The sequence below is a fragment of the Staurois parvus genome, unplaced genomic scaffold, assembly GCF_062004578.1.
Source record: "Staurois parvus isolate SC_StPar_1 unplaced genomic scaffold, SC_StPar_1.0 ptg001051l, whole genome shotgun sequence".
NCBI lineage: Eukaryota > Metazoa > Chordata > Amphibia > Anura > Ranidae > Staurois > Staurois parvus.
In genome coordinates this window covers 5,263,341-5,385,236 of record NW_028318847.1, presented here as the reverse complement: position 1 = coordinate 5,385,236, position 121,896 = coordinate 5,263,341, and the positions used below count along the sequence as shown (strand labels likewise).

General features: G+C 42.4%; 2 protein-coding genes and 1 non-coding gene across 4 annotated transcripts; 2 read left to right on the top strand and 1 right to left on the bottom strand.

The window, feature by feature from the left end:
* The first annotated feature begins 11,709 nt into the window (after positions 1–11,709).
* TRNAA-AGC (transfer RNA alanine (anticodon AGC)) lies at positions 11,710–11,782 on the top strand. The gene has a single exon. It is a non-coding gene; the product is annotated as a tRNA-Ala (tRNA).
* A 4,982-nt stretch (positions 11,783–16,764) lies between these two features.
* Positions 16,765–58,959, top strand: PGGHG (protein-glucosylgalactosylhydroxylysine glucosidase). 2 transcript variants are annotated; one of them, XM_089658102.1, is made up of 14 exons: positions 16,765–16,891; positions 19,794–20,064; positions 20,625–20,832; positions 22,582–23,011; positions 26,686–26,805; positions 28,581–28,712; positions 28,802–28,913; positions 32,187–32,259; positions 39,538–39,674; positions 43,160–43,293; positions 47,194–47,289; positions 47,546–47,643; positions 54,118–54,329; positions 55,032–58,959. In XM_089658102.1, exons 1-14 carry the CDS (start codon positions 16,874–16,876, stop codon positions 55,091–55,093), a joined length of 2,103 nt encoding a protein of 700 aa, XP_089514228.1. In that variant the 5' UTR covers positions 16,765–16,873; the 3' UTR covers positions 55,094–58,959. The 2 variants fall into 2 exon arrangements, with proteins under 2 accessions (XP_089514228.1, XP_089514229.1); XM_089658103.1 differs by lacking the exons at positions 54,118–54,329; positions 55,032–58,959 and adding an exon at positions 51,293–51,581.
* A 13,281-nt stretch (positions 58,960–72,240) lies between these two features.
* Positions 72,241–104,395, bottom strand: LOC149440868 (cathepsin W-like). The gene is made up of 11 exons (XM_089658099.1): positions 104,322–104,395; positions 104,109–104,163; positions 99,511–99,624; positions 99,272–99,414; positions 97,305–97,398; positions 95,110–95,190; positions 92,865–92,984; positions 89,429–89,493; positions 84,577–84,664; positions 77,004–77,065; positions 72,241–74,004 (listed from the first exon to the last, which is right to left on the bottom strand). The coding sequence occupies exons 1-11, from the start codon at positions 104,391–104,393 to the stop codon at positions 73,897–73,899; spliced, it is 1,002 nt and encodes a 333-aa protein (XP_089514225.1). The 5' UTR covers positions 104,394–104,395; the 3' UTR covers positions 72,241–73,896.
* Between the last annotated feature and the right edge of the window lie 17,501 nt (positions 104,396–121,896).

Here is a 121,896-nt window from a genome sequence, read left to right as displayed (position 1 = left end):
ACTCAAAGCGAAACTTCACTCTTTCAGTCAACATTGACTATTTTGAACGCTTATGCTGCTATAGCATTAGTAAAAAGATAGGAAAATATATAATATTTTCCTGTTTTAAACCTTTTTTTTTCTACATCTTTTCACTTACTTCCTGGTTTCCATGCCTAGGCAAATGATGTCATACATCCCAGGCGTCATTAGGAGGAGAGGAGGGGTATTCTCAGTTAAGCACACCCTCCTGCTTGCATTCCTGAGCTAAAGGCAGAGGGATTCCAGGAAGTAAGTGTTACGTGAATCGTCTGTCCTTACTCAAGATGGCCACGGCTAGAAATCCTAGGTGGTGCTTTTCAAAGTGATTTCTCAGCAAAATAAAGTATGGAAACAAGGAGGAATGGGGGAGTTTGCTTTGAATATTAAAAATTAACTAAAGTCATACTAAAGCTTGTTTTTTAAAAAAAAATAAAATAACAAACATGTCTTTACCTGCTCTGTGCAGTAGTTTTGCACACAGCTGCCTCGATCCTCTTTTCAGGTCCTCCGCCGGCTCTCTGGCTCCTCCCCCTCGAACAGTGCCCCCAGGTAAAGCTGCTTGCACTGGGGGCACCACTACATGCTCGCTCCCGAGCTGCTGCTCTATGCATCCATAAAACACGTAGAGACATGGCATGGCCCCACTCCTCCTACTTTCTCCATTGGCTCACTGAGCCACTGCTCTATGCGTCCATAAAACACATAGAGACACGGATCGGCCATGCTCCTCCTGCTTTCTTCATTGGCTCACTGGCTGTGATTGACATCAGTGGGAGCCAATGGGCTCCTGCTGCTGTCTCAGCCAATGAAGAGGGAGAGTCCCCATACAGTTGAGGCTATTGTGAACATCGCTGGATCAGAGAGGGCTCAAGTAAGGATTGGGGGAGTGCACAGAACACATGAAGGTAGAAAAACATGAGCCTTTAGGATCATTTTAAACTTTTTTTTTCATTTTGGATAGAGCAAGGGAGGGTCATAACCCCAGTCAGATTTTGTTTTCACCATCTGTGTTGCATTGTTCCCTAGCCAAACAGGAAGTGAGAGGAAATCCTTGCAAATTAAGGGAATACCTTGGGAAACCTCAGATCACCAGAACTAGTGTCTCTATTGGAAGATTTCCCCTCTATTTCTTTTCTGGGGACAACCCAAAATGTGGGAATTTCTTTTACTGTAAAATATAACGGTAAACAGGGCAAATAGGTGGGGTGAATCTCCCTAACGAGTTCACAGACAGCAATAAAAACTGACAGGGGTTCCAATCCCTCTGCACTCTACACAAAACTAAAAAAAAATGTTACTACACATCTTGGTAACTACACTATAGCTGAATGACGGCTACAGCGTGGTTATCCAGTTCTAGGAGGGCATCATATGACGTCCTCCCAGAACGCAACCTAACGCGCCTCCCATCCGGCGATCTCCATGATTGCTGTGTCCTACAGATACGTGATGAGGTAAAAGGCCAATCACAGCGGCCTTTTACCACGTGATCAGCTGTGTCCAATGACACAGCAGATCACAGAGTAAATAGTTGCTAGTAAGAGCGTGAAGAAAGTACTGACGATAACCGGCAGCTGTCACAGAGCAGATCGGCATCGATCATCAGGGCACTGATGATCAGTGCCCTGCAGTGCCGCCCAGCAGTGTCACCCACCAGTGCCCAGCAGTTCCCATCAGTGGCCAGAAGTGCCTCCAAGCAGTGCCTCTCACCTGTGTCTAGAGGTGCCTCCCACCAGTGCCCAGCAGTGCCACTCATCAGTGCTGCCCAGCAGTTGCACCCATCAGTGCTGCCCAACAGTTGCGCCCATCAGTGCCGCCCATCGGTGTCTAGTAGGTCGGCCCATCAGTGCCACCAGTCAGTGCCACCAGTCAGAGCCATCAGTGAGTGCTGCCAGTCAGTGCCATCAGTCAGTGCTGCCTGTTAGTCTCGCCCATCAGTGCTGCCCATCAGTTCCACCTGTCAGTGCCCATCGGTGCTGCCTATCAGTGACCATCATTGCTGCATATCAGTGCCTCCTCATCAATGCCCACCAGTACTGCTTCATCCATGCCACCTCAACAGTGCAGCCTATCAGTGCCCATCAGTGCTGGCTGCCTATCTGTGCCACCTCATCAGTGCCCATCAGTGCTGCAAATCAGTGCCCATCAGTGCTGCCTCATCAAAACACTTCAGTGAAGGAAAAAAAATTACCTGATTGCAAAATTATAATATAATAGAAACAAAGAAAAACTTTTTTTTTCAATTTTTTTGCTCTTTTTTTGTTTATAGTGCAAAATATAAAACACGCATTGGTGATTAAATACCACCAAAAGAAAACTCTATGTGTGAAGAAAAATGATAAAAATTTCATATGGGTACAGTGTTGCATGACCGCACAATTGTCATTCAAAGTGCGACAGCGCTGAAAGCTGAAAATTGGCCTGGGCGGGAAGGGGGTATAAGTGCCCAATAGGCAATGTATCCAGGTGGATGATACCTTGTTATTTTGCAGGACAAACTGGGCTTTCATTTGGTGGTAAATGGTAACAGATATCTCCTGATTTTTAATATTATCAAAGTCAACCTGCCAAATATTAAAAAAAAATATTTTTTAAAACTTTAGTTGAATTTTTTTATAGCTAGCTCTATAACCTACCCCCAAGAACAACCCAGAATACATTTTCCTGCTCCTGGCAATTGCAGCAATACCACGTACAGTATGTGTCTGTTATTTATTGTATAATACAGCCCAGAAACAATAGTGCATATTATGCTTCTTTTATTCTACTTAAAACATACTGACTCTAATTTTCAAAAATGCTTTTAAAAAGAAAAAAATCCTACCCAAAATATACTGACCCTGACATTTGACCCTGGAGTTTGACCCTGGCTCTGACCTAGATCAAACTTTGATCTTAGCTATTTTTTCTTTTTTTTTTTTCTTTTTTTTTATATATTTTTTTGCACACTTTTGTTTACATCTACGTCTCCTACAAGGAGAGAAATATTCAATAAATGTTTCTCTCAATTCAGAGGAAAAAGGAAAAACAGGGATGAGCTACACAGTGACTGATCAATCAGAAGCTAACACCGAGATCAGGAGACTTCAGCCTGTCACCCTACTATGGAGTCACAGTCTGAGCTTATGGGGCCCCCCCACAGTGGTGGAACTCCAGGGCCCAGTCACATGTGCGACCTTTGCAACCCTAGTAGTTCTGCCACTTATGGGGGTCTATTATTCGTGCAGACTGACCAAATTTTCAGTAGTATAATAATTCCTAAGGTTGTCAGCTCCATCTAGTGGCCAAAATGCAGTTTAGTTTTCTAAAATACTTCAAAAAGGAAATATTCTACATTGTGACCATTAGGTGGCGCTAAAGATCACAATTAAACTACATTCAACCTGCATGATTGTGTGTGATATTCACCCAATTAATGATTTATAAATAGACTCCTATGTGTGTTTACAATTACATTCTTCCACTTCCTGCTTTCCCAAAGGCACTGGTGACATAGTCTCGGATACACAGCTGCCCCCTGGGAAGGCTACATTGCCAGTGCCTTCTAGGGTTTTCTCATGAATAATCTGCCAGATCTTGGCTGAAGAGTAGTGTTGGGCTGAATGTTCGAGTCAAACCTAAGTTCGACTCGAACATTGACCGTTTGTGTGTTCGCTGAACAAACGAACGATACAGGCGTTCGGCGGGATGTTCGCCCGCTGTGCCCCACGATGCACTGCACTCTGACAGTGCATTGTGATTGGTCAACGCAATGCACCTGACCACAGGTCAGGTGCAATGCTATGGACAATCACAGCAGATGATGATGTCACAAGGGGCGGGATGAACCGTACTCCCTTGTGATGTCATGACAGTACTTAAGAACTGTCATCACAGCGCAGCTGTCAGACAACTGGATCCAGCATGGCAAGGGGAGTGGTGTTTTTTTTTTTTTTTTCTGGTAGCGGCGGTGGTGGGCATTGTGACTGACGTTGGATCTACTTTTGGGGACATTTTTAAAAATTTAACTTTTAATAAAGGACTTGTCAAAGACTGTCTCCAGTCTGTTTTACACTACACATTTTTTTTGTAAATGGGTAGTGGTACCAGATTCCGATAAGCCCCCTACCCACAGACCCCATCAACCACCGGCCGACAATTCTTTTTATATTCAGCTGTCAGAGGGGAACCCCACTGACAGCTGAATCAATAATGAATGTTTCAATACTAAAATACCGCTCAATAATATAACTCATGTGGTATTTTAGTAACTGCGCGGTATACTCAGATGTGGTAAGATACCGCTCAGTAAATTGTTCCTGTTTGAAGTTTGCAGTCGAACATTCTGTAGGTTTGAATGTTCGACCGTGAACCGAATGGGGGGGTGTTCGGCCCATCTCTACTGAAGAGTCATTTTTTTTTATTTGTGCCGATGGAATGTAAAGTCATACAGTGCATGAGGAAGATCTGGCACAGAAATCATCATTGCACTAGCACAGAAATGAGGAAGAAGAAGCTGACCTGTGATGATGACTATTTTTAAACTGGAGGTGTGAATTTCCTTGTGGTGGGGAAACAGAATGATGAGATATGGTGACATGTAAATAAAAGAGTTAAGTACTGAGTACATTTATTTATTTTAATGTTTTTATTTCATTGATGGTGGTAGGTTAACCTTTTGATGCGTCATATGCATCCGCTCGGCATGTGGACCTGAACGCTGAGTGGTCACATATATGCGGCCCTGTTAAAATTACTTACAATGCTGAGAGCATGCTCCCTGCACGCTCCCAGCATGGTCGCTGGCGGTGATCGGTAAACTCCCAATTCATACTCTCCGATCATGTGACCACTATGACAGCCAATCACAGCGGTCACATGATTCGAAGATCTGCCCGGCTTTTGGAACCCTTAAAGGGCCAGGAGGCGGTCGGCACCAAGAGGTTAATATAAAAGAGGAAGTGAAAAGTTTTTCTTCAAAGCAGAGTTTCAGAAAACCAGAAAATGAATAAACATGAGAATGTCTAAATATTTGTAATTGCAACAATTTTCTGGGCGAAGTGATGCATTATTTGACAGAAATGCAGTGGGTGCCAATATTTTTGGTCATGACCAGGGGTGGACTGACCATTTGGAAACTCGGGCACTGCCCGAGGGCCCGGGGTCAGTAGGGGGCCCAATGAGATGCCCCTGGTACCTTTTTCATAGACTTTTTGAGTTTGGGCAAGGACATAGGGGCCCCATGATCCCCTATTGCCCAGGGGCCCCATGAGTTGTCAGTTTGCCCCTGGTCATGACTGTATTTGCAGAGGAGCATTTCAGGCTGAAAAAAAAATCACAAGTGCATTTTTGAGACGAGCTTTCAGGCAGAAAAAACGCTTGACCCACATAAACACAACTAAACGTACTGTTTAGGAGCATTCGGCATTTTGCACATTGATTATAATGAAAAATGAGCAGAGGGGAACGTTTTTGGAAAAAACGCTTATAAATGCTCAAAAACGTTTGTGCAATACGGGCTACTATGAGCTTTTTTTCTTTTATGCTTCTTTTTTTTGCCAGAGGTTCTGCCATTTTTTCAGTTGCCTAGTGTTCATAGACCCAAAAATGTATTTTATTGTTTATGCCATCCATAGACAAAAGTTGTAACATGATTTTTTTTCTAGATTGACTAGTGTTACTTTTAAAACAATAAGTGGTCCTGTTGATAAAAAGTTATTTTTTAACTTTCAAGGTTTAACTGGCATATAGTGCAGCTCAAAGTTCTCCTCTTTAAAGTGATACTAAACCCAGGACCCTGCAGTCACTATATCTGGTTTCCCAGGACCCTGCATTTACTATATCTGGTCTCCCAGGACCCTGCATGTACTATATCTGGTCTCCCAGGACCCTGCATTCACTATATCTGGTCTCCCAGGACCCTGCAGTCACTATATCTGGTCTCCCAGGACCCTGCATTCACTATATCTGGTCTCCCAGGACCTTGCAATCACCATATCTGGTCTCCCAGGACCCTGCAGTCACTATATCTGGTCTCCCAGGACCCTGCATTCACTATATCTGGTCTCCCACAGTACACAGAACATGGAAATGTAATTATTTTAATAAATATAAACTGCTAAATATCTATTCTCATGAGCAGTTAGAGCAGTCTTGTGACTTCTATCAGCGTCCAGCAGAGCACTAGTTAAAACATGTAGGATGAGTTTTCTTTCTGCTCTAGGAGGATGAAGAACCCCTGGCCTCTGTCTGGACAGTGCTGATTGGCCCTGTGCTAATCACTCTCCCAAGAAAAAAAAACTCTCTAGCAATACACACCAAACTGAGCATGTGCAGAATGTCTCCACATGATATGTCTTATCAGGAGATAAGAGGGGGGCACTGAAAGAAGGGGAGGATCAGAGAAGACATGATCAATCAGCATTTTTATACATGCAGAGGGTTAACCCCATAGGTCCCACAGTGAGTATAATAAGCATGCTTTACTGCATATACAAACTGATTTTACTGTTGGGGGTATAATAACACTTTAATCTTCTATGAACAAACCAGGAAAGTTACAATGAAGCAACAATACCATTGCTACGTTTTAACTCTTTTTGACATGCGGATGTTGTTCTGTGGATGGATAAAACAATCCTGGCTGTATTGCCTGTAAATGTGTCTAGAGAGCTGCGGGGGAGGGGCTGGGCGTACTACACATGCCCAATGTCTGTAATCGGGCAGTTATGTGTTAATATTGAGCTACATTTATTTGTGTCATTTATCCCTGCTTAGAATTCAGTTTAGGCTCATTTAGGGGTTAGCTGTTTTAGTATTAGGTGGATATAAATTTAAAGCTCAATTCCATCCTCCTACCTCTTGTCCCCCCCAGTGCTACCCTCTCCCCCCTGGACCACCCTTGCATGTATTTATAGATATTTTATTCTTACTTTTTTCAGATGGCTTCTGGTTGGTCAACAGGGTCCAATATGCTTCTTCTCTGGTGCTGGGTGGCTCTCAATGATGCAGATAGTGTCAATGATGTGATATCAACTCTGTTCTCATCAGTACACTGTTAGCACACGGCACCAAGCTGATGCCCACAGGCAGGGCCTGGGCTCCTTTATAGGGCCTAGGTCAGCAAGGGGGATAATGCAGGCAGCTGGGTGGGCTGGAAGTGTGATCTGCACGGGGAAAGGGGGGGTATTGGGTGACAATTACTGCAGCTGATCCCCTGTATGGGTCTCTCTGCAGCAGCTGAAAGCCAGCTTCCCTCCTCTCCATCCCACCTGCAGCTGCAAAGTACGCCCTTCCTTTCCTGAATGAACACAAGTGATCAGTACCGATCATTCACTCTGTTCATTCATAACTGAAGCATAGTAAACTGTGTTTTGTTTGGGGGGGTGGGTCATGTCAGGTTGGCTGTAAGAAGCCCCGTGGTTTCTAACAGCAGCCCTGCCCAAAGGGACTGGGCTTATAATGTCCTACATGCACTCACAGGAAGTTGATTGAATCACAGCATCATTCAGCCTGAAAGAGAACCACCACTGGGTCACCACTACAACACACATACCTAGTGCACAGCAACACACTTACATTGTAGCAGACCACAATGCACTGTTGTAAACCATCTTGTGTTTTTAAAAAAAAAATCTTATATTCATGAGGCTTTGACAGCCCATTTGAAATGAATGGACTGTCTAAACACAACATGCCTCAATGGGCAAAGACATACACTCGTTAATTAAATAACATAACAAATAGTCAGAATGGACCCTAAGGCTTTATTCACACCGGTTGCATTCTGGGAACAGAAACATATGGTTCCAGGTGTGTTCCCAGGATGCACTACACAGTCAGTAGCATACAATCAATATGGTACTGGTTGTATTTGCAGACATGTTTCTGGTGGTGTCAGTATGGTACTGATTGTATCTGTGTATGTACAGTATATCTGGTGGTGTCATTATGGTACTGATTGTATTTGCGGACATGTTTCTGGTGGTGTCACTATGGTATTGATTGTATCTGTGTACGTGTATCTGGTGGTGTCAGTATGGTATTGATTATATCTATGCATATATTTTTGGTGGTGTCAATATGGTACGTATTGTATCTATGGACATTAGGCCCAGACTGGCCATAGGGCACACCAGGCATTTGCCCAGTGGGCTGGGGGTGTCCTAAGAAGAGCTGCCTGTTGATGACCTTACCTACAGCAGGACCAGCACAGGAAAACTAGGAGGTGCAGAAGAAGAGCGCCACATACCTCCCACAGGCCTGCCGCTGTAAATACATTGCACTGAAGGGACAATGGCAGGCTCTCTCCTAACATTACCCTGCACACCATGACAGCTGCACAGGGGAGGAAGGTGAGCACATTGAACCCTGCACTGATCCAGTGTGTGTTACAACCAAACATCCTGCTCTGTATCCTGCTGTGCATGTGTGGCGGGGGTGGGGGAGATCGGACTGTCTCTTTGCTGGCTTGGGCTGTCTGGATTGGACCAACTCTTTATTCTCTTGGGCTGTCTCTTTGCTCGATTGGGCCATCTCTTTGCTATATGGAGTTGTCTCTTTGCTGGATTGGACTGTCTCTTTGCTGGATTGCGCCATCTCTTCACTATATGCAGCTGTCTCTTTGCTGGATTGGGATGTTTCTTTGCAAGATTGGGCCATCTCTCTGCTATACTGTATGGAGCTGTCTCTTGCTGGATTGGGCTTTCTCTTTGCTGAATTGGGCTGCCTCTTTGCTATATACAGCTGTCTCTTTGCTGGACTGGGATGTTATTATTATTATTATACAGGATTTATATAGTGCCAACAGTTTGCTCAGCGCTTTACAATATAACGGGAGACAATACAGCAACAATACAGTTCAATACAAGAGGGTTAGGAAGGCCCTGCTCCTTGGAGCTTACAATCTAAGAGGGAATGGCTAATGATACAAAAGGTAGTAATTATGGGGGATGGACTGGTAGGAGGAGTAGAAGATTCCATTATTAGCTGAGGGCAGGATAGTCTTCCCTGAAGAGATAGGTTTTCAGAGATCACCTAAAAGTGAGCAGAGTTTACAATAGTCTGATAAATTGGGGTAGAGAGTTCCAAAGGATGGCGGAAGCTCTGGAGACGAGCATGGGAGGAGGAGACAATGGAGCTAGAAAGCAGGAGTTCGTGTGAGGAGCTGAGAGTATGGTTTAGGTGATATTTGGAGACAAGATTGGTGATGTAATTTGGGACAGAGTTATAAATGGTTTTATACGTTATTGTTAATGTTTTGAATTTTATCCGTTGGGCAATGGGAAGCCAGTGGAGGGATTGGCAGAGAGGGGTGGCAGATATGGAACGGTTAGTAAGGTGGATGAGTCTGGCAGCAGCATTCATGATAGACTGAAGAGGGAATAGCCTGCGATGAGGCAGGCCAATGAGGAGGGAGTTACAATAGTCACGGCGAGATATAACCAGGGAGCGAATAAGTTGCTTAGTAGTTTCAGAGGTTAAGAACGGGCGTATCTTGGAGATGTTGCGGGGGAGAAGTCTACAAGATTTGGACAGCGATTGGATTTGGGGCTGAAAGGACAGATGAGAGTCTAGGATTACGCCTAGCACCCTGGCATGAGGGGAGGGACTGATGGTTGTGATGTTTATCTTGATGGAGAAGTCAGGGGAGGGGGCATGGGCTGGAGGGAATAGTATGAGCTCAGTTTTGGAAAGACTGAGTTTGAGGAAGTGGAGTGACATCCATGCCGATATGTCAATTAGTAGGTTAGTAATGCGAGAGGAGACTGAAGGGGTGAGGTGAGGTGATGAGTAGAAAGATTTATCTGTGTGTCATCAGCATAGAGATGGTACTTAAAGCCATGGGCGTTTATCAAGTGACCAAGGGAGGAGGTGTAGATGGAGAAGAGTAGGGGTCCAAGGACAGAACCTTGAGGGACCCCTAGAGAAAGAGGGAGTGGAGAGGAGGAACCAGAGTTGTAGGTGATGCTGAAGGAGCTCTGCGATAGGTAGGTGGAGAACCAGGAGAGAGCAGAGTCTTGGAGGCCAAGAGAGTGGAGTTTTTTGAGGAGGAGGGGATGGTCAACAGTATCAAAGGCCGCACAGAGGTCAAGTAGTAAGAGTACGGAGTAGTGGCCATTGGTTTTAGCTGTTAGTAAATCATTAGTGAGCTTTAGTAGGGCAGTTTCAGTGGAGTGTTGTGAGTGAAAGCCAGACTGTAAAGGGTCAAGAAGGTTGTTATCGGTGAGGTCGGAGCCCAGGCGCTTGTAGACTAAGAGTTCTAGGTAAATGGCAGCAGGGAGATGGGTCTTAAGTTGTTCAGGTCGGTGGGGTCCAGGGAGGGCTTTTTAAGTATGGGAGTGATGTGTGCATACTTTAGAGGGGAAGGCACTGTTAGAGAGGGAGAGATTGAAGATGTGAGTGAGGGAGCATAGGATGGAAGAAGAGAGTGACCATAGTAGTTCTGAGGGGACAGGATTTAGGGGGCAGGTAGTGAGGCAGGATGTCTCTTAGCTGAACGTTACTGTCTCTATGGTAGATTGAGCTGTCTCTTTGCTATATGGGATTGTTTCTTTGCTGGATTGAGCTGTCTCTTTTGTGAATTGGGATGTCTCTTTGCTGGATGGTGATTTCTCTTTGCTAGATTGGGATGTCCCTTTGCTATATGGAGATATCTCTTTGCTATATATGGATGTCTCTTTGCTGGATTCGGATGTCTGTTTGCTATGTGGGGATGTCTCTCTGCTGGATTGGGATGTCTCTTTGCTATATAGGGATGTCTCTGTGCCATATATGGAAGTCTTTTTGCTGGATTGGGCTGTCTCTTTGCTGGATTGGGATGTCTCTTTGATGAATATATGGGGATGTCTCTTTGCTGAAGGTAGGACTGTGCAGGGGAGGCAGAGAGTAAAAGGGGGCACTCAGATTGGAAAGAAAAGGGGGTATAACTGCAAGGGGCACTGTGATGGGTGGGCTGTGATTGCTATGTGCACTGTAATGTAAGGGGGACTGCACTGTAATCAACACCAACTTCAACACTGTAATCAATACCAACTCTGTGAATATCCCATCATCAACATCCCCCACAAACACCCACCATGGTGTCAGTATTATACTGATTGTATCTACAGATATGTTTATGGTGGTGTCAGTATAGTGCTGATTGTATCTGCTGACATGTTTCTGCTGGTGTCATTATGGTACTGATTGTATTTGTAGACATGGTTCTGATAGTGTCAGTATGGTACTGATTGCATCTACTGACATGTTTCTGCTGGTGTCATTATGGTACTGATTGTATTTGTAGACATGGTTCTGATAGTGTCAGTATGGTACTGATTGCATCTACTGACATTTCTGGTGGTGTCAGTATGGTACTGATTGTAGTTGTGGACAAGTATCTGGCTATTCTTTGTATTTGCAGACGATTTCTGGTGGTGTCATTGTGGCACTGGTTGTATCTCTGCAGACATGGCATAGCACAGCTCCTATAGTGTGTAGGATGGGGGGTCATTCTTCCCTCCCTGTAACCCTGACTTTAACCCTCCTCTAATGATTTATTAGAGTGAACACAGCTATCTCGCATTGATAGGCATGCTAGAAAAGGCCCAATTATCGGCTAAGGCTGACTCAAACCCTACCTGCTACAAAAGACTGACTTTTCATACAATTGACATTCACTGTAATAATAGGCACTTGTAGAATGTATCTTCAACCTACTACAAGGAGGGGGAATTAGCTCAAATGGTAGAGCGCTCGCTTAGCATGCGAGAGGTAGCGGGATCGATGCCCGCATTCTCCAAGTCTTTTCTCACGTTTTATTTTCTATTTTAGGGCTTACTATTTTAATTTCTGTTCGCCAACAACACCAACATAATTAGATGTCTCTATATAATAAATAGATTTAAGCATGTATCAGAATAATCTTCACCAATGCAAAAGCCATCCTTCCACAGAAATATTTACTTGAATATGAGTAATTCATATCTTTTGAATATGAGTGAATTTTATTTGTTTCTTCTATTAGTAAGTTGGAACGAGCTGATTACAATGTTTTCATACGAGTCCAGCTCTGCACATAAGTCATTTCTCCCTTGGTCAGCATTTGTCATATTTCTACTCAGTTAATCCTTTGGTGCCTTACAAGTTGACATTTTTCTTCACAAATCTTGTGACATAGTAACTGACTTCAGGTGTGAAAAATGTACTCTATCCAATGTATGCATTTAGTAAATCGTGTGCACATATTTATATACTGCATTGTATTTGATGTGAAATACGTTTAACGTTTTACGTCTGCAGAGACACCTAGTGGACAATCAGTGAAGTGTAACACAGAGACACCTAGTGGACAATCAGTGAAGTGTAGCACAGAGACACCTAGTAGACATTCAGTGAAGTGTAGCACAGAGACACCTAGTGGACACTCAATGAAGTGTAGCACAGAGACACCTAGTGGCCAATCAGTGAAGTGTACCACAGAGACATCTAGTGGACATTCAGTGAAGTGTAGCACAGAGACACCTAGTGGACATTCAGTGAAGTGTAGCACAGAGACACCTAATGGACAATCAGTGAAGTGTAGCACAAACACACCTAGTGAACAATCTGTCAATTGTAGCACAGAGACACCTAGTGGACAATCAGTGAAGTGTAGCACAGAGACACCTAGTGGACAATAATTGAAGTGTAGCACAGTGACATCTGGTGGACAATCAATGAAATGTAGCACAGTGACATCTGGTGGACAATTACAGTTCCCTTCAAATATTGGCAGCAAGAAAGACATGAGACAAGTATACTGCATAAGCTGCCATTACTGACCTCTCCTAAAACTGCCAGTAGCCTGGCTGTCATGTGAATGCTTTGGAATTAATGCTTTCTGAGCAGCAGAACCAGGACAAGTACAACGTTAATGGAGTCTGACTATTTTCTGACATATATGTATATTTTGGAGCCAGACAAAGCCAGGCAATTAGCATTATACCACTTCAGCTCTCCTACCTTCAGCTCTTCTACTTATTACAGACTCATTTTTATATTTATGCTATGGCCTGCATATTTGGTGATACCTTTTATAACTTGAGATGCCGTAGTAATATATGCAATTTTTTCTGTTTTGAGGGTTGTGAGGGGGATACACTTTTTTCTGGCAATATTGTCTTCGAAAAAATTTTTCTGTCTATACAATTTATACATTTATAGACAAAAAGATGTTAAAATCAAGGAGTATCAGTGTAAAGCTGCATACAGCCATTGATTTCTATGGGCATCTGCACACAGCACCTGTGGCTTCCAGGTAGGGAAATACATTGAATTTTACATAATAAGGTGTGCACAAGGCCTAAAATAAGCATTTTTACTGTGGCCATAAGTATACATTTTATTCTACAATTTGCCCTTTTACAATGACACTAAAACAATGCTTCTAGTACAAAGCATGACAAACTTATTTGTAGGGGGCTTTTTGTTTATTTTGCACATTTTTGATGCAACACTGAAAAAAGAATAACAAAACAAGTGAAAAAAGTTAAAATATTAACAGGGAAAAATCAACAGAAAAATAATAGCTAAAAGAAGAAGGTGAAGAAGGAGTTAATTAGGGCTGATTAGGATTAACTAAGGGTTAATAAGGGGAAATAGGAATACAAATTTGATTTTTTTTTTATGTGCAGATCAACAGTCACCCCTTTGATTTACATGGCAATGAAATAATAAATACAATGTATCAATACAGTGTTACATTGTGTTACCCAATGACACCTCCATTGCGATAACAGTCGTAATAACAAGTTAAAAACACTCCTCAAATGCCCTATGTGCAGTTTTGAAGTGTTTTATAAGCATTTGAAAAGCATTAAAATCACATCACAAACTAAATAAACTGTAATGTTATTAACGCTCCACAACCGTGCAGCAAATGCTTGCCATTGCGTTTGAGGAGCATCACTGTAGACTTGAACGGGAGGCGTTGAAAGGCTTCAAACTCCTCCTGACTGGACATGAGGCTTCAATTTTGAAGCAACACAATGCAAATGCTTCATGTTTTGATAATGTGAACAGCACTGTGTGCTGCCCATAGTATCATTTGCATAGGCGTTTAAGGAGCGTTAAAAACACCCCTCAAACGCCTGCTTTCAAAGCCAGTGTGAATTAGGCCTAAGGCTATGTTTAGACATTTGGCTGCTATTGCCACACCTCAGAAATGCGATCTGCAGTGGATAGCTTTTCAGAGGCATTTGACATGCAGTGAGGAGGCAATATGTCACCTTCTCATCACCTGTTTTAACCCTGTATATACTGCTCCATTAGCAGTTGCAGTGAAACCCCATTAACTTGAATGGGTTGCGTTGAGTGGTGGAGCTGGATCATTTTTGTGACATCACATGTGCACCCCTTATCCAGCTGCCTTTGAAGAGGCCTTGGCTAGAATGAAACCTCCTGTCAGATCTGAAAAATGACAGTATCCAACACAGAGTGGTGACTGTGAGGATATATACAAAGCTTCCAAGTGCCACAACATAATAAAGTTATTGAAATAAACAAACAGGGAGGGAAGGCCATAAAATTGACTTTATAGGCCCTGCAACAGTGCCTATAAAGTCCATTCTATGGCATTCCCTCCCTGTTTGTTTATCTCCTGTCACATCTGGTGGGCAGTATGGCCCTCTGAGTACAATCCATTCAACTGAACGGGACCACACTGCAACTGTTGCACAACCATGTGATGGTGCAGGCTTTTAGGGGTTAAAACAGACAGTGAGGAGGTGACCTAAAAACTTCTCACCACCTGTCAAACACCCTCTAAAATCCACCATGGGCACATCTATGGTGTCCCCCGTCCCGGGACCAATGACTTCTATTTTTCAAAATCCCTCGTTCTTGCCAGGCTTGTGCCCAAAGTTTCAACAACAGTGTGGGTTCCAAGGGAGACCCAGAGCGGGTGAATTTTTTGTCAAGGGAAGGTCTGCATCACAACAGCTTCTCTCTTCGTGGTCAGCTGAAGGAGACCTCCCGTCGTGGTCGTAATTTTCCAGATACATTAGTTTTTTAACTCATACCTCTCGATGGGAGGCAGTTCAGAGGTCTACTACCCCCTTGGAAGACCTATGCTTGCTTTCTTCTCCACGCCGCCACCTTATTTCATATTTCCATATACTCGCTGTTGCTCGAGCTTGACCATCTGCATGAGGACTCTTACTTCTGGAGTTTACCCCCCTGCAATTCTTGTTGAACCACTCTTCAGACTTGAAGGGGTCTTATAGGAAATCTCTATCTATGCATCTAATTAATGGATGACAATGCATTCCTGTCTACTGGAAACAGTCGATGGTCCCATCTATGAAAGACTGGTTCCTGAAAGTGACTCGTGTGTCCAAATTGGAAGAGCTTATTGCTATATCAAAAGAGAGCATGTTGAAATACTGTGCGACTTGGGCTTGCTGGATGGACTTTGAGGCCACAGCTGAGTACGCTAACGCTTTGGGGAGACATTGAGGAGCCGAGTATCTACCTATACTTTTGTTAGAGATGGTACAGGGTGGAGGGCCCCACAGTGTACCATGAGAATTGAGCTGATTGTCGTTTCCTGGAGGGGACTTTTTGGGTCCTCCTGTCAGCCCACGTGCACATTTCTTTTCTTCCCTGCTTCCCATTCTTTTTCCCTTCTCCCCCTCCTTGTGTCTTTCTCCTATTCACCTTTTCATTTTCCCTTTCTCCTACCCTTCCTCTTCCCCCCTCTCTCTCCCTCTCTCCCCCTCTCTGTCTTCCCTCTCTCCCCTCCCCCCTCTCTTCCCTCTCTCTCTCTCCCCTCCCCCTCTCTCTCTTCCCCCTCTCTCTTCCCTCTCTCTCCCCTCCCCCCTCTTCTCCCTCTCCCTCTCCTCTCTCCCATCTCTCTCCCCCCCTCTCTCTCCCTCTCTCTCTCCCTCCCCCCTCTCTCCCTCTTCCCCCCTTCTCTCTTCCCTCCCCCTCTCCCTCTCTCTTCCCCTCTCTCTCTCCCCCCTCTCTCTCCCCCTCCCCCCTCTCTCTCCCCCCTCTCTCTCCCCCCGCTCTCTCTCTCTCCCCCTCTCTCTCTCCCTCCTTTCCCTCTTTCTTTTCTCAGCTTTCCTGCTGTCTCCTTACTGCTTTTCCTCCTTTATTCAATGGTAACATCTTTTCTTTTCTTTTTTTAGCACTCAGCTGGTATGCCAGTTGTGATGTTCTTTGTCTTTTCTTTTTTTAATGTTATTCTTACTGATATTTTGAAATTATATTTTGAAATGTCTAAAAGGAATTTTGTGTACATCTCTATATACACCTCTTTAGACACTGGAGACTCGTATTGTACTGTTGGTTGTATGGGAGATGTTTTATACTGTATACTGAACAATTCTAGAGATTTTGGTCTTGGGAATGCCCATGTTATTGCCATTTGCTGTTATGTGCAGATTGTACGAAAAACGAGGGGCAAACCTCTGGTGTCGATGTTCATGTATACTACTGTTTGACTCAATAAAAACTTTATTAAACTAAAATCTACCATGGATTGCTACTCAGGGGGCTAATGCTAGTCCATAAAGTTTTTCCAGATCTCAGAATTTGCTTTTTTTGCACCAAAGTTAATCAATATTAAGTGAAATAGCGACTCCTCCTGGTCAGTCATTTTATTATCTAAAATTAATAATCCACTTAATCCAAAATAAACATTTGATTCTGATTTTTAATCTAATGTCATATTTCCCAAACAAGAGAAAATCTTCAGATTAATTTGAAACATTTCTGGCTGATTGTCTCTTCTGCTAGATATCAATGTGTATACAATGGATTGCTGCAAGTTCCTTTCCTCAAACTTCTGAGTAAAAGAAAAAAAAGATTTCCTTCCTGTTCCCTGAGGCTGCCACACAGGAGACGTTCCATGCTGCACAGAGGGCTGGTGAGTAATGTCTGCAGATCACAAGGCACAGCACACAATCAGATGATTAGAGGTGGGGGGACAAGAGCCATCCAGGGGAAATCTTCAGCTTTGCTTGTATTGGAGGGAGGAGGACAGAATTTATAAACAGGAGATATAAAAGTGGAAGAGAGCAGACAGTGAAAGAAGAACAAGCACAGCTATAGGACAGTCTCGTATACTACAACACAGACAGCATTTTACAGCTATCCTTGACATGGAAAATTGCTGGGACTAGGAAAACAGGAGTGCTGGTTCCTACAGGAGAAAAAAATCTACTCAAATCAATTAATCGATCGTCTTGGGCACAACCAGAGCCTGTCGGATTTTTCTATATGCGATCACTGCCAGCAGCTATTACCATTCGCAGTAATCATTGTGCTCTACCAGCTGGGAAGGCTTATCGCATCCCCCCACCAGCAGAACACAAAAGCACTGCCAGAGGCATTCCCCCATCAACACTGACTGGGCTGATGGGGGGATCAAGTGATTTTCCTTCCTTCCAGTGTGCTGGAAGGAGAAAAAAATCTACTCAAATCAATTAATCGATCGTCTTGGGCACAACCAGAGCCTGTTGGATTTTTCTATATGCGATCACTGCCACTTGCAGTAATCATTGTATTCTACCAGCTGGGAAGGCATTGCCAGAGGCATTCCCCCATCAACCCTGACTGGGCTGATGGGAGAGATCAAGTGATTTTCTTTCCTTCCACCATGTTGGAAGGAGAAAAAAATCTAATCATCTATAGTTTTACATGTAGGTACAGTGAATATCTCCAAAACGTGTGCCATTTAGGAAATGTTCACATTGACTGTGGTTGATGACGTCACTGCTTATACACAGTGACGTTCTGCATTCAGGGCAATGCTGAGTGTGCTGTGAATGAAGAGCGTTGAGCCATGATTATGTCTCCCCTGCAGTGACATAATTGCAGCTCAGCCATTCAAGAGCATGAACCCAGAAAGTAGACTGCAAAGAGTGACAATGCAGTGCTGGAGGGCTCCATTTTAGAGGTAAGTCTACTATAATGTGCCAGTAAGCACATGGCTCCTATGGGGGCACTTACCGCAGAGGAGGAGCCAGGAGTGGCAACAGGGGACCAAAGAAGAGGAGGATCGGGTTGCTCTTTTCAAAACCAATAGAGCAGAAAATATTTGTTTTGTTTTTTTTTTGTACCTGTAGAATCACTTTAACTCACTAAAAGGAAGCAAATATGATACATTTATTGTTGGGGTTACTGTACACTTTGGGCACGGAAGGCAATCTAATGTCAAATCAAGAAGTCATTCTAATATAGGTTACCTTCAGTGGTCTGATTTCTGGCTTGGTACAGTGCCGCATTCAACAGTTCTTAAAGTGCATATATGATGCTACAGATAGCACTTTCTCTGACCTCCCTCATTATAATAGGACCCAGCTCAGATCAAAGTGAGGTGCTCCCAGTCTTCCCCTATCTCAGAATACTCAGAGCCACAACAAGGGAACTGTCATGTACCCGCAGTAGGAGCCTGAGATGATGAAGGTGGCCTCTTGCATAACTCCTATCCAAGCACCCCTGGAGTTAGAGACAGGAACTGCTAGAGCAATGGAAGGGTGCAAGTGGCAGGAAGCTGGAACTGCAGACTTGAACTTAACCAAATCATGAGGAGGATCAAGGTCAGAGATGAGCAGAAGTTGACAACATGCAGGCAATGAGGTACTGAATTAATAGGCAGAATCTTGGTCAAGAGGCCAGGTTGAAGTCAGTAACAAAGGTAGGCAGCAGACATAACAGGAAGGAGTAGTCCAGAGGCAGGTCAGACCACCCTGCTTATAGCCAAATTTATGGCAAATATTTTCTGTCTGAACATCTTATAAGTGTAGTACTACCCCCATAGGAGTTGCTGAAGATTTGGGTCCCCTTATAGTCTTGCACAGCCAGGCAACACGCACATTCCACAGACTTGCATTCAGAGTCAGTAAACAGTACTTGAGCTTGGTTTCATGTTTTTTTAAGGGGTGTTAAACTTGGATAGGGTAAGGGGTGTATGGGATGCCCAATGGAACTGCAAACCCAGGAAAAACTCCTTAGCAACTATGTACAAGTCTTTACACAGCAAAAACTCTTTTTGGAGAGCACTCCATCCTCTCCTGGTGTACCACCACAGACCCCAGATAATCTTTTTCTTATCCAGGTGCCTGAGGGAATCCCTGGGCAAAGAAATCCAGTGCCTGCCACTTTATATTAAATGGTCCTGGGTAGGGAGCTAATCAAGTTTCCCACCAAAGTGCTCTTTTTCCCTTAACTGGCCTAGGGGGTGTAGGACTACTCACTCAGTCTCAGTCCTGCGAGCAGATTTACGTAAGTGGCTGACTTCAGGCCTTCTGCTGGGCTGGCTACTTTCCTGGCTCTACAGGCTACTTTCCTGGCTCTACAGGTGGTCTTCTTTCCAGCACCCTGTCTGTAGGTAGACCCCTTCCCACAGGCTCCTGCATCTCAGCTTCCTCAAATCTTCTGCTCGAACTCTCCTGGTGCTGAGCAGGCTCAGTCATACTTAAGGGCTGCTCTTGTCCCATGCCAAGCCTCCTGCCTGGGGATTGGCCAGAGTACCTTGAGTATACAGATCATCCCCTCCTCACCCCAGCCCACTGCTTTTAGAATCTGCTCCAAGAGCAGGGGGAGGTATCAAGGAACTTATCTGCAGAGCCTCACAGCCCTGACCCAAATTTGACCCAGCTGACTATTGCCCAGGTTGCTACTCAGCCCTTCTAACTAAAAAATAATCAGCTAACCCCCCCCCCTAGCTAACTAGGGGAGTGCTACATAAGCTACTGATATTTAAGAAATATGTTGTTTGACTGTAATAATAAATGGCTACCATTTTTCCTTTTATCTTTTTGGAGTCTCCTAACAAGATAACATCACTAAACATGGAAGAAGGTCCCTGGATATTCTCTACCAAATCATTACCTTCAGATTCTCGTCTTATGGCAACCCTGGCTAATGGATATCTGGGGACAAGAGTCTACGGAGATGTCCTGCATGTGAATGGAGTGTACAATGGGTCAGTAGGTGACTGTCACAGAGCAAACGTCCCAAGTCCTCTCAACGTCCAGCTTGACATTAGTAAAGAAGAAATTATGGAAGAGACCTTTTCTCTAAATATTAGAACTGGTAACAAATGTTTCAGTTTTTCCATGTAGACAAGATGTTTATTTCTTTGTATGTCCTGTTGGTGGTATTACCAGGTTAGCCTATTTATGCCAATATCATTGTATCTTATGTATGTAATTGCCTTATTCATGCTTCTAATGGAAAATACAGCATATACTGTACACTTCCATATCTGGACCACTTTTGTTCCGTTTTTTAATACTTTTATTTTTTGGCTGAAGCATGACTTAGACATACATACAGTATGTATTTTATTATTTGTGTACCCATTGGTAAATAGATTAAATCACTTTATATGTGGTCACATAAATTAGAAGTGAGCAGAATCTTCAAAGCTGAATTTGTATGGTGTCTTGTGTAGCAGAGATGGCATCTAAGCTGAAACAGAGTATCCTGTAATAGTGACCAGTTATCTTAGCAGCCTACCTATGCACTGTTTGACTGGCTAGCTACCCACCCTATGCAGATCTGGGCTTTCACAAGAGGGACACCATTTCTTTTGCTGTATCTCCATTACTGCTCTGCATTTCTTCACACAATATTTTCTTGGTAATTTTTAGGTACATTCAGCCATACCATCCAGTGCTCTTCATTTACAGCTACCCAACAGATCTTTGCTCATCGTTCCCACAGACATCTCTTGGTCAACATCATATCTTTAAAGATCACAAGGGGTTCCAGTCCTGTTAATGTCAATCTTCAAACACAGTTTAAGGCAGTAAGTGAAGATCTAGATCTTCAGAGAGGTCCTGATTACTTTAATGCTCAGTGAGTATACCAAAGTTCTTGATCTTGATAAATGTTTTTGCAGATATGGGACTGTCGAGTAATTGATTAATTTCATGTAATAATCTGAGATCAACAGAGTATTTTTGAACTATACACTTGGCATGAGTTTTAAATGTGCCTAAATGGGACTTTATACAATGTATCCTTTCCACATAATTTTTTCAGCAAGGCCAGCTAAAATCAGCTCTCTTTGATGTGGGAACCAATACAATACACAATTCATAAATGCTAATACAAATAAAATGTGCCTAAAGGGCATGGAATGTATCGTAAACGGCCTGGAATGGGACAAAAAATAGGCACGGGCATTTTAGACTGAACAGCCCTTTTCTTTTTTTTTAAACCAAATTGCAAATAATAACTACCAGTTTCTTAATGTTATTTATACATATACATACACAGTGCTCTGCATAACATCACATCCCTTTTGAAAAGCAAAATTTTAATCAATATCTCAATGAATACAAGAACAATTTCCCAAATTTTTAAAAAACTGAGTTTTATAGAACATTTGTTTAGCTCATTACATGAAAGTTAGTTAAATATAACTTAAATTACAAAATCTTCAGTTTTACTCAAAGTAGTTGATGCAAAAATGAATACACCCCACAACATCAACTACTACATCTAATATTTTGTATGACCTCCATGATTTGTAAGGACAGCACCAAGTCTTCTAGGCATGGAATGAACAAGTTGGTGACATATTGCAACATCTATATTTTTCTATTCTTCAAGAACGACCTCTTCTAGAGCCTGGATGTTGGATGGCGAGTAATGCTTCACTTGTCTCTTCAGAATTCCCCATAGATGTTCGATTGGGTTCAGATCAGGAGACATACTTGTGTACGGGCTTTAGGAGAGACTTCCTTCGTGAACAACACCCATGCATGCTGTTCCTCTGCACTGTACGCCATATTATGTCATGGGAAACAATCATCCAGTTTGGCTTCCTATTTATTTAGTTAACTGCAGTGAGCTTGCATGGCGATTTTCTTCCACCCTTCCAGGGGCGGACTGACCATTTGGAAACTGCCCGAGGGCCCGGGGTCAGTAGGGGGCCCCATGAGATGCCCCTGGTACCTTTTTCGTAGGCTTTTTTGAGTTTGGGCAAGGACACAGGGGCCCCATGATCCCCTATTGCCCCGGGGCCCCATGAGTTGTCAGTCTGCCCCTGCACTCTTCTCATCAGAAGACACTCCTGTCGAGGTGGTAACTTCCATAGACAGCCTGGACATCTCTGTGAGATGGTTGCAGTTCCACCTTTGTTAAATTTTTGTTTCACTTTTGCTGCAGTATTTTGACTGATAAGTAAAGCTTTGCTGATCTTCTTGTAGTCTTCACCTTTCTTGTGTAAAGAAATTATTTTCTTTCTCAGGCCTTGTGACATTTCTCTTCCATGTGGTGCCATTGCTGACAGCATGGAATGGGAAGGGGTTTTCTTTGTTAAGTAACGCCCTTTTATAATCAACTGTCTGCTGGACACCTGTTTAATGAATTAGTAGTTCACCTGTAGTTGAATTCTTGTTATTTAGGATATTGTTGTCTAAAATTTAGCTTTGCTCCTAAGACTTTCATTGGGGTGTATTCATTTTTACAACATGGTCTTGAATGAATTTCTTAGGAAAAATAAAATACTTTTTTGTGTGTGAAAATGCTTCAAAGTAGTTATGTGAAGAAAACCTAATTAATTGTAATTTAAAAGTTATATATGGTTGTTTTATTTAGGTACATCTATGGAAGCACAAAGGTACCAGAGGTTAAATCTTGTCCACTAAAGTCTGTCCATATGATCTGCACCCCAGTTCCGGAGTGTCTAGTCATGTCTTCTGAGCAGGAGAAGTCTTGGATGTTCCTGACAGCGGTAGCTGAGACAGAACAGGAGGTGAAGAAGAAATATTCGGAGGGTCTTACTCTGGTTGATGAGAATCGGCTGTACTCCTCACATGAAGATTCCTGGACACAATTATGGGAGGGATGCTGGATAGAAATGGAAGCATCTCTGGCTCTCAGACAGGCTGTCTATGGTTGTCTTTATTATCTCCTGAGCTCCTTACCACCGTTGGGCTGTAATGAAATGTTCAATGGAATTAGCCCTGGAGGTCTCTCTAATGGTCAAAGAAATGAAGATTACTGGGGACATGTTTTCTGGGATCAGGTACGTCTAGGTATGAAATAACCAGGCATTGTATGCTTTCTTCAAAAATGTGGAAAACTCTGTAATTCGGGAGTCATGGCAAGCTTTGGAAATCATTTTCCCCTGACTCTTGATCAGATGCTGAGCAGCCGTAGGACAGTTAAAAAAGTGTCCAGTAGACTCAGAACTGCTTGGCTTTTTGGTGCAGCACAAACAGAACCTCATTTGTTTTCTAAAGCTTGGATTGTTTGCTAGTGATCACATACAAGTGATCAGCAGTCTGCCCGTGATTGCTGCATGAAAAATGACATGCGAGTAGCCACAATTAGCATTGCTTTCAACGGAGCTGCCTCCCACAGCTAATCGCAGAAACCTCTGCTGGGGTTTTCACATCTGATCAGAGTACAGAAGCATTCGTGGCTGTGAATGCACTCTTAAGCCTTATTTAGCACTGCTTAGAGCTAAACTCCAACTTTTCCTTTCGGTCATGCACAGTTGTACAGATTCCTGTCCTGTGGAGAGGAGTCTGTACAACTGAGATTCTTACTGTGTGCTTTAGAAGCTGCAGCAAGTCAGATAGGGCCCATCTCATTTTCTGGCAGAACGTCCAGCATTATCTAGCCCTTTATTCCATAGCCTGAATGTCTCTTGCCCACCCCTTTCATTTATTGGGTTTCAGTTCTTTCAATCATAGAGGCTCAGTATCACATGTGGGCATTGCTTAAAGCAGTCTCCATGCAAATACAGTCTGTCTGGGAACACCCACTTCTGCAGACTCACATTCACCAATCAAGGAATTTTGATATTTACATATTTCCTCCCAAGAGCCAGCAAACTTCTTGTATCAGGGCTGAAGGATACTGTTATGTTTTCAGAAAGCTATATACAGCACCACTGTGGCCCCTCCCACCAGCCATGATCTGTCTACATTGCTCAGAGAAGTACAGGAACCCAGTTATAATGTAACAGGGTCTAAATAAGGTATCTCTGAAAATGGAAATGCTATTAGTAAATATTCCATGGGCATGGTGATAAGGAAGGAAAAAGGAACCATGCAAGGCAAAATATAAGCAGATTTAAAATGCAGAAGAGACATGCTTTGTCTATTCTACATTAAAGCTACTTACCTGTCTGTCCGCCTCTGTACAGTGAGCCATGCATGTACAGCTCACTGTACAAGTTCGGCAATGAACTTGACTGAACTCCTGCGCATGTGCAAGAATGATGCCATCCCCACCTGGCCAATGACAACAGCCCACGCTCAGGACCTGGAAGCAGCAAAAGTCAAACAAATTACCACTAATGATTATTCCAAGTATAGATCTCTGCTGTTTACTGTAAAAATTCTAGTTTCACTGATGCCGGAAACTACAGGCAGTGCTCTTTTTTTGGCACTGCAACTGAGAACTGTGGGTCTTGTACAATACAGGGATCCTGTCATTCACCTACCCTTTAATCTCCACCATCCATTCACAAAATGCCTTCTATTCTGCTCACAGAATACAAGGTACTATGTGAATGGACAAGGAAAGAAATTGAGCCAGCAAAAAAAAAAGGATCTCTCCTTGTCTATTTACAGAGCATCCTGTATTTTGTGAACAGACAAGGGAGAGGATCCATTTACTGTACAAAACATGTGGCTTTCTGTAGTTTTTGGTGTCAGCAAAGCTAGGATTTTCACAGAGCAAAGATCCACGCACAGCATAATTACCATTGAAGGTTACTTGTTTGACTTGTGATGTTTGCAAAAATAGAAAACTTTTTTTTGGAGTTATGCTTTAAACTTTGAGATGAATGAAGAAGCAAAGCCTACCTGCTCTGTATTTCAGTTTTTTATCTAACCATTTCTATAGAACACAGTTTGTCCTAGTTTATTTCATCTGTAGTCTGGTGATTTGAGAACCCCTGCTTGTGATGCAGGAAATGCATTCCCAAACACAATCATTGAAAGCCCCTAGCTGTTTCTCATGTATGGAAAGCAAAGTATCACAAATAATTAGAACAAAGAATTTTCTCACAGCCACCATCAGGGTGTAAAGTTGCCCAGATGTTTGATTGTGGTTGGAAGGGCAGCACAGTGGCTGAATGGTTACAACTTCTGCCTGGCAGCCATAGGGTTCAAATCCCAGCTATGGCACCACCTGCCTGGAGTATGCATGTTCTCCCTGTGCTTGCGTGGGTTTCCTCCCACACTCCAGACATGCTGGTAGGTAAATTTGTGTATGAGTATTTATGAATTTGAGTTGGGGACCTTAGATTGTTTGCTCCTTGATGGTGAGGGACTGATGTGGATGTACAATTTATATGTAAATTGATAGCACCACATAAGTAACTGTAATAAATAATAATGATGAAGAAAGCACAGGCTTTGGAAATAATCAGTAATTTAATCTCTTAAATTTGGTTTTAGTGGATTGCAAAGAACTCAGTTTCAGGTAAAATAGGTTCCTGTTCACAGCAGAATATGGTGTCGGAAACTTATGTTGTGTATGCATTTCCTGCACTGCATTCAAAACGCACTGCAGTTGTGTTCTGCAGCAGGTGTCAATTGTAGGGATATTGTAATTATATATATATATATATATATATATACACACACACACACTGTATGTGGTGTATTCTCAGGTTATTGAGCAGGCCAGGATAGGACTGAGCTAGATGTATTTTACACAACAAAAGCATAGCCAAGGACTCTTTGCTATGTTAATTTTATGCAATATCACCTTGGTTCTTGGGGCCAACTTGTTACATTTCAAAAGAGATGATTTGTAAACTTGCAAGGGTGATAAAATGCAGATAGCTCAGTCAGAATTGAAAGGACTTGGTCAACATCTACTATCTAATAACATGAAAAGGTGTATTAAGTATGGTAAATAGTATTCTTCAAAGGGTAACATCTAATTATTAGTACAAGAATGTAGTTTAGGAAATATCTAGACAACTTTGATTAGAGTTATGACTACAGCTGTCCAAGCCCAAAAGGCATTACCTGTCACCCAGAAGATCAAAGGGGCTCCTAAAAGTGGCCAATCAGAGTGCTTGTGAGAAAGTGAGTCCTCTGAGGGTTTCTGATGGTTGCATGAATATTCTTAATACCCTGTCATCTGCCTTATCTGTACCTCTTTTTTATGAACTGCCGCTGAACAGATTAAATGCATCTCTATGGAAAAGAACTGTTGGACTAGTTGCTGCAGAAAAGTACATTTATAAATATACACTGGTCATCAACTCTGTTTTATGGATTGTCGTTGAGCCCATTAAATCTCTCTGGGAAAAGAAATGCTATATTTGCTGCTATATTTGGCATGAGATAAGACAACATCAATGTAAGTTAATGACACCCCAAATGTAGTGCATTTGCCTACACCATATTGCATGGTACAGAAGTACCATGTGATCCGCTTGCAGTCCAGTGAGATTTAGCCTATTCAAAATGCATGGGCTCATTCCTGTGTGACTCCTAGTGTGAACCAGTCCTAGAACTGTCAGATTTTTTCACAGGTATAGTTTGGTGCCCTGACATTTTTATGCGCTCATCATGGAAATTGCATACACTGTACAATTTAGTATCAGAAGTCACCTTTCACATTGTAAAGTGTTTTTAGATTAACAATTGTCTTTAGCATTGTGTATAAATTAATTTATAGTTTTCCAAGTTTTTTGCTAAAATATCAATTTTGTCTGCACTGCAAAAGGACACTTGGCTGTATCCGAACATTCTGCTGTTTTATCCAGAGATGGCCCGTCATATACTTAAATACAGGATTCAGACACTGGCAGGAGCAATGCAGAATGCTGAACAGCAAGGATACAAAGTGAGTACCATATATATTATGTGGATTTTTTACATTGTTTATATGAAAATAAAATGAGCTTGAGCTTACACAACTTTTTCTCACAGTCCTGTATGGCAGAGCAGGGATCTGAATTTTATCTACTACAGTTAAAGTGTATCTAAGCCCAAGAACAAATATGTAATTGATTATATCTTGCCAGTCCTTAGCTGTGATAGCTGCATTCATTTTAATTTTTCAGGTTTAGAACATTTTTGACAAGTACAGAAATATCTGTTGCTCTTGCCAGAAATCGAGTGTTTGTCCCTTCTTGTGAAATGCATTGGAAGCAAATTTGTGTTCTCTTTCTTGTGTAAACTACTAATACCATCACCCTCACGTAAAGCTGCCCATTACACTAGTAGAATATTGTGTGAAAATTTTTATTTTAAGAAATTTCGTTCAATTTTCTATTTAACTAGTGGAGTCATTTTCCAAAATTAGAGGGCGCAAGATTACATTTTTTTCTCAAATATGTGGTTTTTGTTCAGAAAATTCTATTTATTCCAAAATCAAATGTTAAAGGGACACAACATTTAAAAAAATAGTTAGTCATGTGTTGCACTCCAGTGTGCTCCCAGTGTAATATCTGCATTGTTCATGCTTCAGAAATATTGGAGTTGCACCTTAGACAGAGTTTTGCACCTCTTGTTGGTGACACAATGGGGTAGATTTACTAAAACCGGTGCACTCACAATGTGGTGCAGCTGTGCATGGTAGCCCATCAGCTTCTAACGTCAGCTTGTTCAATTAATCTTTAATAATAAAACCTGGAAGTTGATTGGTTTCTGTGCAAAATTGCAGTAGATTTTGCATTCTACAGTTTTAGTAAATAACCCCCAAAGGGTCCACTAAACCTTGTAATGAGGCAGAGGTGTGTAAATCACACACATTTTGTCAGTTAAAGCAGCTCAAAAGCCAAACTATGATTCATCTGAATAAAATTATGAGAAAGCAGGTGAATTGATTTTTACAGTTAGTATAATTGTAGCACTACCGTTGTAGGAGTTGCTAAAGTTTTGGGTCCCCCTATAGTCCTGCACAGTCAGGCAACACGCATTATCCACAGACTTGCATTCTGGAGGCAATAAACAGTCCTTAAGCTTGGTTTTTAAGTTTTATTAGGGGTATTGAACTTGGATGGGGTAAGGGGTGTATGGGATGCCCAAGGAACAGTAAACTGAGGACAATTTCCTGGCAACTGTATACAAGTCTACAATAGGAAATTCTCTTCTTGCAGAGCCTTCCCACCTCTCTTGGTGTACCACCCCATATATATCCTCTTCTTTACCCAGCTGTCTGGAGGAATCCCTGAACAAAGGGAACCAAAGCCACCACTTTAAACATAATAGTCCTGGGTGTAGAGCTAGTCAGGTTTCCCACCAGGATGCCCTCTCCCCTTGTTTGGCTCAGGGGATACATGGTTACTCACTCAGTTCTTGTCTGTGAGCTGGTTGAGTTTGTGGCTGCCTTCAGGCCTTCTACTGGGTTGACTCCTTTCCTGGCTCCACAGATCCGGGGACCAATGAGGCAGAATGATCCTCCTTTCCAGGTCCCAGCCTGTAGGTAGGCCCCTCCCAAGTTCCTGCATCTCAGCCTTCCTCACATCTTCCACCCAAACTCTCCTGCTGCTGAGCAAAGATGGCACAGTGTTGACATACATTCATATACACGAGTCATATAAATTAAACCAAAGTTTTAATTTAGTTAATGTTTGCATGCTAAAAGAAAAATAATTTTTTAACTTCAAATTGTAGGGTGCCAAGTTCCCCTGGGAAAGTGCTGTAACAGGATGTGAAGTTTGTCCTGAGAAAATCTATGGTGATCAAGAAATTCACATCAATGGAGATGTTATGATGGCATTTAAGCAATACTATGAAATTACAAAGGTATGTGAAGAGAAATGTCAATTTACATATTAAGGATCTTCACTTTTTGAGTTCAGTTCCACTGTAACAGCTCTTTTTGTCTATTTCAGGATTTAGATTTTTTTGTTTCGAGTGGAGGCTGGGATGTCGTGAGTTCAATTGCAGACTATTGGTGCAGTAGAGTGGTATGGAGTAAAGAGGAACAAAACTATCATATAAAAGGTAGAATCTAAAATGAGGCATGGTGGCATGTCTACCTAAGTCACTGTGTACTACTTGGCTGAGCTTACAAATTAATAAATAGCTCTGATGTGCTCCAACAGTCAACCGTCTTCTAAAGTTTAAAGGGCTGTTTTAGTCATTACTAGTGTCATTTCTGACCCAGATCTGTACAAGGGTAGCTAATACCAACCAGGACCATTATATTCCTTTAACGTAAGCTTAAAATCAACTTTGCTGAATCCCCAGTCATCGTAATAAACATATGTTCTAATTTTATAGGAGATTGTGACATGTTCACTGTTGTGAGGTAGGCTTGCATATGGAAGAAGAACATGTCATGATGTGCCAAGTATAATTTGAGGAAAATAAATATCACAATGGTAATGAAAGAGAGGTGGAACAGGTTTAATGAAAAACTGTAAAGCAAATCTGTTTAACCACTTGCTGTCTGCCCTGTAGCAGATTTACTGCTACAAGGCAGACGTTCTGTGCAAAATCACATATATAAATGTGATTTTGCACTTCCACCATTCACCTGCTGCCAGAGCACCGCAGAAGCTGATCAACAGGTGCTGGCTAATGGATGAGCACCTGTTAATTGCCGAAGAGACTGACAGAACACAGCTCTGCATATGTAAACAAGGCAGAGCTGTGTTATGCCAATGGCGATCTGCTAGATTTTATTCAGGGAATAAAATCTAGCAGATTGTCTAGTAAAAACAGTACACTCTACGTACAAAAACATGGCTAGGCAGACAATTAACTCTTTGATCGCTCTAGATGTTTACCCCATTCCCAGCCAGTGTCATTAATACAGGGACAGTATATTTGTATATTTTTAGCACTGATCACTGTATTAGTGTCACTGGTTCCCACAAACTGTCAATGTCAAGCTGTCCCCCGCAATATTGCAGTCCCGCTATAAGTCGCTGATCGCCGCCATTACTAGTATTAAAAAAAAATTCCAGTTTATATACCGTCATTTGTAGACGTTATAAAATAAAAAATAAAAACCTCTCTCTGGTTATAGAACCATGCGACAGTGACTGTGATAGTGGAATATCCCCCCAGAAAGAGTCTGTTACGTTCAGCCAGGGTTGGCAGATTTTTGTAAACTTTTTAGGGCAGGCACGACCTTTGTAGATCAGCTTGTATTTAGGCAGGTCAAGATTAACCATTCAGTAGAATCTTTGTATAGAGAGCAGAGTGACACTTTTCCAGTTCAACAAGACAAGTTTTCTAGCATAAAACAGGAGCATACGTATTAATATTCTATGCTGAGTTTGAGGTACAAAATCATTCAAAATACCCAAAAGGCCAACTTCTGGTATACATGGAATTGGCAAATGGAGAATTTTGTAAAAAAAAAAAAATTCAAGTGGTCTTGCCAGTACGAAGCAAGAGCCGGACAGGCCCAAAACATGTGCAACAGATCAGCACCCCAAAAGCCACGAGGACAAGAGGTCGCGATACTAAACCAATACGGGCCATTCTTTTTTTTTACCAAGAATATGTAGTAGAATTAATTTTGGCCTAAATTTATGAAGAAATTAGATTTTTTAAATATTTTTTATTGGATATGTTTTATAGCAGAAAAAAAAAATTATATATATTTATATATATATATATATATATAAATGCCAGTGTGTTTTTTCATTTATAGCGCAAAGGGGGGTAAATCTTCCAGATGTCAAGTGGTTAAATAATGTGCTGTGTCACCCATTTTATTTGCATCATATTTGAATTCAGCTGATCTGAACGTCGAGCATGCTTGTTGTTTTGGAAAATATGCTGCATGAACATGGAGATGCATTAATAATTACACAGAAATGGTGCTGGTCCCAGCTAAGGAGAATTGAGCTTCGACTGAGAGATTTTGAAAATCTAGGTTAGCTGACAGCCATGCCAACCAGTGTAGATGAGATAGGCGGCTCTCTCAATATGCTGGGACGTCACACTTCAGGCTTTACAATGTATTTATTCATCAATGCAATTCACAGAGTACAAATGGAGCTAACGTGTTTCGGGAAAAAAGCTACCCCCTTCATCAGGGCTAGTATACAATGAAATATTTAAAACAAATAAATATTTCATACTCAAAATAAATGTAGTAATATTGACAAAGTTCAAAGGGTTTGTGGTAAAATTCTGTACATTGCTATAAAATTTCAGAGGCAATAATCTGGTGGAGCTGTAAAAGACTATTTACCTGTTTGGAAAGAATTATATGCCATGGAGATTTATATAGTGGTGTGATTTTGGTGTGGGTGTCGCTAATGTACCATCTCCTAGGTATAGCAGGCATAAAGATTTTGAACATGTGGCACAGCCACATATGGGAGCTTTGCAGAGGCTATTGTTCTATTGAGGAGGGAAACCAAATGGAGAATGCAACTAATCTGAGGTAGTGGATGAAATCATCTCTGGCTTGGAACTGGTTGCTGGAGCTCTAGTGAGGCTACGGGTGATATAACAAACAATGTCAAGCATGGGGATGGACTGAGTATGGAAGAGATGGGTATAAAAAAGAGGAAGGGAGAAAACAAATGGAGGGGTTCAGGAGTGGTGGTGGGGTGTGAGGGGTTTATGGTGGTTATAGTGGTGGTGGTAGGGGGTGGTTTGGGGGTAGTGGGGGAAACAATAAAGAGGATAAAGAGGATAATTGGGAACCTTGGGGTAGGGGAAAGGACAAGGGGACGGGGATGGCATGGGTAGGGGCTCATCCAGTGGCTTTCATACTTTCTGTACCATGGAAGAACAAAGAAAAAGAAAAGTGTAGATCAGGAATTTTTACTTCTGTCTGACTTATGATTAAAAATAAGAGACAGTCAACTAACTGACATTTTCAGAAATGTGTCTCCAGTGGCAGTATCCAATTTTCTCCCAACACAGGTCATCTTTAAATGAAAGAACAGATTTTCTGTCTTTCTCCTAGAATATGAAAAGCCCCTGTGCAAACCTTCCTGCTGCTGACAACAGGGGTTGTTCCTTCTCCCATTAATCATCCATTGCACACACACCTCTATACAAACCTAATGTGGCTCTCATTAATATCATATGGGTTCCTAAGGTCTTTGCATCACACTGGAAGTATGCAGTAGTTGAAGCCTCACCATTCCTCAGTTGAATTGTTCTTCTAATAGAGTGAATAAAAGTGTTGCAACTCCCACCAGTTAGCACCTGGGGGCACGGACATGGGTATTACCCTCTGTAGGTGTAAGTAAGTGACTAATCATCAGCTTTACAGTGACATTTATCTCCTTCTTGGCATAGGTGTGATGCCTCCAGATGAATATCATACGGGTGTTGATAACTCTGCCTATACAAACGCTATTGCTCAGATCAGGTACTTTCTTTCCTTTTCTTTCCTTTCCTTCAGTAAATTCATTTAATAAGGTACTGTAGAGAGAAATGGCCAGTCCAAGCACAATCGCCAACTATGTTTTCATTTACTTTATTATTAATATTAGTAAATAGTGAAGCAGGAATGGATACAATGATATACAGGTCTTTGCAGATGTACATTGCCTTATTGAATAAACCTGTTATTCTTCTAGAACTATTTAATTAAGAATAATCCATTCTGGACATTTTAAAGGCTAATAGGGGATTGTAAAGAAAAGCCATGGGAAGCTGTAGATTACCACGGGCGATATGTACTATTGCAAAAAAAAAATATATATATATATATATATACAAGGGGATTATACAGAGGGGATCTCCTGTAATGAGATTTTGAAAGTGACTTGGGAAAACCACCAATCCTTTTAACTACATACTAATGAGATGTCTTTAAGCTGTATGTTGTGTTATGGAACACTATGATTCTCACTTACAGTTTCAGTGACACCATATTTTGGCATCACATTCATTTTGCATTATTGCTTTGTTTAAATACAGCAGCTGCACTCCAATCTGATTCATTAGAACTTTAGAAATTAACGTTTTTAGATAGTTTTGGCCGCAAAACCTGATTTTTTTTTTTATTCAGTGTTGAAAGGCCTTAAAAATTAAATCATAGATATAGCAGCCACAAGAGATCTAAACACTCAGAAAGTGTTCTCTTCTAAATAAATATATAAGGCTAAAGCTCTCAACTCCCCGCAAATTGGCCAGTGTTTTTGTTTTTGCCACACTGTATTGTCTAGAAAGCTTAAAATGCAAAACAGTTCAGAAGGTTAACTACATGTCCACCCAATATCCCTAATTACTCTCAAACATTCTAAATTTAGACTTCAGGTATGTGTTTGGCAGAAACTGTCTAGTGTCAGGACAGTATGCAAGGACTTGGACAGGCAGCAAATTTAAAGAGAATATGCAGATTTTTCCCTGCATTAGAAGTTAGAGTATTATCTGAAAGACAATAGCCACAAATATTGTTAAATGGCTGGACAGCAAGTAAGCAGGTTGGTAAGGCTGCAGTCTAAAAGGGAAATATCAGGTACATTGTGTTTTGAAATAAACAGTGTATTATTTCCATAGCTATATACACTGTTCAAAACAATTAAAGGGATGCTTTTTAATCAGAGAATAGCATCAAGTTAATTAAGCTCCTGGGCTATTGATCTGGTCAGTTAAGTAACAGATGGGGTTGTTAATCAGTTTTAACTGCTTTGGTGTTAATTAAATAAACAGGTGCACTAGATGGGCAACAATGAGATGACCCCCAAAACAGGAATGTTTTTACAGGTGGAAGCCAGTGACATTTTTTCCTTACTCATCTTTTCTATTTTTCACTAGTTTTGGCTAAGTTTCAGTGTCACTACTAATAGCATAAGGCGAAACCTGGACCCTACAAAGGTTGCACAAGCAGTCCAACTCCTCCAGGATGGCACATCAATACATGCCATTGCCAGAAGGTTTGTTGTGTCTCCAGCACAGTCTCAAGAGCATAGAGGAGATTCCAGGAGACAGGCAGTTACTCTAGGAGAGGTGGACAGGACCGTAGAAGGTCCTTAACCCATCAGCAGGACCGGTGTCTGCTCCTTTGTGCAAGGAGGAACAGGATGAGCACTGCCAGAGCCCTACAAAATGACCTCCAGCAGGCTACTGGTGTGAATGTCTCTGACCAAACAATCAGAAACAGACTTCATGAGGGTGGCCTGAGGACCCGACATCCTCTAGTGGGCCCTGTGCTCACTGTCCAGCACCATAAAGCTCAATTGGCATTTGCCATTGAACACCAGAATTGGCAGGTACACCACTGGCGTCCTGTGCTTTTCACAGATGAGAGCAAGTTCATCCTGAGCACATGTGATAAGACATGCGAGGGTCTGGAGAAGTCGTGGAGAACATTATGTTGCCTGTAATATCGTTCAGCATGACTGTTTTGGTGATGGGTTGGTGATGGTCTGGGGAGGCATATCCATGGAGGGATGCACAGACCTCTACAGGCTAAACAATGGCACCCTCACTGGCATTAGGTATCTGGATGAAATCCGTAGACCCATTGTCAGACCCTACGCTGGTGCAGTGGGTCCTGGGTTCCTCCTTGTGCACGACAATACCACGGCCTCATGTGGCTAGAGTATGCAGGCAGTTCCTGGAGGATGAAGGAATTGATACCATTGAATGGCCCCCACGCTCGCCTGACCTAAATCCAATAGAACACCTCTGGGATGTCATGTTTCGGTCCATCCGGCACCGCCAGGTTGAACCTCAGACTGTCCAGGAGCCAGTGATTGTCCAGTGATGCCCTGGTCCAGATCTGGGAGAAAATACTCCAGGACACCATCTGTCATCTCATTAGGAGCATGTCCCGACATTGTCAGGCATGCACACAAGCATGTGGGGGCCATACAAACTACTGAGCACCATTTTGAGTTGGTGCAATGAAATTTCAGCAAAATGCACTAGCCTGCTGTATCATATTTTAACTTTGATTTTCCAGGTGTCTTTGAATTCAGTCCTCTGTCGGTTGATAATTTTAATTTCCATTAAATGATGGGGCATTCTTACGTTCCTAACACATTACCCAGTCCATATCAGTATAGATATTCAGCATGATATTTTCCACATTGAGATCTGATGTGTTTTCAAAGTGTTCCTTTAATGTTTTTGAGCAGTGTATATTGTTCAGTGTCTGGACAGTATGTAAGTGGGTTCTTTATGCCACAATATAACAGGGAGAGATGGGGCAGGTTGTACATTGAATTAAAAATTAATTATATTATTTAAGAAACAATAGCCACTCATATTGTACAGTGGCTGGACAGTATGTAGCCACCTTGGCCAGGTCACAATGTAAGAGTGGGAGGCAAGGCAGATATGCTGAAATAAAGATTAGAGTTTATTACTGTATTTCACAGAAAATAGCTATACATATTGTACAGAGGCTAGACAGTATATAACCAATATGGTTGAGCCGAAATGTAAGAGAGAGAGAGAGATGGCAGGTTGTATCCTCTGTAACATGGCGTCTGGAAAACCTGTGATGTTGTCCAAAATAGTGTTATAAGATGTATTTAGCTCCACATTTTCTAAAATATTCATTAAGTTCCTAGAGCGAAGAAATCTAGAGCTTTACCTCATGTTGTTTCAAAAACATGCACTGGATCTGGTTTCAATAGGAATCCCTACGAAATTTGGGTGAATTGCTAATCCCATGGACCATGTTTTGGCTTTAACTTGACAGGTTCAGGTTTATAGGTACAGCTGGTCCAAGCTGAGCTGAGGAGTGTGTTTGCATGTCAGCTCCAGGAGAGACACACTGGGCTGAAAAACTAAGGCAACTGCATATGTGATAGGAGCTTGTTTTATGGAAAGGAACATCATCTGGAACATGGAGCTTTGTTCAGGTCATAAACTAAGTAAAGTTTAGATGAGCAGAAGGTTGCTTCATATTAATGTCATACATCTACTTTGTTGGATACACAAAGTAAATTAGATGAACTAACTTGTCAAATTTACCCTCTTACCTGTCAATCAAGGCCTGAGAGGAGGACCGAAACATCTACTGTATTCCAACAATCACCATACTATAGGAGGTACAAGATGCACAAGCAAACTAAACTGGAGCCTTTCCCCTGCAGGGCCCCCTAGTAGCAGAAATGCAGATTTCTCTTGTCTGAGGACTGCTATGAGAAGTACGGTGTTACTTGATTTGAATTCCAGAATTTGCTTGTCTTCAGCTGAAAGGACTTTATATCTAAAAGTCTCAGAATCTTTCATTAAGGTGGTCATGTTCTATAGTTTGAAACCATGTCATATATATATTCTTTATCATTTTAAAAGAACATAATCCATTTCTTTTCCCCCCCCAATTTTTATGAAAAAAAAACAAAAATGGCGCTTTGGAAAAAAATGTTTCCATTATGTTTTTCCCAGGCCTTCCCATCTCAGACAACTGATCTTTGTTTCTGGTCAGAGACTCCCTGAAAGAAGCAAAGCTAAAGATAACAGCCTGCAGCATGCTCCTTCGAAGATATTTGCAGCATCCCTGTTTTAAACTGATAGGTTTCCTCCAAGTTATTCATAGACATGAGATAACAGTCTCTTCACATGGCTGGTGGCTAATGGATTCAAGGATGTGCACATAACAGGCAGCTTAGAAAAGCAGACATGATATAGTTTCTGTGATACATGTATGCCATCACCTTTGCTTCCCTGACCTAGGCCTCATGCACACTTGAGCTTAAAATTGCCTGTTGTACATATGTATTTATAGGAGTTTAGAGGCTGAAAAAAAGGAACAAAAAACATCTGATGCGCCTTAACATGAGTAAAAGCGTGTAAACGTGTCTCAACATTCTTCAGCGCTAGGCACGTGTAGCTCTTGAGCTTTTTTTTTTTTCATTTTAATGGGCAGAATAAATTAATATTCTGGCCAATTAAATTAATAAACACCCAAGCACATTATGCGCCCAAATGCGCCTAAACATGCTTGCAAAGATACGGCTTAGGCATGTTTTTGAAGAGCCCCAATGTGCACGAGGCCTTATTGCCTATTGTCAATAGAGTGGTCTAAGGAGTCACATGCCTGAGGGTGGTTAGATTATTCCTGGACATTATAAACAAATGTACAGATTAAAAGATCCTATATCCTCATCATTCAGGAATTCAAAAGAAACTAACTTAGACTCTATTAATTCCTAATAATATTTAACGTAAAAAAAACAAGCCAAAATTTAAACATCTTATGTAAAATACTTCCACTAGAGGGCACCAACATACTCTTAATAAATTATAAATGGATATAGAACAGCTTATATTTAAACAAGTCACATGTAAAAAATGTCTGCGGCATTTTTAGCCGCAGGGTTGTATAGCACCAGTTATGCATGATTCACAAAGCTGCATGAAATCAGCATATGTTTGCACATTTGTATTGTGTTTTGCAAAAAAAAAAAAAAAAACTCCTTCAAAGGCATGTTTTAGTTAGGTGTAAGTGGTAGTAGTAGTCATAGTTAGCAGAATTTCTAGGAAAGTTTGAGTAAAGTTGGGCATAAGGCTGAAAAAAAAAAAAAACAGATTCCTCCATCCACACAAATGAGGTGGATGGTGGAAATCCCCAGCCCCCCACCCTAGGGACATTGTATTCTGACAGCAGCTCCTGTTGCTGTCAGAATTGCCTGATCAGCAGCTGCAGCCACTGATCAACAAAGGTTTTTTCCATTGCATTAATTCCACTGTGTTAATTCAACTTTTGTTGAGTGGGGGGACACATACAGATCAAAATTCGGCCGATCCTAAGTAAACTGTCCGAATTTCAATCCGTCTATGACACCTTAATAGTTAAAACATAAATATTATTTGAATAGTGTCCCCATGGCAATTAAAAAAGAAAAAATCTGGTGTCATTTAAGCTCAATATTATAAGTACACCTTTAGTATTAGTATTGTATGCTCATGATTAAACATTATATATGTAAGTCACAGCCACATGTGCATAGGAAAGTTTGGGCTCCGCAGCTAACCCTTTCTTATCCAGATGAAACTGGCTCCAAGGTAGTTGTGTGCACCATATAGGATGCAGTGACAGTAATTTCCAGTCCCTTCAGTCCAGGGGGCATGGCTGGAGCGGTCATTGGATCTTGCAGGAGTCTGGGAGTCACACAGTTAGGAGGGAAGAGGGAGCAGCACAGCTTTTGAACAAACAGCAGATGCAGAAGTAAATGGGACAGAAAGAGGTGAGGCTGGAGTTTGGCTCGGATTCCAACAGTAGAATGCAAACTGTGCAAAAGGGAACAATTTTAAATATGCCAAGTGGGTACACTAGTATCTCATAATTTAAATGCGGCAATTATAGTAGAACTTTAGTCAGAATATAAAGTCCTGCTAGATGACTTCAGGCTGGCTCCTTTTGCAGGCATAGCTATTAAAAATAAGTGTCTATAATGTTAAAAACCCAGTAATACACTGTTTCACTCTGCTCTGCACATGCTAAGTTGCTCTCTAATTTTAGGCATTGCCAAGTCTGTAGAGGCCGATCTGTTGGCAGCTTTAAAGCAGAATTAAACCCTCCTATCCTTTACAGCCAAAGAAGCTGCTTCTGTTTGATCTGCAACTGCCATGGTGCTGCACATGTGAACAGTTATGACACCAGACATATGATGGTTTGATAGTTTGGTTGAGGACACAAGCAAATATGACAGTTAGCAATCCCAGCATTCCAGGAATGTAACTGTTTTTGAAACTGTTAAATCAATGGGTTTAGTTCCACTTTATGGTTTACTGCTGTTCAGGTGCTTCAGCAAAATGGCAGCCTCCAGCAAGAGGAAACTGGAGCAATGCTGGAGGTAATTTACAGCATACACTAATTTTAGTAGCGTAATTATTAATGTGTATAAGTAAAGGCAATGTTGGTCACTCTAAATATAACAAAATACCCAATGTCCAACTAAAAATTTAATTATAAATTTCTCCATATACCCTGATGGAGTCTTCTTTACGTCCACCAGTTCTTAGTGATCCTTGAATTTCCAATACTCCTCAAAGCATTTGCTTTGAGGAGTACTGGAAATGGAAGGATCACTAAGAACTGGTGGACGTAAAGAAGACTCCATCAGGGTATATAGAGAACTTTGGAAGGACTTTATAATTTCGTTTTTAGTTGGATATTGGGTATTTTGTTATATTTAGAGTGACCAACATTGCCTTTACTTATATCTGTGGCCTCCAGGGTGGAGGTATTGGTGCTTTGGGTCTGAAGAGTTTTTTTCACTGTAGGTTAGGTGTGGTTTTGTTATATATAATTATTAATGTGGAATGAATGTTTTTTGCTAAAAAACATTATTTTTTTTTTGCCAAGTTGTTATGGGTAAAGTTGCACTTTATGTCATGATTTATATTGATGTCTTTCTATTTCTCTCTTGTTAGTCAGTTGAGGTTTTTTCCATGATAACGCAGTGGATTCTGAACACATCCACTAAATCCTTTGTAGCTTTGTTAACAGATGCGTATTGCTCAGACCTTCCTGCAGTGACATGCAGGTACAAAATAGAAGCAACACAGGAACATTGGAGGTTTGAACTTTTCTGCATCTTAGACAGTTAGATCTCTGTTGGCAAGTGTTTATACAGATAGGGTTTTCCAGCAAAAATAGGTGTTAGAGGGTAAAAACAAATATAAAAAATATTTTAATGCTTACCATAACTGATTTAAATGTCTTTGTTTCCTTTGACAGTTTAAACTTTTCCATAGAACTTGCTAATGAATTACAATATCAGGTCCCAGAAACATGGAAGGATGTGGCAAATAAACTCAAACTGCCTTTTGATAAAGAAATCAACTACCACCCTGAATATGACAAATATTTTGTAGGTAATTGATGCTGTATAAAATACACCATGGCAAAGCATGAACAGCCATATGAATGTAGTTTGTGTACCTGTGCACAAAATTTACAGGGAAGAAAAAGAAATATGTTTTACAGATAAATGACTGTTGTTATTCAAGCAATGCTTGAGGGGTCCTGATGTTGAAGTTGAAAAACTGAAGAAATTAAAGGGACATTCATTTTTCACAGCCAGAGAGGTAGACGAGCTTGCAGTCGGCCCCTTAGGCTTCATGCACACTGCGGCTCAAAAAAGCTGCTTCTACAGCTCTTTGAGCTTTTTTTTCTCTGCCTGTAAACTCCCCTCCATGTTAGCCTATGTATCTATGCACACTATAAGCGTTTTCAGGAGTTTAGTGGCAGGAGAGTTTAGAGGTAGAAAAATAATCACTTGTGCATCCAGGAAAGGAGCTTTTGCGCATAAAGAAATGCGTGAGTTAACTAGGTGCATTCCCGCATTCCACCATTAATGCATTCTTTTAGACAGAAATCCTGGCCAATGTGTTAAACCCGGGCGCAGGAATGCGTAATAACGCACATGAATGTGCATTAAAAATGTGGCTGTTCACTGCAAATTTTCTGCTGCTAAACTCCTGAAGGAGAAAAAAACATGCAGCGTGCATGAAGCCTTAGGCGTCTTCCACTGAAGAAGATGGGTGCTTTTACACCCAGTACCATCCTTGATAACACTTAGGGTTCATCCAAAGAGGCTCTCAAACTACATGCAAGCCAAACACCTTGTAGAAATAGGAAGAGATAACCTGTCCGCTGCACACCTCGCCCTGCCCAAGTTGTTAGCAGGTAAAAGCAGCCTCAGCTCGATTCATCTAAGCCATGCTCCCAACATGTTTTGCCCCACCTCTTGGTCTTAATCATGGAAGACCACTCAGGCCGGGTGAGGTGTGTGGTGGCTATCTCTCCCTATTTCTACAGTGTGCTTTTGGGTTGGATGAACTTTACCGCAGCCTGCACCCTCAGTAGTCCGTGGCATCCAATTAATCAGACCTTATTAGCCTGAGCAGGGGCCACTAAGCATTTATTGCAAGTGAAACACTTCTTACAAAATAGCTCCACAGTCCAGCACTTTAGCCAAAGTTCCATATACAGAAACACTGATAGAAAATTAACACTGGCCATACACTAGTACAAGTTTGTTAGAAATGTTTCATTTTTAGATTGTTTGTTCCATTGTCTAACAATTAGTAGGGTAAAATCGTTGTTTGTTTTCGACCACAGTAATAAGAAAAACTTGAAGGAGCAGGATAGAAAGTGTTTTTGAACAAATTTCTAACAGTGAATGTGTTTTTTGTTCGGTAAAGCCCAATTGTTCCAAAATTGAATGGTAAAAGAAAATTAAATTTTAAAGTACATTTGAATGACATTTGTCAAGTCATCAAATGTACTGAGAATTTCCTTACAAATTTTCATGTTTATATTTGTACTGATGTTCATTAGAAAATCGACTAGTGTATGGCCAGCTTAATGCGAAGAAGAAGGTTTCCAGTAAGCAATCAAAGCTGAAATTCAATGCCAAAGCCATCTGTTCCACATGTTCCACAATGAAAGGGCCAATGACAGTGGTGGTTAGATCCTGTTTTAGGAATTTTGCCCAGTCAGACATAGTTTGAGAAAGCAAAATCACAGCCAGAATTGGGTGCAAGGCAGTACCTGCCAAAGATAAGAGAGTTCTAGGAAAGGTTTCCAACTACTTACTGGTTGGGTCTTTAAAAGCAGGTGTATCCTTCCTCTAGAAAAGGTCACATTGTTAAGGAAAGGAATGGCCAAATCCGCAGAAGGAACAGACCACTTCTCAACAGAATCTGCACCAAGTGGCTAACAAGCACTTAGGGGAAGTAAACAATTTACCAGGGTGCTTCCAGTCTTCCTGTAGAAAATGGAAAAGTGGGTGCGAAGTGAACAACTTTGCTGCCAAAAGAGGGACTATATGAGCCTAGGCTGGAAGCACCAATGGTGCAAGCAGCAGGCTGATCCCCCAGTTTTCAGGGTGTTACCCACTGCTTCAAAAGGGTCGAAAACTGTGTTTTTATAACTTGAGAGTAAAACAGCCCATAGATTATGTGATTTTCTTTCCTTCCACCTGTGGAACATCGCTTGATTCCCCCATCAATACAGTCAACTATTGTGTTCTGCCAGTGGTAGCCTTTCTGGCTGGCAGAACACAATGATTACTGCTAGTGACTATAGGTACAGGCAGTAATCTCATGTAAAAAATTTGACAGCCTAGTTGTACCAAAGTCAATCGATGGATCAAATTGGGTACAACTAGCCTGTCCATAGGTGGATTGAATCTCAGCTGTCCCCTGCTGAACCCTTCCGACATTCAATCCATCTATGGCCGACTTAGCAGCAGCTAATTTAGCCAGAACAAAAGCTAGCCATAGACAGGTAGTGTTTTTTTTGTTTAGCAAGTGGGCTGAATGGAAAAACAAATAGATTCCTCTATGCACACAAGCGAGGTGACTGCAAGGATCCCCTCCCCCCACCTAGACATTGTATTCTGACTGTGGGACTCACTGTTGTCAAAATGCATCAGTTGGCAGCTGCAGCCGCTCAACGACAAATGTTTTCCAACTTGTCTGCTCAACAAACGTTGATCAAACAATTGACTTCTGTTGAAAAGGGACTACCACACGCTGATTGAAATTTCGATCTGCCTATGGACAGCTTTAATCTGGAAAGAGCCCCATTACAAACCAAGTTTCTGAAAGTCACAGGCTAGCCCTGCAATTTAAATGGCAATTGGGCTGTTGATAAGAGGTACCAGATCAATTGTAGTATACAAAATATTATTTTAAAAAATATCCTTTTTTTAAATTGTTTTCATTAAAGTTTTTCAAGTTTACAAAAGTAAAGAAAAAGTTCAAGGCACTTAGTCAATACATAAAACAGTGGAGGTGTATGCATAACTTTATATACAGTATATAAAATACATAGGGGTAACAAAAAAAAATCTGCTTCTAAAGAAAAAAGAGAAAGCAAAAACACAATATACTTTTATTAACATCACATAAAAACATTTTAAACTCTGTTGCTGACAAATATTTCAATGTGTTGTCCCAGTTGTGCAGGTTTCCTCCTCCAGCACCAATAGCCATTTATGTATTTGAACATTTGATTCCTCATACATACAACACATTTTTTATAATTTTATTGCTAATGTGGCAAGGGAGTAGAGATGTTTCAATGCTTTTCACAGATAACACAATCCGCTTCTTCATAACTAGAAGTGCAGATGTCTCTAAATATAAACTTTATATCAATTATACATAAATAATTAGTTATGTTGTATTGTCTGAGTCAATAAATAAACATCTAGTTACCTGCTTATATGGTCATGAACTCAACTAGATGGGTGGCGGGCTTTAAAGGAATATTATGTAAAGGTGCAAATACACTTTAACATATTTTTTATAATGCAGTATTTTTATATCATGTGCATTTGCTTTTACAGGTGAGAAGGTGAAACAGGCAGATGTGGTTTTGCTTGGTTACCCTCTGATGTTTCAAATGACTCCTGAACAACGCAGAAATGACCTTTTAATTTATGAGTTAGTAACAGACCATGATGGCCCTGCTATGACATGGGTAAAAGAATTTGTTTTACACTGGTGACTTTATGAACTTCTACACTGATCTTTGCTTTAATGATTGTAGGTAACAATTTTGTTTCTCATAACTGTATGAGATTATTACAAAGTCTTTGTATTTAATACACAACTTTCTTTTTATTTACTTTACAAGCCTTATATTTTTTTTCTCTACATTTAAACCCTGCCAATAAAGGCCCATTCATACCTTTGCATGCGTTAACACACACTGCGTAAAGGCAGTGTAGGACATTGTTTGTCATCATTCCCTCAATATAATAAATAACATACCAGTGCTCTTTTTTCACTCATCTGCGTCTTGTGTTGCACTATAGCATATGCACATTTGTTGTTACTGTGTGCTTTGGGGTGGCATTTAAAATAAATGACAACACACCTCAACGCACATATATTGCACACGCATACATTTGAATCAAGGCTAACATATGACAGTAAGATGACTGTTGTAAATACGCTTAGTATTGTTAGGGTATTTACCAACCAGTGTCACTGTTATATTTACTGGTCAGCTTGGTCTGCACGCAGATGAATATGAAAACCTAAATGTGTGTGTGTGTACAAATATATATGGAATACTGAAATACTGTAATGATCACATTACACGTTTTGGTATATGTATAAAATATGCAGCACTAATAACCTACAGAAAGCAATCACATAAATCAAGGTTTATATAACATATAAGGTGCTGAATCCCACTGGGGTGGGATTTATAAAATGACTATTGTGATAAAGTCAATAAACTTGTTATGCAGAATATCCGTGACTCCAGTGGTAAAGTCAGTAAACTTATTATGCAGAATATCCGTGACTCCAGTGGTAAAGTCAGTAAACTTATTATGCAGAATATCCGTGACTCCAGTGGTAAAGTCAATAAACTTGTTATGTAGAATATCCGTGACTCCAGTGGTAAAGTCAATAAACTTATTATGCAGAATATCCGTGACTCCTGTGATAGTGGAAATGGATATAGATTGCACTAACCAGATAGCGAAAACGCTTGCACATGGAGTATATAAGACCTACTCCTGGTTCTCTGGATCTGGATCACTGCAGACGGTTAAGGTCATCAGCGCAGCAGCCACCAGGTGTCATATATCCGGATATGGTAACCAGCCTCCAGAGATGTCGATAACAGCCACCAGGGGGATCATGTGTACACAGTGATTAGGTGCCCCTAATCACTGTATACACACCGCATGGCCTTTATGGACGGCCGGCGGCCATCTTGGTTTTTTATGTAAGTGTGATCCATCTTTTATATTCTAATTTCAACTATTAAAGAATACTACACCATTGGAGGCTTTCTCTGGGGCTCTTTTTTGTTTGTGAGCCCCTTCTTTGAAGGTGATTCCTGATTCCTGCTGACCTGACACATGACATTGTACATGATCCCCCTGGTGGCTGTTATCGGCATCTCAGGAGGCTGGTTACCATATCCGGATATATGACATCTGGTGGCTGCTGCGCTGATGACCTCAACCGTCTGCAGTGATCCAGATCCAGAGAACCAGAAGTAGGTCTTATGTACTCCATGCGCAAGCGTTTTCGCTATCTGGTTAGTGCAATCTATATCCATTTCCACTATCACAGGAGTCACGGATATTCTGCATAACAAGTTTATTGACTTTATCACAATAGTCATTTTAGAAATCCCACCCCAGTGGGATTCAGCACCTTATATGTTATATATACCTTGATTTATGTGATTGCTTTCTGTAGGTTTATTAGCGCTGCATATTTTATACATATACCATTTTTGATTTGTAAGTCTTTGAGGTTCGCCTTTATATGCCAGCAGCTACTTTCACTTTACTATTCACCCAGCACTTGATTATTTTTGTTTTACATTACATGTTTTGTTCACATACAGCTAGAATACAAGATTTTTTTTTTGCAACTATGGTCCTTTAAATTACATCTATTATTTTGTGTGACTAGAGATCAATAGAGTGCCATGCAGGTGTACCTCGGTTCTACGAAAGCCTCGGTTAACGTAATTTTCGGTTTAAGAATGAAAATCCATTGAAAATAATGCCTCGGTTTACTAATTTGTTTTGCAATATGAAGCAAGTTTCCCCAGGATGCCTTGTGCCTGGGAGGTTTATAGCACTGGCCCTATGCCTTTAAAGTGCACTTTATAAAGTGTTTTGAACAGATAAGACTTTTTTTTACTTTTTTCTGACCTCCGAAATGAATTAATTTGTTTTCAATGCATTTTCCAATTTTTTTTTTAATCATGTCCCTGTACAGTATTTATGACTTTAACTACTTCCCGCCTGGCCTATAATAAAATGATGGCCGAGCAAGCCTCTGGTACGGCGTCATATGATGTCCTTCCCGGATCACGCTTTGCACTTGCCCGCAGGGCCACGTTGTAGCGAGATCTGTCCCCGGCTGTGTACCACGGACACGGCCGATGACAGATCTGTGTACCAATCACAGCAGGTCACATGACAGTTGTATACATTGGATGGCTTCTTTTCATGCCACCCATTGTATACAAGTGTGTCTAGCTGTGAATGGTCACAGTGGTCAAATGCACAGGCTGGGCCAATCACAGCCCATCTGTGCCATGTGATTAGCTGTGGCCAATCACAGCTAATTACAACAAAAAAACCTGAATGAATCAATTTCATTCAGTTAAATGCTTGCTTATAGCAAAGAAATTCTTTGCTTTAAGCAGTCAAATTGTGTAAAAATAAATAAAAATACTGATCACTTCCCTAAAGTAGTACAATGTTACTATGGTAACATTATACTACTTTGGTCATAGTGTAATATGGAAAAAATCTTAAAAAAAGAAAAAAAAATGTAATAAAAAGTTATAAAAAAACGAATAAAATAAAAAAAAATTATGAAATTTTTTTTTTTTTGTACTGTCACCGGTCAGTGTCCCTGATCACCGCCACACCAGTTATATAATAATACTGTACTGCACAGGTGACGGTATGTAAAAAAAAAAATTGTGAAAATTATTTTTTTAATTTCTTTATTTTCCGAAAAATTATAGCTTAAAAAAACTCGCCATGCCTCTTATGAAATACCTCGGACTGTCTACTTTGCAAAAAGGGGTAATTTGGGGGATATCTGACATTTTTGGGCCTCAAGAAATTAGATTGGCTGTCAGTACTTCAGGATTGATCAATTTTTGGATATATCCCATAGTTTGTGAACTCTATAACTTTCCTACAGACTAAATAATAAATACTGATTTGGGTTATTTTCACCAAAGAAATGTAGCAGAATACATCTTGGCCTAAATTTATAAAGAATAATTATTTATTTGCAAATTTATATAACAGAAACAAAGAAATGTGGTTTTTTTTTTTCAAATGTTTTGCTCTTTTTTTGTTAATTTAGCAAGAAATAAAAACCCCAGTGGTGATTAAATACTACCAAAAGAAAGCTCTAGTTGTTTGAACAAAATGATAACATTTTAGTTTGGGTACAGTGTTGCATGACCGCGCAATTGTCATTCAAAGTGTGAGAACGCTGAAACCTGAAAATTGGCCTGGGTAGGAAGGGGGTAAAAGTGCCCGGTATTGAAGTGGTTAAATAAAGAGTTTTGAACAGATAAGACTTTATTTTACTTTTTTCTGACCTCCGGAATGGATTAATTGGTTTTCAATGCATTTACTAATTCATTTTTAATCAGTCCCTGTACAGTATTTATGCCTTTAAAGTGCACTTTATAAAGAATTTTGAACAGATAAAAGACTTAAAACTTTTTTTCTGACCTCCGGAACGGATTAATTGTTTTTTAATGCATTCCTATGGGAAACCGCGTTTCGGTTTACAAATTTTTCATTATTTATTTTTGATAACCAATTTAAGCTGTACTACATTTCAAATAATAATGTACTTTCTTTTTCAGAGTATGTTTTCAGTTGGTTTTATGGAATTAAAGCAGATTGAGGCTGCGCAGAGACAATTAAAGAAATGCTTTGCAAACATAACAGAACCATTTAAGGTGAGACATTGTTGGGTGAATGTCATGCTGCAACATAATAGTAGCTTTGGTTCATTGAATCCCTATCATTACTATGATGACATTACTAACCCTGGTCTAGGATGCTGCCCCACTGACCTCAACTGAAATCAGAATGCTTAACCTAGAACACTACTTTACGTTGAATCCCCTTTATTGAGTTACCCAGATTTTGGTGTAGAATCACAGGACTATGTTTTGTCTTTTGTTGACTTTGTGTCACATTTATTGTTTTTAGATTTGGACAGAATGTGCTGATGGGTCTGGAGCTGTTAATTTCCTTACAGGAATGGGAGGATTTCTGCAAGCTATACTTTTTGGTTATACAGGTTTCAGGTTTGTAATAACAAATAATATAATCCTGCCCCCTTGGTCCTGTAGCCTCCTATATATTATGCATTTCTGTTCTGGTAATATGAGGATCTCTTTTGGTGTTTTATATATTACTGGTTCATGGATTAAATGAGATGAAAAATTACAGAACTCAAACATTTAAGTGCAGTGCAAAATCATTACAAGCCACTTCCTTTGCAACAGTAAGATAGTACATCACAAGAATCAGAAATAGCATCTCATATACAATAACATGCTCAAGCACAAACTTCACTGCAAAAGTCCCTAAAGTATAAAAGAAGCCAGCAAGTGATTCTCCTCCCTGTATCTATCAAAGCTCAAATATTGTACAATATTAAACTCTTTTTTTTTTTATGGGCCTCAGGTGGTTGATGGCATAATGTGTTTAGTATGCACTGCATATTAGCACATTATGACAGACTTACCTATAAAACAAAGCCCTCCAACGTGGAGCTGTCACCACTCCTGGCGCTTCCATCTTCACCCAGTCTTCCCTCTGGCCACTTAAATGGCTGAGCTGAGATGACATCACTGACACGCATGTGCACGGGAGTCACCATCACGGCAGGCTTCTCTCTGTTATCACAGGACAGGCAGTGTGCCGTGAATGCAGAGTTAACTGTATGTGCACAAGTGACGTCCTTGGCTAGAGCTGACATCTCAGACTACTCAACAGAAGAGCTTTATATGGTTTAGGATTTAGGAGGGGCCTACAGGTAAATCTTATTATAATCTTTAATATAGGGCAACGTTAAACAGTTGACTTTACTACGCTTTAATGCAGTTTGTATTTATTAAAATACTGTATATGTAAATGCATTTATGAATATATTCACCCTGAGTTCATCACAGAGGACAAGGGGGCACTCTTTACATCTGGAGGAAAAGAAATTTAATCTCCAAACATGGAAAGGTTTCTTCACAGTGAGAGCTGTGAAAATGTGGAATAGACTCCCTCAAGACTTGGTTCTGGCCAGCTCAGTGGATTGCTTCAAAAAAGGCCTGGATTCTTTGTTAGATACACAGAATATAACTGGATACTAACATTTATAGGTAAAGTTGATCCAGGGAATATCCCATTGCCTCTCGTGGGATCAGGAAGGATTTTTTTTCCCTGCAGGAGCAAATTGCATCATGCTTTGCTGGGTTTTTTTTTGCCTTCCTCTGGATCAACTGTGCGTATAGGATTATAACTTTTTTTTTTTTAATGCTTGAACTGGATGAACATTTGTCTTTTTTCAGCCAGATGAACTATGTAACTATGTAACATTCTTATATTGGTACAAAAGGGAAGAGGTGGAAAGCGTTAGAAGGCAATTCAGATATGTAACCCAACAGATGGTCATAAATAAATAAAAAGGATAAATGGGATAGGTTGTGGACTATTGAAGTAAAACATCTGTATGTACAAACAAGTCTTTATATGTAGAAGTCCAAAGGTGAATAACTTCTCCTGATGGATGTTGATCCCAGAGTGTATGGAGTAGATGGCAGCCAGCTGTCAGAGCAAAGAGCAACTCTAATGCACAGAAGGAAAGAGGAAACACAGCGGCATCACTCTAAGTGTAGATGTGCTTAAAACCAAAAGTTTTAATAAGGTAAACAACTCACAAGCATATAGAGTAAGATCACATGTCAATAATAACTCACTCCCAGCACAGCAGGTCTGGAAGCTGGATGCCATGCTGTCCTCCTCATCCCGGCCATGCTGGCGGTGTCCAGGGATGAGGAGTAGCAGAGAGACACAGGATGGCTGACAGCTGTGACATCACAGGAACAGGAGGAGTAAATGAAGCACGTGCTTGGAGCATATGCGCTCTTTGCTCAGGCCATAGATCGGTCATCTTGAGTGTGGTTTATATTGTATACCCAAGCTGTCATATAGGAGGGCAGGAAATGTTAAAAGCAAAATGGCCTCCAGCAACTTAAAATCTTCTGAAATGCTCCTTACCTAAGTTCCTGGCTATTAACCTCCATGGTGGTATTCCCGAGTGTAGCTCGGGGTAAAGTTTCAGTACCACAAGCGGTAACCCCGAGCTACACTCGGGATTACCATGCTCCGAGATCCATTCTTTGTTTACCTTGTCCTGCGCTCCCGCGATGTCCTCCCTGCAGTGTCCTCTGTAATGTCCTCCGGCGGATGCCGGCATCTGTCTTCCGGGTTCCGTTCCCTGCGACGTTGGGACGTACGGGGACAGAACGGCAGGAAATTTGAAAATGACAAAAAGGGACATTCACTAAATTCACTAAAATCTCATAGTAAATCATTACTGTATCAAACCATTTCACATACATTTTGTCCCTAGTGCTTTGTCCTGCCTGCATTTTTACTGTTCTTTCTGCCTGGAAACTGAGAAATGTCCATGGCGTCCAAAAAGCGTCCCTTTAGGTCAAAATCGGTTTTAGACCGGCTAGAGAACAGCGATAGTAAATCAGAACTACTTGCAGAATTGAGTGATAATGATTCGTGGGGAAATACGTCATCAGACACTGAAAACGATTTTGCGACTTTGCTCAGTGATGTGCGAACTTGGCGCTATATTTCAAATTTCAGTGTTTTCGGTTTGATTATATTATTGAATTAAAATTATTATTATTATATTATTATTTTTTATGATTATTTACTAAATTATAATTTATGATTTCATGTTTCAAATTTTAACATACCCTGGAGGATGTTTACTAGACTCTTGTTTGGACAGATTTCAGTGAGTTATTCCTAAAAATTAAAGGCCTACAAAAAAGAAAATACATATTTCCATGCAATAAATGTACTGCTTTGAGCACAGAAATATGGACATAATCAGACCGCTAGGGAGGTTAAAGGCATGTACCAGTGCTGAAAACCAAAATGCCTCACGTGGAAATATGTCCAGCATGGACAGAAACAATTCACTACCAAGGGTAAAACTTACACTCTAGATGAATTTTACAACTTTTCATCAGAGTTTGCAATTTACTGTCTACTTTGTCTGTGCGGACTTCTTTATGTTGGTCAAACAATCAGAACCCTACTACAAAAATGTGGGGAACACAGGCGTTCAGTTGATGATGGTAAGGACAAACTTAGTGTCCCCAAACACTTCTCTGAATTTCACTCTCAATCTTCCGCCTTCCTTAGATAGCAGGTAATTGAATCTAAGGATCTCCCTCAAGCAGAGCATTATAAGCGTCTCTGCATGAGGGAAACCTTTTTGGATTCACACTCTTGATACTGTGGCCCCAGGGGGCCTTGATGAAGTAAATACTTTTTTGTAACACCTCATTCCATTGTATATTCTTGGTTTGATCCTTCTATCATACCAGGTATATTTACTCCCTTTATAATCATGATAACCTTTGTTCATCTTAATCTTTATATTTATGCAAGCCTTTCAGCAGGCATTTACAGACCTTTTCAATAATATATTATGTTTTAATTTATATAATTTATACATTCTATAATATATCCCTAATAATTATCCAATAATACTTAGTGTACAGTTCCTTTATCCATCCAGTGATCTCTTTTAGTCTCATATACTGTACATTTATATCTGCTATAGTATATTTTTTGTACCTGTATATATAATTTCTATTTTTACCTGTATCCTTTTGACCCTCTGTTATTTTAAACCCCTTTAAATAACAGAGTGGTTATATAAACCACACTCAAGATGGCCGATCTATGGCCTGAGAAAGGAGCGTTTATGCTCTGAACGCACGCCGCAGTTACTCTTATGGTTCCGGTGACATCACAGCTGTCAGCCATCCTGTGTCTCTCTGCTACTTCTGGATCCCTGGACACCACCAGCATGGCCGAGATGAGGAGGACCACACGGTATCCAGCTTCCAGACCTGCACTGCCGGGAGTGACTTATTATTGACATGTAATCGTACACTATATCCTTAATAAACTTTTGGTCTTAAGCACATCTACACTTAGAGTGGCGACGCTGTGTTTCCTCTTTCCATCCTTATATTAGTACCTGCTAGTCTTCTGAATATCAGGATTCAGCCTGGCAGAGGATAATGCAATGTGGACCAGCCCAACTCGATTGTGTTGCAACTGCATTGACAGCATTCTGGCAGGGAAGAGAGTACAGAGATGATATCATCAGTGAGCGTCAGCTCTTTCACTATCTAATTACAGGCTGGTGTGATGCATGGTCAAGCTTTATTTCTTTAACCAGCTGGTTTCAGCAAATTGTAGAGCAGTTGTCCCAGGCAAGGTGCCCTCTGCCAAGGTACAGGTATTCTACACCCACAGTTGAAAGCTGGGAGCATGTAAAGATACACCCTGCAAGTTGTCAAGACTGTGCTGTCTCTTGACAGCTGCAGTATCTACTAACGATCTGGAAATTCCAAATCCAGATTCCGGTGTTCACACAGAAAAAAATGTTTCTAAAGATAATAATATAGTCTTTAAAAATAACAATAAACTTATGTAACGCCCTCCAGGTTTAGCCAGCTAGATTTGGGTTTTTAGATAGTGGCTGAGTAGCAGCTTGGGATGAGCCAGCCTGTGAGTGAGGCAGGAGTTCACCTCAGGATAGGAGGTTCTACAGATCAGGGCTTCTGGAGCCCTCCCACCTTTGAGAAATTGGAGAACTTTCTGGAACATGAGTGGAGGAGGGGAGGAGGCCCAGATCTGCATGTTTGAGGGACTCTGGCCAATCCCCTGGCAGGAAGCTGGGCATGGTGACCACGGACAATCCTTAAATTTGGCAGAGCATAGGGTGCAGTGTGCAGTGTTGGGTGGAAGATGGAGTGAGGAAGGCTGGAGTGTGGAGCATAGGAGGGGGCCCCAGAGAGGAGAGCCTACCTACAGGCAGGGTGCTGGAGAGGAGGATCTCCACTGCCTCAGCATCTCCTGGGGAGGACAGCCTGTGCAGCAGGGAAGGATCCAGCCCAGCATAAGGCCTGAAGGCAGCCACCAACCCACTAAGCTAACAGAAGACAGTGTGAGTACTCCTACACCCCCTGGGCCAAACAAGGGGAGAAGGTGGTCAGATGTAATACCCAACTAGCTTCTCATCTGGGAATGTTTGATTGGAAGTTCTTGGGCCCCTTCATCAGGGATACCCTCAGGCAGCTGGGAGAAGAGGAGGAATCATCTGGGGTCTGAGGAGGTACACCAAAGAGCTGTTAGTGCTCTTTAGAAGAGACAGTTTCTATTTACATCTTTGTACATAGTTGCCATAAAGTTGTCCCGAAGTTCCGCAGTTCCTTAGGCATCCCATATACCCCTAAATCCCATCCAAGTTGTTAACCCCCAATAAAACAACAAAACCAAGCTCAAGGACTGTTTAATGACTCCAAGTGTACAAGTGTGGAAAATGCGTGTTGCCTGGCTGTGCAGAGCTGAGGGGGACCCAATTCAAATCCAGTGGCCCCTAAGGGGGTAGTGCTACACTTTAAAAAAAAAAAGATTAAAAATATTTTTACACCTTTTTTTGTTTTAAAAATGACATTTTAAAAACAATATACCAAATAAAATATGTCCTTGAAAATCAATGCAACAGTTATTAATATAATAATAACCCATATGGAAAGAAAATATATTTGAAATATATTTTAAAAATATTCTTCCCAAATATATTGCCATATATTTGAAATACAACAATTTTGGCCATATTCAATATATTTAAATAAATAAATAAATAAATATATATATATATATATATATATATATATATATATATATATATATATATATATATATATATATACTGCATGTTGAAATGCATTTTATTACAAAATATATGAAAAGGTATTTTAAAAATACATTTCAAATATACTGTATGTCTTTAAAAATATAAATCTACATTTGTGGAATGCATTTACAAATATATGTAAAAATATGTTAAAATTAATTTTTATATGTTAAACAAACTGAAGAATATATTTAAAAAAAAAATATGTTTAAAAATTAATTTTTTTAAAATATGCTCTTCAGATTTGTTAACATCTAAAAAAGTAATTTTAACATACATTGTTACATATATTTGTAAATGCATTTCAAAAATGTAGATTTGTATTTTTAAAAACATACAGTATATTTGAAATGTATTTTAAAAAATATTTTTTCATATATTTTGTAATAAAAACGCATTTCAACATGATATATATATATATATATATATAGATAGATAGATAGAAATATATTTTGAAATATATTGAATATGGCCAAAATTGTAGTATTTCAAATATATGGCAATGTATTTGGGAAGAATATGTTTTAAATATATTTCAAATATATTTTTCTTCCATGTGGGAATATAATATAAATAATAGTAAACCTCTATTTGGAGCTTCCTAAAAGGTTATCAATTCCAGTACACAACTGTTCCTGACACACTGTTCAGTATAAGCTGACTATTGCTACCCAGATACAATCAGTGGTTAGGGCAAACAAGCAGTATGTTGTTTTTTTTTCTTTTTTTTTTTTTATAATGATGCTTATGTTCCATTCAGAATCAACAAACAAAGCCTGGACCTGGACCCAGTTGCCACTGATGAAATCATTAAATTGCAGATTACTGGGGTTTCTTATCTTGGGAATAAACTTAATTTTACTTTTACAAAATTGGATACAACTGTGGAGTTGACATCAGCAGACAGAAATCCAAAGAACTCACTGGTTATCTCATTTGACCAATTAACACCAGATTTACCGTTATATATTGGTAAGTTTGTACACCTTTCCTGTTGTCATATACTGTGATTTTCATTATTTAGATGTTAATTAAAAAAAAATACTTCCATGATGTAAATAAAAACAATACACCTTGTTTTGCTAATAATTGTTCATAATTCCCCTCCTGAGCATCAAAGCCAATGTGTAATAGAATAAATCTGTAAAATAAAGAAAGTCATCAATTGTTTAATACTGTTTTTGTTGATTTTCACACTTTATGCTATTGTGATTGTGTTTTATTTCTGATATACGTTTGACATGTTTTACTGTTTTTGTTAGTTTTTACATTTTATTCTTCAGCTCAGTCGGGTGTTTATTATAGGTTGGCCAGGTGTTTATTGCTACTTCATTTTGGTTTATTTTTTATACATGTTTCACAAATCCTTTGGATTTAGTGGCTCAGACCGTTTTTTTTTTTTTCTTTTAATTTACTATTGAATGTATTTGTTTCACATATTTATTCTATTACACATTGGGTTTGATGCTCAGGAGGGTGTTTATTTATTATTAGTGTATTTTTTGGGTCACCAGGGGGCAGCGCAGCACTATTCTTGGGGAGTTTTATTGATGTGGGAACACACTTAGGTGCTTGCAGCAGCTTATCATTTATTTGTAGCAGCGCATAAGTATTATATCCTTATAATTGTTCATTACCAATTATATTATTATTGAATTTTATTTCTTTTCACAGGGAAACCAGTTTCCTTTCCAACGAAAGCAGCCCATATTCACCCAAAGAGTACTTCTATTTGACCCAACATTTTCTGGATTAAGTACCCTGTGTGCAGGATTTTGGGTGTTTTGCCCTTGAGAAGAGGGTACTGAATAATTTCTTTTTGCCTGACGTTTATTAGAAGGTTTTCCAGGGTTTAAACACAATACAAATGTGTCAGAGGCAATCTGTCTATAAATACAGAGCTGAACATGTACACTATATTGCCAAAAGTATTGGGACACCTGCCTTTACCCGCACATGAACTTTCTTGGCATCCCAGTCTTAGTCCGTAGGGTTCAATATTGTCCCACCCTTTGCAGCTATAACAGCTCCTGGGAAGGCTGTCCACAAGGTTTAAGAGAGTGTCTATGGGGATGTTTGACCATTTTTCCAGAAGTGCATTTGTGAGGTCAGGCACTGATGTCGGATGAGAAGGCCTGGCTTGTGGTCCCCACTCTAATTCATCACAAAGGTGTTCTATCGGGTTGAGGTCAGGACTCTGTGCAGGCCAGTCAAGTTCCTCCACCCCAAACTCGCTCATCTATTCCTTTATGGACCTTGCTTTGTGCACCGGTACACAGTCATGTTGGAACAGGAAGGGGCCATCCCAAAACTGTACCCACAAAGTTGGGAGCATAAAATTGTCCAAAATGTCTTGGTATGCGGACACCTTAAGTGTTCCCTTCACTGGAACTAGGGGGCCAAGCGCAACCCCTGAAAAGCAACCCCACACCATAATCCCCCTCCACCAAACTTTCCACTTGGCACAATGCACTCAGGAAAGTATCATTCTGCTGGCAGCCGCCAAACCAAGACACATCCATCAGATTGCCAGACAGAGAAGCATGATTCTTCACTACAGAGCAGGGGCGGACTGACCATTTGGAAACTTGGGCACTGCCCGAGGGCCCGGGGTCAGTAGGGGGCCCCATTAGATGCCCCTGGTACCTATTTCATAGGCTTTTTTGAGTTTGGGCAAGGACACAGGGGCCATATGATCCACTATTGCCCGGGGGGCCCCATGAGTTGTCAGTCTGCCCTTGCTCCAGAGAACACATTTCCACTGCTCTAAAGTCCAGTGGCGGCATGCTTTACACCACTGCACCTGACGTTTGCATTGCACTTGGTGATGTAAGGCTTGGATGCAGCTGCTAGACCATGGAAACCCATTCCATGAATCTCTCTACGCACTGTTGTTGTGCTAATCTGAAGGCCACATGAAGTTTGGAGGACTTTAGCTATTGACTCTGCAGACAATGGGTGACTTCTGCGCACTGTGCTCCTTAGCATGCGCTGACCCCCTCTGTCAATTTATGTGGCCTACCACTTTGTTGCTGAGTTGCTGTTGTTCCCAGTTGCTTCCACCTTGTTATAATCCCACTAACAGTTGACTGTGGAATATTTAGTAGTATGGAACTTTCACGGATGGACTTATTGCACAGGTAGCAACCTATCACGGTACCACACTTGAATTCACTGAGCTCTTCTTTCACAAATGTTTGCAGAAGCAGTCTGCAGGGCTAGGTGCTTGATTTTATACACCTATGGCCATGGAGGTGATTGGCACACCCGAATCCTATGATTTGAAGGGGCGTCCGAATACCTTTGGCAATATAATGTATGTACTGTAGATGCAGATATTGAAATGTATCCATTCCAGTAAATTGACTCTTGTAATGTTTAAATCTGTTAATCATGTAAGGTAGAAGAGAAGGAACACGTATATATTTATGTATATCCATTGCAGCTAGGTTGCTGCAGATTCATTATGTTATTAAAATATCAGTTTGTAGTTCCATCTTTAGTTCTAGTTTTTTTTTGCAGAAAGGGTGCTATGTTTTACATACATATCCCTGACCAGTGATATTTTTTATAGCATAGTTAAAAATGTATCATTTTATGCTACATCTTTCTTTCAAACAACAAAAGACCATGTTTATACACTACACATGTGCTGTGCTTTGATTAGTAAACTTCTATCACATTTTTGTTTAGGTTTACAATGGCTTTCTTTAATCCCAGGCAAAGGCATATTTATATGGCAGTTTTACAGGAAAGGATTAACAGCTAAATGCTAAAGTTAAATGGCCATTACTGTTTTTAAATAGCATAAAACGGACATAAGCTCTTGGTCTTCCATTCTCTATAAAATAAACTAAGAAAATGGTTTGCCCTTTAGATACACTTCAACTGTAGTATTGACCTGACCTGGCCAATCAACATGGCTGGAGATCCCAAATCTAGAAGATGTCAGCGCCACCAAGGGAGCTTGCTGACACTGAAAGTCCAGCCACATTTAAACTGGAGCTCCAGTCAAAGTTAAAAGAATAAAAGTTAGCTGCTACAAAAACTGTAACTGCTTACTTTTTAAAAACAGACACTCGCCTGTCCTTTGATCTAGCAGTATCCTCACCGCAGCCGATTTCACCGACCGTTCTCTCTCCCCGGTGAGGGCATCTTAAGTGTGGGCACTCGGCTGTGACAGCTTGTGGCTTCACAGCCGGGTGCTTACTGTGCATGCACGAGTAGCGCTGCGCCTCGTGAATGATCCTGTAGTCTTCTGGGACCTGTCACGTGTCCCAGAAGATTATGAGGAGGGAGGGTAGGAGGACAACTTCTGCTTCTGATCACCTAGACGATCGCAGCGGAAGTGGAAGCGGGTACCTGTACAAAATTCGGGTATCCCCTTCCCCCCGCTCCAGCTCCCTAAATGTGCCAATCGTTAATGGGGAACGGGACAAAGCCTCAAAGTGGAACTTCACAGTTTGAGTCACAGCTTCAGTACTGGTCAGTAGAGCAGCAGGAAGCACAAATGAATGTGTGTTTCGGTGGGACATAGACTTCCAATCCCTGGCCCTAACAGCTCACCCCTCCCCAGTTCTGCTACATACAACAATCAGCTCCAGGAAGATCAAAGAAGGTGTAAAGTTACCTGTGAGTACTGTTACAATTAGAAGACGCCTATGTGAAGCCAAGCTATCTGCAAGAAGCCCTCGCAAAGTCCCACTGTTGAAAAAAAGACATGTGCTGAAGAGGTTACAATTTGCCAAAGAGCACATTGACTGGCCTAAAGAGAAATGGCGCAACATTTTGTGGACTGATGAAAGTAAGATTGTTCTTTTTGGGTCTAGTGGCCGGAGACAGTTTGTCAGACGATCCCCAAACACTGAATTCAAGCCACAGTACACTGTGAAGACAGTGAAGCATGGTTACGCAAGCATCATGTATGGGGATGTTTCTCATATTACGGTGTTGGGCCTATTTATCACATACCAGGGATCATGGATCAGTTTGAATACATCAGAATACTTGAAGAGGTCATGCTGCCTTATGCTGAAGAGGAAATGCCCTTGAAATGGGTGTTCCAACAAGACAATGACCCCAAACACACCAGTAAATGTGCAAGATCTTGGTTCCAGACCAACAAGATTGATGTTATGGAGTGACCAACCCAATCCCCGGATCTTAATCCAATAGAAAACTTGGGTGACATCAAAAATGCAGTTTCTGAGGCAAAACCAAAAAATAGAGAACTGTGGAATGTAGTCCAATCACCCTGCGCTGGAATACCTGTTCACAGGTGCCAGAAGTTGGTTGACTCCATGCAACACAGATGTACAGCAGTTCTCAGAAACAGTGGTTATACAACTAAATATTCATTAAGTGATTCAAAGGAAAGCAAAATCTTCAAACATTTTTCAGTTTATATAGTGACTGTTTGAGTTTGTAAAGAAGAATACAAACACTGCTATTTTTTTGAACAGTCTAATATTCACTTTTCTTAAATTTTTTTTAGAGGAACAACACAAATTTGATATATTTTTCTTCATGTTTTGATTTAGAATAGAATGTGTAGTGTTCCCAATGCATTTGTGTGTATGGAAATAAAAGCTATTGGAAGGATTTTGAGCTTTATTCACTTTTTTTTAACACACTGCTATTATTTTGAACACAACTGTACTTAATCTTAATTCTTGAATAATGGTACCACTTTATACTCTACAGTATGGTCAGCATCGTAGCTTAGTGGTTAGCACTTCTGTCTACCAGCAATAGGGTTGCTGGTTTAAATCCCAGCTAAAGCATGGCTTTTGCATGTTTTTCCTGTGTGAGTTTCCTCCCACACTTCAAAGACATGCTGGTAGTTGCTTTGGCTCCTGTCTAAATTGTCCCTAATGTATGAATATGAGTTAGGGACTTTAGATTGTAAGCTCCTTGAAGGCAGGGCCTGATGTGAAGGTACAATATATATGTGAAATGCTGTATAAATTGACAGCGCCATATAAGTACCTGAACTAATTTTGTTGGGGCGGGGGGTGCTCTCTCTTCCACCCTCTTTCCTGGCTTGCAGGACTGTATGCTCAGATAAAGGTATGTGAGTGATTTTGGGGGGGAAGCCACACCTTTTTTTTTTGGGCAATGGGGTTCCCCTTCAAATCCATGACAGTTTTATCTCAATTATATGACAAACCATTTTTAATTTGAATTTTGTTATAATATCTACTCATAAATATGTATCTTAATTCTTTAATCATGGTACTACTATATGTTCCACTTAATGTTAACAGCAGCTTAGTGGTTAGCACTTCTACCTATCCACACTATGGTTATTTGTTCAAATCCAAACTATGGCACCATGTGCCTGAAGTTTGCATGTTCTCCCTGTGCAGGTTTCTATCCCACACACCAAAGACATGCTGGCAGGTTAGTTAGCACTAGTATGAATGTGAGCTCATAGAGCTGTATAATTGCCTCTTCCATAAGCAAAACCTGCATTGGACATCAGAGTCCTGTATGTTTTCCAAGTATACACGTGGTGCAAAAAAGCCATGGCTGGTGAAGGATCTTGCAAACATAGCCAGCCCCAGCAGCACCTCATCCTCTTCAGCCATAATTGGCAGAAGTGGTCTTTGCCGCAAATAAATACACACAATCGACACCTGTTTGGTGTTCCCATTTTTTGAGTTTGGTAAATGTCACCTGCTTCAAGCTGCTGTGTATTTACTTTTAACTAAGGAACTGACATTTCTCGGTTTCTGGGTGCATGTGAACATACTTCTGCAAATGTGAGGATGCAATTCCAGTCCAGGAGCTGGTCCTATGACCATTTGTGCGTGATAACTAATTGTTATGCACTATCATTGGCTCCCACACATGCAAATAGATTTCCTTTTGCACTTTTCTTAGAAAAACTATTTGAATTCATTAACAAATTGATTGGTGTTCCTCAGATTGCAACTGGTGAATTAAAAAGAAAATTAAAAAAAACAACTGCCCAGGTTGACATGTTAAAGACTATATCTATGCCCCAGCTGAATTCAATGAAAGCTGAAATTCAGCTTTGGAGCTGTTAAAGGGTTTTTCCCCCCTCATTTTTAGGGGGGGGGGTGTATTTTTATTCAACACCTTGCATGTATACAGAATAAAATGTTTATTTGAAGACTAGTTGTATGGATGTTAATGCATTCCACTTGAGGTTTATTTATGTAACAAATACAGAAATAGTTTAATATTCTACATTTATTTTGACAGCAGCAACTCAATTATGTACACTCATTAACTTGTGTAAATTTAAAAAAAAAAATCAATGGTATTTATGGTGCTACATTTTGCACAGCACTTTACAATAGGATTAGAAGGGCTCTGCTCATAAGTCCTCATGAACACTGGACGTTTTGATAAAAAAAAATACAAAAACGCCGGTTTTCAGCATTTTACAGCGTTTGAGTGTTTTTATAGCTAAAAAAAACTCCTCTAGAAACCCACTAGTCCTGGGTATTTTTCTCAGCCAAAAAACATTGATTACAGTCTATGTGTGCATGGACACATAGGATAACATGCTGGGGGGTTTACTAGCTGTAGAAAAAATAAACATCAAAAGCCAAAAACAGCTGTAAAAACATCCAGTGTGCATGAGGACTAAAAGCTTACAGTCTAAAAGGGGTCACAACTTAACTTTCACAGTGTACAGCTGGGAACAAAACAAGGCCAATATTAACCAACACATTTCACAACATTTACATCAGATCTCACCATTCCACCCATATCAATTAATTAGGTGCTAGATTCTCAAAAATAAAACAGGGTATTAAAAATAGAAAACAAAAAACCATAGCACCAACACCCACCAGTTCCCACACAGATACATTTCTGATGATGGTATGCAGGAAGCTGCATTTCACACTACATGATTAAGCAAACTAGATCAAAGTTAGGAGTTATAGAAGTAGAACAATTGACATTTGTTAGTAACAAGGGCTAGCAGATGCTCACAAACCATAAACGCATGGTCAGACTGGAAAAATACAGTTTTGAGGGACAAATGCACAATTACTCGCTCTCTCTCCCCATCTCTCTCTTGCTCTCTCCTCCTCTCTCTCTTGCTCTCTCCCTTCTTTTTTTCCCCCTCTCTCTCTCCCCCCTCCCTCTCTCCTCCTCCGTCCCTCTCTCTCCCCCAAGGCTGGCTATACATTATGCAATTTTCTGGAGAATTTTACCTTAGATTTACCAAAAACCATATAACATGAGATCAAACCTAAACAACACTTTCAGTTGTATCCAACCAGGCAGGCCCTTGCACTACATAGTTGAAGGTAAATCTGTCAGAAATTGGACAGAAAATTGTATATGTATGGCCAGCCTAAGGCTAGGTTCACACCTATGCAGGTTGTGTTTGAGCCGTTTCTGCATCGCATTTTGAGTTGCGTTTTTGCACTTGCATTTTTGATGCATTTTGTTTTCATTTGTCTTGTTGCTAGGCAGATTTAAAACTCATCAAAAATGCGGAAAAAATGCACCAAAACCACAATACATGCTTTTCCATCGAAGTCTAGAGAAACAAAAACGCAACTTTTTGCGTTAAAAAAAGTCCCTGATCCTTTCCAAAAAACGCACCGGGAGAAAACGGACAGGTGTGAACATGTCCCACAGGAAATCATGTTAAATGGACTGTATTGCGTTTCTGCAAAACGCTGCAGAAAACGCCTAGGTCTGAACCTAGGTTAAGTCCATTAGCATGCACAGAAAGAAAGCAACAGTTATCTAAGCATATGTATCTGTGCAGTGTAACAGAAAATGTGAAATGTCCCTGGGCATGCTCAGCGCTAAAAAAAATGCAAGTTGTAAGTCCTTAAGCATGTGCTGGGTACAGAGCAGGAAATCTCACTTTTGTGACCCAAATTGCTGACAAGAACATCCATCATCTAAAACACGTCCCGTATTTCACATGTGCTCCAATAGCTCCAGTTCACCCCAGTGCAGTGTGTTCTTGTGCAGCCCACCAAATGAGAACATGATGAACGTGTTCTGCATGGACCTACACTGGGACCTCCTAAATGCACTGACATGCTGTCAGGCTCCGCCCAACGTGATCTCAAGTGGTCCACAGAACGGGATTCCCCAGGACGCGGAGTCTAAATCACAGTCTGCCTTTTCACCAGAGCCCCTGATGGTGGGGATGGACTTGGTGCAAGACTGAAACTAGGTCGCGACCCCTGGGTGCACCCAACTATGGTAGAGGGGTTCCGCTGAGGTTATGTGCCTGGGATGAGCCTGCTGTGAAGGGGTTGTCAGGTCCAGGTCCGAGCGGGATGGATGGATGACCGCCAGGAGTGAGCGTGGTCAGACTAGCCGGGTCGGTAACAGTGGCGACAGGTGCGGTACCAAGCAGCAGACAAAGAGTAGTCAGGTCACACGCCGGGTTCAGTAACAGAGGGTCCAAATAATAGTAACGACAAGCAGAGGAATGGTCAGGGACGAGCCGGGGGTCAGAGCAGGAGAAGGTCAGCATGGATCAGAACAGGCAGGGTCGGCAACAAGGAATGCACTACAGGAACACAGGAACAGGAACTAGACCTTGCAGCAATGAGGACATTGCCTGGCCAGTTTAAATAGCGCGCCCTGCACCGTCATTGGTGCCCGGCGCGCGCTGGCGTGCACGGTCGCAATCGCCGCCGCGGACGCCCAGGTCCTAATGCCCACTTATTGATGTGCCTGGGCGATCCGCGCATGCGCAGATTCGCACGCCGCGGTGAAGCCCGAGATCTCTGACACATGCCTTGCTGCCTGCAAATTCTATGGGTTGTTAGGAGACAGCACCTGCTGGCATTATAACAAGCAGAGACTCATCTTCAATGACAGCAGAATGAAAACAGCATAGTCAACATGTACCAAAGAGCATGGGCCCTTCAGCCTGTCATGGATTTGAAGGGGATCCCAAAGGCCAAAGAAAGTGGGGCTTCCTCCCAAAATCACTAACATACCTTTATCTGAGCATACAGTCCTGCAGGCCAGGAAAGGGGGTGGTGTAAGACACATGCACACATGCACACACACTTTTTGTTTGTAATGTCAGATTTATTGATTGATTTCAGGTACTTATATAACACCGTCAATTTATGCAGTGCTTTACATATATATTGCACATTCCAATCAGTCCCTGCCCTCAAGGGTCATACAATCCAAGGTCCCTAAACTTACATTCATACATACACATAGTAGGGCCAATTTAGACAGGATCCAATTAACCTACCAGCATGTCTTTGGAGTGTGGAAGGAAACCGGAGTAGCCGGAGGAAACCCAGATATTTTGTTTACATTATGTGAAACACTTCTAAAATGTTCCAGACTGCAAACATGCATTTTTATTAATTCAGGTAGTTTTATAGCACAGTCAATTTACATACATATTGTACCTTCACATCAGACCCTGCCATCAAGGAGTTTACAATTTAAAGTTCCTAACTCACATTCATATACTAGGAACAATATAGACAGGAGCCAAAACAACCACTAGCAAGTCGTTGGAGTGTGGTCAGAACACAGGCAGAACATGCAAACTCCATGTAGGTAGTGCCATGGTTGGGATTTGAACCAGCAACCTTAGTGCTGCTAGGCGGCAGTGCTGACCACTAATGCAGGCAATAGATGGGTCGAAAATCGGCCGATTTTTCGGCCGAAAATAAAATCGGCTGATTTTCGGATCATTAGTGGGCTATTTGTTCGGCCATTTTTTGGTATTTTGGCCGTTTTTTTTATCGGTAAAGTTGGAAAAAAATCGGCCGATTTTGCTGATCAGCCGATTTTCGCGGCAATAATGGGCAAATCGGCCGATTTTTTACCGATAAAAAATCTGCGCATGAGCAGTGACCTGCAAGAGGAAGACAAAAAGAAGAAATAGAAGAAGAGGAAGAAGAAGAAGAGGATGAAGATGATGATGATGAAGAAGAGGATGATGATGATGATGATGATGATGAAGAAGAAGAGGATGATGATGATGAAGAAGAAGAAGAAGAAGAAGAAGAGGATGATGATGATGATGAAGAAGAAGAAGAAGAAGAAGAAGAAGAGGATGATGATGATGATGAAGAAAAAGAAGAAGAAGAGGATGATGATAATGATGAAGAAGAAGAGGATGATGATGATGAAGAAGAGGATGATGATGATGATGATGATGATAATGATGAAGAAGAAGAAGAGGATGATGGTGATGAAGAAGAAGTAGAAGAAGAAGAAGAAGAAGAAGAGGATGATGATGAAGAAGAAGAGGAGGATGATGAAGAAGAAGAAGAGGATGATGATGAAGAAGTAGAAGAAGAAGAGGATGATGATGAAGTAGAAGAAGAAGAAGAGGATGATGATGAAGAAGAAGAAGAAGAAGAAGAGGATGATGATGATGATGAAGAAAAAGAAGCAGAAGAGGAGGATGATGATGAAGAAGAAGAAGATGAGGATGATGATGAAGAAGAAGAAGAAGAAGAAGATGATGATGAAGAAGAAGTAGAAGAAGAAGAAGAGGATGATGATGATGAAGAAGTAGAAGAAGAGGATGATGATGATGATGAAGTAGAAGAAGAAGAGGATGATGATGATGATGAAGAAGAAGAGGAGGAGGATGATGATGAAAAAGAAGAAGATGATGATGAAGAAGAAGATGAGGATGATGATGATGAAGAAGAAGAGGATGATGATGATGAAGAAGAAAAAGAAGAGGATGATGATGATGATGATGAAGAAGAGGATGATGATGAAGAAGGAGAAGAAGGATGAAAAATAAGAGGAATTCCAGTCCGGCAAAAAGTGTCCCTGCAGAGAGCTCCGCTATTTCTTTGACAGTTCTTTGACAGTTCTTTGACAGTTCCTTGACATTTACAGCGGTTGCAACATTGTATCTATTTGTTTCCGAATAAAAACATCTGTATCCTAAATGGATACAAATAGATACATTGTTGCAACCTCTGTAAATGTCAAGGAACTGTCAAAGAACTGTCAAAGAAATAGCAGAGCTCTCTGCAGGGACACTTTTTGCCGGCTGTAGACGGGATGAAAATCGGCCGATTTTTTTTTACCATTGGTGGTAACGTCGGCCGCTTGAACGACCGATTTTTCATTTTTTAAAAGAAAAATCGGCCGTTTTTCTCCCCGTCTATGGCCTGCATAAGCCTCTGTGCTGTCACATGCCTGTAGATTGCAACTGTGTGGTGTGAACCAGCCCTCGGTCCCTGGGCATGCTCAGTGTAACAAGCAATTACTAAGCAGTTACTAATTCATATATGTGTTGGCTATATGTATCCCAATACAAAGAATCATATTATTATCCAACCCCCCCCCCCAAAAAAAATAAAAAAATAAAAACAGAGGGTGACACCACTACCACAAGTGACACACAAGAAAAAAAAATCCATAAAGCCGGGATTCACTGTTTCCACCTCTGCTCTGTCATGTACATTAAGCCATGCAATTTATCCCAGTACTTATGCGAGTAGATGCATGATACGTATTACACGAAATCTGCAGGTTGCACTATGGAATGTGTGGAATGATTGCTTATATGATTGCTGAGTGCCATTGAACAATCTGTTGCTGTGATCTGCCATATGGTTCCAAGGCTGGTGATGGATGATTACTGACAACATGCTGCTTTAAGACCACCTAAAATTTGGGGTCCTTTCGTTTGGTAAGAAGCTGCAATTGGTGTTGAATTCACAAGGCTGCTTATTGACATTCTCGAGTGAAAACATATGACAATGATTTACAATGATGGTGGAACCCTCCTACACATAATTTTACATATAGGTAGTGGGCTTCCATTTGGATCTGTGTTTATTGATTAATGAATTGATATTTGTTGGTGTGTCTCTGTGGAATAGTGGTGTCACCCTCTGAATGTTTTTCATAATTTTTATGTGTATTTATAATGCTGGGACACATATTACATTTTTCTGGAATAATATTATAATCCTTTGTATTTGGATACTTATACCCAACACACATTAAATTTAGAAACACAGGGCAACATTTGTATTCCTTTTAATTTTGCTTCGGCACTGGTATTGTCTGTGGTTCGTGAAGACAGCTGTGGGAGTTTTGATTTAGACTTTTGTTAGATGCTGAGCGCCAAGTGCATTTTTTCTACTAATTGGATAATATATCTCAAAAGTCCAAGTCCCTGGACATGTTCAATGCACATGGAAGTACATACAGGTGAAACTCGAAAAATTAGAATATCGTGCAAAAGTTAATTTATTTCAGTAATGCAACTTAAAAAGTGATACTAATATAGGAGATAGACTCATTACATGCAAAGCAAGATAGTTCAAGCATTGATTTGTCATAATTGTGATGATTACGGCTTACAGCTCAAAAAAACCCCAAATCCACCATCTCAGAAAATTAGAATTTTGTGAAAAGGTGTAATATTCTCGGCTCAAAGTGTCCCACTCTAATCAGATAATTAAGCCATAACACCTGCAAAGGGTTCCTGAGCCTTTAAATGGTCTCTCAGTCTGGTTCAGTAGGAATCACAATGATGGGAAAGACTGCTGACCTGACAGTTGTGCAGAAAACCATCATTGACACCCTCCATAAGGAGGGAAAGCCTCAAAAGGTAATTGCAAAAGAAGTTGGATGTTCCCAAAGTGCTGTATCAAAGCACATTAATAGAAAGTTATGTGGAAGGGAAAAGTGTGGAAGAAAAAGGTGCTCAAGCAGCAGGGATGACCGCAGCCTGGAGAGGATTGTCAGGAAAAGGCCATTCAAAAGTGTTGGGGACTTTCACAGGGAGTGGGCTGAGGCTGGAGTCAGTGCATCAAGAGCCACCACACACAGACAGGTCCTGGACATGGGCTTCAAATGTTGTATTCCTCTTGTCAAGCCACTCCTGAGCAACATACAACATCAGAAGTGTCTTACCTGGGCTAAAGAAAAAGAGACCTGGTCTGTTGCTCAGTGGTCCAAAGTCCTCTTTTCTGATGAGAGCAACTTTTTCATCTCATTTGGAAACCAAGGACCCAGAGTATGGAGGAAGAATGGAGAGGCACACACTGCAAGATGCTTGAAGTCCAGTGTGAAGTTTCTACAGTCTGTGTTGATTTGGGGAGCCATGTCATCTGCTGGTGTTGGTCCACTGTGCTTCATTAAGTCCAGGGTCAACGCAGCCGTCTACCATGACTTCATTTTCCAGCAGGACTTGACACCTGCCCACACTGCCAAAAGCACCAAAACCTGGTTCAATGACCGTGGGATTACTGTGCTTGGTTGGCCAGCAAACTCACCTGACCTGAACCCCATAGAGAATCTATGGGGCATTGCCAAGAGAAAGATGAGAGACATGAGACCGAACAATGCAGAAGAGCTGAAGGCCGCTATTGAAGCATCCTGGTCTTCCATAACACCTCAGCAGTGCCACAGGCTGATAGCTTCCATGCCACGCCGCATTGAGGCAGTAATTGCTGCAAAAGGGGCCCAAACCAAGTACTGAGTACATATGCATGCTTCTACTTTTCAGAGGTCCGATATTGTTCTATGTACAATCCTTGTTTTATTGATTGCATGTAATATTCTAATTTTCTGAGATTGAAGATTTGGGGTTTTCCTGAGCTGTAAGCCATAATCATCACAATTATGACAGATCACAGCTTGAACTATCTTGCTTTGCATGTAATGAGTCTATCTCATATATTAGTTTCACCTTTTAAGTTTCATTACTGAAATAAATGAACTTTTGCATGATATTCTAATTTTTCGAGTTTCACCTGTATATAAGTATATGTACTGCAGAAAATATGTGCTCAAAAAAAAAAGAATAACACAGGGTACTAGCATTATTTAAAAAACGAGAAAAAAAGAATATGGTATAAGAAGCAAAACAAAGCTAAATAAAATTACAAAGGAAATTTTAAGGAAGTTCTTAGAATACCTATGTTAAGCCCCCCCACCCAAAAAAAAATTAAAATTAAAAGCAGTAGAAAATATTAAATCAACAAAACATGAAACTGGTAAATTTCTTTTAATTTGCAAAAAATAAGTGCCATAAGACGCCACCAGCACCAATATTAAAGGCAAAATATATACACTGCTCGAGAAAATTAAAGGAACACTTTTTAATCAGAGTATAGCATCAAGTCAATTAAACTCCTTGGAAATTGATCTGGTCAGTTAACTAGCAGAGGGGGTTGTTAATCAGTTTCAGCTGCTTTGATGTTAACGAAATGAACAACAGGTGCACTAGATGGGCAACAATGAGACAAACCCCAAAACAGGAATGGTTTAAGGCTAGGCTCACACCTATGCAATTTGTCTTTGATCTGTTTCTGCAATGCTTTTTGCGGTGCATTTTTGCACATGCCTTTTGATGCGTTTTTTTTCTTGCTGCTAGGCAGATTAAAATGCCAAATGCATAAAAAACACAGCAAAAATGCACTACATACAATGTTTCCATTGAAGTGTATAGAATCAAAAACGCAACTTTTGCATTTAAAAAAAGTCCCTGACCCTTTTAAAAAAACGCTCTGGGTGAAAACACGGAGATGTGAACGTGTCCAATAGGAAATCATATTAAATGGCCTGTAGTGCGTTTCTTCAAAATGCTGCGGAAAGGTTAGGTGTGAACCTAGACTAACAGGTGGAGGCCACTGACATTTTTTTCCCCTACTCCTCTTTTCTGGCTGTTTTTCACTAGTTTTGCATTTGGCTAGGGTCAGTGTTACTACTGGTAGCATGAGGCGATACCTGGACCCTACAGAGGTTGCACAGGCAGTCCAACTCCTCCAGGATGGCACATCAATACATGCCATTGCTAGAAGGTTTTGCTGTTTCTCCCAGCACAGTCTCAAGAACATAGAGGAGATTCCAGGAGACAGGCAGTTACTCTATGAGAGCTGGACAGGGCCATAGAAGGTCCTTGACCCATCAGCAGGACCGGTATCTGCTCCTTTGTGCAAGGAGGAACAGGATAAGCACGACCAGAGCCCTACAAAATGACCTCCAGCAGGCCACTGGTGTGAATGTCTCTGACCAATCAGAAACTGACTTTATGAGGGTGGCCTGAGGGCCTGACATCCTCTAGTGGGCCCTGTGCTCACTGCCCAGCACCATAGAGCTCAATTGGCATTTGCCATTGAACACCAGATTTGGCCGGGCCGCCACTGGCACCCTGTGCTTTTCACAGATGAGAGCAGGTTCACCCTGAGCACATGTGACAGATATGAATGGGTCTGGAGAAGACGTGGAGAACATTATGCTGCCTGTAACATCGTTCAGAATGTCCATTTTGGTGGTGAGTCGGTGATTGTCTGGGGAGGCATATCCATGGAGGGATGCACAGACCTCTACAGGCTAGAAAATGATATCTTGACTGCCATTAGGTATCGGGATGAAATCCTTGGACCCATTGTCAGACCCTACACTGGTGCAGTGGGTCCTGGGTTCCTCCTGGTGCACGACAATGCCCGGCCTCATGTGGTGAGAGTATGCAGGTAGTTCCTGGAGGATGTAGGTATTGATACCATTAAATGGACCCCAGGCCCTACACCCTGACCTAAATAGAATAGAACACCTCTGGGATACCATATTTTGGTCCATCCGACACCGCCAGGTTGCACCTTGGACTGTCCAGGAGCTCAGTGATACCCTGGTCCAGATCTGGGAGGAAATACCCCAGGACACCATCTGTCATCTCATTAGGAGCATGCCCCGACGTTGTCAGGCATGCATACAAGCACGTGGGGCCCCTACAAACTACTGAGTACCATTTTGAGTTGCTGCAATGAAATTTCAGCAAAATGGACTAGCCTGCTGCATCATTTTTTCACTTTGATTTTCAGGGTGTCTTTGAATTCAGTCCTCTGTAGATTGATAATTTTAATTTCCATCAAACGATGGGGCATCCTTATGTTCCTAACACATTACCCAGTCAATATCAGTATAGATATCCAGTGTTCCTTTAATTTTTTTGAGCAGTGTATTAACCAAATATAAACTAACTGTATTAACAGACAGAGAAACATAAAAAAAAGAGACAGAGTTACAAACCTTCACAGTGATCACCAGCCTGCTTGCAGTAAGGGACTGAGTCTGAGAGGAACACTGGAAGGAGCTGCAACTCAGCTGCTACACTGGGCCCAGACACCTGGCATCTTCCTCTGTCCTTTCTTCCTCCCCCACTGCCGCCCCTGCCCCTCAGCTGAAGGATCATTCATGATGTGGTGGCGTCCCACACGATCAATCAACATCCGCTCCCCTCCCCCTGACCATTGTCTGCCCTCCTCCTCCTGTCACCTCCATGACCCGCCATCCTCCTAGGCTCGGCTCAACTTTGATGGCTCCTGCCAGAGTGCGGAGTCCAGACTCTCAATGAGAACAGGCGGCCTCCCAGCAATACACAGCTTCCCTCTCATACACATCGGGCCCCAGTCATCCTACTCACATAGGGTTAATGCTGCAACCAGAGCACAACCCCCCCTATTGATTGGCTCCAGTTGTGTAGAAGACGGCGGAGCTAGTGCTGGACATGCCCATTCGTTCACTAGCCAGTGCCCTGTTACAGCTAGAGGATCATATGTGCCAGTTTGTATACTGGAGATGTACTGACCAATTCTCCGATCAGAGACTGCTGACCACCTGGGGTCCTGGCCTAATGTCATCACTTCCCATCATACGGGGAGCTTACACTTCACTGCTACATGGAATACTGTCATATATATATATATATACACTAAACGGTCATGTGTGTGGACAGGCTGTGAGACAATTGTGCAGAGTAAAGATACCATCATTCCTTGTGTATGAAGAATTCATGCAAGAGGTCCACAGAGAGAATTCATGCAAGCTACACAGAGAGAATGCCAGCCTGTGCTGTGCCCAGGCACCCCTATGTGGTAGTGCACCCTAGGCAGCTTCCTAGTTTGCCTTGTGGAAGCACCAGCCCTGCCTATGTTGGTGTTTCTGTGCATAGTTCTAACAGTTCTATAGTTACAAGTATTGATGTATACTGTTAAATAAATATATATATATATATATATAATAAATGTTAGCCTGTTTAATAATCACGCTTTCACAAAAATAGGTTCACTCTTTTCAACGACATTTCCAGGCTTGCCAACAAAGGCATTTACTATAGCACTTCACAAAAAACAATAGCGTGAAGGCACTTGTTAGGTTCCCTAGTCTGAGCACGCTCAGTCATGTCACTATTGAGACATTTGAACTAGGTGAAGGTAATGCCGGTTTGGATTTTCTGAAATATGTCACTTTTTACAGACAGATTTAGAATTCTTTTAAAGCAGTTATTCTTCAAAATGTCCAACATATGTATAGGAAGTATACATTGCTTGAGATCATGTCATTAAAAAGATTAGCATGCCTATCAGCATGTCTTTGGAGTGTGAGAGGAAACCATTACAGGAACAAGGAGAACTACAGGTAGATGGTACTGTGGTTGGGCTTTGAACCAGCAACCCTAGTATTGTCAGGCAGAACTGCTACCCATTTAGCCACTGTGCTGCCCAATTTATTAGATTTAAGGAGTTGTGGGGTCCACTAGATATTTCTCTGAGGAAGGGGGTTAGTCCTCCGAAACACGCCAGCTATGTCCGGTCATTCCTTTTATTTCATGAGGTTGGAGGGCTGACTTCTGAATTCTGTTACCTTGTTACGCTATCAGTTTTTTGGTTTGTAAGTGTATTTTGTATCTTTCATCTTTTAATGAATTGCTGGAGATAATGCACTAGGTATTTGCGTCCCTTTTTGTTGTTTGCCTTTTTATTAGCATACCTGTTTATTTCTGCCCTATATTCTCATGTGTTATTTTTTACAGAATATGTTTTATTTATTTGAATAATAGTATTGCTTATTTATATAAAAAAACTTTTTTTTAAGAAATTTAATGTGGAAAAATAACTATAAAATATTCACTGAAAAGTCACAATTAGTTTTTTATTTATAATACAGAAAACAAAATAAATGCTTTTTAAGAACCTAGACAATTATATAATATACAGGTAATAAGTAGGGATGCACCGATTTTTTTATCAGTGAGTACAAGTACTGATACTTTCGGTCAAGTACTCGCCAATACTGAGTACAATACTTTGCAGTGCAATTTGCGTCAATACAAAATGTACCGCATGCAATTTGGACAGGAATTGTATTCCTCTTCAAATCGCATGCTAATCTTTGCGGTGCAATTTGTATTGATGCAAATCGCACCGAAAAGCATCGGTTTCCGGTATCAGGAGCAATTTCAAAAGTACAAGAACTTGTGAAAATATTCAGTATGGACACCGATACTGATATCGGTATTGGTGCATCCCTAGTAATAAGATTAAAAATATTGTGAGCAATAAAAGAGTAGAGTATTTCACAGTTCATACATTGGTGACACATTCAACAACACAAACCCCACAGCCAGCTGATATCACATTATCGAACCAACAGCATGCAAAACCATACTGTACATTGGCTGATACAGTATTCACATGTTTTTGGGGATAAGGTAAATTGGGTCCAAAATAACATGCCTGCACAAAGGGCCTTAACATGAAAAGGAAAAGCCCAGTAGGAAGTGCTATGGGCTGGTATGAACAGCGGCAAAATACTGGCCATTATGTATTTATTTTATTTTAGTACACTATATTGTGTACTTACAGCGCAAAAGCAAACTATATAGAAGCAATACTAGAGTAAAAAAGTAAATAGAACAAACAAAGGACTTAAAGTAGTACTAAACCCAAAAACAAACATTTATTATATTGCTGCATACTAATTCTTAGATGTGGTGGATGCATTAGTTTTCTTTTTAGGCTTTCTTTCCCTCATTTTCACTAGGTGATCTGGTCAGTAAGTTTGCTGTTTTTCAATAGAACAAGCTCTCTGCAGATTTAGAAGTTACAGAGATGAGAAAAACCATTTACCACTGACAGGAGTGGTTACAATGATCAACTTTTATTTATTTATGTAAAACCTTTATCCAAAATAGAAAAAAAACTTTTGCTGTAACTGCATATAGGGTGAGAGCTGGAATTCCACTTCAGTTTGTTAATGTATATAAATCTGTTAATTAAGCTAACACTTCCCTCCCCCCAGACTGACAATGCTACTGTCCAAAGGTGCCCCTGTGCTCCTTCATCCAGAGTGGGAGCACTCTAATACAGGAGGTGTGTTACTGGCCAGATGACCAGGTGAAAACAGAGGGGGAAAAGCCCAAAAAAAAGAAAACTAAGACAGCCACCATATCTAGTGGTTGCTAAGATGCAATACATTTTTGGTTCAATACCCCTGTAAATGAAAATATTCACATTTTTACTTGTGAGTAGAAATTAGAGTGAATATTTAATTATTTTTGTTTCTATCACCATATCTCTGATGGACTTACAGTATGTTTTTTCAAAATGTTTTGATTTTTATAATCTAATGAAATATTTCAGTGTGTACTCCCAATCACATCATTCATTTTCAAATAACAAAATTTTGAAAAATAAATCCATGGTGTCCATGGTGTGACAGGCAGGTTTAGTATGGCAGGTTTTGTATGTTCAGTTTTCCTTCATGTTCTTCATGATCCAGATCATGGAGGGCAAGGAATTAGTCTTCTGTTCGAATCATTAATGACGGCGCTTACTGGATATGTTGTGATACCACAGACGTTTTTCCCACGGAAAATTTTGAAATAGCCCTGAGGAATTAAAAACACAATTATTATGATGGTAGAACTGGTGTACCTTAAATGCAGAAAAATGGGCAGCACAGTGGCTAAATGCTTAGCACTTCTGCCTGGCAGTACTAGGGTCGTTAGTTTTAATCCCAACCATGGCACCACCTGCCTGGAGTTTGCATGTTCTCCCTGTGCCTGTGTGGGTTTCCTCCCACACTCCAAAGCCGCGCCGGAAGTGCGTCACCACGTATTGCCGTCGACGCGTTGCGTCACGTGACCCCTCCCAGCGGGTCACGATTGGAGGAAAGGCTGGCCTATTTAAGTGAGTGCTATAGACCAATCACATCAGTCCTGAGGAAGTCACGGGGTCACGTGACGCAACGCGTCGACGGCAATACGTGGTGACGCACTTCCGGCGCGGCGCCATCTTGGTACACCCTCAGCCACACGCATACACCCATGCTATGGGAAACAGCTTGTATGTTATTTGGCAAATGTGAGTGTATTATACATTTATTTTCCGGCATTTATTAAACGGTTTTACACTATGGAGGATGTCTTTTGCTTCCTTTATCCCATGGGGGCTTGAGCTGGGGTCCATCCTGCTCAGCTCACCTCGGAGGATACCACAGGAGAGGTGGAAGCTGTATACTGGGGATATACCAACCATCCACTCAAGAGGAAGCATACCTTGACTCAGTGGGGATCTGATAAAGCTCTGTGGCCCTGCAGGGTCGCAGGGAGGAGGTGAGAGGCCACTTCAGCTGATTTCGGATTGCACGTGGTGGTGTGCGGGCCCACATACAGTCCAAGGACTCTGTTTGAGTGCAAATATTGATACAGGATCACTGGACTTTATATTCATATATGTGCACTGTGTGTAGGGGTTGCACATCTGTTTTCCATTTTGTCAGTATCATCACGCACATATATGTATTATGTTCATATAGGATTTTAACATCATGCTGCATGTCCTAAGGCACTGACGCTTTAAACTGGGTGTTTTAGCGCTACATCATTTGTATTTTTTTTTTTAGATTAGGTTATACTCTTTTATACTGTTTTCTATCTTTTTTACTATATGTAAACAATCTTTGACTATAATGAAAAAATGTATATATAACAATGGATTACCAGAGCACTACGGTTATCTATAGAGAAGCAGTAACAGCCTGCATCATGGCTGGGTTTGTCTGACTGAAACGTTGAATAGGGCTGTCCTCTTTATGAGTTACTATGATGTGCCATTAACCTATGTGTGTTAATTGCATCTTGAACTATGACATTTTGTAAAGAAAAGGATTTTTTTTATCAAAGGGAGCCCGTAAATATGTGAAAAGGGACTGAGAGCTCCACCTGCTGACTAAAAAATAAAACATTAAAATCCAGTATTTCATATTTACCTTTCTAAAGAGAAGTATTTTAACATTTTTATTTGACAGTCCTGAGCACTATAGAGAAAAAATATGTACAAAACTACTCCACATTCCCTTAACCCCCTATCAATTGATCTAACATTACCACTTAACCCTTACCTTAATCACTAACTTTTAATCCCGCAGACTGTGTACAAGGTATATGTGATGTGGTATAGTAGCCAGGAGGACTGACAATTCATGGGGCCCCAGGGCAATAGGGGATCATGGGGCCCCTGTGTCCTTGCCCAAATTCAAAAAAGCCTATGAAAAAGGTACCAGGGGCATCTCATGGGGCCCCCTACTGACCCCAGGCCCTCGGGCAGTGCCAAATGGTCAGTCCGCCCCTGATAGTAGCATAACCATTGCATTATTCCTTCCTAAACTCAATGCCCTCCTAGCTGATGAGCCCTGCAATCTTTTTTTTTATGATGTCAGCAACAGTTTGTCTTTGTGAGCAGTAAACAGTGATGAGGAATCATAATCCCAGCATTATGTGATGAGCATGGGAAACATTATAAGCAACACTGCAGCCGAGTTAAATTTGCCTACTATAACCACATGTATAAATCAGAAGCTTTCAGAATGTTAGTTTTTCGTCAGAATATGTGCTTTTAATTAATTTTCACTGCCCTTCCCCCCCCCCCCCCACTGGTGGGACCCTCAACTTCAGAAGGATAAAACAAAAATAAAACGCACATTATTTGTGTGTCTTCCAAAAACTTTGCATGCATTTTTAAAAGCAACTGATAAAAATGCATAAGTAATGGTAATGTCAGTCTCCTGTAAATATAAGGATGTCACATGACGAGACAGGACCATCCCATAATGCACTGTCCCATGACTGAGCTATTTACCAGCATTGGGCATTGCAATACGGGAGACATACAATGACTCCTGGAGACTTACGGAAAAAAAATCACATTTTCAAAGTCACTATTTTCATGACCTCCAGTAATTTTCAAGAATGGAATATACAGCAACGGGTATGTGCTGACAATTCATATCGTCACTTACCTGCTGCTGCTATTAGGCTCCTTTCACACAGGTGGACTCCTATTTGAGCAGAGGATCTGTCCACTGGTCCCCTGTTGAGCAGAGCAGAGTGGGCGGATGACAGGTCCATGTCCGCTCATTTTATGCAGAGCAGACACAGATAGAGCATACTTTGCTCTATGGGCTGCCAGATGTAAACGGACTCTGCTGTCTGTTTATATCTGACTGCTCTCTTATCCAATCCACCTAGACGTAAGGGGACAGATCCCTTTCCGTTTTTTCTTTTTTTTTTAGTTCACCAGATCAAATTGGAAGTAGGTGGGTGTAAATGGACACAACTCTGTTTACACCCACCATTCCATAGAGATACATGGACTATCCGATCAGGTGAATAATTTACAGGCGTACCTGATTTGGATCGCCCGTCTGTTAAAAGGGATTTAGCTTTGTTATTTTATTTCAACCATAGGTTCAGTTTAATGAATCAAAACCAAGACTTGCATGATTAATGTGCAGCAATACATTACAATATCTAAGGAATGTGTTCACTATTATACAAAAAGGTGAAAAGTGAATATAATTAGGTTACTATGCACTAACAGTACTTACATTTTCTCCCCAGTCCTTTCCCCAGCTGTTTTTTGCAATCCAGTATGGGCAATTATTGTTATCTGGAGTACAGAAACAAAGTAAGACATGTACAGAAATATATTTTCCACAAGGTATTGTAAAACACCTACCAAGGTATTGAATACTACAGACTAGCATCAAAATGAGTTAACTAAACACAAGTTAAAAAAGTATCTTTATTAGCCTAACAAACACATTAAAATCAGTTAAAATCCAAATTCACCCACCTGGTACAGCATCATCCCCAAACATATATCTAGTATAACTTGTAAATACGTACCACAATGCTAATATACAATAACTAAAGGAGAGCTAAGAGTTTTCCATACCATACAAGTCAAATTTACGCATATTATTATGTACAGTGTCACTTATTTGGGGGCTACATCTTACTAAGATTTAATATTAATCCATTTTTTTTTATTCCTTTCCTTTGGGGGTAATGATTTTATTGTGTTTTGGTGATTTATGTTGTATTTTGTATTTTTGATACATTAATAAAATTATGGTTTTATTTATACCTGAATGTTTAGCTGTCCCCGGGTCTCATATAAAGATAGTAGTGGTCTTGGAGGGATTAGTAAGAAATTTAATTGTAAGAAAAGAGGTTGAGCCCTAGACAGGTTTTGATCGTTATTGTTATCAATATTCAAATGCATTTTAACTGCTCCGGAAGATTTTACCCCCTTCATGACCATGCCATGAAGGGGGTAAAAAATGTATTAAATATAAAATCTGGGTGGGAGATGTGAGTTAACTGCACCTCATCCCGTACGGAATTGAACTAATTTTCTTTTAGAATCCTTTTATGTAATGTTCTAAATAAATTGTAATTTTTTAATCAATGTTTAGTGTAGGCGTGTAATATATGCACCTAGATAATCCCATTCCTATTTGTTTCAATTAAAACATTTTAAAAAATTAAAAAAATCAAATTTCTTCATAAATTTTTGCCAAAATGTATTCTGCTACACATCTTTGATAAAAAAAATCCCAATAAGTGTATATTGATTGGTTTGCGTGAATGTTATGGCACCTACAAACTATGGTATAAATTCTGGATTTTGTTTTTTTAATATACTACTAATGGCGGTGCTCAGCAACTTATAATTGAACTGTGGAAGAGCAGCGAGAATCTGACACCAATTGGCACTGATTAACTGCCACTGACATCACCAGTGTCATTAACACAGTGATCAGTGATAATACTATACATTGTCACTGTATTAATGACACTAGCTGGGAAGTGGTTAACATTTAGGGCAATCAAAGGGTTAAATGTGTGCCTAACTATGTATAATGTGTGAAAAGTGTGCTGTTTTTTACTATTATATCTCTCTGTTTCTCATCCCTGCAAAGATCATTCCCTCTGTGCAGAGCTCTGTGTTGTTCACCAACACAGAGTTCTTGGCTGGGATTGTACACACCCAATTAGCAGGTCCCGGCCATGGGAGCAGGTCCTGGATGATCAGCAGGTCCCTCCCAAAACATAATGAAAAGACAACATTCACATTGCACTGGTTTGTAAACAATTTTTTCTCATTTATCTTTTTTCATTCATCCCTTATTCCAGAGAAATATGTGCCAAAGGGTCCATGGTGGACCTTCTACAGTTTAAAAATAAAATTCCTTTTATTTTGTAATCTGTAAAGTTTCTTCCACAAATGTACCTGACCATTAGTACACTGAAGATTTAATCTCACTACTTGATGTCTTTAAAATGTGTCACTTTGTTTTAACAGTAAATACTTTACATAGGCTTCCTTTTGCTTCCCTTAATGCTTTTGGAAAAACATTTCTGGCTCTCCAGCTCCTTGCACATTTATTTAAGTTTTCTTGTAGAGTGCAAATTCTATGTATCAGAGGTCTTCCCTACATATCTTTCATTGATTATTGGTTTATTATAGCAAGTAGCATTCCTAATAATTGAGTGTATACTTGTCCTTTCACCATTGTCCCTATCGCAAAACCAAGAAATGTACCAGTGCTGACATTAAAGTGGAATTGCAGTCAAATTCTAACTAAGGCTACATCTATTCCCAATCGAATTCAAAGACTATTCTATCTACCCTGTAAAAGAAAAGATATCTATACTTACCTATTCTGAAGCCACTCCGGTCTGGTCACATGATCAGGAGGCAAGTGCCGGATTCAGTGTAGAGGAGAGGCAGCGACAACGGCTGCAGAACCTTAGTCCAGATGTCACCCATATAGACTTACAATGAGCCAGCTGTTATTGACTGTCCCTCCTCTACACTGAATCCAGCACTGGGACCTGAACATGTGACCGAACTGGAGTGTCTTCAGAATAGTTAGGTATAGACCTAATTTCTTTTACAGGGTAGATAGAATAGGCATGGAAGTAGATTAAGCCAGTGTTTCTCAACCTTTTTTCAGCCAAGGCACCCTTTAAAATTATGGACAGTCCCGAGGCACTCTTTAAAATTATGAACAGTCTTCAAGCACCCCAGTCTAAAATGTGAAAAACTATTATAATACTTTTATATAAAACACAGCAATATCCACTTATGTAGGACACCCAACATTAGAGATTATTTATTCTCCCAAAGCAAATACACTTTTGCACACTGGTACTGACTAGTATTCCAGTGTTTCTCTTCTCCCTCAGTTTTTCTCCATCACTGAGCTAATGTGGAGGGGGTAGGGGAGGGTCAAACTAGGATGCTGTGCACGCAGCTGACATCTTCCTTATCAAATGATGATGTTATTGGCTGTCAGGACACCAGCAGCTAGTAGATCATAATGGTGCACAATGAAAACCTGTTACTTTGTGTAACTAAAAGGCAGGCTTATTCCACCCGCTGGATTATATAAAAGTTTTGGTCAATTTTTAGACATTTTGCCAAGGCACCCCTGAAGATACCTCAAGGCATCCCAGGGCACCTTGGCACCCTGGTTGAGAAAGGCTGGATTAAGCTTTAGTTGGAATTTGACTGGAATTACACTTATATTATATTATTATTATACAGTATATATAAAACGCCAATAGTTCGCTCAGCGCTGTACAAAGGGGGGCAGAACATGTGACAGAACAACAACACTACAATGCAAAACATGAGGGGATCGAGGTCCCTGCTCTCTCGAGCTTACAATCTAGGAGGGGGGGATGGTGGCACAGGAAGAGATAGCTGTGGGGGATGGGGTGGTAGGAAGAGTGGAGGAGGTTGGCAAGTTAGCAGGGGGTGGGGTAGGCTTCCCTGAAGAGGTGGGTTTTCAGGGTGTGCCTAAAGGAGAGGAGAGGAGGTGATAATCTGATGGGTTGGGGCAGGGAGTTCCAGAGGATAGGTGACACCCTGCAGAAGTCCTGGAGGCGGGCATGGAAGGAGGAGACCAGGGAACTAGAGAGAAGGAGGTCTTGTGAGGAGCGGAGTGTGCGTGCTGGGTGATACTTGGATATTAGGTCAGTGATGTAGTTCGGGGCAGTATGGTGGACGGCTTTGTACGTCAGTGTTAGGATTTTGAATTTGATCTGTTGCAGAATCGGAAGCCAGTGGAGGGATTGGCAGAGGGGGGTGGCGGAAATGGAGAGGTTGGAAAGGTGAATGAGTCTGGCAGCTGTATTCAGGATCGACTGAAGCGGGGAAAGCCAACGGCAAGGCAGGCCAGTAAGGAGGGAGTTGCAGTAATCGAGTCGTGATATGATGAGGGAGTGGATGAGCTGTTTAGTGGTTTCTGGGGTTAGGAACGTGCGTATTTTGGCGATGTTGCGGAGGTGGAGTCTGCACGAGCTTGTTAAAGATTGGACTTGGGGCTGGAAGGATAGGTTGGAGTCCAGAATGACACCAAGTACTCTGGCCTGCGGGGTGGGTTTGATGGTGGCGTTGTTGGATGTGATGGAGAAGTCAATGGGGGGTGGTGTCCGGGCTGGGGGGAAGACAAGAAACTCGGTTTTGGAGAGGTTAAGTTTAAGGAAGTGGAGCAACATCCAGTCTGATATGTCACTCAGTAGGTGTGTGATTCGGGCGGAGACTGAGGTGGTGAGGTGGGGGGTTGAGAGATAGATTTGTGTGTTGTCGGCATATAGGTGGTAGTTGAAGTCGTGAGAGTGTATGAGTTGGCCAAGGGAGGAGGTGTAGATGGAGAAGAGAAGGGGCCCGAGGATGGAGCCTTGAGGGACCCCAACAGAGAGGGGGAGTGAGGGGGAGGATGGTAGCATTATAGGTAATGCTGAAAGAGCGTTGTGACAGGTAGGATGAGAGCCAGGAGAGAGCAGAATCTCTGAGGCCAAGGGAGTGTAGTTTTTTGAGGAGGAGGGGGTGGTCGACTGTGTCGAAGGCCACAGAGAGGTCAAGGAGTAGGAGCACTGAATAGTGGCCATTAGCTTTGGTGGTTAGCAGGTCGTTGGAGAGTTTAAGTAAGGCAGTTTCGGTGGAGTGTAGGGGACGGAAGCCAGACTGTAGGGGATCGAGGAGGTTGTTGTCGTTGGGGTGAGAGCTTAGGCGGGTGTAGACTAGGCGCTCGAGGAGTTTGGATGTAAATGGGAGCAGGGAGGTGGGTTTGAGGTTGTTCGGGTCATTGGGGTCCAGGGAGGGCTTTTTAAGTATGGGGGTGATGTGTGCATGTTTCAGAGGGGAGGGGAAAGTGCCGGAGGAGAGGGAGAGATTAAAGATGTGGGTGAGGGAGCGTAGGATGGAGGGAGGTTGTAGGAGTTGTGAGGGGATAGGGTCGAGGGGGCAGGTGGTAAGACGGGCATCAGAGAGGATCTTGGAGACTTCCTCGATGGTAGTAAGGTCAAAGGTGTGGAGTGTTGGGGGAGCTTCAGTATGAGGAATATAGGGTGGGGTGGAAGTGGAGGTCAGAGCAGTGGTGGGGCCGTGGGAGAGGGGTGATGAGGGGGTAGCTGAGTGAGGGGGAACGGGATTGGAGGGAGTTTGAGCAGCGATGAAGTCCCTGCGGGTTATATCGAGGGAGAGGGGGGATGAGGGGGTAGCTGTGTAAGAGGGGACGGGTTGAGAGGGCGTGTGAGTTGCGGCAATGTCCTTGCGAATTGTGTCAATCTTGTTTTTGAAGTGATTGGCAATCTCAAGGGGTCTGATGTTGCGTGTGGTTAAAAGCGCTAGTGAGTCAAGGGCTGTTGACAGCGCGTTGTTGTAGACCGTCATAGTCAAGTCGGGGCAGGACAGGGGGAGGATGCTGTCATGGAGTTGATCAGCTGCAGAGTGGAGGGGGGCAGAGTTAAGGTTGCGGAGGTTACGGCTGGTAGTAGTGTGACATTTGGAGGGGTAGGTGTTGGAGGATGAAGAGATAGAGAAGGTAATCAGGTGGTGGTCAGAGAGAGGGAAGGGGGTGTTAGTGAGGTTGTGGGGAGCACAGCGGTTGGAGAAGACAAGATCAAGGATATTACCGTCGGAGTGGGTGGTGGATTGTATGCACTGTGCAAGTGCAAAGGAGGAGGTTAAGTGGAGGAGATGGGATGTGGCCGGGTTGTCTTGGTTGACAGGGATGTTGAAATCCCCAAGGATGATGGTGGGTAGCTCAGAGGAGAGGAAGAATGGTAGCCAGGAGGAAAAGTCATCCAGGAAGCAGGATATGGATCCAGGAGGCCGGTATATCACAGCAATCTTCAGGGGGGTTGGGGAGAATAGTCAGATGCAGTGGGCCTCGAAGGAGAAGGATAGAGAGGGGGGTTTGGGAAGACTCGGAAGGTGCTCTGCGGTGACAGGAGCAGACCAACCCCACCACCTTTACGACCGTTGGGCCTGGGTGAGTGGGTCCAGGTGAGACCTCCGTAGGAGAGTGCAGCAGGGAAGGTAGAGTCAGTGGCCTGGATCCAGGTTTCCGTAATCGCTAGGAGGTTGAGGGAGCGGGAAACAAAGAGGTCGTGGATGGCGGTAAGCTTGTTGCACACCGATCGGGCATTCAGGAGTGCACATGAAAACGGGGGGGAGATTTTAGGGAGCAGGGGGACAGATACTAAGTTGCGGGGGTTTCGGCAGGACGTGGAGGCGGGAGGGTGTTGTATGGGTGAGGGATGTGGTGGAGGGCCAGGAGCAGTGAGGACACAATATACAATTGTTTGGGAGGAGCAGAGGGATATAGTGAATGGATTTTGGGAACGGAGGAGAGGAAAATGAGAAGGAGGAGTGGAAGATGCATTTTGGGGAGGTGCCCGGGAGGGCGGATAGGAGTGGTGGGAGGCTTGGTTGTTGATAGTCCAGCGGGCAGAGGAGTATCTCGTATATGTCTTCTGGTGGCTGGAGTTTAGGGGAGAAGGGGGAGGGGATCAGGTGTGGATGGATGGTTTCCAGGGGCGCTTGAGTGGTGAAAGTCTGGGGTGCAAAGGGGTCTCTTGGTGTGGTGGCTTTCCACAAGGGTTCAACAAGTCTTTAGGTCAAGTTGAGCCGGGGGTTGGTATGAGTGGAGGTGCTGAAGGCCCAGCATCTGGAGGTGGAGTGGGCTAGGTGTTGGTAGGCACAGTAGAGCCCGCCGTCAGTGGGTGTTGTGGGCCAGTGCATGTGGATGCTGCGGGCCAGCGACTGAGGGTGCTAAGGGGCCTGGCGTCAGTGGGTGCAGGTGGCTGCGCGGTAGGCTCGCCTCTGCCGGATTGGATGGGGCTTTAAACAAAACTGTGAATTTAGATTGTTACTGATGATCAGGCAAAGAGTATATTGAAAAGTAGAAGATGACATTCAATACATGTTTAGATTGTTACTGTCAGATAAATTATTAAGGGAATTAAGCTTGCTACAGCCAATGTAATGCATAAAAACCATGGAGGTTTTTTTACATAACCCTAACAAAACCTGAGCACATTCTTTATGTATATGTACCAAAACACATCCCAGCACAAGTACCTAGAGGCCCCCCAACACCAAATAAGAATTTTCCACTATAACAAGTATCTACTGGCATACTAATGTCTTTTTTCAACTTCACTAATTATGTAACTATGAACAATTATTATTATTATACAGTATTTATAAAGCGCCAACAGTTCGCTCAGCTCTGTACATTACAATGTGAGACAGAACATGTGACAGTACAGACAGAACATGTGACAGTACAATAACAATACAATGCGATACACGAGGGGTTCGAGGGCCCTGCTCCTTGGAGCTTACAATCTAGGAGGGAGGGGATAGTGGTACAGGAGGAAATAGCTATGGGGGATGGAGTGGTAGGAAGAGTGGAGGAGGTCGGGAATTAGCAGGGGGTGGGGTAGGCTTCCCTGAAGAGGTGGGTTTTCAGGGTGCACCTAAAGGAGAGGAGAGTAGGTGATAGTCTGGAGTTAAGAATTATAGAGTTAAGAAGATACACATTAATCTGGTTTAACTTGCTGTATGTTTAGTTATAATTAAATACAATATTCTTGTAAACATAAGCCATCAAAATACACTATTACATTATCACATTGTACATTAAGGGGGGTTCTGAATGAGCAATTAACATGTGAGCAAGATTATTACAGTAAATGCAAAATCAGATGATTAGGGAAAGGGTATATTGAAAAGTAGAAGATGACATTCAATACATGTTTTTACATTGTACATATAAGAAAAAAAGCAAAGCATATTTTAAGATTTAACTTTACCTCTGGAATATCCAACCAGTAAAACCATATGGTCAGCCAATGGACTGCAGTTTATCCGGTTTGGATAAAGTACCCCATGTTGGTAATACTATAAAGAGCCAGAATAGATTTTGTTAATTATAGTATCTGCAGAAATACTTTTTAGATTATGTTGTCATTTTGAATACTAAAAATATAGCTAACATTGGTCATTTTCAGGTGTACTCCACAGGGCTGTATCTAGTCTGTCCAATGTGGGGGTGCAGTAAAAAATGTCAGGGGGGCAGAGGATCAGAGGTCAGCAGGGAGAAGACAGGGGTCAATGCTGGAGGGGCAAAAGGAAGGGGCACAGCTCCTTCTCCCACACAACACACAGGCAGCAGAGCTGCTCCTCCCTACACAATGCATAACTGAGATCAGTATAGTGTCAAATTAGGGCAGGAAAGTATCAGATTAGGATGGTATAGTGTCAGATTAGGGCAGCATAGTGGCAGGTTAGGGCAATATAGTGTCAGGTTAGAGGAGTATAGTAGGTTGGATTTGGGGGGGGGCACAACTAAAATCTGGGGGGGCATAGCCCACCCCAGGACCCCCCTAGATCTGGCCATGGCACCCCAGCATGCTCTTTATTCCTCTTCCAAAATTTTGGTCAGTTTTTCTTTAAAGTTGAATCATTCCTCTTTGAAATATTGGTTAGTTTTCCCTGAAATCCCCTGATATCTTGGTCATTCTTATTCTAGACATCAGTCCCACTCATTCTCTTTAGCTGTTCCATTATTTTTTCCTCAATGACTATTGAAATGGCAGCCCCGGGTTGTCTCTCTGGATGACTGACACCCAGGCAGCCAATATAAGGCATCCGTGTCACTATGTCACGTACCTGATGGGAGACTTAAATGACGAGGTCAGCCTCACTTGTGTCACTAGCCCTGACCCCACTGGAGTTGGAACAGAGGGAGTCTAGGACCCAGGGGAACAAGAGCGCCAGTAGTTGTTGTTTGCAGCTCTTGCAGATGATGACTCTGGAAGACTGATTAGCTTCTGATTTAGGCACAGTAGTAACAAGCAGAGCAGATCTTTTAGATTGCCAGGCGTGCACCAGAGCAAGGCAGGTAGTGAGGGTAAGAGACAGGAGCAGTGTCATGGGAGTAGCCAGGGTCATCAACAGTCGGGCAGCACGGTACAGAATCAGAATGAAAGCCAGGGTCAGGAGCAGAGCCGAAGTCAGGAACCAGTATCAATCAGGAGAGCAATCAGAGTCAGGTGAGGAACAAGCCGGGTCAGCAACAAAGGAATCACACAGGAACAAGCAGGACAGGGGGAGCTGAAGACCAGTCAGCACTCAACATGGGCAGAGACACTCTTTAAATAGGCCGTCTGGCACCAATCTTCACCGTACGTGTGCATGTGTGTGTATGCGATCGCGCATTTCTGCGCGCATGCGCACAACCGGTAATTCTTCCCTGGGAATTCCTATGCGCATTTCTAATCGCGATTCGTCTTGCCGTAAATCCCTTACATACTATGGGCGTTTACCCTGACGAAGTCATGTGTTACTCGTGACGCAACGCGTTGGTACACCGTGACGGGACGTCCGCTGCATGGTGACATCACTTCTGGCGCGAGCACCATATTGGAACTCCATGTACACCCATAATATTAGGATATAGGCTTGTGACATTCTACTACTTCGTGAGTGGGCATTTTATGTTATATCAAAGCAATAAAATTACTGAGTTACACTATGGAGGATCTCTTTTGTCTCTGAATATTATCCTTTTGGTGTCAGCAGCAATACCAGAGTATCCAGTGGTTGGAGGAGGTCTGGAGGATATTGGTTCTACTGTGGTATCTGGTGCGGTCTCTCTAAGGGGGTGGTGGTTCCTGAGAGGAACATGATTGATCCAATAATTGAGCAGGCCTTTGTGGTTGCTGTGAGAAGGTGAGGGGGCATTCAGACCAGGGGCGGACTGACCTTTTGGAAGCTCAGGCACTGCCCGAGGGCCCAGGGTTAGTAGGGGGCCCCATGAGATGCCCCTGGTACCTTTTTCATAGGCTTTTTTGAGTTTGGGCAAGGACACAGGGGCCCCATGATCCCCTATTGCCCGGGGGCCCCATGAGTTTTCAATCCGCCCCTGATTCAGACCATTTAAGGATTATCACCAAGAATTTTGGCACCAGTGGCACTTTCACGTGTGCAGAGCTATTTACACAAGTGTGTTTGAAGTGGACTGTTTATGAACTGTATTATATACATTTAATTATCACTTATTGGCTGATCGAGTGGGGTTACACCAGCACCGCTTTGTGTATTGTGTTCCCACTTAGGGAACCACTATATTCACTGCTACATTTTTTCCCCCAGTTGGGGAAAAAGGGGGGAGTTATTTGTATGTTTCTCCACATATTAGCTTTGCTTAATCATTCACTTGGTTTGTGTGTCATTTATTATTTATCATATATTGTTATCTGTGTATATGTATTCTTACTAGCGCTACACCAAATAGATTTCATTAGATGTGTGTATTGTATCCCTGGGTTGACCTGCTGGGATTGGTAGATCTGAGAGGAAGGAATTAACACTGCTAGACAAGGGTTCCTGCCATTTTTCTGAGATTCACTGCCCCCTCCAGGTCATACCATATAAAAAGGGGCTTCTCAGAGCCTTTTGGAGTTTCTTGTTAAAGCTGTTACTCTGCAAGACTGTGCCCCCTGCTGGGGTTCCCTATAATACTGGAAACTTGAGGAGTCTTTGGACTCTGAGCTACCAATTTTGGACTTATTGCCTTTGTGGATTACTGCTAATCATGGACTTTAAAGGGCTACTTGGTACCTCTCTGGGTTATTTGCCAAAATGGAATCTTGCTCTAAATGGACTGTTTATGGACTGCCTAAGGTACAGTCACTTTATGGGGCACTTAGAGAACTCTGTACAGGACAGTATGTGAAGTTGCTTGGAGCAACTGTTTCTGTATCCTGGTGGACTACTTCCGTAAAAACCTTTTGTTGTTACTTCTAATATCTGGTCTGAAATCTCTCAAAGGGTTGCAATGCTTGGCGTATCAAAAGAACAGGGCTTACATCAAGGGGACTGTAGGTTAGAGCAGATACAGTACATGCTGCCTAGTACATGGTGGGGAATACTTTCTAGTCAGTGGTGTATTTAGGTTTAGTGCTGTCCTAGGCAACACAAAAATCAGACGCCCCTCCTCCAGGGGGTGTAGAGAGCCTGACACCAACCAACACCAGACCCCCCTTCCCCCCACGGAGAGAGTCTGTCAGTGACCAACAACACCCCTGCCCCACTAACATCCACCCCCCCCCCCCCTCGGCGACAGAGGGAAGGACACTGACCTTTACAGCTCTGGATATCCCCAGGAATGACAGTCGGGCTCTACATACATCAAGCAGTCCGCAGCCTCTATCGGATCCCACCTGGTCACCATGCTGCATATGTCCCTTCTTACAGGGGGCAGTGCTTCCCCCTTAAAAATTGCTGCCCTCGGCAAATGCCTTGTTTGCCTTGTGGTAAATATGCCCCTATTTCTAGTATAGGCTATATTGCCGTTGCTAGGTGTTAGAGTATCAAAGTTTAATATTATTCTAAATGATAAAAGTCTCTGAAAATATATCTATAAATGTCATAATGTTACAATATTAATTTTGAAGGTCATTGCTATATGTCTTTGACTTTGAAGTCAGTTTTGGTATTAATTATGTGTTTTTCAAAACTACATATGTGAGAGTGGGTGTTACTTTTAAATTTAGTATACTACTATACTTGGATAATGTGTAAGTTGTATTACATCATGTTCACATATAAATGAAGGACTAGAGATAAAGGGCTTCCAGAGAGAATCCTACACTCTGAAAGCAACGTACCATTTAATCTCTCCTTCTAAAAACTTGAAATTCCTTGAATGCTGTTTTGCTCAAAATTTTGCTCACTTTAAGAATGTGGCAAGCTTCAAGGTATCCAATTTCTACAAACAAGGAAGACTTGTTACACTAGGGACATCTAAACATGTATCTTTTGCTAAAAGCAAGCAACCAGTCAGGGAATGGATGACTTGGCAAGGGTGATGGTTACTCTGGTAGTAAAGGGGTGTTCTGCCTACCCCCTTCACTGGCAACCATGCTTAGGGACCTAGCCTGGAGGTCACGGGAGAGAGCAAGCACGTAGTCACAATAAAGTGCATTCCCTGTATCCAGTAACAGCATTCGAACAGGTCACTGGGAGTGTAGTGATAGGAATTGCTGAGGTGGTGGAGATTGGTAAGGCTCTGCAGTGCCAGTTCTTAAATGCTGCACATTTGGGAAGTGGTGTTTACTAACCAGTAGTTAAGTCCAGGGTTATCAGTGTAACTAGCTTGGCCATGGGTTACATAGAGTAAACTGTGCAAGTGCTGCTCACTTCTAAGTTTTGGAGACCTGCCTTATGTTGATTTCACATGACCTATGTTTTAGGTAATAGCGGGGACAGTTCCACTGTGTCCCCACATTGCCTGATAAGCCCCGTCCACACACAGGCTCTTCTATTACTACTGCGAGAGCTGTCTGTTACAGAACAAGTGTAGGGCTTCAATCAGAAGGGATGAGGGGATTATTTATTATTTTCAAGGTTAATAGGATTTCATCATTGCCATCATTGCTACCATTGCTATGTCAATTCACACACTATGTATACTTCAGGTATGTCCGTGATTAAAGTGGAATCCTGCTATAATTTAGAAATAAAATGTCTGTATTTTGTTAAAGTAAGCAAGTTTCCCAATAAAAAATGGCATTGCACATTATATATCCCTCTGATGCTTAATGAATATAATAAAACCTAATTTTGCATCTTGCAAACCTTGGGTCTATACTGACTCACCTTGAGCGCAGTGGAATTAAGGCAGGCAGTGAGGGTTCCTTTCTTACCAACAAAAGAAGCCATTGCTGTTAAATAGATTGACATAGACAAGTCACTTTCAAACCCCAAGTACATTCTTCATTATCTTTTATTTGTAAAGACTGCAACGTTAACCACTTGCCCTCCAGAGGATTTATCCCCCCCCCCTTCCTGACCAGGCCATTATTTGCGTTACGGCGCTGTGTTATTACTTTAAATGACCATTGTGCAGTCATGCAATGCTGCACCCGAATGAAATGTATGTCCTTTTTCCCCATAAATAGAGCTTTCTTTCAGTGGTATTTGATCACCTGTGCGTTTTTATTTTTTGCACTATAAAAAAAGACCGACAATTTTGAGAAAAAAACAGTATTTTTAACTTTTTGCTATTAAATATGCCCAGTAAAAAAAAGTAAAAAAATCTAATTTCCTCATAAATTTAGGCCAAAATGTATTCTGCTACATGTCTTTGCTAAAAAAAATCCCAATACGGGTAAATTAAATTATAGATACTGGGATTTTTATTTTTAGTAAGTAATGGCGGTGATCAGCGACTTATAGCAGGACTGCGGCGGGCATTCTAACACTGGAGGGAACTGACTTAGTGTCACTGACATCCCCAGTGACACCAATACAGTGATCAGTGTTAATAAAAGGCACTGACACTGTATTAATGGCACTGGGCAGGAAGGGGTTAACATGTCGGGCGATCAAAGGGTTAACTGTGTGCCGTTTTACTAACTGCTGTGTGTGTGTTTCAAAGTAAGCACACTGCTATGCATTGCTCTGCTATGCAAAGCCACACAAAGCAGTTTGCAGTTCTCTCCCTCCGTCGGTAATGCTCCTCGACCACCGGGTGCCGGTGAGTAATCACCGGCCGGGACCCAGTGATTGACAGCTATATCCACGAATAGCAGCGCGGGTAGGGCGCATGCATACCCAGAAATGCAAAATCATGTATATATACACATGATTTGTGCAACTCTGCCGCCCTGTAGCATTATATTTGCTAGGGGGAGTGGTTTAATGTGTATATTTAGCCTGTCTGCTTTTGCTTTTTGACACTGCAATGAGGTTTACAAATATCTAGTCAAAGGTTATAAGTAGCATAAGAAATTCTACAGTGGTTTCCTGGTATTGCATGTCTGTATTTTGGAGACCTAATACAGTCACTTACAGCGTTTAAGATGCTACATGTTAAAGATTGTTTCTCTTTTTTTTTTTTAAAACCTAATAAGAACCCTAAGCTGCAGATAAAAAATAGGAAAAGAGATGAGAAGAAACAATGCTTTATATTATACAGAATGTATTATAAGCACATACCTGGGAAATACTGGAGAATGTTAGTTAAAGAGGAACTATACTGGATCTGAGCACCACAAACCAAAAACTGTATTTAATTTTTAATATTGAAAGCAAACTCCCCCATCCATCCATGTCTCCTAGCATTTCTGGCCATGGCCATCTTGAGTAAGGGCAGATGATTCATGAAGCATTTACTTACTGGAATCTATCTGTCCTTTGCTCAAGCATTGACTGAGCTGAGAACCCACCCTCCTCTCCTGAAGACTCCTGGGATGTATGACATCATTTCCCTAGGCATGGAAACCAGGAAGTAACTGACAATTGTAAAATAAAGTTTAAAACAAGTACATACAATATACTTTGCTATCTATTTACTAATGCTAGCAGCATAAGTAAAATAGTCAATGCTGATTGAGAGAGTGAAGTTCCAATTTAAGTAAAAGGAAATAGGCAGCTTAACCTTTATGTGACTTTACCCATATTAACATCAGGAGTGAACAATCTGTGTTTGCCATTCAAACAAACTACTTCTTAAAGAAATGGATGGTAAATGATGGTTCTGGTAAATGAATGCCAGTACATATTTATTGCATCCATTGAAATTAATACAGCAACACTTACTTGATAATGGTTTTCTACACTACTGCGATTTGTTATGAACAAGATCTAACAAAGTTGAAAGGAATTATCAAGTAAGCCTTGTTGCATTGCTTTTATTGGATGTAATAAATATGGACCTTTAGAAATAAAATTTTAGCAAAATTTGCTGATCATACTCTTGAGGAATAGCAGTTATGCCTGGGATTTTATTTCATGAGCCTTGGTTAGGTTGGATACACTGCATCTTCCCCATGTAGTTAAAGTAATCCCACTTGTACCCTATGTGTGGCTCCAGGAATTCAGAAATTGGAATGATCTAACATGATAAAATACAAAATGAAGTGCTTAAATATTCTTCTGTGATAAGTGGTTTGTCCACTTTTAATATTTAAGAACTTCATTTTGTATTTTTCAGATTTTGCTATACTTTCTCATCAGTTGTATTCACGATATTTCATTTGTGACGGACTCATATGTCCCACTCAGGGGCGGACTGACCATTTGGAAACTCGGGCACTGCCCAAGGGCCCGGGGTCAGTAGGGGGCCCCATGAGATTCCCCTGGTACCTTTTTCATAGGCTTTTTTGAGTTTGGTCAAGGACACAGGGGCCCCATGATCCCCTATTGCCCAGGGGGCCCCATGAGTTGTCAGTCCGCCCCTAGTCCCACTATTACTGTGATTTAGTTAATATTTTATTTCTCCCTGATCATTTCCGTGCGTTTTGCCCACGGTCACGGTTTATTGTCTGTTACACCTTTTGGTCCTCATGTTGGACCTTTATTATTTCACCTTTCCCTTCACTCCCATATTCCTTCCATTTACTGATTATGTTATGGTGTATTATCTATTGTCTTCACCTCTCACTATTTGTTTTGGAATGTCTGTGGCATTATTGTGATTAGCACAACATCAGTTTTCTGTTGGTCATCATCATCATCAGTATGGCTTTTATCAGGAGATTTGCAGTGACTGTGCTTTTATTTATTTTAATCATCATCAATCAGCGACCCTTTTGGGGTTACCTGGGATACAATAAAGTGTCACTTGAGTGATAGATGGGGCTACTGACATCACATTCAAGTGTGCCCAGAAGCAGAGTCAGGGTTTGTTTGGGAAGATTGTTAATAAAATGAATACTCTGGAAACAGGGTCTCTTTAAACTTATATTTTAAATTATATTTAAATGACATTTGAATTAAAAGTATACTTTAAATTTATAGTTCACTACCAGGGGGTTGAAAAGTTCCCTGCGAACAGTATATATATAAGCAATGACAGGTTCCTTTTAATGAAAAATGAGGGGTCTAAATTGACTTCTAAGCTCTCCCCTGTGTGCAGTAAAAGGAGATCTGAGTTTGGCATTTTCATAACTGTGTTTATTGTTTGAATAGGTGTTTTTGTAACTGTACAAAAAGCAAAAAATAAAGTAGATTACATACCTAATATTTTGATGAGTGTTTTATGAGAAATCTTTATGGAGGAGCAAATATTTTTCATAGGCATTACCCTTACCTCCTTCATTTTTAGGGAGTTTTACAAAATCTTCTATCCATCCATATTTCTTCAAAATGTAAGATTTACAGCGCCCCCTTGATCCCTGATATGGGTAACTCTGTTCAGTTACCAGTCCTCCTTTACATAAAAAACAGATAAATAATAAATATAAGTAAGCAGTAAGGTAAGTAACTTATTTCAGGGACACTGAAGCATAGTCATATGTTTTAGGCCTCTGCTTATCCACTTAAAGCGGACCTCCACCCAAAAGTAGAAGTTCCACTTTAAGGACTGGTCCCTCGCTCCCTGTTAAGAATTGGCACCTTAGGGACTTTCCACCAGTCCCCTCCTTCCTTCCACCCCTCCCTCCCTTCCTTCCACCCCCTCCTCCCTCCTTTCCTCCACCCCTCCCTCCCGTCTTTCCACCTCTTCCTCCCTTTCTCCCTTCCTTCCACCCCTCCCTCCCTTTCTCCCTTCCTTCCACCCCTCCCTCCCTTTCTCCCTTCCTTCCACCCCTCCCTCCCTTTCTCCCTTCCTTCCTTCCTTCTACCCCTCCCTCCCTTCCTTCCACCCCTTCCTCCATCCTTTCCTCCACCCCTCCCTCCCTTCCTTCCACCCCTTCCTCCCTTCCTTCCACCCCTCCCTTTCTCCCTTCCTTCCACCCCTCCCTCCCTTTCTCCCTTCCTTCCACCCCTCCCTCCCACCCCTCCCTCCTTTTCTCCCTTCCTTCCTTCCACCCTTGCATCCCTTCCTTCCTTCCATTTGCTTTCCTCCTTCCCTTCCTTCATTATGCATAAAACATTTAACAGTGCCATCTCAAGAGATAATTTAAGAGGGCGTGTTTTAAAGGTGGAGCAGGGTAGGGGTTGGGTGTGGCAACTGGTGGTGAGTAACTCTTAAGTCCTGGCTAGTATTCCTGCTGTACACTGTCATTGTACTAATGACACTGGCTGGGAAGGGGTTAACATTAAGGGGCAATCAAGGGGTTCACTGTGTGCCTAATAAGTGTGTTGTGTGTAATATGTGCTGATTTTAATAAGAGATCGCTGATCTGTGTACAGAGCCTTGTGTGTTTTTAAACACGGGGCTCTGTGCTGTGATTGGCTACAGCCAATCAGCAGGTTTCAGCCATAAATCATTGGTCGGGACCTGCTGACAAAATCCTGCTGTAGCCAGTGATATTGCAGATCAGCAGGAGGCACTGCACATGCTCGCCCCTAATCCAGAACAGGCTGGATGTACATATACATTATCCAACCTGCTCATGTCATCCGCCCACAGTAAATGTACTGTGGGCAGGCAGGAACTTTGAAATTCAATTCTCTCATTTTCAAGATTAATAGTCAAAGTATTGTAAAACAATAGGCTTGGGGAGGTGGGCATTGCCAGGCGGAACATGTACCATTTATATTTTTTTTGCTTTACATATCTTTAGCCATGGAGCAGTCCTTTTTAATAATGCTTTGAGCAAAACATTAAAAATTCTCAATTCCATTAAATAACATGTCTGGGGGATACTCTAAATCTGTCTACTGGGCCAGGGATGTGGCAAGGAAGCTCTTGCCCCCCTGGCTAGGTACCACCCCCATGGTGAGGGCATGTGGCCTGCAATTGTTCAGGAGGGGGGTGGCTCACACTCACTGCCAATTCCTTTCCTGGCCAGCCAGCTTGCATACTCAAAATGTGGGGTTCCCATAGAATCAATGCCACAGCATTATCCTAGATAGATGTATGGTATACATTTTAAGATGAGCAGCACACTTTTTTGTGTTTTTTTTTTGCATGTGACCCCTCTCAACGTTTGTTCCACACCCCTATCTTAGATAAGGATCTGGTATGGTTTTTGTGGGAAATTCATGTTTTTTTTTCTCTTGCACAGTGTCATTAGTTGATATACTGCACCAACAACTGATGACTGTGCAGCCACCACTGTGCTAGCAACCAATGACTTCATCAGTTGCCAGGACACAGGCAGGCTGTTCTACACAGCATCCTTAGTTGCTAGGACACAGATGACACAGTAGGAAGTTGTCATTTACTGATGGTATTATACAGCCTTTAAATTAATGACTTCCTGCTGCAGCTGCAGCCAAGGTTTGTGTGGGTGAAAAGGCTATTTCTAACTATTTAGTTCTCTCAGTTAGCGAATTATGAGCAGAGAGAGTTCAGTGAGTATCCTGCATGGCCACAAACCAGAACCTTATCACTAATGACGAGCAAGATTTTTTTTTCAAACAAATTAGTAAATATTTTGATGTCTCACCTTCCTTTAATACAACCATATATGCATCCCAGGCATAACCTCCAGCACACCCAGCATCACATGGACCACAATCAATAATTTCTGGAAATAGAAAATGAACAGAATTAAAACATGTGCAGCATGAGTATAGGCTAGAGGGCAAAGGCATGAATAAGACAACTATAAAGAGAAACATATATCCTCTACTATATATTATTTCCACGTGTCATAATTACACACATTTATGTATCATGTATTATGTGTCAGTGCTATGTATACCTTATCTGTTTGTTTTTGTGGGCCTTAGTTAAATATTATGTTGGCTTAAGTTTCACTGGGAAACTCCAGAGCTGAAACTTCCCCCACCAGGAAGTTTCAGTTGGCCAAGTGACGTCATTGTACAAGGCAGAACCAGAAGTGAGCCATATTCTTACATGTATTCATGTTGATGTTTTTTGGGCAATATACATGTTAAAGAAGTGATCATTCTTTGTGCACTGGATATAATTCACTGGATTTGTTGAAGTCGAAGTGTTGGTGGAGATCTTATGAAGATTGGCATATCTGGTGAAACTGAGATCACTGGCCCTACTTAAGGAGTAAAGCACATCTAGACCTTACTTTCAGTGGGTCAAATATTGAGATAAGCAGGTGGTGTTACATGTGGTGTATTTAGTAATAGGAGTCATCTGCACATAGTGCGAAGCAACGGACTTGCTGGTGCTGCACAGAGACATTTTTTCACTTGACTTTTTATTGGATAATATATGGACAACTGTATTTGCAATCTGAGCACAGATTGAACAGAATTAGAATGTACATATGATTATGCACTATGATTGGTTCAAACAGTGAATAGTAATTGTATGTATTACGTTGCTTTGCACTTGTTTTGGTTTTAAAATAATTTGGTAGAAGTGGCTTTTCAGCGTTACCCTATATAAACCAAACCCTACCCCTAGTGAACCTTATTCAGAAACACTGGTGAATTAAACTATTATGGATAATGAATGGTACTCATGGATCATTATTATCTACATTACTTGTGTTGTAATTTCCACTTTAAGAAACAACCCTACATTTGCTCTACATTTAAAGTAGAACTATAGGCAAAACTTATTTTTTTTAATTGTGGATACAGCAAAGGAGAGTTACAACCCCTGTCAGATTATTTTCGCCATCTGTGTCCCATTGCGGAGATTTCCCTTCAATTCCTGTTCCATAGCGAAACAGGAAGTGAAATCCCTGAAAATTAAGGGAACTCCTTGGGGACCCCCTAGGTCACCAGAACTAGTGTCTCTATTGAAAGATTTCCTCTCTATTACTCTTCTAGAGACAACCTTAAAATTTGGATTTTCTTTTACTTTCATTTTCAATGATAATGATAAACAGGACAAATAGGGATGGTGAATCTCCTTAACATGGGCACAGAAAGCAGTGAAAGCTGACAGTTGTTCCAATCCGTCTCCAAAACTAAAAAAAAGGTTTTGCCTTTAATTAAACTTTAACATCAGATTTTTAAAAATAAATTATTGCCCTATTCTAGCATGATAGAATATGTCCCCAATGAAATATACTACACGTCTGTGGCTAAATCTAACACATTAATTCATTTTGAATATATAAAATTTAACCTTGGACAAATAAGCTTTCATTTAGGCCTCATTCACACCATGCGTGAAGAAAAACTGATGGAAACTGATGCACAGATTTCACTTAAAGAGGCATCAGTTCATATCAGTTTTCATGCAAGCTTCAATGAGTTTCATACACATTGCAGATTCCTGCGCAGAAAAAAATCTGCACATGATACCAATGTTATGGTGAGAATAGGGCATATAGAGAACAATAGATTTCATTGTGCCCTTGCATCTCTGCATCATAGTGTGAATGAGTCCTTAAATATATTCCTTAATAGCTGTAGCATACAAAATCCTTGTGTGCCCCATATGCCTTTGAAAACCCAGCTATAATCATATAAAAGTAACAGTGCTACACATAGTTTGAACAGAGAACAGAATTGTGCTAGGAGCCCAGAATGCGCACCCACTTCTCAAGGGGTGAATAGAGGACCAATCACCCTGCACAATTATGTATATTTCTTGCAAGCACCATGCCTTTCAGAACCAGGAAACCTAAACATATTTTTACAGACAGATTAAACATAGCATATTATTTATAATAAAAAAGGTAAAACCCTTCACTATCAGACTTACGTTGAACTGACAAATTCATTGGATATCCACGAATTGCCCACAGTGCTTCAATGTTTCCCACAGAAGCAAAAGCCCAACATGAACCACAATCACCCTGCAGACATATATTAAAAGGGAGTCTAAACATAACTGGGAAATTATATAAAAATGCCAAGCCAATCCACATTCAGGAATTAGTAAGCTAACTAACAAATTAGCATTATAGATAACAGATGGGAACAGTGCCCCTAGAACCAATATCACATAAAAGGAAATATAACACCAAAGAAATATATATAAAGAAAGATATATTAGAAAGAGCCGCTATCTCACCCCTGTGGCGCAGGGTAATCAATCTAAAAAACAAAGAAGGCAGCGCTCTTCAAAATATTATATCTCTAAATGAGTGAACTCAAAAAGTATTATAATGGGAGTGTCATCCAACATCCTCCTGGAGGACATCGGATGGTGAAACGCGTAGGATTGGTGACGTCACCACGTATGGGTGAGCTGCCGTTGTCTGCTTAGACCGGACAAAAACCTATTATAGTGATTTCTTATGCTTGTGATGCTAGTGTCAGTTCTGACACTGGTTAATGTGAGTGGTTTTAACACATTTTTGCATTCAATAAAGCCTAGATGGTTTTACACTATGTAAATTCCTTTTTTCTTCCTCCATGTCCTATTCTGATTATATGAGGAGCTAATTGCTATTTGAAGGAGTTTCTATTAGCTGGTGTGTGTTGCTGCAGATCGTTGCACCCAGAGCACAATAGCTGGTTTATAATCTTACCAGCATGGAGCTCTGGTGAGTGGATCCAATTCATTTGGTTGTGGATTTTCACATTTTTTTGATTCACATTGTTTGAGAAGTTTAAAGAGAATTCATTGGTTCATGAATACGAATTTGTTAGCACTTTTTATTTATTAATTTATTTATATAATTTATGGACTTTTTGTTGGACACTTATTTATATATTTTTTCACTGATTTGGAAAAAAACATTTTTGATTGACTTGTTTGTCACATTCATCTGATATTATTTGCTATATGATTTATTCACATTATAGTACTTTTTGAGTTCACTCATTTAGAAATATATTATTTTGAAGAGCGATTCATGGGAAGGTAGCAATAAGAGAACAATAAAAACAGAATAATATGTATGTATAATAAAAGTTTTATTACAGACAATAGTCTATGTGAAATTATTAACTCTTATGCCTGTAGTTTTGCTGTTCAAAGGAAAGTTCAATTGTGCTCTAGCAACAACCTTTGAGCAGCATATAGTATGGACAAGGGTTAATAGAAGTAATTAAAAATAATTAGTTGATTAGGGGTTTAACAAACGTTTAGAGACAATACAAATACAATTTAACATTAATAGGGAGTAGTGCTTAAAAAAAGGCTTGTAACAAGATCTAAACCCCTGGGGTGTTGGTTTTCTACCCAACTAATGGAAGTCATGTATTAGGAGCAAGTATATTGTTGAATAGAAAACATTTTGCTCTGAGAACAAGATTGGCCTCTTTGGGTGTAGGTATGAAAAGTAAAATAGCTCTTTGATTCAAAAACAATTTGATTTGTTACAGTTTCAAACATAAGTAAAGATTCAAAATATATTTAAATGTATAAAAGGTATAAAAGGTACACGTAGGGTTGACAGAAATTTCATGTGAGGGGGTATCTTGTGAACATCAGAAAAATCTAAGTAAGCCATCTTGATATCTAATTGCTGAGCCTTCATATGCATTATGGTGGATTATTATTTTTCTCTAGAGGCCGAGTAGCAATCTAATATAATGTAAACTTGTTTATTATAAATTATTTAAAAAAATAATTTTACATTGCAAAAATTGGTACAGTATGATACATTACCACCACAAAGATCATTATTCATGTGTATAGGTTAATGACATTCCTGAAACAGTTGCTTGCTATGTATTCTGACAAAGCATACATTTTGGTACAGTTTGTGTATTTCTCACCTGGAATTTGGCTTCTGAAATGACACCTGCTTTGCGCCAGTCACATGATAATTGTTTTGGTGGGGCCTCTATTTTATGCTCTGTCAAATTATCTGGAGGCAGTGCAAGAACTGGATTCAAATGATATCTTGCAAATTCTTCATCTATAGGTACATAACAAATTCAAAAAACAGTAAAGAGATGATGATTCAGCCAAATACATGTTAAAGAGCAATGGCTGTAAAAAAATGATATATCACCTGTGAGGTCACTAAATTTTGTGACACCATACTTTGCTGTCCCCAGTTCCTCCTTCTGTAAACGCGCTGCCTCTTTCAGGTTTTTGGAGAATATGGATAGTCGATAATGAAACTCTGTAACAAAGGTAGGTTAACAGTTCAAGAATGATAACTCATGTGATGCCTAATATACAGTGTTAGAAACTCAGTCTATAAAGAAAAAAAAGTAAACCTAAAAAACTGTACTGCTGACTTTAAAAAACAGCCGCTCGCCTGTCCCTCGGTCCCACGGTGTGTCCCCTGCTGCCCGTTTTACCGGCCGCCTTCTCTCCCTGGGCGCATCTTCAGTGTGGGCACCCGGCTGTGACAACTTGCGGATTCACAGCTGGGTACCCACTGCACATGCACGAGTAGCGCTGCGCTTCCTGAATGGTCCTGTATCTTCTGGGACCTGTCACGTGTCCTAAAAGACTACAGGGAGGGAGGACACCTTCCAGTTCCGATGTCCTTTGATCCAGCAGTGTCCTCACCACAGCCAATTCCACCAGCCGTTCTCTCTCCCCGGTGAGGGCATTTTAAGTGTGTGCACTCGGCTGTGACAGCTTGCGGCTTCACAGCCGGGTGCTTACTGCGCATGCACGAGTAGCGCTGCGTCTTGTGAATGGTCCCGTAGTCTTCTGGGACCTGTCACGTGTCCCAAAAGACTATGGGGAGGGAGGGTAGGAGGACAACTTCTGCTTCCAATCACCTAGGCGATCGGAGTGGAAGTGGGAGCAGGTACCTGTCAAATTCGGGTACCCGCTCCTCCCTGCCCCCCTAAGGTGCCAATCCTTAATGGGGTGCGGGGGACCAGTATTTAAAGCGGAACTTCCCCTTTTGGGTGGAGCTCCGCTTTAAGTCCTTTAGCTATTATAACTGTCAAAAATGAAAACATATGCAGATGTCACCATTTCATATTCAATAACTAGCTAGTACATTCAGTGCAGACAGCTCAAAAGTCAACAGTTATTAGAAATACATGGGGGAAGATTTACTAAAACGGATGCAGTCAGAATCTGGTGCAGCTGTGAATGGTAGCCAATCAGCTTCTAAATTCAGCTTGTTCAATTAAGCTTTGGCAACAAAACCTGGAAGCTGATTGGTTACTATGCAGAGTTGCACCAGATTTTGCACTTTACAGGTTTAGGAAATAACCCCGTGGTATACAAAAGCCTCTATTTTCCATCTTTCAGTTCAGAATTACAGGAAATTACAAGATCATAAAAGACCAGCAGTTTGGAGGATAGGGTTGGGTTGGAGATTTAGGTTAGGGGTTAAGGTTAGTGTTGGGTTTTAAGGGAGTTAGGTATTAAGTTAAAGTAAACGTAAAGTGAACATATTATTTTATGCTTTTAGTCAGGTTTTATTGCTGTCTGTGTCCCTGCTGGGGAAATTCACTCCCCTATAGCTCTTGGTGACCAGTACAGAAAGTGATGGGTAATCCACAATTTGCGTTGTCAGAGAAAGAAGAAGGAAGGATATTTTTTCAAGAGGTCAGCTATTCTGGTGACAAGTGATGGGACACTATCCAAAGCGAAAAACAAGTATTTTCACTAAATACACCTTTTCTGCCTTGTGTTTTGTGTTACGTTTTGCACTTGCTTCTTTTATGTGTTTTTGATGCATTTTGCAGGTTTTTATTTTTTACATTTTTTTTATTTTTCTTGTTGCTAGGCAATTTAAAATGCATCAAAAACACATCAAAAACCCAATACATGCTTTTCTGCAGCGTTTCCATTGAATTCCCTGAACCTTTCCAAAAAACGCTCCAGGTGAAAACACACAGATGCAAACATATCCCATAGGAAATCATGCTAAATGGACTGTACTGCATTTCTGCAAAATGCAAAATGCTTAGGTGTGAATCTAGGGAAAGGAAAAGTAGGGTCCAAGCTCTTTTGGCCCCTTTTCTCCTGTGGGTCACAGGTGTGAGCTTTGTTCTGCACTCCTGTGACACATTTTCAGCCGATCGAGCGCTTAAGTCTGCTGAGGTCACTTAGCCAGTCCAGACTCTGGAGGGATCCCAACTTTCATGTCAAGATCCACCCAGATGCCTAGCCTGGCAGCTGGCTCAGCCTCTCAGCATACTGCGCCGGCCCCCCTCCACAGCCCAGTGCTCTATTGAGCAATGGAGGGGCAAACCAGAAAGCCAATGATTGACAGTCACCAGCTCTTTGCAGAGTGAAGACTGAAAACTGAGCGATCAGTAGTCTTTGACCACTCAGTTCACGGTCTTAGAAATGGCGGGGACAGATGCAGCATTGGACCAATTCTGCGTCCACCAAAGTGAGGATAAATTGTTTTTTGTAGAATCATGAAATTCTCTTTTAGGTATTAATGTTATAGCGATAGTGAACTGCACCAAAAAAAATTGGGCCCTGGGCAGATTATGTCATAATGTGCTAGCATGCACCTCATACTAGCACAATATGACAGAGTTACCTGAAAATTAATCCCTCTAGTGGACCACTGTCACCGCTGTAGGTGTTTTTATCTTCACCCGGTCTTCCTTCCAGGTTTGCAAGCTTCGGTCAAGCCATAATGATGTCACTCCCGCGCATGCGCTTGTACAGAGTTCTAAATGGTACACCCCATATAGAGCCCAGTGCACATGCTCAGGTGACGTCACTGGCTGCTGCTGCTGTTAAAATACATATTTCCTAAACGGTGCATGTTTAGGAGATATTTTCTGTACCTATAGGTAAATATAAACTTTGTGAATTTACTACCACTTTGAGGTTGAGTGTCAGCAGGTAATTTTCAGGGATTCAGGTTAAAGGTTAATGTTAGGGTGAAGTTAATGGTTTAGATTATAGTAAGATTAAGTTAGGGGAGATTAAAGTGAAACTTTACCAATTTTTAAGTAGAGGTTCAATAGCTCACAGAGAACCACACATGGAGGCAGAAAAACACAGTAAGAAACAATTTAATAAAAATAGATAACAGGGTCATTAAGCAGTGGATGTGCATAGATTATTTTTGTAGAATAAGGTCATCATTTAGTACCATTTTAAGTCAGACTTTTTAGCTCTTATGGGTAAACTTGTTCCATTTAAGGGACTCAAAGGAGTTGATTTACTAAAGGCAAATAAGCTGTCCGCTTTGCGTGGGAAGTTGGAGTGTGTAAGGCAATTTTCCCCAAACCTTAGAGAATGTGGTGACAATTCACTTTGCAAAGCATCCCCAGTCACATGCAATGAAAATAGAAAAAAATTTAATTTTTTTTCGCTAATGATTGGATGATGGACATTAGTAGAGCTTCACCTCATTCCCCTCTGGGAAAAATCCCACTGCACAATGCAACTTTGCTTCCAAAGTGAACAGTCTATTTGTCTTTAGTAAATCAACCCCTCTTTGTGTCACTCACCTGGAGCAAGCCCTAAGGACTTTCAACTTAAAGTGACACTAAACGATGGCCTTATTCTCCAAAAATATTCCATTCACATCCACTATGTAATGGCCCTGTAATCAATTTTGTATGAAATTTTTTTTACTGTGTTTTTTTGACTTCTGGTAACATCAGCTATGAGCTCCTGACTCTGTCAATGAATGGTAAATGTGAAAAAACAGAGAATTTTATAGTTAGATATTACAAGTTTTAAAACTATTCTCCGTGTAACTGGTAGATGCTGGAGCAACCAACTAAAATGAGAATAACCAATAAAAGTCAGTAAAGTCAGTAAAGGTATAGAATTAGCTCAGCTTTAGATATCTTTTCTATAAATGTTCTAAGATTTACTTTTTAACCGCTCTTCTGTGGTTAACAATAAAACACCATATAATGGCATATAATCAGTATAATGACATATCAGGCAATCTGGGGATTTGAGGTTCCAGATACAAGTTGTGGCTATTGTCACTTACAAGACAAGTAATGAAAACACAGAATTATTACCTTCTAAAGCCCAGGCAGTTACCCCACCCACCGAAACAATATAACTTCTAATTAACTGCTGCAGAAATGTAAGAAAACAGCTCATCTAGAAGCCTGTTTACTTACCTAATTCCATGTTCATGTGGTGCACTGGGCCCTAAATCTTCTATCTTCTGGACTAGACAGGTCTCCACATTGTTGCCTGGGTGGCATGGACACTTCCCAGTATTCTATCAGGACAACTGGTCTAATGACTTTACTACAAGGAGACGGGTCAGTGGTGGGCACAGATTGCAGAGCTGGATACCCAGTCCACTCCCACAAGAAGCACTGGCAAAGGACATGTTATAGCAGGCTAATGTAAGTCATAAATAGCATTGCAAGCTTTTTTTTTTGTTCTTCTTAGATGGAGTTGAAGGGGGGGTATGGATGAAGTTGGGGGTTAAGAAGTATTAAACCCTTAGCCATTTTTTGGCTTAACACATTGAGCTGCCTACTCAGTAAGATAATACATCAGCTGCTGAAAGTGCCTAAAAATATGACTGTTTAATATCACTTTAATTTTGTCTGGAGATGGAATTTAATGTAATGTCAGCAACCTGAAATAAGTCAAAGTTATAAATAACATATTTCCAGTAACAAAAAAATAAGCAATGGTAAATTGGAAGGAATATACTGTACATGATTGTATTAATGAAGTGCTTACCTTCTTTACTCTGATAGTTCTTACTGAATTTCTGGTTAAAATTCTCAAACTGTGCCTAGAAAGCAAGAAATCAAACTATAGAACATCCAAATAATTTACTATACTAGATCTATATAGGTACGCATACATTCCGAATGCAAACAACATTTTTAGAGAATCAGAATAAGGGAACAACAGAAAACACAGAAAGGAAATATCAATGCAATAAATTACCCGATAAGAGGTCTCAGAGACAACTTCTAGAGAAAGCACTATTATGAAAGATAGAAAACACAAGAGTGCCATCTTATCTAATTAAATCTGGCTAATGCAACTGTGATCACTCCTTTTATAAGGAATAAAATACGGAACTAAAAGATAACAGGAACAAAAATATATATAGAGAGAGAGACAAAAAAGGAAGTAGGATTATCACCTTTTCTTAAGAATTATTTTCAAAACTATTTTCCCTTCTGGTACCTTTCATCGAAATATATCCAGACAGAAATGAATTATTGGGGTGACAAATGATATGTGTTAATATATTAACCCCCTAAAGGGGTGTTCCCAGCTGCCCCTAAAAAGTGAATGCGACACTTGCAATGAATTAGTGATGAATAGATGGAGCTGTGTTCAAATAGGGTAAGTAGCATAAAGTGTAGGTATGCACCCTATACTCCCCATAGAATAGCTAAATGATTAGTTTTGTGGATGAATACCAATAATTAAATATCAAACAATACATATACCAAACATAAATGAATTAAGAAATATAAAATGATTGGATATTCCCAATTTTATAAAACGTCCTTATGCATCCACCAAATGTTGCATGAATTCAAATTGTGACAGTCCTTCTTGGAAGGACTGAAGACGCCGCCAGGCAAAACATACATCGAAGAAAGCGTGATACCGTCATATCCGGGCTCCAATGATGTCACGTCGGCCATCTTTGATCTAAAATATACAGGCAATACATGCTGGTGGCGGCTTTCCAGGCACAGTGGCGTCCCTAGGGTTGGTGTCACCCAGTGCGGTAACACTTGGTGACACCCTCTCCGACGATCCCCGCAGGATGGATCGGATCTGCGAATTGAGCATAATGGATCGGAGTCCAATCCATTATCCTCCCCAATCCGCAGATCCGATCCATCCTGCGTCGATCATCGGCTTGCAACCTAACTGATCTCTCCACCAGCTCATTAGAAAGGTAAGTTTAAAAGCAAGCCCCTCTCTCTCTCTCTGCCTTCTCTCTCTTCTCTCTCTCTGCCCTCTTTCTCCCCCTCTCCCCCCTACCTACTACATGAGGCTGCAGTGCTGTAACCAGGGTCGGGGGATTACACACTGACCTGCTGCATACTCTACCTACCCCTCCAGCTCTCCAACTTCAGCACCCGTGGCAGGGATGTGGACCTGCCCCTCTGCTGAAACTCCGAGGAGGAGAGGTGTCCGAAGTGCCTGCCTCACTGTCTGTCCCCTCAATGCTTCCTTATTTCAAAAGCGGCACATACAGGGACGGACTGAGCCTCTCATGGGGCCCTGTAGTGACCCGGGCCCTCGGGCAGTGCCCAAATGGTCAGTCCGCCCCTGGTGGAGTGGGTCCGGTGTCACCCCATGGAAAAGGTGTCACCCAGTGTGGCGCGCACCCCCCCCCGCACCTGCCTAGGGACGCCCTGGCCTAGGCACCTTATCATGTGAGTGCATTGAGTTTGTTACTATTCCTACTCTTGGAACATTAAATACTACACTTAGATCATCATTACTGTTGTGGTTTTTTTTTAGTAATATCACATTGAAAGCCAGGATTATCTGAATCTCTTCAACTATTATTTGGGGAATATATTGGAAACTATACATCAGTCCCTCTGGCTATCCATCCTGGAAGTGCTGGTATTGGTGATCATATGGGGAGGAACCTACAGTGATTTATAACACACAATGCGATATATGACAACTGTAATGGGGGTCATATAGGTCTGGTGAGTAATCCATTCATTTGCTTTTTGCACTGAGGTGTGGATACATGGATTTCTATGTCACTAAATTTTGAAGTCAAAGAAGGCCTGTCACAACTTGAATTCATGCAGCACTTGGTGGAATCATAAGGACATTTTATAAAATTGGGAATAACCAGTCACTTTATATTTCTTAATTCATTTATGTTTGGTATATGTATTGTTTGATATTTAATATTGGTATTCATCCACAAAACTGAATAGATAGGCACAGCGCCTGTCTATTCATCACTAATTCATCAAAATATATCCACTCTTCCTGGTGCTCAGCCCAAACTACCCCACATCATGCTCCTTGCTCCTGTGGTCTTTTCTAGCAGGGAATAAGTACAAGTATTCTTACTGATGTTATATACTTTATATAATGAATATAACGTCTTTGGTTAGACTGTGAAAGTAGAATCAGCACTGTGATGAGCTCATCTTTCAGTCGCTTTGCTTTCTCTCCCTTTCAGCATGTTTCATCTCAGAACATGAACTGATTGCCTCCTTGTAGTACTTCTTACTCTCACAGACTGCAAACGTACCAGATACCAGGTCAGATTTAGGATCTTTTAAATATACTTTTAATGGTGTATTAATGATTACAGGGATGCATTAAAGTGATATTAAACCCCCCAAAAAACTTTCATTACATTGCAGCTTTCCAATTCTTAGATATGATGGCCTCATTAGTTTTCTTTTTGAGGCTTTCTTTCTTCTATTTTCAACTGGTGATCCTGCCAGTAAGTCTGTTGTTTTTTGAAAGCAGAAGCTCTCTTGCAGATGTAACAGTAAAATTGTAAGTTGAGACAAACCATTTACCACTGACAGGGTTACCATGACTGGCTTTTATTTTATTTTGTAAAACCTTTATCTCAAAAGGAAAAACTGTTTGCTGCAACTGCTTATAAAGTCTTAGCTGGAGTTTGTTAGTGTATTTAAATCTGCTAGTACATCTAACACTCTCCTTCCCCCAGACTGACAATGCTGCTGTCCAAATATGCCCCCTGTGCTCCTTTATCCAGAGTTTAGGCACTCTGTATGTAGGCAGGTGCCTATTGTAAAATGTTACTATATTGTTTGTATTGTGATTTCGGTGTTGCTTTACATTTTTTAGCTGATTGCTGCAGGGGCCGGGTTAGGTGTGACTTCTTTCTCTGCAGGGATGTCATAGCCTATCTTTCTGGGATATATATATCTACAGAAGACTGATCCCAGCAAGGAATAGATTTGTAAGGACCACCTGCTGTGTTGTGATTTATCTTCTTTACTATTTCTCCCTCCAATTGGCCCGTTCATCAGGGATCCACGTTCTCTGAACTTCCTAAAGGCAACAATCATCTATGACCAATGTCAAACAAGTGTGATGCCATGTTCTGCAGGGATGGAAGAGGGCTGATGAGAGAAATGTTCTGCAGGGATGGAAGAGGGCTGACAAGAGAAATGTTCTGCAGGGATGGAAGAGGGCTGACAAGAGAAATGTTCTGCAGGGATGGAAGAGGGCTGACAAGAGAAATGTTCTGCAGGGATGGAAGAGGGCTGACAAGAGAAATGTTCTGCAGGGATGGAAGAGGGCTGACAAGTGAAATGTTCTGCAGGGATGAAAGAGGGCTGACAAGAGAAATGTTCTGCAGGGATGGAAGAGGGCTGACAAGAGAAATGTTCTGCAGGGATGGAAGAGGGCTGACAAGAGAAATGTTCTGCAGGGATGGAAGAGGGCTGACAAGAGAAATGTTTTGCAGGGATGGAAGAGGGCTGACAAGAGAAATGTTCTACAGGGATGGAAGAGGGCTGACAAGAGAAATGTTCTACAGGGATGGAAGAGGGCTGACGAGAAATGTTCTACAGGGACGGAAGAGGGCTGACAAGAGAAATGTTCTACAGGGACGGAAGAGGGCTGACAGGAGAAATGTTCTACAGGGACGGAAGAGGGCTGACAAGAGAAATGTTCTACAGGGATGGAAGAGGGCTGACAAGAGAAATGTTCTACAGGGATGGAAGAGGGCTGACGAGAAATGTTCTACAGGGATGGAAGAGGGCTGACAGGAGAAATGTTCTACAGGGATGGAAGAGGGCTGCCAAGAGAAAGGTTCTACAGGGACGGAAGAGGGCTGACAAAAGAAATATTCTACAGGGACGGAAGAGGGCTGACAGGAGAAATGTTCTGCAGGGATGGAAGAGGGCTGACAGGAGAAATGTTCTGCAGGGACGGAAGAGGGCTGACAGGAGAAATGTTCTACAGGGACGGAAGAGGGCTGACAGGAGAAATGTTCTACAGGGACGGAAGAGGGCTGACAAGAGAAATGTTCTACAGGGATGGAAGAGGGCTGACAAGAGAAATGTTCTACAGGGATGGAAGAGGGCTGACAGGAGTTATGTTCTGCAGGGATGGGAGAGGGGTGATAGATCATAATGTCCTCAACCTATCACACTTAGCCCCCTCAAAGTGTGCAAATGAGAATGTGCATTGAAGGACAGTATTTACACAGAGGGGGGCAATATGTACAGGGGAATGGAGCAGTGTATGCGGGGAGGAGGCATTGTGTATGGAGGGGGACAATGCATGCAGGTGAAAAAGGAGTGTAGGAGAAAAGGGGAGCAGTGTGTACAGAGGAAAAGGGGATAGTGTTTACATGATTGAGCAGGATCTCTTCAGGGGAAAATGGGGGCAGGGTGTAAGAGAGGCAGTGTGTGAATTTAATTTGCTCTAAATCCCAGGCTTCTTCATTGTTTCTAATCAGAATTTTTTAAGCCATGGCCAATATTCATTTATAACATAACCACACCCAGGTTTCAGCGTGAGGCGCTATGCGCACCACAAGTAAGAGGTTCTCAATTTTAGAACTTAAGAATGAAGAACACTTTAGAGAACCTCTGACTTGTGGTGCGCATAGCGCCTCATGCTAAAAGCTGGGTGTGGTTATGTTATAAAGGAATATTGACCATGGCTGTTTCATTGGCAGGGCAATCCTCTAGTATCTCATTTGACCCAGAGTGCAGCATGAGTGCCTTCTGCAGCCAGTCAGTGACCCCAATGATGGGGCACTATTCCTCCCACACTGACACTAATGATGGAGCACTATTACTCCCACACTGACACTAATGATGGGGCACTATTCCTCCCACACTGACACTAATGATGGGGCACTATTCCTCCCACACTGACACTAATGATGGGGCACTATTCCTCCCACACTGACACTAATGATGGGGCACTATTCCTCCCACTGACACTAATGATGGGGCACTATTCCTCCCACACTGACACTAATGATGGGGCACTATTACTCCCACACTGACACTAATGATGGGGCACTATTCCTCCCATTGACACCAGTGATAGGGCACTATTCCTCCCACTGACACCAATGATAGGACACTATTCCTCCCACTGACACCAATGATGGGGTACTATTCCTCCCACACTGACACTAATGAAGGGGCACTATTACTCCCACTGACACCAATGATGCTTACATAGCTGACCCCTCCTTCAGCCCGGGCTCCCTCCCTCTCCCATCCACAGCCAGCATAACTGCCTGCAGCAGCACCATCTGCTCTTCCCAGATCCCGGCTGCACGGCCCAGACACTTACCTTACTGATCACGTGTCTTCCTTGTCCAGCTGCTCTCCTCCTCTTCACCGGCTCCCTCACTCTGATCAGCTTCCTCTTGCTGCCGCTTGGCTCCTCCTCTCTGCCTGTGTGCTTTCCCTGGGCTAAAGATCTGGAGGCCAATCACAGATGAGGAGGCAGAGCTTGCAGATGGAGGGACAGGCTGCCATAGGCCGCCCAATGATCCCGGGGTGTGGCCAGATAAGAGAGGGGCAGAAGGAAAATTCCTGCCCACATTGCACTGGCATCTGTGATCCATAATCATCCATCCGGGAAATTAGGACACCAGACACCCTCTCTACTCCTCCAGCAGAGCCTTTGAGGATTGGATAGAAGTGGGATACAGGTAAGATACATAACAGCACCTGTCCTAAGTGTCACTTCTGTGGGAAGGGGGGGCGGCAGCGATGCGCCACCCCCCTGAAAAGTGCCACCCTAGGCAAATGCCTTGTTTGCCTCGTGACAAATACGTCCCTGCCTGCAGCCAGTGCCGGTTTCAGACCTTGGGGGGGCCTATGGCACTTTGTATGCGGGGGCCCCTTACCATAGAAATTAAATTATATGACAAAAAAGTGAGGTGAAATGAATGAAAAACTGCATTTGTTATAACAAAAAATAAGTTAGGTTCTGAAGAAGACACTGATTTTTCTTCCCTCAATTTTATTGACTGTAAGAATACACATTACACAGGTAATTGGAACTGGCAAGTCATACATCACTGTTACAGTGCTAAGCATAAATGAGTACACCCCTTTGGAAAAGTAAGATTTTAATATTTCAATGTAAAATACCCCAAAAGAACAGCATGGGACTTTACTGGTACGGTATAGGACAGACTTACATATATAAAAAATTACACATTTTATTGAATACAACATAAACTTGACTTGTTTAAGAACAATACACGACTAACCAGCCCAAGTGTATCAGCAATGTTTTCTATAACATTATCCTCCAAAGGGTTGACGCGTTTCACTTGTTAGCTTCCTCAGGACTAGAGATGAGCGAATCGAAGTAGGCGAAGTGGAATTCGCTTCGAATATTAGAAAAATTTCGAAAAATCCGAAAATAAGCAGACTTCGGATGTGCGAATCGAAATTTTTCCTAAAATGGCGGCGACATGTGCGGCGACGGAGCGGGGATGTCTGGGAAGGCGCGCAGACAAGGCGCGCTGACCCATAATGCATTCATTCATGACATGTGATCGCATTAGCCAATCAGCAGCCAGCCAGCCAGCACTGTGTAATGCTCGAGCTATAAATGGCGGCCATTTTAGAATTCTCCATTTGCCTCCAGTCATTCAACAGAGGCAGACCTGGCTGTATTCAGGGAGAGAGTTAGGGACACAGAAACGTTACTTAGGGACATAGAAACGTTAGTTAGGGACACAGAAACGTTACTTAGGGACACAGAAACGTTACTTAGGGCCACAGAAACTTTACTTAGGGACACAGAAACGTTACTTAGGGACACAGAAACGTTACTTAGGGCCACAGAATCGTTACTTAGGGCCACAGAAACGTTACTTAAGGCCACAGAAACGTTACTTAGGGCCACAGAATCGTTACTTAGGGCCACAGAATCGTTACTTAGGGCCACAGAAACGTTACTTAGGGCCACAGAATTGTTACTTAGGGACAGACACAGAATTGTTACTGAGGGACACAGAATTGTTACTGAGGGCCACAGAACTGTTACTTAGGGCCACAGAAACGTTACTTAGGGCCACAGAATTGTTACTTAGGGACAGACACAGAATTGTTACTGAGGGACACAGAATTGTTACTGAGGGCCACAGAACTGTTACTGAGGGCCACAGAAACATTACTTAGGGACACAGAATTGTTACTCAGGGACAGACACAGAATTGTTACTTAGGGACAGACACAGAATTGTTACTGAGGGACACAGAATCGTTACTTAGGGCCACAGAAACGTTACTTAGGGCCACAGAATTGTTACTTAGGGACAGACACAGAATTGTTACTGAGGGACACAGAATTGTTACTGAGGGCCACAGAACTGTTACTTAGGGCCACAGAAACGTTACTTAGGGCCACAGAATTGTTACTTAGGGACAGACACAGAATTGTTACTGAGGGACACAGAATTGTTACTGAGGGCCACAGAACTGTTACTGAGGGCCACAGAAACGTTACTTAGGGACACAGAATTGTTACTCAGGGACAGACACAGAATTGTTACTTAGGGACGGACACAGAATCGTTACTGAGGGACACAGAATCGTTACTTAGGGCCACAGAAACGTTACTTAGGGCCACAGAAACGTTACTTAGGGCCACAGAATTGTTACTTAGGGACAGACACAGAATTGTTACTGAGGGACACAGATTTGTTACTGAGGGCCACAGAACCGTTACTTAGGGCCACAGAAACGTTACTTAGGGACACAGAATTGTTACTCAGGGACAGACACAGAATTGTTACTGAGGGACACAGAATTGTTACTGAGGGCCACAGAACTGTTACTTAGGGCCACAGAAACGTTACTTAGGGCCACAGAAACATTACTTAGGGCCACAGAAACATTACTTAGAGCTACAGAAACGTTACTTAGGGCCACAGAATCGTTACTTAGGGCCACAGAATCGTTACTTAGGGCCACAGAAACGTTACTTAGGGCCACAGAATTGTTACTTAGGGACAGACACAGAATTGTTACTGAGGGACACAGATTTGTTACTGAGGGCCACAGAACCGTTACTTAGGACCACAGAAACGTTACTTAGGGACACAGAATTGTTACTCAGGGACAGACACAGAATTGTTACTGAGGGACACAGAATTGTTACTGAGGGCCACAGAACTGTTACTTAGGGCCACAGAAACGTTACTTAGGGCCACAGAAACGTTACTTAGGGCCACAGAATCGTTACTTAGGGCCACAGAATCGTTACTTAGGGCCACAGAAACGTTACTTAGGGCCACAGAATTGTTACTTAGGGACAGACACAGAATTGTTACTGAGGGACACAGATTTGTTACTGAGGGCCACAGAACCGTTACTTAGGGCCACAGAAACGTTACTTAGGGACACAGAATTGTTACTCAGGGACAGACACAGAATTGTTACTTAGTGACACAGAATTGTTACTCAGGGACAGACACAGAATTGTTACTGAGGGACACAGAACCGTTACTTAGGGCCACAGAAACGTTACTTAGGGCCACAGAAACGTTACTTAGGGCCACAGAATCGTTACTTAGGGCCACAGAAACTTTACTTAGGGCCACAGAAACGTTACTTAGTGCCACAGAATTGTTACTTAGGGACAGACACAGAATTGTTACTGAGGGACACAGATTTGTTACTGAGGGCCACAGAACCGTTACTTAGGGCCACAGAAACGTTACTTAGGGACACATAATTGTTACTCAGGGACAGACACAGAATTGTTACTTAGGGACACAGAATTGTTACTCAGGGACAGACACAGAATTGTTACTGAGGGATACAGAATTGTTACTGAGGGACACAGAACCGTTACTTAGGGCCACAGAAACGTTACTTAGGTCCACAGAAACGTTACTTAGGGCTACAGAAACGTTACTTAGGGCCACAGAATCGTTACTTAGGGCCACAGAAACTTTACTTAGGGCCACAGAAACGTTACTTAGGGCCACAGAAACGTTACTTAGTGCCACAGAATTGTTACTTAGGGACAGACACAGAATTGTTACTGAGGGACACAGATTTGTTACTGAGGGTGTCAGGAATGGACTGGCCAGCAATGGTGGGACTCACCTGCCTTTTGATCTGCAGTACCAGGGCTGGCCAGCGGATGCTCCCAGCAATCAGAGACTCAACTTTGCAGTCAGCTAACACCTGTAACTGATTATGCTGGGGTATTTAAGGGATGGCCAGACCCACAGACTCTGCCTTGGTGTTGTGTTTGTCCTGGGCCCTGTATCCTGTTTCTGTCCTGCATCCTGTTTCTGAACCGCTGCTGACTTCTCCTGCTCTGATCCCGGCTCGCTCCTGACCATCCCTCTGCCTGACCCTCTGTACCACGCTGCTTGCTACCTGTTCTGATCCCTGGCTTGTGACCCTGACCATCCCTCTGCCTGACCCTCTGTACCACGCTGCTTGCTACCTGTTCTGATCCCTGGCTTGTGACCCTGACCATCCCTCTGCCTGACCCTCTGTACTACGCTGCTTGCTACCTGCTGAACCTGGCCTGTGACCCCGACCAATCTCCGCTTGCTCCCCCTGTACCTACCTGCCCTATTGATATTGACCCGGCCTGCCTGACGACGCTTGCTTGTATGTACTGTTATCTGTGGGTGGTTGGTTTAGTTTGTTTGCACTGTATTATGTTTTAGTATTGCACTGCGTTTATGTTTGTATGGTTAGTGTTAATAAATTATATTGTTTATCACATATCTGAAGTCTGCGTTTCCCTGCGTCAGTCACACACCTCTGGTCACACCTGGGAGCCCTGACAGAGGGCCACAGAACCATTACTTAGGGCCACAGAAACGTTACTTAGGGACACAGAATTGTTACTCAGGGACAGACACAGAATTGTTACTGAGGGACACAGAATTGTTACTGAGGGACACAGAATTGTTACTGAGGGACACAGAATTGTTACTCAGGGACACAGAATTGTTACTGAGGGACACAGAATTGTTACTGAGGGACACAGAATTGTTACTCAGGGACAGACACAGAATTGTTACTCAGGGACAGACACAGAATTGTTACTGAGGGACACAGAATTGTTACTGAGGGACACAGAATTGTTACTCAGCGACAGACACAGAATTGTTACTCAGGGACAGACACAGAATTGTTACTGAGGGACACAGAATTGTTACTGAGGAACACAGAATTGTTACTGAGGGACACAGAATTGTTACTCAGGGACACAGAATTGTTACTGAGGGACACAGAATTGTTACTGAGGGACACAGAATTGTTACTCAGGGACAGACACAGAATTGTTACTCAGGGACAGACACAGAATTGTTACTGAGGGACACAGAATTGTTACTCAGGGACAGACACAGAATTGTTACTCAGGGACAGACACAGAATTGTTACTCAGGGACAGACACAGAATTGTTACTAAGGGACACAGAATTGTTACTGAGGGACACAGAATTGTTACTCAGCGACAGACACAGAATTGTTACTCAGGGACAGACACAGAATTGTTACTGAGGGACACAGAATTGTTACTGAGGGACACAGAATTGTTACTGAGGGACACAGAATTGTTACTGAGGGACACAGAATTGTTACTCAGGGACACAGAATTGTTACTCAGGAACAGACACAGAATTGTTACTCAGGGACAGACACAGAATTGTTACTCAGGGACAGACACAGAATTGTTACTGAGGGACACAGAATTGTTACTGAGGGACACAGAATTGTTACTCAGGGACACAGAATTGTTACTGAGGGACACAGAATTGTTACTCAGGGACACAAAATTGTTACTCAGGGACAGACACAGAATTGTTACTCAGGGACACAGAATCGTTTAATTAAAGAGTATGTCAGACAACATGCATAGGAGTGGCAGAGGAGGCAATGTTTTAGGAGCGAGCAGACGTGGCAGCAGAGGAAGGGGTCGAGGCAGCACTAGTCGCAGCCAGAGGCCAGTGCTCCCGATGTCATCCAGCGGTCGTGTCTCCACCGACAACCCTGCCGTCATCGATTGGTTGGCTCGGTCGTCTTCCTCTTCCCAGGTCACCTCTGACACCTACAGCCAACGGTCGGTGGGTACGTCAGACACAACCGTTAGTTGGCATGGCCCGGGAGCAAGCCCACTGAAATCACGTGTCCTCGACCTGCCCCTGTCCTTTGGTGTTCCCTCACCAAGCGAAGTATCGTATGCTGTGGGCTCAGCCCCACTGTACAGTGAGGAAGAGCTAACAGAGGGCGGTCAGGAACGGGGGGAGACATCCGCCTCTTCAGCAGCCAGGCGAAGAAGTAGTGGCGAGGAGAGTGGCTTGGTAGCCGGTCTAGAGACAGGTCTGTCTCCTGACCCACACGCAGCCGAGGGGGCTAGTAGTGAGGCGGAGACCCTAATTGATGATGATGAGGCTGATCGCACTTGGCAGCCTCGTCGTCATCAGGCTATTGCTTCCGCATCATCAGGAGCAGAGGGTGGCAGCTTGGCAGCGAGAAAAACAGTCGGTGGGTTGCCCAGGAGGCAGCAGGGTCGCAGCAGTGTCAGTGGAGGCAAACGGCCACGGAGTAGAGCACCAGCTCCACTGCAGCCTACCACCACGGCCAGTAGTGGTGCCGGTGTGCACGGAGGAAGCAGCAGTCAGCCAGTGAGGAGTAGCGGGGGCAAAGTTTCCTACTCGGCGGTGTGGCAATTTTTTGTCAAGCCGCCCGAGGAAGTAAACGTAGCCGTATGTCGACTATGTGGCCAGAAAGTCAAGCGTGGCCAGGGGGCCCATGTTGGGACTACAGCGTTGCGGCAGCATATGCAGCATCGCCATTTGGTGGCCTGGGAAAACCGTGATAAAGATATGGCGGTTCTGCCCGCCCCAGCACTCAGCACCTTTCCGAGAAATGATGGCTTGTGCCGCGCCGCGGTGGAGAGTGCCAAGCCGTCATTTCTTCGCCAAAAAGGCAGTGCCAGCCCTGCATTCACATGTAGAAGAGATGGTGGGCCAGTCTTTGAGCATGTCGGTCTCTGCCAAAGTGCACGGCAGCGCCGATGTGTGGAGCTGTAACTACGGTCAGGGACAGTACATGTCATTTACGGCCCACTGGGTGAACGTGGTGCCGTCACAGCCGCACCAGCAACTTGGACAGGTCACGCCGCTTTTGCCTCCACGTTTGCACGTCCTTGGTCCACAAAAGATGTCCGCCTCTACCACCTCTTCTTCCGCCGTGTCCTCAGTCGCCACCCCCGTGCCAAGTCCCATTACCCGACCGGCATATCACATGTGCAGGGCGCAACGGTGTCACGCTGTGCTGCACCTGGTATGCCTTGGCGAACGTAGTCACACAGGGGAGGAACTTCTCAGTGTAATGAACAGAGAAATCGACAGATGGCTGTCTCCGCGCAAACTGAAAATCGGAACCATGTTGACCGACAACGGAAAGAACATGGTGTCTGCTCTGCGTCAAGGAAGGTTGTGCCATGCGCCATGCATGGCTCACGTGTTCAATCTGGTTGTCAAGCGGTTCCTAAAATCCACCATCCCACTGCAAGACATCCTTAAAATGTCACGTAAACTTTGCATGCATTTCAGCCATTCCTACACCGCAAAGCACACCCTCCTTGAGCTGCAGCGGCAGAACGGAATTCCACAGCATCGCCTGATCTGCGACGTTGCAACAAGGTGGAATTCAACCCTACACATGTTAGACCGCCTTTACGAACAGCGAAAGGCCATCACCGATTTCCTGATGTTACAAGCGGATAAAGGTACTCCCCTGAGTAACTTCGATGTCAGCCATTGGCAGCTCATGCGTGACACTTGCTCAGGCCCTTTGAGGAGGCCACGCTATTCGTGAGTCGGCAGGACTATGGGATGAACGACGTCATTCCTCTGTTGCACGTCCTGGAACAAATGCTGTTAACAATGGTTGGTCAGGGTGCGGTAGGCGTGGCGCACAGATCTCAACGCCACATGACCCCTGTGGGGGCAGGACAGGAAGAAGAGGAGGAGGTAGAGGAGGACATTTGTGCTCAGGAATTATTGAGTGAAATGGGTGGTTTTTCCACTCAGCGGACAGGAGTGGAGGAGCAGGAGCATCTGGTAGAGGAGGAGGAGGAGGAGACAGAGGACCCAGACGCACCGTGGCAGTATGCTGTGGAGATGGAGACAGGGAGTCCCTCGCATTCCTTGGCACAAATGGCCCATAGCATGCTCGCTTGCTTGCGTAGCGACAGCCGAATAATAACCATCAGACAGAGGGATGACTTTTGGCTGTCCACCTTGTTGGACCCTCGCTACCGTTCAAAAATGGTGGCCTTTTTCACACCTGCTGAGAGGGAGGCCAAAATAACGTACTATAAAAACCACCTATGTAGTCAGTTGGTCTCTGCCTTTCTGTGCCAACGTCCATCCTCAGACACTGTGGGCCCTGTGCGCTCGCGTTCCGCTGCCATGGCAGCAGGGGAGGGGTGGGGTGGTAGGAGCAGTGGCAGCTCCACCAGCAGCGGCTGCCTCAGTCTGCAGTCGATGATGAGTAGCTTTCTTCACCAGCGCAGTGAGGAAACTACTAACCAGCCGCAGCAGCAGCAGCAGCAGCATCAGGTGGACCTGGAGCAGGACCTCAAACAACAGGCTTGGGCCTACTTGGACAGCACCCTGCCAACCGAGGTAGACAATCCCCTTGACTACTGGGCAACGAAACTTGACCTTTGGCCCCAACTAGCTGAATTTGCCCTTGAAAGGCTGTCATGCCCGGCCAGTAGCGTGGCATCGGAGCGCGTGTTTAGTGCGGCAGGAGGTATTGTAACTCCGCGGAGGACACGACTGTCCACCCAAAGTGTGGAGAGACTCACGTTTGTGAAAATGAATCAGGCGTGGATTAGTCTGGATTTCAAACCACCAGTTCCTGACACAACTGACTAAATCCGCCATGAATCATGCCCCAAACATGTGCCACTTTCAGGTCTCCTCACACTGCTGGTGTGTTCCATTTTTTGTCATAGGGTGCTGGCAGATTACGGGCCTCCCATAGCTGCTGCCAGGCCCCTAATCTGCCATGGGCCCCTATACCGCCTCCTCATGCTGCTGCCAGGTCCAGAGTCTCTCATGGGTCCCTGTACGGCCTCCCATTGCTGCTGTCTCCATCGCCACACTCTGCCATGTGCCACTTTCAGGTCTCCTCACACTGCTGATGAGTTCCATTTTTTGACATAGGGTGCTGGCAGATTACGGGCCTCCCATAGCTGCTGCCAGGCCCCTAATCTGCCATGGGCCCCTGTACCGCCTCCTCATGCTGCTGCCAGGTCCACAGTGTCTCATGCCATGTGCCACTTTCAGGTCTCCTCACACTGCTGGTGTGTTCCATTTTTTGTCATAGGGTGCTGGCAGATTACGGGCCTCCTATAGCTGCTGCCAGGCCCCTAATCTGCCATGGGCCCCTATACCGCCTCCTCATGCTGCTGCCAAGTCCAGAGTCTCTCATGGGTCCCTGTACGGCCTCCCATTGCTGCTGTCTCCATCGCCACACTCTGCCATGTGCCACTTTCAGGTCTCCTCACACTGCTGGTGTGTTCCATTTTTTGTCATAGGGTGCTGGCAGATTACGGGCCTCCCATAGCTGCTGCCAGGCCCCTAATCTACCATGGGCCCCTATACCGCCTCCTCATGCTGCTGCCAGGTCCAGAGTCTCTCATGGGTCCCTGTACGGCCTCCCATTGCTGCTGTCTCCATCGCCACACTCTGCCATGTGCCACTTTCAGGTCTCCTCACACTGCTGGTGTGTTCCATTTTTTGTCATAGGGTGCTGGCAGATTACGGGCCTCCCATAGCTGCTGCCAGGCCCCTAATCTGCCATGGGCCCCTATACCGCCTCCTCATGCTGCTGCCAGGTCCACAGTGTCTCATGGGTCCCTGAACCGCCTCCCATTGCTGCTGTCTCCATCGCCACACTCTGCCATGTGCCACTTTCAGGTCTCCTCACACTGCTGGTGTGTTACATTTTTTGTCATAGGGTGCTGGCAGATTACGGGCCTCCCATAGCTGCTGCCAGGCCCCTAATCTGCCATGGGCCCCGATACCGCCTCCTCATGCTGCTGCCAGGTCCAGAGTCTCTCATGGGTCCCTTTACGGTCTCCCATTGCTGCTGTCTCCATCGCCACACTCTGCCATGTGCCACTTTCAGATCTCCTCACACTGCTGGTGTGTTACATTTTTTGTCATAGGGTGCTGGCAGATTACGGGCCTCCCATTGCTGCTGCCAGGCCCGTAATCTGCCATGGGCCCCCGTACCGACTCCTCATGCTGTGACGTTGCAACAAGGTGGAATTCAACCCTACATATGTTAGACCGCCTTTACGAACAGCGAAAGGCCATCACAGATTTCCTGATGTTACAAGCGGATAAAGATACTCCCTGTGTAACTTCGATGTCAGCCATTGGCAGCTCATGCGTGACACCTGCGCTTGCTCAGGCCCTTTGAGGAGGCCATGCTATTCGTGAGTCGGCAGGACTATGGGATGAACGACGTCATTCCTCTGTTGCACGTCCTGGAACAAATGCTGTTAACAATGGCTGGTCAGGGTGCGGTAGACGTGGCGCACAGATCTCAACGCCACATGACCCCTGTGGGGGCAGGACAGGAAGAAGAGGAGGAGGTAGAGGAGGACATTGGTGCTCAGGAATTATTGAGTGAAATGGGTGGTTTTTCCACTCAGCGGACAGGAGTGGAGGAGCAGGAGCATCTGGTAGAGGAGGAGGAGGAGGAGACAGAGGACCCAGATGCACCGTGGCAGTATGCTGTGGAGATGGAGACAGGGAGTCCCTCGCATTCCTTGGCACAAATGGCCCATAGCATGCTCGCTTGCTTGCGTAGCGACAGCCGAATAATAACCATCAGACAGAGGGATGACTTTTGGCTGTCCACCTTGTTGGACCCTCGCTACCGTTCAAAAATGGTGGCCTTTTTCACACCTGCTGAGAGGGAGGCCAAAATAACGTACTATAAAAACCACCTATGTAGTCAGTTGGTCTCTGCCTTTCTGCGCCAACGTCCATCCTCAGACACTGTGGGCCCTGTGCGCTCGCGTTCCGCTGCCATGGCAGCAGGGGAGGGGTGGGGTGGTAGGAGCAGTGGCAGCTCCACCAGCAGCGGCTGCCTCAGTCTGCAGTCGATGATGAGTAGCTTTCTTCACCAGCGCAGTGAGGAAACTACTAACCAGCCGCAGCAGCAGCAGCATCAGGTGGACCTGGAGCAGGACCTCAAACAACAGGCTTAGGCCTACTTGGACAGCACCCTGCCAACCGAGGTAGACAATCCCCTTGACTACTGGGCAACGAAACTTGACCTTTGGCCCCAACTAGCTGAATTTGCCCTTGAAAGGCTGTCATGCCCGGCCAGTAGCGTGGCATCGGAGCGCGTGTTTAGTGCGGCAGGAGGTATTGTAACTCCGCGGAGGACGCGACTGTCCACCCAAAGTGTGGAGAGACTCACGTTTGTGAAAATGAATCAGGCGTGGATTAGTCTGGATTTCAAACCAACAATTCCTGACACAACTGACTAAATCCGCCATGAATCATGCCCCAAACATGTGCCACTTTCAGGTCTCCTCACACTGCTGGTGTGTTCCATTTTTTGTCATAGGGTGCTGGCAGATTACGGGCCTCCCATTGCTGCTGCCAGGCCCGTAATCTTACATGGGCCCCTGTACCGCCTCCTCATGCTGCTGCCAGGTCCACAGTCTCTCATGGGTCCCTGTACGGCCTCCCATTGCTGCTGTCTCCATCGCCACACTCTGCCATGTGCCACTTTCAGGTCTCCTCACACTGCTGGTGGGTTCCATTTTTTGTCATAGGGTGCTGGCAGATTACGGGCCTCCCATAGCTGCTGCCAGGCCCCTAATCTGCCATGGGCCCCTGTACCGCCTCCTCATGCTGCTGCCAGGTCCAGAGTCTCTCATGGGTCCCTGTACGGCCTCCCATTGCTGCTGTCTCCATCGCCACACTCTGCCATGTGCCACTTTCAGGTCTCCTCACACACTGCTGGTGTGTTCCATTTTTTGTCATAGGGTGCTGGCAGATTACGGGCCTCCCATTGCTGCTGCCAGGCCCGTAATCTGCCATGGGCCCCCGTACCGACTCCTCATGCTGCTGCCAGGCCCGTAATCTGTCATGGGCCCCTGTTGTCGCTTGTTGGCATATTCCGCTCGTTCAGATGCTCCTTCTCCTGCTACTCCTCTTCACGGATTCCGTCAGCAGTCTTTCTTGGAATCCGTTTCCAAGAGACAACAGTTTGCGAGCACGCACCCGACGGTGCAGAAGCTGAACGTCCTCCTGTCCAAGTTGCTGCTGCCAGGCTCGTAATCTGTCATGCGCCCCTGTACCGCCTCCTCATGCTGCTGCCAGGTCCAGAGTGTGTCATGGGCCCCCGTACCGACTCCTCATGCTGCTGCCAGGCCCGTAATCTGTCATGGGCCCCTGTACCGCCTCCTCATGCTGCTGCCAGGTCCAGAGTCTCTCATGGGTCCCTGTACGGCCTCCCATTGCTGCT

What these genes read in the sequence shown, in the direction of transcription:
- LOC149440868 (XM_089658099.1), bottom strand. Translation starts at nt 104,393, where the DNA reads ATGGCACTCTTGTGTTTTCTATCTTTCATAATAGTGCTTTCTCTAGAA. An exon ending in TATGGTTGTATTAAAGGAAG is followed by an intron (nt 92,985 to 95,109) that starts GTGAGACATCAA and finishes TTTTATGTAAAG; the next exon opens with GAGGACTGGTAACTGAACAG. An exon ending in ACTCCCTAAAAATGAAGGAG is followed by an intron (nt 89,494 to 92,864) that starts GTAAGGGTAATG and finishes TCTATTTAACAG; the next exon opens with CAATGGCTTCTTTTGTTGGT.
- PGGHG (XM_089658102.1), top strand. An exon ending in AACGCTATTGCTCAGATCAG is followed by an intron (nt 32,260 to 39,537) that starts GTACTTTCTTTC and finishes TTCCTTTGACAG; the next exon opens with TTTAAACTTTTCCATAGAAC. An exon ending in TTTGGTTATACAGGTTTCAG is followed by an intron (nt 47,644 to 54,117) that starts GTTTGTAATAAC and finishes TGTTCCATTCAG; the next exon opens with AATCAACAAACAAAGCCTGG.